Source organism: Impatiens glandulifera, chromosome 7, assembly GCF_907164915.1.
Source record: "Impatiens glandulifera chromosome 7, dImpGla2.1, whole genome shotgun sequence".
NCBI lineage: Eukaryota > Viridiplantae > Streptophyta > Magnoliopsida > Ericales > Balsaminaceae > Impatiens > Impatiens glandulifera.
Window position 1 is genome coordinate 4,221,856 of NC_061868.1, and position 110,574 is coordinate 4,332,429.

At 29.9% G+C, this 110,574-nt stretch overlaps 9 protein-coding genes across 40 annotated transcripts; 5 read left to right on the top strand and 4 right to left on the bottom strand.

Annotated features, from left to right (window-relative positions):
* Window positions 1-8,945: 8,945 nt before the first annotated feature.
* On the top strand, window positions 8,946-13,039 carry LOC124944526 (cellulose synthase-like protein D5). 25 transcript variants are annotated; one of them, XM_047484800.1, is made up of 12 exons: window positions 8,952-9,539; window positions 9,627-9,682; window positions 9,827-10,184; window positions 10,287-10,412; window positions 10,489-10,600; window positions 10,673-10,812; window positions 11,184-11,395; window positions 11,486-11,535; window positions 11,875-11,980; window positions 12,059-12,110; window positions 12,289-12,390; window positions 12,468-13,039. In XM_047484800.1, exons 6-11 carry the CDS (start codon window positions 10,741-10,743, stop codon window positions 12,355-12,357), a joined length of 561 nt encoding a protein of 186 aa, XP_047340756.1. In that variant the 5' UTR covers window positions 8,952-9,539; window positions 9,627-9,682; window positions 9,827-10,184; window positions 10,287-10,412; window positions 10,489-10,600; window positions 10,673-10,740; the 3' UTR covers window positions 12,358-12,390; window positions 12,468-13,039. The 25 variants fall into 25 exon arrangements, 4 of the variants coding, with proteins under 4 accessions (XP_047340756.1, XP_047340755.1, XP_047340754.1 ...); XM_047484799.1 differs by having other exon boundaries at window positions 10,542-10,600; XM_047484798.1 differs by having other exon boundaries at window positions 10,542-10,812; window positions 12,289-12,359.
* A 15,607-nt stretch (window positions 13,040-28,646) lies between these two features.
* On the top strand, window positions 28,647-36,559 carry LOC124945488 (dihydrolipoyllysine-residue acetyltransferase component 3 of pyruvate dehydrogenase complex, mitochondrial-like). The gene is made up of 19 exons (XM_047485933.1): window positions 28,647-28,875; window positions 29,330-29,381; window positions 30,113-30,207; window positions 30,556-30,653; window positions 30,952-30,989; window positions 31,308-31,363; window positions 31,437-31,511; window positions 31,590-31,682; window positions 32,355-32,591; window positions 32,693-32,765; window positions 33,361-33,452; window positions 33,593-33,678; window positions 33,746-33,821; window positions 34,587-34,654; window positions 34,739-34,805; window positions 34,890-34,985; window positions 35,075-35,177; window positions 35,297-35,392; window positions 36,169-36,559. Exons 1-19 carry the CDS (start codon window positions 28,837-28,839, stop codon window positions 36,237-36,239), a joined length of 1,611 nt encoding a protein of 536 aa, XP_047341889.1. The 5' UTR covers window positions 28,647-28,836; the 3' UTR covers window positions 36,240-36,559.
* A 1,754-nt stretch (window positions 36,560-38,313) lies between these two features.
* Window positions 38,314-43,948, top strand: LOC124944476 (60S ribosomal protein L18a-like protein). Of its 3 annotated transcripts, none has more exons than XM_047484739.1 (5): window positions 38,314-38,466; window positions 41,437-41,488; window positions 41,949-42,081; window positions 42,155-42,272; window positions 43,628-43,948. In XM_047484739.1, exons 2-5 carry the CDS (start codon window positions 41,479-41,481, stop codon window positions 43,643-43,645), a joined length of 279 nt encoding a protein of 92 aa, XP_047340695.1. In that variant the 5' UTR covers window positions 38,314-38,466; window positions 41,437-41,478; the 3' UTR covers window positions 43,646-43,948. The 3 variants fall into 3 exon arrangements, with proteins under 3 accessions (XP_047340695.1, XP_047340692.1, XP_047340694.1); XM_047484736.1 differs by having other exon boundaries at window positions 38,318-38,466; window positions 43,639-43,948; XM_047484738.1 differs by lacking the exon at window positions 41,437-41,488 and having other exon boundaries at window positions 38,319-38,466; window positions 43,639-43,948.
* Window positions 43,949-50,177: 6,229 nt separating this feature from the next.
* On the top strand, window positions 50,178-54,016 carry LOC124946208 (serine/arginine repetitive matrix protein 1-like). Its single transcript, XM_047486780.1, has 2 exons — window positions 50,178-51,702; window positions 53,835-54,016. The coding sequence occupies exons 1-2, from the start codon at window positions 50,178-50,180 to the stop codon at window positions 54,014-54,016; spliced, it is 1,707 nt and encodes a 568-aa protein (XP_047342736.1).
* A 1,138-nt stretch (window positions 54,017-55,154) lies between these two features.
* LOC124944846 (threonine synthase, chloroplastic-like) lies at window positions 55,155-56,993 on the bottom strand. Its single transcript, XM_047485190.1, has one exon. The coding sequence runs from the start codon at window positions 56,929-56,931 to the stop codon at window positions 55,327-55,329; it is 1,605 nt and encodes a 534-aa protein (XP_047341146.1). The 5' UTR covers window positions 56,932-56,993; the 3' UTR covers window positions 55,155-55,326.
* Window positions 56,994-73,109: 16,116 nt separating this feature from the next.
* On the top strand, window positions 73,110-74,774 carry LOC124944614 (solute carrier family 25 member 44-like). The gene has a single exon (XM_047484914.1). It carries the CDS (start codon window positions 73,550-73,552, stop codon window positions 74,579-74,581), a length of 1,032 nt encoding a protein of 343 aa, XP_047340870.1. The 5' UTR covers window positions 73,110-73,549; the 3' UTR covers window positions 74,582-74,774.
* A 1,949-nt stretch (window positions 74,775-76,723) lies between these two features.
* LOC124944615 (PHD finger protein ALFIN-LIKE 4-like) lies at window positions 76,724-80,462 on the bottom strand. The gene is made up of 5 exons (XM_047484915.1): window positions 80,165-80,462; window positions 80,019-80,051; window positions 77,935-78,163; window positions 77,451-77,592; window positions 76,724-77,235 (listed from the first exon to the last, which is right to left on the bottom strand). Exons 1-5 carry the CDS (start codon window positions 80,259-80,261, stop codon window positions 76,942-76,944), a joined length of 795 nt encoding a protein of 264 aa, XP_047340871.1. The 5' UTR covers window positions 80,262-80,462; the 3' UTR covers window positions 76,724-76,941.
* A 4,871-nt stretch (window positions 80,463-85,333) lies between these two features.
* On the bottom strand, window positions 85,334-98,208 carry LOC124944472 (sarcoplasmic reticulum histidine-rich calcium-binding protein-like). The gene is made up of 16 exons (XM_047484727.1): window positions 98,078-98,208; window positions 97,960-97,992; window positions 95,807-96,035; window positions 95,049-95,184; window positions 94,370-94,576; window positions 94,134-94,250; window positions 93,849-94,013; window positions 93,624-93,728; window positions 93,384-93,491; window positions 93,157-93,264; window positions 92,914-93,036; window positions 92,681-92,794; window positions 92,446-92,565; window positions 92,036-92,325; window positions 87,676-87,932; window positions 85,334-85,645 (listed from the first exon to the last, which is right to left on the bottom strand). The coding sequence occupies exons 1-14, from the start codon at window positions 98,172-98,174 to the stop codon at window positions 92,053-92,055; spliced, it is 1,935 nt and encodes a 644-aa protein (XP_047340683.1). The 5' UTR covers window positions 98,175-98,208; the 3' UTR covers window positions 85,334-85,645; window positions 87,676-87,932; window positions 92,036-92,052.
* Window positions 98,209-99,916: 1,708 nt separating this feature from the next.
* Window positions 99,917-109,886, bottom strand: LOC124944473 (PHD finger protein ALFIN-LIKE 4-like). 6 transcript variants are annotated; one of them, XM_047484732.1, is made up of 10 exons: window positions 109,686-109,886; window positions 109,570-109,602; window positions 107,443-107,671; window positions 106,910-107,042; window positions 106,153-106,455; window positions 103,012-103,091; window positions 102,493-102,585; window positions 101,664-101,791; window positions 101,302-101,511; window positions 99,917-100,074 (listed from the first exon to the last, which is right to left on the bottom strand). In XM_047484732.1, exons 1-5 carry the CDS (start codon window positions 109,780-109,782, stop codon window positions 106,180-106,182), a joined length of 768 nt encoding a protein of 255 aa, XP_047340688.1. In that variant the 5' UTR covers window positions 109,783-109,886; the 3' UTR covers window positions 99,917-100,074; window positions 101,302-101,511; window positions 101,664-101,791; window positions 102,493-102,585; window positions 103,012-103,091; window positions 106,153-106,179. The 6 variants fall into 6 exon arrangements, with proteins under 6 accessions (XP_047340688.1, XP_047340686.1, XP_047340687.1 ...); XM_047484730.1 differs by having other exon boundaries at window positions 99,917-100,243; XM_047484731.1 differs by having other exon boundaries at window positions 99,917-100,638.
* Window positions 109,887-110,574: the final 688 nt, after the last annotated feature.

Sequence of the window (110,574 nt, forward strand, 5' to 3'; positions counted from 1 at the left end):
AACAAGATATATATAAAATAAATATTTATCAAATCATTAATTGAAAAGGTTAATATTTTCTAAATTCTTATTTTATGGAAATAAATCATAAATTCAAGTGTAAATAAGGTATATATATATATATATATATATATATATATATATATATATATATATATATATATATAATGATACTTAAAATTTTAAAGTCATTATTCAAATCAGCCCAACATGTATTTTTTTTTTGGCATCTCTTCAACCCTCTTTTTAATTAAATTTTTTTTCTTACTATATATTTATATTTCTAAATAAAATAAATGATATATACTCGATATCATTTATTTTATATAATATATGATAATATAATTATATTATATATATTTTCTTTCATTATTAATTTTATATAAAAAAATTTCTCACTAATCATATAAATATATATTGTCTTATCAATAATTATATATATAATAACACTATAATATATATATATATTTTTATAAAGGATAAATAATAATAACTAATAATTATTTTTATCTCATTAATTAATTAATTATATATTATAAATATATATATACTCGCTAATCAAATAAATTTTTTTTTTATCAATATATGTATATATATTATTATTTTTCATCATTAAGTTTAGATAAATACATTTTATCTTTTATCATTCATTTTACTCATGGTATATATATAATATTTTCTTTATGAATATAAATATTTTTTTAATAATATAAAAATTAATTAATTAGTAATAAATATTAAATACAAAATATATATACATATACAAAATCTCAAGTGGTCTAGCAAGTTGTGATCATATTTCATGTTTAAGACTATGATTCGAATCCCAAAACATGCAAATTTAAAAATTTATTCTATCTTTATCATACATTTTTTTCTCATCATCATCATATATATATATATATATATATATATAAATGAGTAATGATATATACAGCAAGCACCCTTATACAATACCTTTATACAGCGGGAAATTTGAGCAGATGACCCTAAAAATAGGGTGAATTGAGGAAAGTGAGGGTGGATAATTTAAATAGCGCTGGTGACCCTCTTTTTTTTAATGACAATTGTACCCTTGCGTAACGCAACTCCAGTTGCGTGACGTAACCGGATTTTTTTTTCGTCTCGCGATTGCGTGAGTTGCGTAACGCAACTGGGGCATTTTCGTCCAAAAAAATTCATAATTAAATTTTTTGAGAAATAAAAAAATAAAAAATTGCGTCACGCAACCTGAGGATGCGTGACGCAATAGGGATATTTTTGACAGAAAAAAATTGGGGGTCACCAGCGCTATTTAATTTATTCACTCTCACCAAACGCAATTCACCTTGCTTTTAGGGTCATTTGCTCAAATTTCCTTATACAGCACTTACCTCATTTAGCAAGAAAGAGAAAATATATCTTAAAAAATATACAAAAGAGAAAAAAAATATTTTCTCCTTCTTGCTAAATTAGGTGTTTTATATATCATTACTCTCTCTATATATATAAACTAGTAAAATACCCTACGTTGTACGGGAAAAAATATAAATGAAGTTTTTATATAACATAGATTAATAATAAAATAATATATATTTATATTAAAAGAAAATATATATACATGAACTTATAATTTTTTTTATTTATTTAAGAATATTTATTAGATAAATAAAGGAACTTATATGAACTAAATATTCTTATATAAATATAAACATTAACTTACACTATTTTAATTTTTTTTATTAATTTTATAAGTTTTGTTCTTTTTAATGTTAAAGAATGAAATTTTTTAATGTAAATTTAGTGGTGTTCTACAAAATGTGTTCATAACAATCATTAAGAGATACTAAATCGTTGGAAGAAGTTAAATTTAACCTCTTCAACAAAAAAACGTTGTCACCCTCCTTTACACCAAGTTTAGACAAAGACTTCTATACCCACATGCTTTTAAGACGTGTTGAAATCTTCCTTTTAAATCTATATAATTGTAATAAAAAGTGATCAGTTATGTTTACATGTTGTGTATATGAAAGTTAAGATTTTAATTCCATTTAGGCCATCTGGTCCAGATCGTCCATTAAAGTCATTCCATATCATCTCCATCTGCAAAATGTGTTTTCATAACTCAATCATTAAGAATATACAAAATCGTTGGAAGAAAAAAAAAACCTAAATTTAACCTCTCCAACAAAAATGGTGTCACCTCCTTTACACCAAAATTTAGACCGAGAGTAGCTACCATAAACCAGATGACAAAAAATGTGTAAGGATTCAGAATAGTTCTTCCTATTTGTCTCTTCTTCTTCTTAGTTTAATATGCATTTAGTTTAATATGCATCAGAACAGAGTTAAGGAAAGCAATGTAAATTGCAAGAATCATGGAGTACTGATCATTCATGTGCCTTTATAAGGTCTCAATATAGTATCATAAATTTTCAAATCTAATGTATTGACGAAGTATTCTGTAAATTGTTACAGCAAAGTAAGCAAGTTACCAGATGATTGTATGATGAGAACCTTTACATTCCTAGCTCATAAACATACCACACTCAGCGTGACGAAAATTGTTTATCTAATGCATGACCAAAATCATAATTATTTACATTTATTATTTTATAGTCCGTTTTTTTAATAAATAGTGAGACTCATTAATAAAATTGATGAAAAAATGTATATTTTATATGATTAGAGTAAATATATATATATGGTAAGAGAAAAAAAAATAATTAATTAATAAAAATAAATGAAGAGAGAATAAGAAAAATAAATTACCCTATGATGATGTGGATTATTTTAGAGAGAGCTTTGTTTTATATATATATATATATATATATATATATATATATATATATATATATATATATATATATATATATATATATTCTTTAAAATTTGAATTATTGATCAAATTATATAAAATTTTACTTTGATCTAATATTCATTTAGATTTTTTTTTTTTGTTCATAAACAACCTCCACGGATATGACTTACACTAATAAGGTCTGAAAATTAACCATAAACTATATTACTAACTATTGTTTACTAACTATTTTTAAAATCCATTAGCTCAGAAATCCATCAACTCCAGTTCGAAATTAGCAACGGTCAGAGGTTAGATTTAACACAAAAGGCCAATGAGACCATCTTCAGTTAGCACTGCATCCCCTTTAACTGTAAAAGATAAATAGTTTAGGGTTCGTAAGATATATGCTGTTTAATTTTTTTGAAAAGGAGAAGGAATATAAAGCTTACCACAGGTCGAGGAGAGAGTGAAATTATCTTTGAAATTCATCCGCTCTAGTAAAATACCTTACGTTGTACGGGAAAAAATATAAATGAAGTTTTTATATGATATTTAATTCAATATATTTATATATATATATATATATATATATATAATGAAAGAAATATTTATATAAGATTAATAATAAAATAGCATATATATATATTAAAAGAAAATATATATACATGAAATTACAATATTTTTTTATTTTTTTAAGAATATTTATTACATAAATAAAGGAACTTATATGAACTAAATATTCTTATATAAATATAAACATGAACTTACACTATTTTAATTTTTTTTTATTAATTTTATAAGTTTTGTTCTTTTTAATGTTAAAGAATGAAAATTTTTAATGTAAATTTAGTAGTGTTCTAAAAAATGTGTTCATAACAATCATTAAGAGATACTAAATCGTTGGAAGAAGTTAAATTTAACCTCTTCAACAAAAAACGTTGTCACCCTCCTTTACACCAAGTTTAGACAAAGACTTCTATACCCACATTCTTTTAAGACGTGCTGAAATCTTCCTTTTAAATCTATATAATTGTAATAAAAAGTGATCAGTTATGTTTACATGTTGTGTAGATGAAAGTTAAGATTTTAATTCCATTTAGGTCATCTGGTCCAGATCGTCCATTAGAGTCATTCCATATCATCTCCATCTGCAAAATGTGTTTTCATAACTCAATCATTAAGAATATACAAAATCGTTGTAAGAAGAAAAATCTAAATTTAACCTCTCCAACAAAAATGGTGTCACCTCCTTTACACCAAAATTTAGACCGAGAGTAGCTACCATAAACCAGATGACAAAAAATGTGTAAGGATTCAGAGTAGTTCTTCCTATTTATCTCTTCTTCTTATTAGTTTAATATACATCAGAACAGAGTTAAGGAAAGCAATGTAAATTGCAAGAATTCTGTAAATGTATTGACGAAGTATTCTGTAAATTGTTACAGCAAAGTAAGCAAGTTACCAGATGATTGTATGATGAGAATCTTTATATTCCTAGCTCATAAACATACACCATACTCAGCGTCTGCGGATTCGAAAATTGCTCATCTAATGCATGATAGTGTCTCACCCGTCCAAAATCATAAATAAAATGAATAGGTGAGAAACCAAAAAGTAAAAGAAGGAATATGTGAGAGAAAGAAAATTTTACAAATATTTGTATTGGTTTTCTCTTATTTATGTTTAATACCCATTAATTTATTATATATTAAATTTAACGTTTTTCTCTTATTTATGTCTAATTTTTCATTTATTAAATTGAACATTTTTTTATATTAAGATAAAATAATAAAAATAATAATTATGAAAGAGAAATTAGTAAAATAAAACAAAAATTAATTAGTAAAGATAAATTAATAAATGGTAATTATGATAAGAGAGAAACGGTTATAAAATGTTAAAAAAATATAATGAAAGAAATATTTATATAAGATTAATAATAAAATAATATATATTTATATTAAAAGAAAATATATATACATGAACTTAAAATATATTTTTTTTTATTTAAGAATATTTATTACATAAATAAAGGAAGTTATATGAACTAAATATTCTTATATAAATATAAACATGAACTTACACTATTTTAATTTTTTTTTATTAATTTTATAAGTTTTGTTCTTTTTAATGTTAAAGAATGAAAATTTTTAATGTAAATTTAGTGGTGTTCTACAAAATTTGTTCATAACAATCATTAAGAGATACTAAATCGTTAAAAAAGTTAAATTTAACCTCTTCAACAAAAAACGTTGTCACCCTCCTTTACACCAAGTTTAGACAAAGACTTCTATACTCACATGCTTCTAAGACGTGCTGAAATATTCATTTTAAATCTATATAATTGTAATAAAAAGTGATCAGTTATGTTTACATGTTGTGTAGATGAAAGTTAAGATTTTAATTCCATTTAGGCCATCTAGTTTTATATGATATTTAATTTAATATATTTATATATATATATATATATAATGAAAGAAATATTTATATAAGATTAATAATAAAATAATATATTTATATTAAAAGAAAATATATATACATGAAATTACAATATATTTTTTTTATTTATTTAAGAATATTTATTACATAAATAAAGGAACTTATATGAACTAAATATTCTTATATAAATATAAACATGAACTTACACTATTTTTTTTTTTTATTAATTTTATTAGTTTTGTTCTTTTCAATGTTAAAGAATGAAAATTTTTAATGTAAATTTAGTGGTGTTCTACAAAATGTGTTCATAACAATCATTAAGAGATACTAAATCGTTAAAAAGTTAAATTTAACCTCTTCAACAAAAAACATTGTCACCCTCCTTTACACCAAGTTTAGACAAAGACTTCTATATTCACATGCTTCTAAGACGTGCTGAAATATTCCTTTTAAATCTATATAATTGTAATAAAAAATGATCAGTTATGTTTACATGTTGTGTAGATGAAAGTTAAGATTTTAATTCCATTTAGGCCATCTAGTTTTTATATGATATTTAATTCAATATATTTATATATATATATATAATGAAAGAAATATTTATATAAGATTAATAATAAAATAATATATATTTATATTAAAAGAAAATATATATACATGAAACTACAATATTTTTTTTATTTATTTAAGAATATTTATTACATAAATAAAGGAACTTATATGAACTAAATATTCTTATATAAATATAAACATGAACTTACACTATTTTAATTTTTTTTATTAATTCTATAAGTTTTATTCTTTTTAATGTTAAAGAATGAAAATTTTTAATGTAAATTTAGTGGTGTTCTAAAAAATGTGTTCATAACAATCATTAAGAGATACTAAATCGTTGGAAGAAGTTAAATTTAACCTCTTCAACAAAAAAACGTTGTCACCCTCTTTTACACCAAGTTTAGACAAAGACTTCTATACCCACATTCTTCTAAGACGTGCTGAAATCTTCCTTTTAAATCTATATAATTGTAATAAAAAGTGATCAGTTATGTTTACATGTTGTGTAGATGAAAGTTAAGATTTTAATTCTATTTAGGTCATCTGGTCCAAATCGTCCATTAGAGTCATTCCATATCATCTCCATCTGCAAAATGTGTTTTCATAACTCAATCATTAAGAATATATAAAATCGTTGGAAGAAGAAAAACATAAATTTAACCTCTCCAACAAAAATGGTGTCACCTCCTTTACACCAAAATCTAGACCGAGAGTAGCTACCATAAACCAGATGACAAAAAATGTGTAAGGATTCAGAGTAGTTCTTCCTATTTATCTCTTCTTATTATTATTAGTTTAATATACATCAGAACAGAGTTAAGGAAAGAAATGTAAATTGCAAGAATTCTGTAAATGTATTGACGAAGTATTCTGTAAATTGTTACAGCAAAGTAAGCAAGTTACCAGATGATTGTATGATGAGAACCTTTATATTCCTAGCTCATAAACATACACCACACTCAGCGTCTGCGGATCGAAAATTGCTCATCTAATGCATGATAGTGTCTCACCCGTAAGAAGGAATATGTGAGAGAAAGAAAATTTATGTTTAATGCCCATTAATTTATTATATATTAAATTTAACGTTTTTCTCTTATTTATGTCTAATTTTTCATTTATTAAATTGAACGTTTTTATATTAAGATAAAATAATAAAAATAATAATTAGGAAAGAGAAATTAATAAAATAAAACAAAAATTAATTAATAAAGATAAATTAATAAATGGTAATTATGATAAGAGAGAAACAGTTATAAAATCTTAAAAAAATATAATGAAAGAAATATTTATATAAGATTAATAATAAAATAATATATATTTATATTAAAAGAAAATATATATACATGAACTTACATTATATATATATTTTTTTTATTTAAGAATATTTATTACATAAATAAAGGAAGTTATATGAACTAAATATTCTTATATAAATATAAACATGAACTTACACTATTTTAATTTTTTTTTATTAATTTTATAAGTTTTGTTCTTTTTAATGTTAAAGAATGAAAATTTTTAATGTAAATTTAGTGGTGTTCTACAAAATGTGTTCATAACAATCATTAAGAGATACTAAATCGTTAAAAAAGTTAAATTTAACCTCTTCAACAAAAAACGTTGTCACCCTCCTTTACACCAAGTTTAGACAAAGACTTCTATATTCACATGCTTCTAAGACGTGCTGAAATATTCCTTTTAAATCTATATAATTGTAATAAAAAGTGATCAGTTATGTTTACATGTTGTATAGATGAAAGTTAAGATTTTAATTCCATTTAGGCCATCTAGTTTTTATATGATATTTAATTCAATATATTTATATATATATATATAATGAAAGAAATATTTATATAAGATTAATAATAAAATAATATATATTTATATTAAAAGAAAATATATATACATGAAACTACAATATTTTTTTATTTATTTAAGAATATTTATTACATAAATAAAGGAACTTATATGAACTAAATATTCTTATATAAATATAAACATGAACTTACACTATTTTAATTTTTTTTATTAATTCTATAAGTTTTATTCTTTTTAATGTTAAAGAATGAAAATTTTTAATGTAAATTTAGTGGTGTTCTAAAAAATGTGTTCATAACAATCATTAAGAGATACTAAATCGTTGGAAGAAGTTAAATTTAACCTCTTCAACAAAAAAACGTTGTCACCCTCTTTTACACCAAGTTTAGACAAAGACTTCTATACCCACATTCTTCTAAGACGTGCTGAAATCTTCCTTTTAAATCTATATAATTGTAATAAAAAGTGATCAGTTATGTTTACATGTTGTGTAGATGAAAGTTAAGATTTTAATTCTATTTAGGTCATCTGGTCCAAATCGTCCATTAGAGTCATTCCATATCATCTCCATCTGCAAAATGTGTTTTCATAACTCAATCATTAAGAATATATAAAATCGTTGGAAGAAGAAAAACATAAATTTAACCTCTCCAACAAAAATGGTGTCACCTCCTTTACACCAAAATTTAGACCGAGAGTAGCTACCATAAACCAGATGACAAAAAATGTGTAAGGATTCAGAGTAGTTCTTCCTATTTATCTCTTCTTCTTATTATTAGTTTAATATACATCAGAACAGAGTTAAGGAAAGACACTACAACAAAATATACTTTCGGTGACCCATAATTGCCAACGCATATTAAGCGTTGGCAAAAGTAAGGAGAAAAAAAGGTTTTTGCCAACCTTTAAGTGTTTATGACAATCTTTATTATTTTAATTTATATTTAAAAACCTTCAAACAAAAATTAGATAGCATTTTTTTTAATATTTTGTTTCATTGTTTTCTATTTTACTTATTTTTGTTAATTTTAATTTTATAAATAAAATTAAAATTAAATTATCTATTTTTTTTATCTCAAAGTTCACATTTATTTATATTTTGAGTTAATTAAATATAATTTTATTATTAATATTAAATTAATTAAATAAAATTAATATTAGATTAAATATAATAAATAATTTCTTTAAATAAATACTATAATAAATTAACTATTAAATAATTCAAGTTTAAAATAAATGTATTTATAATTTAATAAATTAATTTTAAAAAAAAACTTTGAATATTTACTATTTGAGTTCTTAAACCGTCTTTATTCATTATATATATATATATATATGAAGTTAGGTTAAATGGAATTGGAAAGTTTTCTCAATCTCAGAGTGGTCGTTCTCTCAATCTCTATTTGGTCGTTCTCCAATCGCGCCATCACCAACATTGCTCCCGTAGCTCACACTAGCAGGTAAATGAATCTTATAGCTTCCTTACCTTGATTTTGTATTCCAATCTAGCTAGTGAAGATTAGAGAGGGAAGAGCTCATTTATGGAATTCAGGGGTAATGACGAAGAACTTTCTTCCGCTTCATGGAGAGGGGAAGAAGAGGATAAGTTTAAAGACGCAAAAATGAAGGTCACCAGCTAGCAACTTTGGAAAATCTCATCACATGATTCCGATTCCGATGATTCGCTTAGATCCCGAACTCCGTTATAGTTTCCAGCGTAACTTCTAGGTCTCTCTTTCACTCGCTCTATCTCTTTCTACATTATTAACGAATATGTTGCAGTAATATGTTGATTTAGGATATTAATTGTTGTTAGAGGGTATGAAATTGACAAAATATGTTGATCCAAAACCCTCCCTTGCTGTCCCTTCCGTCTGAAACCCTTTCCGAAGCCGCTTCCCTCCTACAGCTGTTGTTGCTTCCAGTTTCAGGGAGAGTAGACCAGGTCTCTATCATTCTCCTCATCTATTTCGCACCTTCTTCTATCAATCTTATCTAGTCTTAATCGATTGTATTTTTTATGATAATGCAGGGAAAGCATATGGAAAACAGAGTTGTTTTCAATCCAACATTCCCCCTAAATCTATGGTACGGTAATGAATTTTGATTTTATTAGACTTGAATATGTGAGAAAAAGAAAGGAATAATATAGTTTTTATATAAAATGGGATAAAGGGAGTACATGTTATAAAGGGAGTAATAATATAATTTTGTTTGATCTATCACTTTCAGCAGTGTTATCTTGTCCTCCATTGTGATGATTTCATATCAAAAACATGAAGTTAAGTTTCTCAAATGAGTTTTGGAGTCTTTTATTCTGTTTAGCAATGAGATTCCGAAATTGATTTACAATCTTTTATTTTCTTTTGAAGCTAGTTAACTGGATCAATCGTTTCGTTAAATCTGTTTTGTGGATGTTCGAGTGGGCTGTGGAACTACCCGATGAGTTACGCGATGCGAGAGAGTGATAATATTGAATCTTTAGCGAGTAGATTTGGGGTTAGTATGGCTAGTATTGAATCTGTTAATGGAATTGTTAATTCTGATAATGTTATTGTTGGATCTATTTACTATATTCCTTTAAATTCAGGTACGTATCAATATCATCATTCTTTTTTATTTCTTAATCTATTATTGCTTGATTGAAACAGAGTTTAATGTTTTTTACTTTTTTTTGTTCAAATGTTTGCAGTTCCTGGTGATCCATCATATCCTGCAGAGAGCGTTGTTCCTCCAGCTCCTACTTCTACTCTAGCACCGCCTGTTCATGATGTTGCCTGGTAACATGGATTGGAGTAGTTGAATTTGTCAAATGAAGGTAAGAGTAAGATGCTGATAATCTCAAGTAGAATAAAAATATCTGGATATATTCTAAACAGATTGTTCCATAGCAGGAGATTTTCTTCATCAAGTATTGACTGTAACTGGAGATTTTTTTGTGCTTCAGGAAGAGGACACGATAATCTGTTCAAAATGCTATAAGAATGGGAACTATGGGGTGAACAGGTCTGCAGATAATTTCAATCTCATTCAAAACATTATTAACAAGACTAAATCCAAACGAGTCTCATTCTCAAGAGAAAACTGAAGCAAAAGTCCAAGACAATGAGCTTGAGCATAAGGGTGAACAGAATGGAGATACTGAGATGGAGACACCAACTCTGAAGAGAAGACGAAGTGCTTCACCTTCAGACAATAGGGGTGCATTGATGGAACAGGTTACTACTCTTTTCTCTTCATAAATCTAGAAATTCGTATATCATAAATCATGGACATTTTTACTTATTTAAATTTAAATTTAAACATTCACACACACTATATTTAAAATCAGTATCAGATGGTTTAATTAGAACAAAGTGATTTCAAATCAATCATCCAGTTTCTAAAGTTTTATTGATTTGATTCAACGAATAATTACTCACCTTTCTGTTATAATACACAATTAAGGTTAAAAATTCAAGCTTTCAAATGACATGTTACTCGACTGTGTCATTTCAAGAGGTTTTTCAGTGAAAGGATTATTTGAAGGTTTCAAATTTTTATTACCCTTATGTTGGATAGTTTGCTTCCCTGTTCTCTTGTTGGATAGTTTGTTATCAGTTCCTCTTATGTTGAATATCAACTTTCTGCAAACTTGGTAGCTCTCATATCCTCTTTAGTTGGTCCACATATCACTGCCTCTGCGGCCTCTACTGCCATCACAGCACTCTGTCATGAAATCCAATGTCCAAATGAGATATTTGATGGTGATGATAGTGGCGATCATGTCTTAGGTTCTTCTCCTGAAGACATCCTTGAGAGGTTAATATCTTCATGGTTTTTTAATAACGATATCTCTATTTTCTTTTGTTTCAATGTTTGGATTTTTTACCTGCTCTCTTCTCCATTCAGAGAATACCGGGATGAAGGTACAGAGGCTGGTGGAGGTCTTGGTGAGTTAGGTTAGTATATGTGAACTGTAGCTAATTTAAATATTTTTGCTTAAAAATGTACAGCAAACTAAGTTATTGTATAGTTTGACTAGTGTAACCGCTTCCATCTTTTTTTAATATTCTTGTTCACGTAGAAACTCATTCAACCCAAGAAAAAGACACGATACATTTTTTAAATATTCTTGTTCATATATTCATGAAACCACATCAATTCCTGCTATATGTCTTCTTCCATTGGTTATACCTCGAGCATGATTATTGATGTTGTTGGTAAGATTTCTTTTCATTATTTGGTAAAAAAATATCATTTCTCTCCTTTTCCTTTCTGATTATGAACTTAATGAATAGACAAAAAGAACCCCACACTAGTGTCTCCATTAGAATGTCGAATGTTGGTTCTCAACTCAATTGCTCAATCACATTGTCTGTGCTATGTGATCTCGATGGACTTCAGGTGACCTTTTAGTCATATTCATCTTTTTTTAAACTTGATCAAGAACCGTCCTTGATTTACTCGTCTGGTTGTTTGAAGATATTATCGATTAATGGAAATGAATATGGTTGATTTGGTTCTTAATGATTGTGTAAGTTTATTTAATTCTTAATCTGTTTTTCATGCCACATTTTTGCTAATTAAGTTAAAATATTTTCAGAATTGTATATGTATTTGAAAGTTAAAATATTTTCAGAATTGTATATGTATTTCAAAGTTAAAATATTTTGAGAATTGTATATGTATTTGAACCTTATTTACTGTGGCAGGTATTGTTTATTTATCTTACTTCCTTTGGCATATGGAGTCTTGAATATACTGAAGAAGAAAGATGGTGAAGGTGATCTCACACTTCTCCATCGTCATCTCCGGTAAAGATAACAGTTTCTTCTTCATCTTCTACATTTCGTACAATCGGATTAACCAGTCCGATCCGGGCAACTTTCAGGTTCAAACAATGTTAATTCACCTCTGAGTGGAAACAGAGGACAGAGAGCTTCTAGCGGCGGGGGAGGAGGAAGTCGTCTTCTTTCCGTTTCAAAAGACACCGATGAATTCGTAGCTTACACAGTTCACATTCCGCCGACACCCGACCGAGGAACGACATCGGAATCTCAGAATAGTCCGTTGGAGAGCAGAAAGAGTGCGGCCGGAGGACCCCACATCGGGTCTTATGTAAAGGATACGCTTTATACCGGCGGGTTCAATTCGGTGACACGTGCCCACGTAATCGATTCATCTATCAACGATGGAGAAGAGATTGGGAAATCAGAATTGATTTGTGAAATCGAAGGTTGTGATGATAATGCACAGGATAAGAATTGGAAAGGTCAGTGTGAATGTGGGTTTAGAATTTGGAAAGATTGTTATTTGGATTGTATTTCTAATGGTACTGGATATTGTAATGGTTGTAAAGAGGCTTATAAGGATTTAACCGATTATGAAACCTCTGAATCTTCTAGTTCTGATACTGAGAATTTATTAATTTTGTTATAATTAGTATAAAATAATTTTTCTTAATAATTATTCAATTTAAAAGTAAAATAAAAATATTTAGATAAAATTGTAAAAAAAATCAATATTATAATATACAAGAATTTTTAAAAATTAAACAGACTTTTAGCAACGCTTAAATTAAGGTTACCGACGCTTAATTTAGCGTCGTTAAAACTTACGCCCACCCTGCTTATGGCGACGCAAGATTAAGTGTCGGTAATATTTTTTGCGACGCTTTTAAGGATTGGCAGAAGTCTTTTTAAGCGTCGCCGAAAGTCTTTTTTGTTGTAGTGAGAAATGTAAATTGCAAGAATTCTGTAAATGTATTGACGAAGTATTCTGTAAATTGTTACAGCAAAGTAAGCAAGTTACCAGATGATTGTATGATGAGAACCTTTATATTCCTAGCTCATAAACATACACCACACTCAGCGTCTGCGGATCGAAAATTGCTCATCTAATGCATGATAGTGTCTCACCCGTAAGAAGGAATATGTGAGAGAAAGAAAATTTATGTTTAATGCCCATTAATTTATTATATATTAAATTTAACGTTTTTCTCTTATTTATGTCTAATTTTTCATTTATTAAATTGAACGTTTTTATATTAAGATAAAATAATAAAAATAATAATTAGGAAAGAGAAATTAATAAAATAAAACAAAAATTAATTAATAAAGATAAATTAATAAATGGTAATTATGATAAGAGAGAAACAGTTATAAAATCTTAAAAAAATATAATGAAAGAAATATTTATATAAGATTAATAATAAAATAATATATATTTATATTAAAAGAAAATATATATACATGAACTTACATTATATATATTTTTTTTTTATTTAAGAATATTTATTACATAAATAAAGGAAGTTATATGAACTAAATATTCTTATATAAATATAAACATGAACTTACACTATTTTAATTTTTTTTTATTAATTTTATAAGTTTTGTTCTTTTTAATGTTAAAGAATGAAATTTTTTAATGTAAATTTAGTGGTGTTCTACAAAATGTGTTCATAACAATCATTAAGAGATACTAAATCGTTAAAAAAGTTAAATTTAACCTCTTCAACAAAAAACGTTGTCACCCTCCTTTACACCAAGTTTAGACAAAGACTTCTATATTCACATGCTTCTAAGACGTGCTGAAATATTCCTTTTAAATCTATATAATTGTAATAAAAAGTGATCAGTTATGTTTACATGTTGTGTAGATGAAAGTTAAGACATCTGGTCCAGATTGTCCATTAGAGTCATTCCATATCATCTCCATCTGCAAAATGTATTTTCATAACTCAATCATTAAGAATATATAAAATCGTTGGAAGAAGAAAAACCTAAATTTAACCCCTCCAACAAAAACGGTGTCACCTCCTTTACACCAAAATTTAGACCGAGAGTAGCTACCATAAACCAGATGACAAAAAATGTGTAAGGATTCAGAATAGTTCTTCCTATTTGTCTCTACTTGTTATTATTAGTTTAATATACATCAGAATAGAGTTAAGGAAAGCAATGTAAATTGCAAGAATCATGGAGTACTGCTCATTCATGTGCCCTTATAAGGTCTCAATCGAGTATTATAAATTTTCAAATCTAATGTATTGACGAAGTATTCTGTAAATTATTACAGCAAAGTAAGCAAGTTACCAAATGATTGTATGATGAGAACCTTTACATTCCTAGCTCATAAACATACCACACTCAGCGTATGCAGATCGAAAATTGCTCATCTAATGCATTATAGTGTCTCATCATAAATAAAATGAATAGGTGAGAAACCGAAAAGTAAAAAAGGAATATGTGAGAGAAAGAAAAATTTACAAATATTTGTATTGGTTTTCTCTTATTTATGTTTAATGCCCATTAATTTATTATTTATTAAATTTAACGTTTTTCTCTTATTTATGTCTAATTTTTCATTTATTAAATTGAACGTTTTTTTATATTAAGATAAAATAATAAAAATATTAATTAGGAAAGAGAAATTAGTAAAATAAAATAAAAATTTATTAGTAAAGATAAATTAATAAATGGTAATTATGATAAGAGAGAAATGGTTATAAAATGTTACAAAAATATAATAAGCCTATGTGAGCTATGGTGAGAGCGTGAATGTCACCCTCCATTTATTTTATTAAGCATCATTATATATATATAGATTACCCTATAAATAATTTGTTGGTTAATATAAAAGTTAACTTATTGGTAATAAATATTAAATACATAATATATATATACATACATAAAATAATAAAAATCTCAAGTGGTTTAGCGATTAAAGTGATCACATTTGATGCTTAAGATTAGGGTTCGAATCTCAAAACATGCAAATTTGGATTTTCGAGAATGTATTATTGACTATAATATATGGTTGCGCAACTTTTAAACTAATGATACGAGACATTTAAAAGTGTGAGGTCACAAGATGGATGTCGGGTAGTGGTGGTTTGTCAGTCGAATGGATAAAGAGGTTAGATTTGTAAAAAAAGGTAAAAGGTTTGTTTGAAATGAAAAAGAAAAATAGTTTAAAAAATATATATATAATATGTGGATTATACGTGGATGAGATATGTTATCTTAAATATTTTTGACATTTTTTGAGAACTTCATATACAAAAATAGAATTTTACAACTTTATAAATAAATTTGACACATCGCTCCAACTTTATAAATAAAATTAGCATTTTTCCCGAAATAAAATATATGTTAACATTAAAATTTAGATTATACTTAATTTTTATAAATTAAAATTAATTTTAAATTAATTAAATTTAAATAATATTAATTTTATCTAAAATATTTATAGATAAATAATTTTATATATATATTTTTATCCGTATAAATGTATAGAATTTATGGATTAAGAGGATTAATTCTTTACTTTAATATCCTAAATATATATATTAGGAAATATATATATATATATATATATATATATATATTATATAAATGAGAATTTTTTATGATTTGGTCATTTGATTTTAGAAAAAAAAAACTACTAAACATTTAAGATTTAATTATTATTAATTTTTTAAAGTAAGGAATTATTATCATTTTAGTTTATTTTACAACTATTAAAATATATATAATTTGACCAGTAATTTAAAAGATGAATTTGATGGTTAGTGCAGCATAACATTAAAGGGTGTGGGAGGTTATATTATTTACCGGAGGAAAGTTAATTAAGGTAATTAATTATTTTATTACTTATCTTAATTAATAATGCATTAATTAATAATTATGATTGTTATAAACGTTACATGTAGTTACAGAGATTTATATAATGAAAGGTTTTTTTTTAAAGATGTATTAAATAATGTGAGAGTATAATCTAATTTTGTTATATTTTAATTATGAAAAGAGATAAATGATGGAAATTTTGGAGGGTAAATGATTATGTCAAAAGATAAAGAACGAGGAGAAAGAAAATAAATAAAATTTGTTATTTTTTCTACTAATTAGATTGCGCTCATTTTCACTCAAATTTCATTTCTCAAATTGATTTTTCATTCAAATTTTATTTCTCAAATTCATTATGTCAATCATTTCTCTTTAATTATATAATATGATTTATTTATTTTTGTAAGTACGTAAATAATTATTATCCAAGTTGTTTTATTTTTCTATATTTTTATTTTTTTATTTTTTTTTAAAGGTGATCAGTTTGATGGTTAGTGTATAGTAAAAGGGTGGGGAAGTTATCTATATATATAATGATGCTTAATTTTTAAAGTGTCCGGATTGCCGGGTCGAGAGCTGTGGTTAATTTAAAGTGTCCGGATTGCCGGGTCGAGAGCTGTGGTTAATTTGGATACTTGGGTCGGATTGTGGGTTGACCCGTTTTTAAATTTAAAACGGTTAAAAATAAAATTAAAAATGCTAGAAGTATGATTCGAACTTGCAACCTAACAAAACAAGTACAACTCTTTAACCAACTAGGCTACAAAGACTTTATATTTTAAATTCAATACCAAATTTGATAAACGCGGGACGTTTTAATATTAATATAAGTTCAACTTTTTAACTAACTAATCTATATATATAATGATGCTTAATTTTTAAAGTGTCCGGATTGCCGGGTCGACAGTTGTGGTTAATTTGGATACTTGGGTCGGATTGTGGGTTGACCTGTTTTTAAATTTAAAACGGTTAAAAATAAAATTAAAAATGCTAGAGATATGTTTCGAACTTGCAACCTAACAAAACAAGTACAACTCTTTAACCAACTAGGCTACAAAGACTTTATATTTTAAATTCAACACCAAATTTGATAAACGCGGGACGTTTTAATATTAATATAAGTTCAAATTTTAAACTAACTAATCTATATATATATATATATATATATATAATGATGCTTAATTTTTAAAGTGTCCGGATTGCCGGGTCGAGAACTGTGGTTAATTTAAAGTGTCCGGATTGCCGGGTCGAGAGCTGTGGTTAATTTGGATACTTGGGTCGGATTGTGGGTTGACCCGTTTTTAAATTTAAAACGGTTAAAAATAAAATTAAAAATGCTAGAAGTATGTTTCGAACTTGCAACCTAATAAAATCTATATATATAATGATGCTTAATTTTTAAAGTGTCCGGATTGCCGGGTCGAGAGTTGTGGTTAATTTGGATACTTGGGTCGGATTGTGGGTTGACCCGTTTTTAAATTTAAAACGGTTAAAAATAAAATTAAAAATGCTAGAGGTATGTTTCGAACTTGCAACCTAACAAAACAAGTACAACTCTTTAACCAACTAGGCTACAAAAACTTTATATTTTAAATTCAACACCAAATTTGATAAACGCGGGACGTTTTAATATTAATATAAGTTCAACTTTTAAACTAACTAATCTATATATATATATAATGATGCTTAATTTTTAAAGTGTCCGGATTGCCGGGTCGAGAGCTGTGGTTAATTTAAAGTGTCCGGATTGCCGGGTCGAGAGCTGTGGTTAATTTGGATACTTGGGTCGGATTGTGGGTTGACCCGTTTTTAAATTTAAAACGGTTAAAAATAAAATTAAAAATGCTAGAAGTATGTTTCGAACTTGCAACCTAACAAAATAAGTACAACTCTTTAACCAACTAGGCTACAAAGACTTTATATTTTAAATTCAACACCAAATTTGATAAACGCGGGACGTTTTAATATTAATATAAGTTCAACTTTTTAACTAACTAATCTATATATATAATATGCTTAATTTTTAAAGTGTCCGGATTGCCGGGTCGAGAGCTGTGGTTAATTTGGATACTTGGGTCGGATTGTGGGTTGACCCGTTTTTAAATTTAAAACGGTTAAAAATAAAATTAAAAATGCTAGAGGTGTGTTTCGAACTTGCAACCTAACAAAACAAGTACAACTCTTTAACCAACTAGGCTACAAAGACTTTATATTTTAAATTCAACACCAAATTTGATAAACGCGGGACGTTTTAATATTAATATAAGTTCAACTTTTTAACTAACTAATCTATATATATAATATGCTTAATTTTTAATGTGTCCGGATTGCCGGGTCGAGAGCTGTGGTTAATTTGGATACTTGGGTCGGATTGTGGGTTGACCCGTTTTTAAATTTAAAACGGTTAAAAATAAAATTAAAAATGCTAGAGGTGTGTTTCGAACTTGCAACCTAACAAAACAAGTACAACTCTTTAACCAACTAGGCTACAAAGACTTTATATTTTAAATTCAACACCAAATTTGATAAACGCGGGACATTTTAATATTAATATAAGTTCAACTTTTAAACTAACTAATCTATATATATATATATATAATGATGCTTAATTTTTAAAGTGTCCGGATTGCCGGGTCGAGAGCTGTAGTTAATTTGGATAATTGGGTCGGATTGTGGGTTGACCCGTTTTTAAATTTAAAACGGTTAAAAGTAAAATTAAAAATGCTAGAGGTATGTTTCAAACTTGCAACCTAACTAAATCAGTACAACTCTCTAACCAACTAGGCTATAAAGACTTTATATTTTAAATTCAACACCAAATTTGATAAACGCGGGACGTTTTAATATTAATATAAGTTCAAATTTTTAACTAACTAATATATAATGATGTTGAGTAAATGGATACTTGGTTTGGATTGTGGGTTGACCCACCCATAAACTTAAAACGGTTAAAAATAAAATTAAAAATGTTATCTGTAATTTTTTTCACGATTTTTATATTATTACTCGTGCAAATGCACGGGCTAAATGCTAGTATTATTTAAAGGAGAAGAGTTGATTAAGGTAATTAAATATTTTACTAATTATCTTAATTAATATATGTTTTTAAATAAGAATTATGATAATGAGTGTTCGTTATAATTAATATATATTTTATTCCATATTTTAGAGGTATATTAAATATTGTGAAAGTTATGAATACGTTGAAGTTTGCTATATTTTAATTAATTTATATAATTTATGTTTTTTTTTAAATAGTTGGTCATTATTATGAATGAAATGAGTCTTCTATATAATTTATGTTTTATTTAAAATAAATTTAGAACTAATTAGAACATTTATTATTATTATTTTAATTATAAATTATTTATTAATTATATATAGAATAAAGATATATAAAGATTTTTTGTAATTTTTTATTAAAAATAATATGTTATTTTATGAGTTAGATTGAAAATATAGAGAAAGAACATTTTTAAAATCATTCCATTAATGATAAAATTCCTTTGTATAATTGTTATACAATAAAATAAATTATCATAGAAATGTTTAATATATATATATATGATAAATATTTTTATAAACTTGTCATTATCAATATTAAAAAATTAATATTGGTAGGTAAGAACAAATTTATTTCTATTTTGAAAAATTAAGGGTAAATTTGAGCGATGGGGATATGTCGACCTTTAACCCTAATAGGTGATTTTTGTTTTCTTTAAACTTCTAATAATGTTTCAAATTATGATTTAATTTATAAGTATTCAAATAAAACTAAAAATCTATGTGTGTTTTTTTTTTTTTTGTTAGTTAGCATTACCATATGCGTGTTATATTTCTAATTTAGAGCAACCCATAGAACATTTATTTGAGCATTATGGAAGTTGTATAATTTTTAAGAGAATTATAACCATAGAACATTTATTTGAGCATTATGGAAGTTGTATAATTTTTAAGAGAATTATAATTATCTTATTTTTTATTGTCATTTAAATTTGATTACAAATATTAATAAATATATCTATAAATAATAAAATATTTCTTTATTTAATATCAGACAACATTTTATATATAATATTTTTATATAATATATTATATATAATATATCATTTAATTTTTTAATGATTTTCTTTTAAAATAAATTAAAATATTTATTAAATGATATATTCATGTTAGAGAATTTGGGTGAGAGAATAATGAAATGACGAGAGACAATTTAATTGGTTAAAAAATAAAATAATTTATATCTCTTTTCTCACAATGAGGTGAGGTGATGTCACATCATTATCTTTTTCATTTTCTTCTTCAAGTTCTTTTTTTTATCACTTTTTTATAATAATAATATACATTTTTAATATTAAATTAATGAAAAGGCTTATTGGACCAATACTTTATTTTAAATTAATTAAAAATATATGAATTTAAGATTAAAAAAAATCATATAACTTATTTTTCAGTATAAATCTAAAATAACAATTTTTATTATATATCAAGTAATATATTTGTTTGTAATGAATTAAAACAAATTGATCAGTAATATATTAAGAAAATATATTTATTTTAATTGAAATTATAATAAAAATATAAGAACTTTATTAGATTAAGATTAAATATTTTAGTGTACATACTTGAGCAAGAAAACTAGTAATATGTGATAAATGGAGTTTGGTGACAGATCGAGGCAAAGAAAAACTAGTGACACAACATGAGTCATTTGTGCCTAAATCGTGCCAATAAAATCCTAATTAATTAATAAAAAAACTTTAATAATCTTTTATTAATATTAAATGATGTCGACTAATATAGTTTGTTGTGATTAATTGCACGGTAAACTTATCTAATATTTGGTGTAATATCGATTATCTAAAAAAATATAATATTTTTAACCATGACAAAATTGTGAATGTTATTATTAGTGTGCGATTCTAATGTTTTTTTTCATTAATTTTCACATGAAAAAAACAAACTAAATTTTTTTTCACTTCACTTTGCTTAATGTTACTTGTAATATATGAATATCAAGTTGTAATATAATATGTAATAAAATTTAGTATATATATTTTTCATTAATATAAAACAAAACAATTTTTTAAGCACAAGAGTGTATAAATATAGAACTCAGACATCTTAAGTAACTATTAAATTATTAAAAATAAGGCATAAAAGTAAAGAGAAATGTACTGATAACTCATGTTCTCATTACTTATAGTTGCTTATTAATTGTTTTTTTATAACTGATTTACAATAATATTGAGAAATAAAATACACAAAATCACATTTAATTTAATTTATTATTTAATAATTGTGAAACATATTTATCTTAATCTCTAGAAAAATGGGTTGAATTAAAAAATTCATTTAATTTAAAAATAATTTATTTATTTAATAATTGTGATATATATATCTTTATCGTGAGAAGACGAGCCCGAACCTTAAAAGATATAACTAACTTATTTATTCTAGTTGTAATTATGATATATATATAATTAATTAAAAATCTATTAAGATATATATTAATTGTAATTTTAAATTTGATTTGTTTTTATAATTTAATATATTAAATTAAAAACATATATAAAAGATTAATTAATATTTTTTATTTTGAAAATAAAACTTTTACCAACCACTTTAAAATCGTTAGTATAGAGATCTCAATACAACCTAATTTAAAAAGGAGATTTATTACTTTTATAAGCTGTTTTTTTATTTAGTTATTGTATACTGAATCCAAACTCAAATAAAAGCAAACGTTGATATTTTTAGTTAATTTTATATATTTTTTATAATGTGTCTAATTATTTTTATTTATAAAAAATTATATTTTAAAAAACTTAAGAGTATTTTTGTATAAATATTAAAAGTGTTATATCAATATTAATAAAATATAATTAAAATAAGTATTAAATTTAAAATTAGTAATAAAAAGACATGTGTGCTTTTGTCGTGACTCGTGCAATCATGTCCGCCTGAAGTTAATTGTGTCGGGCAAGTTTTGCACCACACAAGGCACAATTTCTTGTCCTACTCTATTATTCGGTTATAAAAACAATTTATTATACAAAAGTTTATTAATAATTTGTGTGTTTGATTAAATGGTTTTTAATATAATATAGTTAACTTTTTGTTTTTTTTAATATAATTAACTAAAGTTTGTAAGAGATCTATGATTTGATCACAAAAGATGTAGGGGTAGGGTGATGATAATACTGGTGATCTTTTTATTATATATCTGAGTTTTAATTTAATTTAAGAAAACTGGTGGTAGCATTTGATTATTGTTATGAAAAATAGAGAAATGGTCATATTTGATAAAAATTATATATATAAATAATATATATATATAAAAAGAGAAAATCCTGAAATAATTTTTTCACTGTTCTGACTTTTGTCTAAATATATTAAAATAGATGGAGAAAAATGACGATTTATTAATATTTTATAAAAAAACAAATTATTATAGGTATATTTAGGTAAAATAATTGGGTATAATCTAACTCTTATCAATATATATAAATATATATATATATTATATATTTTATAAAGGAGAAGTTGGTTAAACAAAATTGCATAAATCATCGTATCAAGAAGTAAAAGCGTTTAATATTTGACTTGAATCGAATATTATATCATATTCGAATTTCATTCGGTTTTCAAATTGAATTTTAAATCAATTCGAATTCAAATATGATTTTCTAATTAGTTTTCGAGTTCAGGTAATTTTAACACGAAAACCAAACCCAAAACCGAATTCATTTTTTATTATTTATTTTATTATATATTATGTAATTTATTATATATAATATATAATAATTTTTTCATAATTCTCTGAACCTAATTCTTTAGTCGTCTACTTCATCTATATTTTCTAAACATAATTACTTAACTGCCCACCTCATCTAATTTTTACATTCTCTAAACCTAATTCTTCATCCGCTCTCTTCATCATATATATATTCTCTAACCTAATCAAATAATCTATCTAGCCTCCCTCGTCTCTATTCTCTTAACCTTCTGTTGGCTTTAACTATTAGATCTTTCTAAGAACATCTATGAAGATATGAAACTCTGGAAAATAGATATTTGCTAAAGAAAAAAAAGTCTTGAAAATCTTAAGTTTTGTATATTCAACATTTACAAACCACCCTTATATAGGAGTAATTAGTCTAGAAACCCTAAATTACTTATACATACAAGCTCAAACCCATTAATAATAAAATAAACCCTAATTGTATAAAAGACAATAAAGAATATAATATATTATATTATATAATATAATAATATACCAATATAATATATTATTATATTATATACACTAACAACAATAAAGGCCTACAACTTTCAACTTTCTGACAATCAATGTTTAAACTCACAATCTCCCCCATAAGTTTGATTTGGTTCGAGATTCTTCACGCCGAGCAGCTCTCGCATCTCTGCAAATTTGACTCTTGCTAGTGCCTTAGTGAGAATGTCTACACGCTGCTCTCTAGTGCTTATGAACTATACATCGATCTGTCGATTCTCGACGCATTCACGGATAAAATGGAACCGAGTGTCGATGTGTTTTCTACGTCCATGAAACACCGGGTTCTTCATTAATGCTATTGCGGACTTGTTGTCAACATAGAGGGTTACCGGCCTCGGCTCGCATCCGAGCACCTCGCTCAACAAGTTTCTTAGCCAAAGTCCTTGGCACGACGCTGCAGTAACTGTCATAAACTCCGCCTCACATGAAAATAAAGCAATAGTTCGTTGCTTCTGGGATTGCCACGTGATCAGACTCCCATTGAGATAAAACACCATCCCTCTAGTACTTTTTCTGTCGTCTGTGTCACCAGCTAGGTCGCTGTTAGTAAAACCAACGAGTTCTTCAACTTCTCGTCCTCTTCTTAACTGAATCCCATAACTCGTCGTTCCCTTCACGTAACGAAGAATGTGTTTTACTGCCTGTTTTTGTAGAGTGGTAGACTTCTCCATGTATCGACTCACTATGCCAACTACATAAGAGATATCGGGTCGAGTGTGCATCAAGTACTTGAGAAACTCGATGATACGCCTATACTCCTTCGGATCCATTAATCTTCCTTCCACATCCTTTCCGAGCTGCAACTTTGCATACATAGGATACTTGCTCGAGTTACACTCCTCCATTGCAAACTATTTCAACACCTTCTTCGCATAAGCCTTCTGCTTCACCTCAATGCTATCTTTCTTCTAGTCCACCTCGATACCAAGAATTAACCTTGATACCAGTGCAACGACAATAACAAGCTCGTACAAAATTCCATGGAGTTCGGAATCCTACGAGATGTTTATGCGGAGGCACCACTAGTAGAGATGGATCTTAATGAACTGTTGTTTCTCACTACCGACGAGCCAACAACATATCACGAGGCGATAGTCGAAGAGTCATGGAATGAGGCCATGAACAAAGAGCTCGAGTCTATCAAGAAGAATAAGATATGGGAGCTCACCGACTTACCACCCGATCACAAGACCATCGAGTTAAAGTGGGTTTTCAAGTTGAAAAGAGATAGCAAAGGCAACATCCTCAAGCACAAAGCGAGATTGGTAGCAAAAGGCTATGTGCAGAAGCAAGGCAGTGATTTTGAGGAGAACTTTGCACTGGTGGCGAAACATTACCTAGTTGGGTTAATTCTTGGTATTAGAGCTAGATTGAAGACATGTCGTCGACAAGATCAACCAGAGATGCGACGGCAATGAAGATTGGAAGAGAAGGGAATGTGACGCTCTCCTATCCGTTACTCACGAAGAGTAACTCCTCGGTTTGGGCATTAAAGATGCGGGTAAACTTACAAGCACAAAGAGTGTTGGAAGTCGTGATGCTCGAAGATGTCGACGTACGGATGGATAGAATGCCTCTCGCCGCCAGCACTCCCTAAGGACGTCCTTCTCATGGTGGCTGAGAAGGATTCCGCCAAACTAGCGTGGGAGACGCTAAAGAGAATGCATGTTGGAGTGGAGAGAGTCAAGGAGGCAAAAGTGCAAACCTTGAAGACACAATTTGAGGCGATTCGTATGAAGAATGGGGAATCGGTGGTTGATTTCGCCATGAAGTTGACATTTATCGTAACTGGTATCCGCTCGTTGGGAGAGAAGGTGGAGGAAATCTCCTCGACGATCATATTATTGAGGTCACCAAATTGATCGATCGTTGTAACGATCTGCATGTATGTTTGTGGTAAGGCTCTAAGGAACTTCTTGACGACGGAGATCTCCTCCACCTTCTCTCCTAACGAGCGGATACCAGTCACGATGGATGTCAACTTCATGGCGAAATCATCCACCGATTCCCCATTCTTCATACGAATCGCCTTAAATTGTGTCTTCAAGGTTTGCATTTTTGCCTCCTTGACTCTCTCCACTCCAACATGCATTGTCTTTAGCGTCTCCCACACTAGCTTGACGGAATCCTTCTCAGCCACCATTAGAAGGACGTCCTCAGGGAGTGTTTGATAGATGGCGGCGAGAGCCATTCTATCCATATGTACGTCGACATCTTCGAGCATCACAGCTTCCCACACTCCTTGTGCTTGTAAGTTTACCCGCATCTTTAATGCCCAAACCGAGTAGTTACTCTTCGTGAGTAACGGACAGGAGAACGTCACATTCTCTTCTCTTTCAATCTTCATTGCCGCCGCATCTTTGGTTGATCTTGTCGACGACATGTTCTTCAATCTAGCTCTGATACCAAATGTTGGTTTTGAATATTAGATCTTTCTAAACACAGATATGAAAATATGAAACTCTGAAAAATAGATATTTTCTAAAGAAGAAAAAGTCTTGAAAATCTTAAGTGTTGTATATTCAACCTTTACAAACCACCCTTATATAGAAGTAATTAGCCTAGAAACCCTAAATTATTTATACATACAGGCCCAAGCCCATTAATAATAAAATAAACCCTAATTATATAAAAGACAATAAATAATATAATATATTATATTATATAATATAATAATATACTAATATAATATATTATTATATTATATACACTAACAACAATAAATGCCTGTAACTTTCAATTTTTTGATAATCAATGCTTAAACTCACACCTTCAGACTTCAATTGTGTCTCTAAGTTTTGATCTATCTAATATTGTTATCTTTTGAGCTTTTTCTTTGTCGCTACTCTTAAATTTTGATCTATTTTCGTCGTTCAACACCTATTTTGAACAAGATTTATCTCCTTCGTTCAACATCTATCTCCTTCATTCAACATCTTAATTCATATTTTATTTTGAATTAAAATAATTCGAATTTAAAATTTGAAAATAAAAGAATAAAGAAAATTGAATTCGATTCGATTTCGAAATATTCGAAATTCGAACCGAATATCCAATCCGAATCCAGTTTGATTTTATTAGAATTTATTCGAACTTGGTTCAATTTTTGAATTGACTAAAAATTAAAAATTTGAAAAAATCAAACCGAGAAACACGAATAACCAAAAAACTAGACAAACACCTTTGCTAAGAAGAGTATAAGAGAATGGTCAATTAGTAGGTTCAATTCCATTGCATCCTCTCATTAATGAGAGGTTTAAAACTTTACATTAATAAAAACTCATTTTGGTGCAAGAAATGCAATACCCATCAATAGTGATTTTTTTTTTTAAGATAAGTGTGTAATTGCATGTTCTAAAAATAAAAATAAATAGACAGCACTTTTCTTAAAACTACATTTTTTTTTGTATTAAATTTATTTAAAGAGTTAAATAATTAATAAATGATTTATTGGTATCAAATTCCTACTATTCAATTTTCAATATATCAATGTATATATGTGTGTGAGAGAGAAACAACTTTTTTTTAGTTAAATCTAAATAAAAGAAATAGGAAAACACAACTTAAGAGCATGGTTAGTTCCATTCCTTATTTAGATACCTCTTTTCTTGATTTGTTGCTAATTTGTTGAAGCCATGAAGTAATTGTAGATACCTCAAAATTTGAGGTTGCATTTTTAATCTTTTATTTTATTGGATTATTTTTGCATTACTCATAAACTATATATGGAAGAAAGGGTTGTTGTGTTGTTACATGTTTATTTGAATGTGTAACTTCAGTATTTAGACATCAATATTTTCTTTTATTTATTCTCAACTTATGCGGATTTCTTTGACTACAATTACAAGGTTCTTGTAACGAAAAACTAAAAAAAATATAATTGTAGTTAAAGAATTTGTTGAAGAAACTACCGGTGATCGATGTGTGGTCACACGAGTTCTTTCTGATGTATGTGTTGAAATGTGTAAGTCTTTTTTCTCACCACTGATTCTATGAATTTCAATCATCATACAGAAAAAGTATAAAGAAGTGTAATGTTTCAAGTCTAGATATATTTTTTACCTCAATCATTTTTAAGAAAATTGGAGAATTAACATCCATTAACTCTTGATGGAGTCCTCGCTTAGTTTCTATTTTTAATCTTAAAATTAAGAAAATGAAAGATTTTGAACAAGTGTTATGTTACAATGATTAAATGGTTTTTGATTACTTCGTTCATCTTGAGAATTGGTAATTAAAACATTACATTTGTTGAAATTCGATAATTAAATTAGTAACATCTTTTATTTATTGATTGATTGAATTATCAAATTGAAACTATTTATTGGAGGACTATTAAAATTTTGGACATATTCTTTTAAACCTACGATTTAGGATTTCTTATTATTAAAGTTATACAAAAACGAGATTTTGTCTTAACAATTTGAATAACCGTTAACTTATTATCTACGTGACATTTATAAATAAATAAATGATTAATATCACTAATTTAAGTATTGAATTTCAACGAATTAAAAGTTTTAACTACCGAATTTCAGACAATCTAGTTAAAATCATTCTTATTTCAGTAGTTAAATTAGTAACATAATTTTTTATTTATTTATTTATAAATATCGCATAAATATCACTGAAATTCGGTAATTAATTTAATAACATGAATATTTTATTTATTTGTAAATATCACATAAATAATAAGTTAACTGCGATTGAATTTAAAACAAAACATCATTTTGTATAACTTTAACAATAAAGAGTCTCCAGTTGCGAGGTTTGAAGAAGATGTTCGAATTTTCATTTGGCCCCAACAAAGAGCCTCAATTTGACAATTCGACTTTTATTTATTTATAAATGATACGCAGATAATAAGTTGTACGGCGTTTGAAACCGTTAAACAAAACCTTGTTTTTGTATAACTTTAACCATAAAAAACCTTAAATTATAAGATTTGAAAGAATATATCCGAAATTAATCCGAATTGACCAATATGACAATTTGGTTATTTTTATATATTATTTTATTTGAAAAATCTCTTTTTTTTTAATGTAATAAAACCCTAGATCAATAGCTCCTGTTTGGTTTATTTGAAAATAAAAAGTCAGAATTGGAAAAATAAGAAAGAAGGAAAGTAGACGTGGTCACCTACGCAGTTCCATCGTCAGATTCAGAAAGCACAAAGCCGCAGCACAAATTCTCTTTCGAATATTGGAGGAGAGAGAAACTGAACGCCCTCTCGCTCTATAGAACAGCCATCGCCACTAACATCTGCGATTCTTGACTTTTGAAGCTCTATTCCTTCTCGTTCCCGATTTTGGACATTCAAGGAAGCCATGTCGTACGCATCTCGTGTTTTGTCTCACTCTAAAAAGGTTTTATTCCGCCTACCTCTTTACAATTTGATTGTTAGCATGATTATCGTTAAAATGATCCAGATTATGTTTGATTTTTTCATATAATTGGATATGAAATCGATTACAGTCCTCGATCATCTGGAAAAATGCCACTGGCTTGTTTCAATTTGATTAATTTAAGCGTCTTGAGCTGCATAGTTAATAAGGCTGATATGAGACGCAACTTTTGGCAAAATCACCTGTTAAAAACTGTAGCAGCAGATGTGACAAAATTGAGTGAAATTCATGATATATGTATAATTATGCTCTAGGGTTCTCAAGTCTTGACAGGCTTCTTAGTCTGAAAATGGAATTCAAGTTACAGAAAACCAGTTTGCCATTACATTGTTGAAGTATTGTAATTATCAATTGTTTCTTTAAAGGATATAATTGTGCTTAAATTCACCATCTTTTGTTTTGTTTTGTTTTGCAGCTGACAGTTCGTGGCTTTTCAAGTAGCATAAGCACTTCCATTGTAGGAACAAGTAAGCACCTGATCCAAGATCCTGCTATCTCAATATTTCTTTACATTTCTGAACTGGCCATCATATTGAATTTGGTATTAGTTAGTAATAACATATCTTGTTGCTAAAGTTAGCTCTTAATGAGCTTTATGCTATCCGCTGTATGGATCACTTTGTTAATGAAATATAAGGCTACAGTTTGACCCCAATTTTGATTTTTTGTAGTTTCATTGCTCATGTGAAATGGGTGAAACTAATGGATTAATGAAATATAAGCCTACATTTTGTGTTGCTAAAGTTAGCTCTTAATGATGCTATGACCAATTGTATATTTGTAATCTGAGTAGCTTACCTAATGAACTTTCTGTTATCCTCTGTAAGGGTCACTTTGTTAATGAAATATAAGGCTACAGTTTGACCCCAAGTTTGTCTTTTGTAGTTTCATTGCTCATGTGGAAAATGGATGAAACTAATGGATCATCTTGTCTAAGAACTACTTTTGAGATACTCACCTGATGTTTAGTTTGTGAATGGATTGGTAGAATATGAGTTGATTAGTAGTACTTTCCTATCCGTGTTTTCTATTTTGTGCTATGGATACGCGAGTGAGTAATTATCAATCTATTTAGTTACCTTGAACAACTTTGTTACCCTTTTTTTTGTTGCCTAAACTTCTTTATGATTTTAATTGTAACATTATATTTGCTCATTCACAGAAATTTGAGTTCTTTCTCATCTGTCACTTTTTGTAGGGAGAACTGAAGTTTGTAGGACGAACACTGGATTCATTTCAAAAGTTGATAATCCCAAAAATTGTTACACAGAATCAAATATTGTCCTTTTCAAGGTATTGGATTTTAATCTATTCTTTATCTCTGTCCCAATCTTTTGAAAAGATGAAATGATTAGGGTTAGTGTTACTGAAAAGGATAAGAGAGTAATAAGGCTATGGGCCGATGAAAATTATAAAGATAAGGCTGAAAAGTTGTAATTTTGCAAAGCCCAATTAGATACAAAGGTCGGGGAATATATAAATACTTAAAATTACAGTAAATAATTTGTGAATAAAATTGGATGTTTGATCTAATTTCTCTTGATTATAGTCTATTCTTGAGGTTCTTCATATTATTTATCTCCATCAATCTTTTGGAAAAATTGTTTTCATTCATAGGAGAGTTGGATGTTGTGTTTGTAGGTCCGATCTTTTGGAACACATGGGTTGAGCATGTTGAAGACATCAATGAAGATGGGAACCCAAGTTATGGGCTCAGTGTCCCAAGAAGGTTATTCTTGGTACTTTCTCTTTAACTCTTTCATGTTTATTTTATATAATGAGAATTAACTACATTTCTTCGTATTATTGTACGTACTACCATGATCCTATTTGGAAGCACTTTTATTTTTGTATCTGGATCTAGTTGAGAAACTGCCAAAAAAAAACTGAATTTGTGTGAGACTGAGTTCAGTTTCCGATCCAGATGGGAAGACAAATTGGTGTTTCCAAATGAGCTATATTTCCACCCTCAATCTACATCTATCTATATGGTTTCAAATGATAGTCTAACCAAATTCTTTTATTAATTGGTATCAGCTCACAAGTCACAAGGAGAGGCTATTCCTCAAATTCAGGTATGGTTCAATCATATACTTGGTTCTGTTTTAGAAAATGTTGTTGATTGCAAAATCTTTTTGACCTTGAATATTATATTCATTCATGATTGGTGTTTTTAAATATATATAGTCTTGTAAACCTTGACTAGCTGGTTCATTACCATTATCAAAATGAGAATTAATCTAGTGTCACTATTTTTTTGATTTATTTTGCTCATTTTACTACTTCCATTTTAATTATTTTGGGTAATATGTTTTCGTTCGTTGTATATACCCTGCTGATGCTATTCATAATGTTGATACCCATACTGTTTGCAAACAATTCTGGAAATGCAGATCTTCCTCCTCACCAAGAGATTGGGATGCCTTCACTATCACCAACAATGACAGAGGTAGATTCTCAACTAAAAATGTTCATGCACTTTCACAGAATTATCATTCTTGATGACGGTTCAATCAATGCAGGGGAATGTTGCTAGGTGGTTGAAAAAGGAAGGTGACAAGGTCTCTCCTGGTGAAGTTCTTTGCGAAATTGAAACGGTTGGTTTTTTATGTCAGTTGACTATGTCAATGATTGCATGAAATGAATCTTACATTTGATTCATGTCAACATTGAAGGATAAAGCCACTGTTGAGATGGAGTGCATGGAGGAAGGTTATCTTGCAAAGATTGTAAAAGGTGATGGAGCCAAAGAGATCCAAGTTGGTGGAGTAAGAAGTTCCTCTTTCCCTTGCTATTTGTTATTACTGCTCTTTTTTTTCTTTGAAAAATGATTATTATCCTCTTTTCTTCATAAGCAATTGGTTATTTCCAAACAACCTGTTTGGTGTAAGGGATATTTGGGTAAAATGACCAAAATATCCTTATTATTTAATATTTGAAGATGTTATAAAAAAATTATGTAAGTGTAATTTGATATTTTGGTTGCTGATTTAGATGTCGTAATGGTAGATTTAGAATAATCCCGAATAACCCACATCAAACAAGGTAAGCCACAATAAATGCGAAGGTCACATCAACAATGTGAAAAACTAAACCAGTTCAGTAAAAGTTATGCGATGAATTATTGTTGGTCTAGATGGGAGATTTCCTAGCACACTCATATCCTTTTATTGGTTTCTTCTGTTTCAATTTGCCCCATCTTTTCTACATTGCCTATTATGTTAATTCAACTTGTCTTATTTTGTTAATTGAAATAAATTCATATCACTATTATAACGAAACCAGCTGTTGCTTGAAGTATGTGATTTCAATCTTCAGGATTTTGCCATGTAAAGATGGCATTTAACTTAAATATTAAATAATTGTGATGTAATGGAATTGAATTTCATGTAGCAAACTCTCTATAATACATATGTTTCTTTGTGTCTCATATTCTGCAGATAATCGCCATAACTGTAGAAGAGGAGGAGCACATTGCTAAATTCAAAGATTATAGTCCTTCGGAATCTGACGCTGCTCCTGCTCCTGTTCCTGCCCCTAAACCAGCAACTGATTCTGCCTCACCAAAAGAACAGAAGATTGAAGAACCAAAGGTTGCCAAAACCAGTTCAGCTCCTCCTACTGATGATCGCATATTTGCTAGTCCTCTTGCACGGAAACTAGCAGAAGACAATAAAGTAATCATGCAATTCCTATGTTATTTCATGAATAGATACATCTATGACCTTAATATCCTTAACTGCTTTCTAACTCATTTGGACACAATCCTTGGACATAGGTGGATCTTTCAAGTGTCAAGGGAACAGGTCCTGATGGACGTGTAGTCAAAGCTGATATTGAAGAGTACTTGGGTAATAAATATATATATTTTGTTTTAAGGGCTTGTTCAATGTAGGGTAATTTGGGTTAAATCCTATTATTTTTGCTTGTTGAGAAAGTGGATTATTTGGGGATGACCAAAATACCCTTTAGTATTATTTTAAAATGTTATAAAGAAAAAAATATGGGTATTTTGGTATTTTAATTAATGATTTGAGGGATTGATGAGATATTTGATTATTTTATATAATCCAAATAACTCACAATAAACAAGCCCTAAGTTCCATGCTTCATTTTAGTTTGTCCTTCACTCCTTTGTGTTTACATCTTATGGTCACTTTGAAGTTGATATGATTGTATTACTGTATAGGCCCCATTTGAAAATGCTTTTGGTACAAAACTTTTGGATTAAAAAACATATATATGTGAGATTATATTTGGAAACTAAACTTAACGAAGGCACAAATTCAAAAAATTATTGGTTGTTTCTCATTTGACTCCGGTTACAGAAAGACATAATTTATTGGTTGTTTCTCGTTTCATCCGGATAAAGAACAAAAATCATAAGTTTTTCCAAATGGGGCTATAAAATATCTTGTCCTTTGTTTGACTTGTCATTTTATGCAGCTTCTCGAGGTAAGGAAGCTCCAAAGGTGGGCCCCAAGGCTGGCACTACTGCCGCAGATTACACAGATCTCCCTGTTTCTCAAATAAGAAAGGTAACTCATAACCCCATTCATGAATAATTGTTTGATGATTCTTTACCTATTTATTTGAATGTGGGGTAATGTGTCCAAGCATTGTTTTCTTTGAGAAATTTGTGTTCTTTGATTCTTATTCCAACTGGTATGCTTCTCAGATCACAGCTTCGCGGTTGCTGCAGTCGAAACAAACCATTCCCCATTATTATTTGACTGTAGATACTTGTGTCGATAAGCTGATGAAGTAAGTACTTTATGGACATAATAGCATAAGTTCAGTTTTTTTATCTGACTTTGTATGATGTTTACAGCTTGCGGAGCCACCTGAACACTCTGCAGGAAGCTTCAGGTGGAAAGAGAATATCAGTTAATGACCTAGTAATCAAGGTACATACAATACTCGATTTGTGTGACCACTGTCTCATCATCAATCACTTCTTCCATCAAATTGTTCAAATCATCAACTAGAATAAAGAATAATGTGTTCTTTATAACATTTTAAATTATTAATTAATAAGGATATTTTAGTCAGTTTACACAAATAAATCACTTTTTACAGAAAACAAAAAATAGTAGAAATAAGCTCTCGCTAATTTTGGAACTAGTTGTATCAGTTTCACAGTGGATTGCTGAATAGAACTATGGAATATCTTACGGTTTGTTTGATGAAAATTGGATCAATGACCAAAATAACCTTTATATTTGATATTCTAAAACAAGGAATAAAATAAGTATATTTTGCTAGTTAGTTGCTTTAATAGAAAAATTGATGGGGTGACCGCTGATGGAATGTGGGATTATCTGGATATAACCCACATGAAGCAAGCCTTTAAGTACCGGATTGTTGTCTAATGATTTTCCAAGGCAAAATCATCTTTGTTAAAGTGGGATTTCGTCTAGCATATGATTGATTAGATGCTGATACTCTGTCTTCAAACCCTTCTGAACATTTGCTATTATTTTCTTCAATTCAATTTATCTAAGACCTTGTTTAGATATGGGGTTATTTGAATAACTAACTAATTACTTTCCAAATAACCTTGTTTGGTGTAAGAAGTGGGTTATTTGAAAATATTCGCAATAAACCCACATCAAATAAGCACTAAGAAGTATTCCATTTTCAATCTGATTGAAACCTAAACTTGTAACCAGGCTGCTGCTCTGGCTCTTCGAAAAGTTCCTCAATGCAATAGTTCATGGACAAATGATTATATCCGCCAGTAAGTAAATCAAATAATCAAAACATCATTTATACTTCCTCTCTTATAAGTTTATAATCCTTATGTTCCAACAATCACATCTAGGTATCATAATGTTAATATCAATGTAGCCGTCCAGACAGAAAATGGATTGTTTGTTCCTGTGATCAAGGTTAGTCATTTAATTCCAAAACCTGTCATCTTAGGCTAACATTATGCTTAACTCGACTTAATTATCTGATTACATAATTTGCAGGATGCTGACAAGAAAGGCCTGTCTAAGATTTCTGAGGAGGTCAAACAATTGGCACAGAAAGCAAAAGATAACAGTTTGAAGCCCGAAGATTATGAGGTTCTAGTAGCGTTGTTACATTTAAACAAAGTTCTTCGAGTTTGACAACCACTTCTAAAAGTTCCTTTTATTGGTTTCTGATTTTTCAGGGAGGAACTTTTACTGTGTCGAATTTGGGAGGTCCTTTCGGTGTCAAACAATTTTGTGCAATTATCAATCCACCCCAAGCCGGTATTCTTGCAGTTGGTTCTGGTAAGATGATTGTTACCCTTTTTTTTCTGGAGTTCATTCATATGATTCAATCGTAGGAGTCTCCCTCATTTTGGGGGTTTCATTATCATAAATCATCACTTTGAGATTTTCTTGAGCAGCGGAAAAGCGAGTTGTACCCGGTTCAGGCACTGAGGAATTCAAGTTTGCCAGCTTCATGGCTATAACATTAAGCTGTGATCATCGCGTTATCGATGGTATGTTACCTTACCACAACTCATCAAATTGTTTTTTGCTAAGAACAATTTATCAATTAATTTAAATAGTTAAGTGCTTATTTGATTTAGTGTGGATATGGATTATTTGAATTTAATCTCAAATAACCCATTATCTCATTATCAATCGTATCATTCAAATCATCGACCAAACTGTCTATTACCTTGTTTGATATGAGGTTATTTGAAAAAAAAAACTAGATTATAAAATCAAAATCTTATTTGATGGAAAAGTTGATTATTTGCATTAAATTACTAGAGTATCATTTTGTACTTAATATTTAAATTTTAAAATAAAGTCGTGTAATTTGGTATTTTTATTAATGATTTGATTGAAGATGGTATAAAAAATTAATTTGAAAAATTCCAAACAATCCAATATCAAACAAGCTCACTTGTAAAAGACATTGTATATTTATACCCCTTGTGTCTTTTACACAAATAACCCAATTTTCAATATACTAGTTATTCAAAAAACTCAAGATCAAACAAGGTCTAAGTTATTATTTAAAATCACTTAATTATTTAGATTTTTATAAAACTTAGCCAAAAAGAAATTAAGCCTTAATTTGGTAACCATTAAATTACTTAACTATGTTTATATAGTAGGTTAAAACTTATCTTTAAGACTTACCTTACCTCCTTCCACTTAAATTTATTATTTGTTCCTTAATTTCTGCAATGGTTTTGTGCCAAAACTGTAATGTATATTTTATATTTATCATGAAACCTGAAATTTGTATATTTCCCGAATTTAGGTGCAATTGGTGCGGAATGGCTGAAGGCATTCAAAGGCTATATTGAGAACCCCGAAACAATGTTGCTATAAGTTAAGTGAATTTTTTCTTACTTTGAGGTTCAACGCTCTAAGTTAAGTGACGTTTCTCAATTTTTCTTACTTACGGAATCAACCCGAATTCTTAAACATGAGCAAAACCCCTCTTTTTTTTGGGTTGGGGTTCCCAATCAATAATAATAGGGGCAAGAGGTGTCTGGTAATTTTGTTAATAAATGGGCATATTATTTGCGATTAATTTGTTCGCTAAACGAGTACATAAAAACCCCTCCCCCATTCTGTTTGTATTTCATTTGATTGAAATACTTTTGATCCAAAAGTATTTAGCAATTCAGTTTCATTTCACCAGCAAACATTTATGATATTTTTTTTCCACATTTGTGTGATGTCAATGATTTAGAATATATATAGCCAATTTTCATAATTTAGAAATGCAGAGAACATGAAGAAGAGTGCTTTTCTATTGATAGCACTATTTTGAGCATGATCTTGCTTCTTGTTTGAATATATAAACCATTTGGAAACATCAGATTCTATATTAAAAATTGTCAATAAACTTAAAGAATTTGTGTCTGAATAAACTATTGTCAAGTGTGATCTCATCTATATATAATTCATTAAAATAAAGTCTTACCATTTAAAATAAATTTTTAATTTTACAAATATATATATAGATAATATAGTTACAATTTATAGTTTTTACTTTAAAAAAAGATTGTGTTTATTTCTTATTTTTCAAAATTAATATGCATAGTTTGTATAATTAGTAATAATTTTTGACAAACAAAATGAAACCAATCGAAATGGTTAAATAGACCAAAATATATTCAAAGTCACTTAATCATTAGCTTGATATAAGATATGTTTTACTTTTACCTTATAACCATTTTATTTCTTCCATCTCAATCTCTACACTAACATCAATATGATTATGACAACTAAATAAAGAAAATGTTTTATCTTGAAATTTTTTATCCTCAATTCTTATGGCTCGACATGTTGAGTTTCATTATTAACGGTCAAAATGCAACCGTTTTTCATAACTTCTAAAAAAAAAAAAAAAACATTTTTGCTCTCACCGGGCTCTTCATCCTCATGTGGAAAGCCTTTTCAGATATTTTTTTTCATTCTTCTTACCTCTCATCTCGTAAATAAAGGCTCAATATGTGACGTGGATTCTTCTTCAGTTATTGAAGTGTTTTTTTCCTTCGAACTTATTTTGAAAAATATTTTCTTTTCATAATCATTCGAACTTTACTTATTATATCTTTCATCTTTTCATATTTTAGTAGGAGCATTATTTAGTTTAAAATGTTTATTCTTTTCAATATTTTCAAAACTAATAAAATTAATATTTCTTATTTGTGTAATTAAACACTTTTATATTTTTATATTTGTGGAGTTAATAAAATATATTAGACTATCTAATATTACTCAATATTTTTTTATTATTAAAGTAATTTTTTTTATTAATTAAAAAATAAAAAGTATAAATTGAACATATTTGAATACTAAAATTAAAAGAAAAATTCTTTTTAAACAAGTATCTCATATCAGCCCTGTAAATGAATTAAATATATATAAATTAAAGTTTGTTGTTTGAATTTATAAATATATAAATAAATAAAATATTATATTGAGTTAAAAAATAAATATTAATAAAAAAAATGAGTGAATTTTAAAAGATTTTGGGTGGACCTACTAATTGTCACAATCTTTAAAAGTTGTAACAAAAAATTAAAAAGATTACTTTTTTTTATATATATAATTTTTATTGGGAACATAATAATATATTTTTGCTTCATTTTATATAAAATATTACTTTTTTATAATTAAGTTTTAAAATGAATTTTAACTCCATTTAGTATAAATATTTTAGTATGTGACATTAATGTTATGTATATTATGATCTCTATATTAAAATGTCATAACAAATAGGTAAATAATTATTGAATTAATTTTTTTAATAATAAAAAAAAGGTCAATAATTGAGTTTAAATATATATCAGAAGATTTAAATAAATTAATTAAAGGTTGAAGAGAAAGGGTTATTATATCAATAATAATGTATATATGATCATCAAACAAGTTATGGGTAAAGAAAGAAGCTTTACTAAAGAAGAGCTAAATCGTATCTGTTTTCATTGTTATTGTAAGTAGGAGAAGCAGATAACGGTGGGCTTTCGCGGCAGCTTTTCCCGGCGGAGAACTGCTCTGATCCGCCGGTAGCTTCTTTGCTCTGTCTGCGATACATACATAGGCAAGCCTTCTCTCTCAAATTCATCTCTTTTGGTAGACTAAAGCTTATGTATAGTAGTTGAATCGATTTTCGTTTTGATTTACAAACTGGGTTTGTTTGATCATCTTCAATTTCACGACATTTCTGATGAAATCCCACTGTGCCCTATTGCAGTAAATTGAGATTAATTGCTGGGATTTTTATAGATGAGCTTCGATTGAAGAATTGAAGCTTTAATAATTGAATTATAGGCTATTTTGAACGAACCCTTTGATTGTAAGAAGTCATTTCCTAGAATCCAACATTTCAAATGAAAGAAAAATGAGTTTCTTGGTTTCTTAATAAAACTATTTCTAACAAATCCCACTGATCTTCTCAACATCTCGAATGCTTTAGTCATGATATCAGCAACTTGTTTCTTAGTCCTGCAATGAACATGTTCTATAAAGTTCTGATTGGATAGTTCTCTAATGAAATGGTATCTTATATGGATGCCGCATGCTCCTCTTTCCAGAACTCATTACGACACTCGATTGTTACACAACATACTATTCATTGAGTTCACTATAGTTCGATTCCTCCTCTCAGCCACCCCATTTTGCTAGGGTGTATAGGTTTCCCCTTTTCTTCACAAAAATCATTAAATTCACGAGTGGTAAATTTCCTTCCCAATCATTACGCAAACATGCTAATGGTTCTCTACATTCATTTTCAACTAGTAGTTTAAAACCTGTAAAATCTTTCAAAGCATATGATTGCTCAAGTAGAATTCAAGCTCATGTCTTTCTACTAAATCATCTATAAAGGTGTAAATACCTCTTTCCATTGCTGGATGCTAGAGTAATTGGTCCATATATGTGAGAATGTGAGACTTCTTTTGTGGTCGTGTATTAACATGAAACAACATGATTCCTCTCTTTATTTATGTACAACATGGTTGCATTAGTCCTTCGTGGGATGAGATAGATCTCGTATTCATCCTCAAATTAATATGATGGTCGACGATTGTAGCGAACTAATGGAAAACCTATTAAGAGAAAATGAGTCGGTCACCTGATAGAAACTGGAGTTGAACTACCAGACGGCTCGGATGCGTTCAACAAATCCAATTGGATGAATTAAAAGTTGTAGGGTAAAATATTTTCTTTACTAGAGCAAATTTTGGATCGAATTATTTACAAATATGTTGAGACTCGCTAAAAAGCAAGTTTGGGGTAATGAATTCCCTTAAATACCCTGCGAGGAGTGTTCAAAGTATTGTAGATGAAAGAGGAGAAACGGTCAAATTTATGTGAGTAACAAGTTAGATGAGAAGCAATGAAAAAACCATGTTGAGAATCACATCACTATCATCTTTTTCACTTAATTCAGCTCCAAGCACATAGTCTTTTTGCCAATTAGGAGTCATTCTAATTATTCCTTTTACAATGATATATTAAATTCAGTTTCCACTATTCTAACTTCTTCACAATCATATTGTGGTTTTGGTTCGACAATTAATTTTTCCTCATTATCACTTTCTTCTTCTATTACACTACTCTTCCACTCTATCCCCTTGTTTGCTTGAGGTGATTCATCCTTCCAAAACATGGAAAAGCCATGACTGATTTGTTACATTCAATTATAGTTTTCAAAATCTTTTTCACCACATGGTGATCGACATGTTTTACCATTGCTTCTCATTTGATTTTCTGACTTCACCTCTCCTTTTTTTCATCCCCAATACTTGTAACTCTAGTTATAGGGTATTTAGGAGGGATCTCTTTACTCTTTTAATTCCCCTAAACTTGCTTCAGTTAGTCCCAAACGATTTTGGAAATACTTTGACCCAAAATTTGCTCAAATGTTGCTCTTTTAGTGGCCCGGTAAGGAAAGTGTTTTACCTTATAGTCTTTGATCTTTGGTTCTTCCAATTGGGTTTTTGTGCTTTATTAAGTGTAAGATGTCTGGTGTTCAATTAAAGTTTCTACCAGGTGCCACAACTCATTTTCTCTCAACATGTTTTCATTAGTTCGATTCAATGGTCATCTAACCATGTGAATGCAACATCTATCATCTCAAGAGAGGTTTAGTTGTGGCTATAAAAACGACCTCAACTATAACGATGATGTCCAAACATGAATCCTGTTGTTCTGTGTTTTCAAACCAACACAGAAGAAGTCTCCTGTTTGTTACATTGCAAGTTTGGTTCACCTCAACTATAAAAGTCTCTAGATCGTGCCTTACAAAAAAATGGTGGAAGGCCTAGCAATTTTCTGTCCACTAGAGGCAAAGTGTCCTACTGTCTGATAAGAAAACAACATCGACAGAGGCACTCAAAGAAGAGAAACAAGGACACTCCAACTCATATACTTTGACATATGTGGACCAGTTAGTCCAACATCCAACAATGGAAATATGTAGTTACTTATCTTTGTAGATGATAGCAACATGGAGACTCCAACTCATATAATTTGACATGTGGACCAGTTAGTTAAACATACATGCAATTACCAATTGTAAAAGAGTCGAAAGATACCAAAAACTAACAACTCTTTATTAACAACCATTGTTAAAATAAAGCAAAATGCAGCTAAACTAAGACTTATAGCTAACTGAATCTTAAAAACATAGGTAAAAGGTGTAACAAAGACTAATTCTTCTATTGACTAAATCTAACAGTTCATCCCTTAGCAATCAGTTTAACTATAGTCTTAGTCTTTTATTAAAACTATTTCTAACAGATACATAGTTATTGTCTACTCAAAATATCTGAAAAGGCTCATTAGGGTTCCTGAAATTCTCAAATATTAGGCATCTCTGGTTGCATTTGCATAATGATGCAATTCTTACTATGGCTGAAATGTAATCCACCCTTTTCGATTTGCTTCTGTTTTCATGTTCTCTTCTTCTTGCTTTGGCATTATGATTCATCTTGAATTACAGAAATTTACAATATCTGCTATCTGTACTTATCTTTCGACTGGAACCTTAAAATAAGTTCTTTGACAGGTTTTGTAGATAAAGGGAAGAGACTTCGGAATCAACATATCTATGGACCAAAGTATAACACATTTTTTAATCTAATGTCATGACTCATGATCCATTTATCTATTTTTCACCTTAATAATTCTAACTTTGGATGGTTGACTCTAATCTATATAACATTGTTGGGGGATAAAAAAATTATTTTTTTTAGAATATTGAGCCTATGTGGAAACTTTATATTTAAAATTGACTTCTTTTTTGGGGGATACGATTTTTTCTATATCGTAATTAAGATTATAGTGTAATTTTGTTGCTTCATTTGTTATACAATTTTTTTTTTAAATCATGATCTGAAGTATAGTCCAATTTTTTTGTTTTATTTTTTTAGATCATTTCGGTTTTTGACAAACATAACAAATATAGATTTTTCTGGATAATAATCAATATGAAAAATGGTATACCAAAACAACCCCATGTAAATTAACACCATCACTTGATCTGGTGATTGAGAATTTCCTTGTGCTAAACAATATTAGAGTTAATTATGGATGCAAAGGAGAATGAGAATGGAGATTATACACTTATAAATGATTTGGAGAAAGTGGATGATCAGTTGGGAAGATTTGACAAGCCTCTTCCTTGTTGTGGCTGTGGAATAGGATGGTTCTGGTAAGTCTTTTATTACTCGACTTCCTCTTTCACCTCCTTGGTTACTCCTCAAGTGTTTTTCTTTCCCGGACAGTTTTTTGGTGGGGTTCTTATGCCCTTTAACCTGGTACTTTGCCTCATTTCTCTACCTCTTCAAATATTATAACAAGGATCCTAGGGAACGAGGTGGGCTTGCTGCTAATACAGTAACGGTAAGTAAATGTTTCCTTAACTTTGAGAAATAGCTAGCATTGTATATGATATAATCTTAAATTAAGTGGATTGCCATGTTTTAGCTACTAGTGGGTAACTTTATGATTGACCCTGATTAATTACTTTTAGTTCAGATAGAGTGGTAATAATCCTTTTTTTCAAAATTGGTAGAAAGCAAAATCATGTATTAACTATAATAGAAGTGTGAAATACTTGTTGAAACCCACATGGGTAGCTTATAAGTAAAAGGTTAGGTCTAAGGGACTTATCACCCATGTCTTAAGTTTGATTCTCATTGATAGCATCTGAAATGAAGTAAAGGTCATAGCAGCAGGTTGTTGTGTTAGGTTCTCCTAGGTAATCGAGGTGCATGTAAGCTAACCTAATTCCCTAGTCATAAAAAAAACTTGTTGAGGACATACCATTTGACAAGAAGGACATGGTGTTTTGACAATATTAACATTTTTGCGGGGTTTATTCTAAGACCAAACTTATTTATTTATTTTTTACTTAAAGAGGCTAGTACAATATCCTACCGCCATGACCCTACTTTGATCAAGATGCTTTCAGTGCGAGTCAAACCTTAACATCTTAGTTCAAGACTCTTCCCACTTGATATACCTGAGTGGGTACATCTTTGTGATATTACCTGTTACAGGGCCGACTCCAGATTAAGCCTACCAAGTCCCAGGACTAGGGCAGCCCCACCCCCTTCCCTGAAAAAACAAAACAAATGTATTATGTCTTTATCTTACCTTAATTTTAGGATTGGACATTTGGTCTAGAACTATGTGGAATGATTCCACCATTGACAATAAATAGAAATATAAAAAGTAAGGCCATCTTATTTGTGATTCTTATTTTGGGTGCAAAAGGTCCCGAGTTCAGTTCTCGGAACAGCTGCTTTGTCTTTTATGATTCTTTTTTCGTGAAAAAAAATAAATTTAAAAATGGATTACTTGTTCGTGAGGTCATGAATGATTCTGTATCAATTGATTTATTATGGCTTTGTATATGTTGAATTGTTTTCAATCTCCATCCTCGGGATATATTCTGGCCTTGTGTTTGAGTTCTTTCCTCTATTTGTCTGGTTTTTTCCCACTTGTAAAATAAGTGCAAACTTAAACTTTTCAAAAGATATTTGGAAATCCATTTTTAGGTGTTTCTTCTAACATAGAAGTTTCAACATTATTTTAAAAGCACTGTCAAATCTATAGAAGCAAATCCCACAATTATCTTAAATGTTGATCCCATCTGAATCTATATCTGAATTATTGGAAAAAATTAATAGGCGAGAAAAAATAATTAATTGTGATAATCCAGCACATCTCAAAACGATTTGAATTGTCTAAAGATTGGTTGCAGGCTTTGATATTTACAGTGGCGTTGATTATCGGTTTTGCGCTTTTCATGTTTCTTTGACGATGATGATCATCTGCGAAAGGTGAACAAGAAGTAACAAAGGAATGTTCATCTGAAATCATCTCCATCCAAATATTTGTATATAAATGGATATGAAGTTGTGTATTTAGAACAAGGCTTCTTAGATCAATGATTAATGGAGAAGAAAGACCATTTTCTTATATCAACTTTTACTTCTTTCCTTGTAAATTTATTTATTTTTCAAAAACTGAAAATTTCATTACACAATCAAAGCTTGTTTGATATTGGGTTATTTTCGTTTTCTTTCTTTCATTTTTTATTATTAGATGAAAAATTAGTTTATTTGGTGTTTAATCAATTGAATTACTATCATTATATAAAAATATAAGTATTTTGATTGATAATCATAGTTTATATTTAGTACAAAATTATAAATAAAGTAGGATCTTCTCAACTTAAGTCTTACATCATCAAATCATAATTTTGTAGATTTCTCAATTGAATCCATGTGTAATTTTTTTTTTTTTTTTTTTTAAATCTCATTTTTCAAATTATAGGTAGAAATGGCTCCCATAAAGTCTTCTATATGTATATGGGTTACCCATTAGTTTATTTACTTTCTTTTTTAAAATAATTGATGGGTTATCCAATAAATAGTTTACTTATTTAATTTTAAAATAATTGATGAAAAAAATATTTAAAAAAGATGGCTTCATAAGGAAGATAAATAAGTTATTTAAAGTCAATAATATGACCGTTTGAGAAGGAACAAAAGAGTAGCCGCGTAATCTATCTACTCCACCTGGTACGCTCATGCAAAACGAGTGAAGAATATTTTATTCATTTTTATATACTTTTTGATTCCCCTTTTCATATTTAATAAATTTATTTATCTTTTAAATTTAATAGAGAGAAAATGAAAAAATAATTATTATTTTTTAGTGAATAAATAAACAAACAATAATTCATCAAAATCAAAATCATACCGATTCAAACCACTTCATTTGTTGTATCAACTTAATCTGAAAGAAAAAATATTCAATTTGTCCAATATTACATTGGATATTCAATTATGATAAGATAAAAACCGATATATTATACCCGAGTTTTTAGATATTTGTTAAGAAGTTTGAATAGATACAGCTGATATGACAGACTTACATATTTAGATTATAATCCCAATTATTTTTTGGTAAATTATCTTGTTAAAGAAATTGTCGAACTTTCAATGATAGTAGTCGTCCGATGCAGAGACGGATATATGTAGGGGCTCGACCCAATCAGAAAAAAATAAAAAATTTACTGTTTAAATTTAACTATACCCGCTAATTTCTTAAAAAAAATTTAATTTACTTGAATGTTTGTTTATCTAATTATTAAAAAAAATGGTAAAACTTACATTTATCCATTAGTTTTATTCAGAATTTTCTTGTTAGTTTTTAAGCAAATTCTAACCTATTTTCTGAGTCCGTCTCTAGTCTGATGTGTATCATTTATAATACTATTATTATGACGTTTTTTTAGATTAGTTCTGGAAAGTCACTAAAGTCTGTCAGAGGTTCTTCTCAAAGATTTACGTACTCGATAATTGATTGAGTGCCGTTTTTTTTCAATATAATATTTTGTCATTATTCTTAAATACCTTTTCATTTTTAATATATATGAACTTTTAAAAAAAATCAATATATTATGATTGTACATGCATACATTCAAATAACCAAACAAAATTGAGTTAAAACTACAGTGATTATATGGATATCCAACTTCATCATTTCGTTTGTATTTAATAAAAAAATGTTATAAGTAGTTAAATTTTGTTTGATTAATATTGAAATTGGTTAAATTATTATAAAATTGTCGAAAATTAATTATTAAAGGTATAAAGCTGGATATCAAAAAAAATATGAAATCCACCCAAGAATATACTATACATCCACTCCGCCGAATATAGGACTGGATGATAGATTTTAATAGAGAATAACAATATAATTAATAAAACCCTGCTATTCAATTATTGGACATTCACTTCTAAATTTCAAATTGTGAATTGTAATTTAATACGTTATGATAAATTATGTGTAACTTTTTTTTTATCCAAGACATCAATGTATCTGTCTCGATTTTTATTATGTGTTATTTTAAATGAGTTGTATAGAGATTGTGTTACTTTTACAAAAAAAGAAAAGGGTATGCTGAGTAATTTATTGCTGGATTTTATTTGTAAGACAAACTAATCAAGTAAATGAATAAATTTGAATCCCAATAAAGAAATATTACTTTTGCCAAAGTTCATAAGCCAACTATTACAATCAAACCAAAAAATACATGACTACACACTTTTACCAAAAGTTATTAATTACAAGTGCAAAAGTTATTACAAGTGGAAAGTAAATACATTTTATTTATTAATGTACTTAATTACACATATATAACTTTTATTAAAGCTTTGTTGAATTCAGTTTATTTAAATAATCTAAACTTAATAAAAAAAAAATCATTTTATCTTATACATATTTATTATGTCACACAATTTATTAATTAAAATATCATTTATTTTAAATTATTACTTTTATATCACTTTTATTCTAATGGTTAAATCACTTTATTTCATCAAATAAATTAAAATATTTCTATTTATTTTTTATAAAATTTAAAACAATTTTTTTACAAAGATTGATTTATTTAAATAACCTTGAGACAGAAAAAATAATAATTATTGATAATTTTAAAGAGGGGTGTATAATTTAAAATAAATAATATTTTAGTATTTTAGTTAATAATTAAGTGACATGAAATAAAATGAATGAAATGATATTTGAGTAAATAACTCAAACCGAAGAAGGCCCAAAATCAAACTAGCTCTAAAGATAAATTATTATTAACAATATCTTTAAAATTTTCTATCAAAATAGTATAATAGATTTACAACGGAGCCGAATAGTCTTTAGGCATCGATAATTATATGTAAGTATGATCATTATTGATTTGGTAAGTTTACAAAAATGTTTAATTATTCAGCGGGGTATAGCATTTGGAGGAAAATTTATTCTATGTGGAAAAGTTTTTGTGAGCAGTCTAGATTCATTGTGCGAATGGTTATTCGATTAGTTTTAAGGATGACATTTGGTATTGTATCAAAAATCTAGCTACGGTATCTTGAGTTTGCTTTCATTGTTACATGTAAAAATATCACCGTTAAAGACATGTTTGATCCTTAGTCTAGTAGTTTATCTAATCGAATTAGATATAGAAGGAGATTAAATATTATGGAGACTTCGTCATAAATAAATTTTTATTTTTGATAGGACGCAAGCAAGTGCCCCTTCTGAACAAGACGTTATGCGTTGGTAAGATATAAATAGTTTCAATGTGGGGCATTACTACACGTTCTTCGCTAAGATAATTCCATATAATTTTTGTTGGGAAAAATTTTGGGAGTCAAAGATTCCATCCAAAATCTCGTTCTTTGCATGAAATTATTACAAATGATATGTGCATGAAAAAAAAAATGTGTATTATGATTAGTCGTACTGTCACGAAATGTTGAATCAAGAACTCACTTATTTTTGCATTGTCGATTAATGCTAGTATTTAGAGTTTTTTGTGGAGTATTACTGAGATTCATTGGGTGATGTCCAAGTCTTTAGTTAGTTATTGTAAAATTTGGATTGACGTAAGTGTGACAGACTTATATATTTGAGTTATCATCCCAAATAATTTTTGATGAACTATCTGGTGTTAGAGAAATCGTCAAACTTTCAATGATCGTAGTCGTCAAATTCGTATCATTCATAATGTTATTATTATAACGTTTTTTGAGTTTCGTTCAAGAAAACCAATAGAGTCAGTCGGAGAGTTAGTTGTTCTTCTCGAAAATTTACGAGCTCGATAACTTATTTAGTATTAATTTTCTTGTTTTTTTATTTATTTTTTTTTTATATTTTTTATCGGTGTTGCGTGCTTAATCGATTTCATTCATTTTTAATATACATTATTTTAAAAAAAATAATAATAAATAAATAAAAACAATATCTTTAAAAAATTCATCATTTCTTGAAACTTGAAACATAGGTCCTTACCTATCACTAAAACAAAAATGAAAGATAAAAAACATTATTGAAACAAAAAAACCCTAAAGCCACATTATTTTAATAGTCCATATAAAAAGTGATGGTATATATATATGACATGTTTTTTTATATCAAAGTTTATTATTCGAAAAAATTAGCACGTTAGCGTCATTACTTTTTTTTCTTAATAAAATTTGAGCCTCAAATTATTGTTCTCTTAACGAAAATATTTTACTAGCTACTTAAGTCATTCTTTATCTTATGTTTATTATTCATATGATTCTTGGTTATGATGAGACATTGTTTGACCATTTTCATCCACATAATTTCATTTTAAAATGACTAATCTTGTAACTAAAATTCATTTAAAATTGTTGTTACGTAATCTTTTAAAAAAATTATAGTTTATAATCAAATTTTTATCAACAATTTATTTTATTTTCACATCCATCACTAAAATATTAAAATACACTTTAAATTATAAATTTAATTTTTAAAATATATTAACAATATCAAATTATTATTTATATTTTCTATTAATTCCATTTAATTTCTTTTAGAACTAGTTTGTTTTATTTTTTATTTTAAAATTGTTAAAATTCACTTCTTTTTTTCTTTCTTGCAACTCAAGTTAGATTTTTTCCTTTTTCTTTTCTTTCTGTGTATATATAAATAATACATAAAATAAAAATCAAATATCTTAAAATTTATTTATCATAATATTATTTACATTATTATATGTAAATTTTAATTAAATTAACTTTAATATAAAATAGTATATTTTCTAAAATGAATAAATATTTAAAATATATTATTTTATGCATCAAATTATTTATTAAAATAAATTAACTTATAAGACACTAATATTATAAAATATATTATTTGTCTATACAAATATTTAATGAAGAGAAACAAACATACTAAAAGAAGAGAAAAAGGAAAAGGAATGAAACAAAATGTGAGAATGTGTAAATTAATGTCAAAATTATAATAATTCTCAATTTTTTCAAATAAACCAACAACTCTTGTGACGTGTAATATTTGATTTGATGAAATAATTTGTGGTTTTCTCATTTAGAAAATGTGTTAAAATTATATTATAATATAATATGATTAGCCAACACTTGACAGTTTTCAACAATTGACAACTTTCTTTGGTAAGCATATTATATTTATATATATTTTATAAATATTAATAATATCATTAACAGCTTCATATGAGTAAAACCGCGGAACAAGCATTAATTAAATATTATTTATTTCTATTAAATTAAAACCTAAAACTGATATTGTGTTCTCTCAAATCTCAATTCATAATAAAACCGTAAAATTTAATTCAATGTTCTTTTTAGTATAAAATTATTTTATCAATAATATAAATTATTCTAAATGACAAAATCTCAAATTGAGTTCATTTGTCAAAAAAAAAAAAAATCATTTTGTTATTTTAACATAGATTTATTTTGGTTAGGACAAGTTAACATGACTGAGACTCCACCCTCTACCATCATTTTCATATATGTTTTTTTAAATATGAATCTAGATAAACAAATTGACTAAATTCAATCAATTGCACCTTAAAATTATATTTTATAAAATCTTTTTTTTTACAAGTAATTAGGATGACAATTTAGACAGGTTTAATAATTTGTATAAAAAATTCTAACATAAACTTTGTGTATATATATATTTTTAGGAGGATTGATAAACTCAACAAAAATTTCAGCGATAGCAAGTCCACGAATCCGATGTGACCTTCCACTATTTTTACGTTTTGAAACGTGCATTTTGGGTCCCGAAACGCTCATTTCAAGACAAGATTTTTTTTCTTCTCGAAATGAGTGTTTCGGTACATTTTAATTTTTTCTCTTCTACCCACGTGCATTTCAGGTCCCGAAATGAGTGTTTCAGAATATTTTTAATTTTCTCTCTCCTACCCACATACATTTCAGAACATTTTTAAAATTTTATCTCTTGTATCCACGTGACATGCTACGTCGATTGTGACATGCTACGTCGATTCGTGAACTTGCTTTCTCTGAAATTTTCGTTAAATATATCATTTTTCTATTTCTAATTGATCCAAACTCGATAGAATTGACTTATTGACCGTGACTCAACTCGTATTAACTTTATTTAACCTGATAATATTAATATGACATATATGATAACACCACATAAATTAGGTTAATAAGTTATGTGAGTCTACTTTTGGTCTTTATTAATTAGGTTAAGCAAGTTCCTCGGGACTCAAAAATAATTGTCAAAACATGATTTAGAATAATCTTTTTCCTTTTATATTAATATAATAAATTTAATATATTTTTTCTTTTTTGAATTTAAACAAATCCATAAAAAGGAAAGCAACCACAGCACACAAACGAAAAACATCAATTCATCTCTTTCCTAAAACCCTCATTCTCTCTCTCTCTCTCTAAAAAAAATATGATCATGGAAGAAGATGGAGAAGAATCACCAAGGACACCTTTCTGGGTTCAGAGCTCTCGCGGTCGCCAATTCAGAATTTCATCAATTTTTCTCAATTCCACCATCTTAATCATCTTCTTATGTCTCTCTGCAATTTTCTCCATTTTATTCATAATCCCCTGGTTTCTCTCTCTAACATCCCAGATTTTCAGGCCTAATTTGGTCAAGAAAACCTGGGATTGGCTCAATGCAGTCTTAATCATCCTTGCTTTAATCTTCGGATTTCTCAGCCGAAACAAGAATACTGATGATGATCGAAAGCTTGATGAAGAAGATAGGACCTTATCGATTGCCAATAAATCACGATCACACTTTCAGTGGGATCGGTTTTCCGATGAAGGAACTTCAGATATTGGTTCATACAACTATAGTTCTAGTTTTGGATTGAAGAGAAATAGTTCATCTTACCCAGATCTACGTGATACAACTTCGTTTTTTGATCATCGGAAGTTTCTAGATGATACCCATGTCGAGAATTCCAGATTCGTAGATCCCGATCAAACACCCGTGAAGAAAGATCTCACTTTTGAATCTGATGGGTCTAAAAAGATATACATTCATACAAAAAAAACGATTCCCAAGAAGGAAATATCTCACACTCCGGTGCCTGTGCCGTCGCCGCCGCCGAAGCGGCCGTCATTTCCTCCGTCACATAATGTTGAAGAAAAGACAGATCGAGCATTGAAACAAGTGACGGGTCATTGGGAAAACATGATAAAAAATTCTTCAAAACAGGGACCGCCGCCGTCTACGGCGGCGCAATTGCCGGAGAAGAAGAAAAGTAACAAGAGTGAGAGAAAAAGAAGCGGAGGAACGGCGACAAAAGATTTTATAAATTCGTTTTACCATCAGAGTAAGAAAAAGAAGAAACAAAGAGCACAAAGTCTCGACAATTTCGAATCCTTATTAGAACAAATTCCTCCTTCGCCACCATCGCCGCCGCCACCTCCGCCGCCGGCGAAGACATCTGTTTTACACAACATCATTTCTAATAAAAAAAGAAAACCCAAAAAGATCATATCAGTTCCAGCACCACCTCCACCGCCGCCGCCTCCGGCGGCGAAACCACTAAAGATAAGAACTTTAAACAGGGTAGGAAAAACCCAAGAAGATTCTTCTCCGGAAACAATGGGAAACGAATCACCTCTTATTCCGATTCCTCCTCCGCCGCCGCCCCCGTTCAAAATGCCTAGCTGGAAATTTGTTGTACAGGGCGATTATGTTAGATTGGGAAGCTTTAACAGCTCAATTAGTGAGTCTTCTGATACTGAGGAAAGAGAATCTCCAATGAGCGACATTTCAATTGTTGAATCGAGTGGGACCCATATCACGGCGGCACCGGTGGTGGCGCCGGAGAACATCACGGCGGCGCCGGCGCTGTTCTGTCCGAGTCCGGACGTGAATACGAAGGCTGAAATGTTTATAGCTAAATTCAGGGCTGGGCTTCAACTACAAAAGATAAATTCACTAGAGCAAAAACAAAGATTGGGTATGTCTAATCTTGGGCCTCAAGCCCAAGATCAGGCCCAGTCACAGGCCCAATTAAGAAATGCAAGAAAATAAAAGTATTATATTACTGGAGTTGTTTTCGATGGGATTTATTGGGTATTATTATTGGTTTGTTTGTATTTTTTCTTTTTTTTTTAAATGTTATACATTATTTAGCACATTCAATTCTTTTTATTTTTTTTCAGAAAAATCAAAAACAAAAAGTCTTAACTGTTGTAGTGCATACTTGAATTATCAATGATGTAATATGTATGTTTGGAAATGGTTAATTAATAGCTTTGTTAATTATTCTTTTGAAATGTTTTTATTTTAAATTTAGAAAGCTACAAAATTCACATTCTAAAAATTAAACATTTCTAATTTGGAAACACTCTAAATCCATAACTAAATTTGAGAATTTGATTTAATTTAGATGAAATAATATTCTTTATTTATGTATATACTAATAATTTAAATAATATTTCATCTTTTAAAGCTCAATTTCACCTCAATTTAAAATGATTACTTTAAATTTATTAAAATTGAATATAAATTTTATTTAAAATATTTAAATTAAATTAAGTTATAATGGTGAAATATTGTATTATATTTGGTGTGATTAAACATGGGTTAAATATTTTAATTGGATCACATTTTAAATGTTTAGTTGGATCAACTATATTTTAAAATTATTGAATAAAATTTGAGCTGGATAATATTAATAATTCAGTTAATATATTAGAATATGCAAAAGATAATAAAAAATATAAGTTTTAAGAGTATTATTAGTTTACCACAAATAATTCAGTATTGAATTGCTTACCACTAACATTTGGAGGAAGAACTCCATTATTAGCTAGGTATGAAGTGTCTATTTGACAAAATTATTTAATTTTTATTTATATACATATATGTATTTTACTCAAAACATTAATTTATTATGTGCAATTACTTTGAAGAGCTATGGGAATTGGTAGCTTCAATTATAAATAATAAATATACATATACATACAATTTTTTTTTTATTATTATTAAAGTAGTTACGAAATTTTAAGTTATAATTTTTTCATAAGGAAATTTGTACAAAGCCACTAAACTAAAAGAGGATTCATATCAATGATTTTTTTATTTCTTTTTACAGTGCATCAAGTTTTCATCAAAATTCTAAAAATAAAATAAAAATTGAGATGAGAATTATTTTAATGAGAATCATATTATGAGACCTCAAATTATAAAACCCTTAATCTAAAAATAGTGTGATCTAAACTAATGGGACAAGATTCAGATGAATTTACACTTTTGTTATAAAAAATCATTTCTGTCATTTAAAAAAAGAAGTTAAAACTCAACCATTATTGTGTTTTTTTTATTCATAAGAAGAATTTCCAACCTAGCAATAGTGTTCCTAGCTAATAAGTTCTTTCACTTGGTTATTTTATGGAGAATCAAAATGACTTCTTCCCATAAATATTCTTATTCAAAATAAGAAAGGCATTTGATAATAAAAATTAATGACTATAATTTTGAGAAGTTAAACCCAGAATTATGTCACTTCAATTCTAGATAAGAATCGAATATGACATCTTGATATATTGGCTGTATGTATAATATCTAGGTATAGGATAATAATATGTATAATAAATTTAATTGATTATTTGATTACAAAATTATCTATCTACAGTATACAGTGTTTATATCCAGTATAAATTTTACTAATTTTTTATTTTCTTATTTAATCTTACATATAAAAAAATTCTCAACATACTCTTTCATTTTTCATCTTTCTTCTTACCCAAATGAAAATACTGTATGAAGATTAGAAAGTCATTCTTGGAGGAGCTTATTCTTACTTTTGCAGAGGAAGATACTAAGGATAGGAGTCCTTATGTATCATTGGTTTGATGGATTCTTGTATCTTGATAAAGGGGAGCCAACGCCACACGGAGCGAAGAAGAGCTTGCATTCTTGCTATAAAAAATTTCTGTAATTTGAATCGCTCTTCAGCTCATTTAGGCTCCAATCTTTATTGATGGACGACGTTGTAAGGGCGATAATAATCTTCTAATAGACAAGCGGCCTTGAATAACCACGATATAATTATGCTTCTTTGATAATGTGTTTTTGAATTCATAGCTAATATTGTCCCGTCAACTTCAATGCTCTGTCCTTCGGTGAAAAATGGTGTTTTTGAGCTACTGAAAATATGTTATCAGCTGCTTCTATACAAGAAAGATCTAACTGATGAGCTTCTCAAGTCACTACAAGTTGAATTGAAGCTTAATACTCGGGTAGCAATGCTTATTGTGAACAGATAACCATGATGTTATGTAACTAGTGAACACAAATGCAATTCATGTCAAATCTAACATATATTGGCGAATGATAACTTCTCTCGTCTCCATCATTGCACGGTAATGTGGACCGGTTTGTTAGATCTTTAGTATTGATGGGAGTGTTAATTTTCTATCTAACAAAATGGTGTGGTGCTTCTGATTAGATAATTTAGGAATGTTAGATCTTTAGTATTGATGGGAGTGTTAATTTTCTATCTAACAAAATGGTGTGGTGCTTCTGATTAGATAATTTAGGAATAGGGGAGATGTGGCTGATGTTGTTGTTGCAGGGGTGATGAAAGTATGCTTAGACCAAAGAGAACAAGTTAGAAACCATGTTATATTAATGTTACATATTAGAACAAATGATTCCTCTCTGTAGGGAGGTATGTATGGTGGATGTGTTTTGATCCGATTATATTTAAATTGCTGAAAAATTTGTTAGAAATTGTTGAAGAACAGTCTTCAAAGAATTCCAAAGATTACAGGGACATGAAAACTTCTCTTTCATTGTTAGTGAAGTTAATATCCAAAGTGATGCTACAGTTCCTAGAGGATTTGTAGTAGTTCAAGTCTATCCAAAATGAAGTTAACATTATTATTAATTTTAAAATATTTATATGATATTAATTTTACTAAATTAAAATAATATTTTATTAATTTAAATAAAATTGATAATAAAAACTAAATAAGATAAACATTAAAATAATAATTAAAATAATTTATATAAATATAAAATAATTTTTTATTATTTTTATCATATTCAATTTATAAATTTTAACTTCCAATTATGATTTATTTATGTTTTGTTTTTAAAACTCTTTCATTTCAACTTCTCTCCTTAAAATTATGATTTGTGTTTTGTTTTGGTGGAAATCGAATATAAGAACTGATTATCTCGGAACTCCTGTCTCATGGTTTCCGTCAATCATAATAACATTGCAGAAATCAAAAATTTATTCAAAACTTGACAAAAACAATAGTTTGAGAAATAAATATGATCTAAACCCCATGCTCAGTTATCCTGCTTCACTTCACAATTTCAATTTAAGACGTTTTTAGATAAAATAGAATAGGATACTTATATCTTAGACAAACTCTTGTAAGTACCTCAGTAACATTGCAAAAAAAGCCAAGGTTTTTATTCAAAAGTTGAAAAAAACAACATTTTGTTGAAAGTCAAACCCATATAGTAAAAAACCCAATTTAAAATTCCTAAGAAATTCCAAAGTTATACAAAGAAGAAACTCCTCACAACAAAATGCAGATTTGAAAGAAGAAGTTTAAAGAGATTAGAAATTAGAACCTCCTCCTCCTACTCCTTTGTTCTTGTGCAAGTACGTCTTCAGAACATCCATCACCGACCCAAAATCAGCATTCACTTGAACAGGCGGATTAGCATATCTACAAGCCATATCTCCAATCTCCTTCGAATGATAAGCAATCTTAGACTGAGCAAACTTCAATCCATGTGCAGTGCTCACCACCACAGTCCGATCAGTCGGTTTAATAACTCCACTGTTTCTCAGCTTAGTCAAAGCACTCAAAGCAACACCAGTATGTGGGCAAATAAACATACCCGTTGAATCAGCTTGAGCCATTGCATCCATCAACTCTTCCTCAGTCGCTTCCTCCACTATCCCATCCGAGTTCTTGATCGCAAATACAGCTCTGTCAATTGAAACCGGGTCTCCAATCTGAATAGCCGATGCAAAGGTTGTGCCAGCTTTCACAGCCTTGAAGTCCTTCCAACCGGATTTGTAATGGAGGTACAACGGGTTCGCGTTAGCAGCTTGGGCGCAAACCAGACGTGGGATCCTGTCTACTAGACCCAACTCTTTGCACATTTGAAACCCTTTGTAGAATGCGTAAATGTTACCAAGATTACCACCTGGAATTATCACCCAATTCGGTACTTCCCAGTTGAATTGTTGCAGGATTTCAATGGCAGCAGTCTTCTGACCCTCTAGCCTCAAGCTGTTTAACGAGTTCGCTAGATAAATTGGCAATTCAGCTGTGACTTCCCTGATCAATTGCATACAACCATCGAAATCAGTATCGATACTCAACACGAAAGCCCCGTTTGCAATAGGTTGAACAAGTTGTGCGAGAGAGATCCGATTAGCTGGGAGGAAAACGATTGATGGGATTCCGGCGGAGGCGCAGTAAGCTGATAGTGCAGCTGAGGTATCACCGGTGGAAGCACATCCAACTCCGACGACAGGACGGTTCATCTTACGAAGACGATTAACTTGACTAACTAAAACAGTCATTCCCAAATCTTTAAAACTACCAGTATGACTAATACCACAATGCTTAACCCACAAATCATTCATACCTAAATACTGTTTTCCATATCTCTCAGCCCAAAACAAATTCGAATTACCTTCAAACGCGCTAACGATATCATCCGAATCGATTTCCGGTAAAACCCATTCCTTCTTAGACCAAACGCCGGATCCATACGGCCAAGTAGTTTTACCAACGCGAGAATCGAATAGTGATTTCCAATACTGACCATCGTACTTCTTCAGTGCTTCCATATCGTGTTCAACATCAAGCAATCCACCGGAACGGCTACGGTAAACAATCTCGTCGAGAGAATAAGATTCAGTTGAATCTGGACCGGCGTTGAAAGGGACGTACTTGGCGGAAAATCCATGAGGGTTGTTGTTGGATACCTGTCGTCTAGCTTCTTCACGAATGTTCTCGTCGGCGGGGCGACGGTGTTTGATGGATGGGGGTGAGGTGGAAATATCGGTGGATAGAGATGAATCGGATGAGGTTGTAGCTTTGATTTGTAGGAAATGTTTGCTGGATCTTGAGGTTTGTGATTTTGATTTGGTTTGAGAATGGCGAATGAAGATGGAAGACTGAACCAGAGATGAAGCCGCCATTGGAGAGAGAGAGAGAGAGATAGAGAGATAAATTTGTTGTGATTGTGAATTTTCAGATGAGACTGAAGCTAGGGTTTTCAGACAAGAAAAACTACTTATTAGGGTCTGTTTGATTTCGATATATTATTACTTAATAGTTATCAAATTGCTCTTTGTTATTATATTACATGGATAGATGCCACGAATTATTTGGTCTTTTGTTTTGGGGGATTATTGTGATATATATATTGTTTTGATAATATAAAATATTGTCTTTTTTTTATATATTAATAGTTATATAAAATAAATAGGTAATTATGTTTATTTATTTATTTTGAATTTAAGAAGATAGTATATGCCAATAGTAATGACACATTTATCATTCCTATTCGGTTTCGGTTTTGAAGAATCACTTTAGGACCTGTTTTTATCCTATTATAAAAAATAATATATATGATACATAAAAAAAAATATTAATATAATATATTAAAAAATAGTATTATTATAAAGAAATAAATTTAAATCTCTTATAAGATATGAAAAATAAATAAATATAAGGTATATTTATATATTTAATTATGTGTATTTGTGGTTTAGGCGATATCGAGTAAAATCAGGACAAAGATAGGGCCAGAAACACAAGTATCATCACCTATCCATCCCGATTAACTACCGGAGAACAACCGCTCAAATGAGGCAATTTAAATAAAAAAAATTGCGGGATAGATGCCCCTTAACGTGACTATTATATTATCATTTGAGCTATCTTTTAAAATATATTTTTTTTAAAATGATTTCACAATTAATTAAGGTAATTTACCCACACTACAAAAATGAATAAATTGTGACTATTCAATTTTTTTAAAAATAATTAACAAAATTAAAAAACACAAAAAATAGCAAACAACTGGATTTGTCGAGAAAACTATTCTCGATTAAATCAACCTCGTAAAAAAAATCGAACTCAATAATTTAAATTTCATAGTTTACCTTACAATCGAATCTCAAGTGAGATAAAAGACCGAAATAGTATATTTGATTATAATCTTGAATACATGAGACGTCACTTAATTTTTCTCACAAAATTAAGAAAAGTAAATTTAGCGTAAGAACACAAAAATTTAAAGATTCTTTTTAAATGGGTTCAATGTCTAGTTACACGCGAAATGCCCGCCAAATTAACGATCTCTATTACATATGTCTTGACCATTATTTTAGAAATATTTTTACACATTCTATTGTTTAAACTTTATTTGTGCTAAGGGTTTACCTATACCATATCATAAGTCTAAGGGTGACATAAAAAATCAAAGATAATTCTGAATAGATGAACTCCGTTTATTATGATCATGGATTAATTTCTAAGTACATCAATAAAAAAAATACTCCATTTATTGAAATTTCATAATTAAAAATATACAAAGAAGTGTAAGTTTATACGACAAGAGTCCAAAGATGAGGAAATTGGTTCGAAAAATGGAGAAAATACATTTTTTTTATAATCACAAATTTATTTGTGAACACAATGGAACAAAACTCATATTTTTTGAAATTTTATAACAACAGTTTCTTGAAAACTCGCTTCTGATATAAAACTTTGGAAGTATCTTTGAGAACGTTTACTAACGCTTCCAGATTGGGGAAGCTAAGTATTATAGGGTATGCAAAATGGGGTCGGGGGCTATGTACATCCATAATTGGCACCTCATCGGATCGTTTGAAAGTTTATTATTTAGATGGAGTGGATCAAGCCTAGCAAAGAGTCAACCTAAAGGATAAATGTAAAACCTAGCCTACAGTGTGATAGTTTGCTTAGAACCAAAGGAATTAGAAGACTAATTCACAACTCTATATTCTAAATCATTCCGAAATAAGTTACGGGGTTATGAGGGTGGCCTCGTTATCCACACCGGAGGTTAGATGAATGGAGGACCGACCCGGGTTTTCACGAGCGTTGGTGGGTTCTAGAGTGCATGTCAAGCAGTGGTGGACCTACTAGGGGGGCTTTGGGCCCGGGCCTCCCCCAATCTTATTTTTTTTAATATAATAATTGGGCCCCACCTTTTCCTTTCTATCGTATGGCCCATCTTTGATCTCTCATTCTCTCTATTCCCTCATCTTTTTTCCTCTCTGCCCTAATTCCTATCCATTTGATCTCTAATTCTCTCTCTCTAATCTCTATTCTTTTATTCCTCTAGGCTCCAACAGACAACAATCTTCCTTTCTTCTTCAAGCACCAGCGACAGCAAGCAAGAAGTCTAACATCATTTCATTTTATTTTCATCATCATTTCAGCTTTAAGCCTTCAAGCTTCCCTACAGTTTACGCTTATTAAAGGTTTTTCATTGTCGACTTATTATTTGTGCATTTTTATTTTAACTTATTGCTTACCATTGCAATTTGATTATTGAATGATTGATTATATGGTCTGAAATTAGGTTTTATTTTTGAGTTTGTTGAAATCTGGCTTGAACTATATTTTCTTATAATTTTGATTATTATATAGATTTTGGATTGTAATTTGTAAGTAATTTTAGATAGTTTTTCCAAACCAATAGGCAATAAATAGTTTTTGGTAAGGCTCATGTGCAACAAATAAATGTATTTGTTAGATTTTATTTAGGAGCATAGGGTTGTGACACATATTTATTTTTAGTTATTTATTTTATGTAGGATATGGAATAATGAAGAGGTTTTATAAACGAATTTGTACTTCTACATCACATGACCAGCCTGAGCCTTCTCAATCAATTAATGAGCCTACTAATGAGTCTAATGTTACTGATCATATAGAAAATCAATCACGTGCTGAATTAAATTTGGATGATATTATTAGTGATCTGGGATTAAAGAAACCAATTAAGAAATTTGATATTGTTATTCGAGATCAAGCTCGAAGAGAATATGTACTTCGAGGGCCTTGTCAATTAAATGGTCATTTGTATCCGAAAACATCTTTTGGTAATTATCATGAAAGGAGCTTTCAATAAAATTGGTATCCAAAATATACATGGTTAGAATATAGCATATCAAAAGATGCAGCATTTTGTTTTTGGTGTTATCTTTTCAAGCCTTTAAATAAAGAAAACGTAAATGATACATTTATATGAGATGGGTACAAAAATTAGAAAAGGGCATTAGAAAGATTCAATCGTCATATGGGAACTTCAAATAGCTGTCATAATGAAGCTAGAATTCAATTTGAATCATTTCAAGATCAAAGACATAGCGTGAGAAACGTTTTACGTACACATGGTTGTGATATAGAAATAAATTATCGCACCCGTTTAACGACAATGTTAGATGTAACACGCTTTCTATTGAGGCAATGATTACCTTTTCGAGGACATGATGCGTCAAGTATTTCATCAAATAAATATAATTTTCTTGAATTGATTGAGTGGTATAGTCAACGTAATGAAGAAATTTTTAAAGTTGTAAAATAAAATGCTCTCGGAAAAAATCAGTTGACTTCTCCAAAAATTCAAAAAGGTTTAATACATGCTTTTGCTTCACAAATCACAATTGCTATATTAAATGATATTGGAGATAAGTTTTTTCTATTGATGGTTGATTAGGCTCAGGATAGTTCGGTGAAGGGACAAATGGGAGTTGTTTTGAGATATGTGAATAAAAAAGGATGTGTGATTGAACGATTTTGGACCAAGTTAACAGTTTTTGTCAATTACAATCGATCTCAATACTTGATATGAATGAGCATATGATAATTGATAGCAATGGTATGCGGAGAGGAAAAGGGGAACTCATCACTAATCTTCATCATTATCGTGTGGAAATCTTTTGTCAGGTATAATAAAAATTATTTCTTATCTATTAATAGTTATTATTTATTATCTATTAATAGTTATTATTTATTATTTAATGCTAGGTTGTTGACTTGATTATGCAAATCGATTGATAGAAAAACATATAGTCTTTCCATTGATAGAAAAACATATAGTCTTTCCATTGGTATATCGATTGATAGAGTTGTCTTTAGTTTTACCAGTTGCATCTACATCCCTTGAAAGAGTTTTTTCTGCAATAAAGACCGTGAAGACTAATTTGCGTAATTGAATGGGAGATGAATGGATGAATGATAGTTTAGTTGTATATGTTGAGAAAAATATTTTCTCAACAATTGAAAATGAGCTAATATTGCAATATTTTAAACAAATGAAATCTCGTAGAATAAATTTGTCTTCTTTTGTACCGACTCATGGACAAGTATAATTTAGTAATTGTGCTTGTTAGTATTTTGTAATTGTGCTTGTTAGTATTTTTATGTAATTACCGAGTAAAATTTTAATTAGAAAATGCATTTATTTGATCACCAAAAATGCTACGTTATTATGTATTTGCCCCCCAAAGAAAATATTTATAGGTCCGTCACTATTGTCAAGGGCGCTAACGCATACCCCGGGGTGATCATCACCACCACCTACACCTCACATCTCGACAAAGTGGAGTGATTTTATTATCCGAGAGGGGGAAGAGGTCTTTCTTTTCTATTTTCATTCTTAAAAAAAAGTACCCGCATTTAGTCTCTTAGTCACGTCAGAATGGAAAATGAACACCGAAAACAACTCAAGAGATCCAAGCGGTAAAAGAGAAAGGTGGGTCGATTCTTTATTACTTCTCACCTTGAGGATGAACCAGCCACCATCACCACGGGTAGTTCACCCGCACAATCTCCCTTTACTTTCTCTATAAAAAAAACTTTATGCATCATCAGCGGCGCTGGCGCAGGTTTTTATTCCTTTTGTCCAACTCCCTAAAAACATAGTTCGACTTGCATGTGTTAAACATATAGCTAGCGTTCATTCGGATCAAACTCTTAGGATGAATTTCTCTTTTAATATCTAAAAAATAATTGATTGAATTCAACTTTGATTCAAAGAACTACGCTTAGCCCTCCCGCTCATGAAACAACTCTATTGTAATGGATGACAGAGGGTCCGTAGTACCCGAAGCACTGGAGTGATCCAATAGCCGAGAAGGAGCCTAGAAGCTATTCGACGTAAGATCCTTTCTCTCTCAGAGCTATTATTACAACAACTGCTGATACGATCACACTAAGAAAGACTAGAGAGTCGTGCTACCTAGTTACTTAGAGAGTTATCTTTATGTTTTGTTGCCTAAGTTACACCTTCGGAATACCCCAGAAGGGTCCTTTCTTTTACACCTTGTGGAAAGTGGAGTGCATAAGCCCTTTTAGAATTAGAGATAGGATTTTACTGCTCTCAAAGCGTATCAAAGACCTAGCGGTTGAGGTTGAAAGAGTAGATGGTGAAGCCACTCACTTTGTCCCCATCATATTCTGAGGCTAACTAAGATAGAGGTGCAACAAACTACGTTTTAGCCTCAATCATCTTAGAGCTCTGAGGCCAATACACCATTCCTCTTTTCTTTTGTAGAGCCTCGAGACTGAAAGGAAAGAGAAAGTCAAATAGGGCATAGTAGGATGAACCAATGTGAATGAGTGTAAGCTTCGTTGCCCGAACACGATTGGTGTCTCTACCGTTGATGGTCCTTCTCCTGTAGCTGAAACGGCGACCTAATTCATTTGAATCTCAAATGCCTACAATACCAATGGTAAAGGAGCTAATCAACAAAAGAAAAGGGATTCACTTTTGAAAAAGTGAGATCTGATTGAAGCCTACCGGTGGTTGGACACCTAAAGCGTCGAAATGTCTAAGCTTCTTCGTTAAATTATTGAGATTCCAATATCTTTCTTTTATTTCTTTACGCGCTGGTAGATGTGCTTTCACAGGAACTACTCCTGCCACCTCTACGTCAACCACTTCTTCCGTCATTCTTTCATCTTCATTCCGATGTTGGGTTGGAAAATCCTCCTCTCCATTCATCCCTTGCTTCGCCTTCCTCTTCTTTTCTGGCGGCCTATTTTCTATTGAGAACAGAGATAACTTAAGCTTGCCATGCTTGTCACTAAACCCGTCGAACCGACATCGGGTGATACGCGAGCGAGACTGTGAGTGAACCAACCAAGTCAATCCCTTTTCACTTTGCACTCTAGTTCTTGATTCCTTTTTAGCCATTTCCTTATAGTCCAATTAAAGATGTAAATATGTTTAAAAAATATAGCCAAAGAGGTTGTTAGGATCGACTTCAACAATAGAAGGTGGGTTGAATATTATTGAGCTAATTATCACTTTCAATTTGATTTTAATCCTGTTAGAGATTAAAATTTGTTTCTATTCTTCACAAATTGTCACAAACTCTTGAACGAATTCAAGTGCGGAAATGCTTGCTAAATTTGAAGTGCTAGATGCAAGACTAGGAGAAGCAGAAATGAAATAACACAAGAGTTTTATGGATATTCAGAGATAAAACTCCTACGTCACCCTTCTTCTGTTTCCAAAAAGATTTTCACTAGAAGACTTTGATTCGTATAACAACTACACAAATCCAGTCAGAACACATGACTTAACATCTGTCTGTTTCTGAACTCTATAAGAAAATAAGAATCAAATAAAATTAATCATTTTCATTTTAGTTATTATGAAAATAAATTGTGAATTTTATAGTTTAGACAAAATGTATAATAATATAAAAAGGTTAGAGACTTGTTTGTAAATTTGTTCTATATATCAATGGCAAAATGTCCTAATAATATTTGAGTTCTTTTCTCAATTGATAACCGTCTTCATTCTCGACTTTCATCTTCTTTTCAATCGTATTTTCATTCCACGCTCTGATCATTAACGAAGATTAGATCTCTTCGTCGTTCATGGTATCCGAGCAACCAGGTAGTATTCGCTTAACTCCAATGACAAGCTCAAACATCGAACCACTGGTCACGAATGAAAGTGCGAACAAAATCGCACCAATGAAGAAAAAGTACAACGTTGATCCATTAAACCTTCATGGAGCAGATAATCCAAATATTATCCTCAGCTCTATCATCTTGACTAGCTACAAGCTAAGGTCAAACTAAGTTTCCTAGATGGAACCTGTGCAAAGCCAGAAGATGAAGATGGATCCACACAGTGGATGCTGGTTGACACCATGGTCCGCTCCTGGATTCTAAACAGGATTTCAAAAGAAATTAGGGAAAATTTCGAAGGAACCATAACTACACAGGACCAGTGGCAAGAAGTTAAAGCACACTATGAAGGAAATAATGGACCGACGCAATATGTCTTAGCTCGTGACATTTCCACCATACAACAAGGTAATCTTTCTGCTAAGGAATATTACTATAAAATTAGGCTATATTGGGAGGAAATGGCTGGATTAAGTCCACTTCCAAAATGTGAATGTGATGGAAATGATGTGGTGAACTGTTATGGTTGTCGAGCGATTAGGAAATTTATCTGCATCGATAAGAATGCAAAATTACTTCAGTTTTTGCTTGGACTGAATGAGACTTATGAAAACGTTAAGGATCAGATCCTTAACATTGATCCTTTCCCAACAGTGCATAAGGCCTTCACTATGGTTTTGAATATTGAGAAAAAGATAGCGTTGAACCTTCTCTAGCAAAATTCACATTCTGCTATGAATACCGAACTAATAGAATCTACTCAAAAAACATTTAGTGTTAACTATTCTAAACAGATTGCTATGGATAAGAAAAAGAATGCAGTATGTAATCATTATAACATGAAAGGTCACTTCAAGGATGACTGTTTCAAATTGGTTGGCTACCTTGAATGGTGGAAACAACCGAAGGACAAAAGGAGGAATGCTGGACAAAGTCATGCACATGCAACTGTGAATGCTCCTATGGATCAAGATGAAAACAGTTCATCAATTGAAGAATTCAACGTATTCAAATGTTATTGGAAAACCTTGAAGAACAACAAATCATACTCTTCAAGTGTGTCAAAACCTCTGATTCAAATAATAAATTGTATAGTATGAGTTTGAATCAATTAAACAACATTGAAAACAACAAAATATGGATTGTGGATTCTGGTGCAAGTAGTCATATATGTTATAATAAAGCATTGATGATGAATTTTAAAAAACTCCACATTCCTATGAAACTATATTTACCAGACAGCTCTATAAAATTATCCATGAAACATGAACTGTTTTATTAAACTCTGACATTAGGTTAAAAGATGTGCTATTTGTTCCAGACTTTAAACATAATTTGTTATTAGTAGCTAAGTTACTGAATGATAAAAAAAATTACATGTACATTTCATGAAGATAAATGTTTATTACAGGACTTTAAGCACATGAGAATCCTAGCAACTGGAAGAGGATTTAACAACCTTTACCTGTACACCAATCTGAATTTCCTATTTTTAACTACTTACTTACTGAAAACTGCAAGTTGAGATATTCTTGTAGTTCAAATAATATCTCTCGTGTTGAGATAAACAATGTCTATATTGACGATTGTATGAAAACTCATATGAGTAAATCTGAATTTGATATGTTACATGCAAAATTAGGTCATCCACATGAATCTGTTATTAAAATGATCTTTCCAAATATAAAACAAAAACTAAACCATTGTGAGTCTTGCCTATTAGAAAAAATGCAAGGACACCATTTCAAATTAGCTTAAGTAGAGCTAAAACTGTTTTTGAACTTATACATGTTGATTTATGGGGACCATATAAAGAACCTTGCATAACTAACACACCATTCATGTTAACTATTGTGGATGACCATAGTAGATGTACATGGACATACATGATGCAAGATAAAACAATGGTTCATTTTCAACTAAAATTATTTATCAATCTAAACTATATTCAAACGAAATGTCAAATCGCAGACATTTTCACAAAATTCACCTAAGGAACTCATCTAATTAACCTTATAAAAGGCTTAAACTTGCAAGATTATCATCTTGAGGAGGGGATATAAGAAAATAAGAATCAAATAAAATTAATCATTTTAGTTATTAGGAAAATAAATTGTGAATTTTTTAGTTTAGACAAAATGTATAATAATATAAAAAGGTTAGGGACTTGTTTGTATATTTGTTCTATATATCAATAGCAAAATGCCCTAATAAGATTTGAGTCCTTTTCTCAATTGATAACCGTCTTCATTCTCTACTTTCATCTTCTTTTCAATCGTATTTCCATTCCGCGCTCCGATCATTAACGAAGAGTAGATCTCTTCGTCGTTCAAACTCCTAGCTATCACTCTTTTGAACATACAACGTTCTGTTTAACTTACAATACTGAAAATACATTTAGGTAGAACAGTAAACAATAGCTCAACTTAGCTTAGTGAATTAGCAATACGGAATGATCAAGAGATTCAGAATTGAGAAGAGCCCGTTCCCCGTTGTACTTTGCTGCTCTTTTATATTGAAGCGTATCAACTATCGAATCTGAGTCTTGGATACGTGTCAGCTTTTCGATGGATGTACGCCAAGTGTACGGTATCGTATGCAAGAATATATTCGTTGGATCGTGGCATACCGAATTGTATTATGGAATATTCGGTAGAACGTGATGTACTGGAAGGTACAACACGGGCTAGTGGAATAATTGAGTACATGACAGTTAAGTGTATTAAGCTGACTTGACAGACTACTGATAACGAACATTGTTGTTTACTATGCTGATGAGTAGTGCAGATAGACGAACGCTTCTTCAGACGACCGCTGAAGCAAGACGTCTGCTCTCGCTTCTTCAGACTATGACATCTTTTGAAGTGAGACGTTTATTCACGCACTTCTTCAGACTAGGACGTCTGTTGAAGTGCTCGTGCACTTCTTCAGACCAGGGCATTTGTTGAAGTGAGACGTCTGCTCGTACACTTCTTCAGACTAGAGCATCTGTTGAAGTGAGACGTTTGCTCGCGCACTTCTTCATATCAAGGCGTCTGTTAAAATGAGACGTCAGCTCACACACTTCTTGAGCTGTATCTGCGCATAAACATTTACACAACTTTGTTTTGTTTACGAACACATCATTAAAAACATGTCGTATTGATTTAAACTTATTCACTTTAGTTTATTTTAATCAATTAAAACATTTTTTACTTAATTAATTTTCTTTTTTCTTTATTTAGCAGAGGCCTCAAAAAAAATGTTTCTAATTTTCATAAAAATAATATTTTTAGTCATTTTCTACTTTTTAGGATTTTTAAAAACTAATTAAAATAGAAAAAAAACATAAAATCAATACAAATTACAAACATGAAAAAACAAACAAATCCTTAAAAGAAAACGAGATAGGGTCAGTCGTTGAGCACGTGTGCGGGTCAAAAGTAGTGTCACGGGTCATAGTTAGGCGTCTCGGTCGAAAACCATGTTAAACGTATGGCTTTCTCTATCGAGAAGGAAGTTGTCGATCAGGGAGCAGGCTACGGTCGGACGCTTAGTCGCTAGGAAAACATCCTTCGGTCGGATGAGAGGATCCTCGATCGCAACATCGGTTGCTGGAGAGGCCACGGTTGAGCAAGAAAACACGGTCAAGTCCTCGATCACATACTAGAATCCTTTAGTCGGGCACTCGATCAATGGGGGGCGAATCTTGGTCGAAGCCATGGTTGGACGCGAGGATGATTCAAGGTCGCTACTTTAGTTGAAAACCATGATGTGGCTGGTTTTCTCGTTCGAAAACTAGGCCATGATCGATAACCTACAACCATGAACACTACAACCAAAAAGAGAAATTGAATTTCTACCCTAAAATGAAATCTAATTGCAAAGAAACCATCGCTATTGGAATTTTAAACGTACTATAAATTCCATTAATGAATGTAAATGAAAATTTGGGTAAATAAAATCAAACGAAATTCACACGAATTTTAAATGTGAATTAAAGTGAAATTTGATCCAAATAATTAAATTATTATAATTAATTTATTAATTATGTAATTAACATTTAATGACTTTAAGAACAATTATCAAATTAAATATATTTAATTTTGCTAATTGTCATTATAACCTTCATGATATTATTGCTATCAATTTATTAGCAATTTAGAAAATCATGTAACATGTATTTTCTAACTAATAGAAAATACAAATGGCAATGAAGATGCAATCAAGGTCAGCCGTTGGATAAAAAATTAATGGTTGATTTTATTTTATGAAAGTTTATCTTTTCAACAATATAAAACCCTCATCTCTAATATCAAACCACTTCATCCTCTTATATTTTCTCACTCTAGAATTCCAAAAGCCCTCTTCTTATTTTGTGAGTGTTCTTCGAGTTTTTGTTCGATATTTTCCGTTGAAACCCGGTGATAGTTCAAGTACATTGATCAAGTTCAACACGTAGTGATTCTAGTGCAGAATTACTACTAGATTCGTTGTAACCTGAGAGCAGGGTCGGCCCTAAGAAGCCCTGAGATTTTGGGGGCCTATGCAAATTTGAATTTTGGGACCCTTAAAATAGTAAAAAAAAAATTAATTTTAATTAAAAAAATAAAATATAAATAATTAATATATTATAATACGAGACTAAAAATGAGATAAAAAAAGTTATTTTTATAATATATATTTAATATTAAAGGAGAAAAAGAGGAAAAAATAATATTAATAATATAATACTATTAAATATAAAAAATGGGGGCTCTATAAAAGTGGGGGCCTATGCAAGTGCATTGGTTGTCTTACCTTAGGGTCGGCCCTGCCTGAGAGACATTCATTTGCTCAAACACAAACGGGAGACGATGAAACTGTTTTAAGGAAAATGTGCTAAGCACATGCCTCGAATCAACATCTCAATCGGTGATTTCATTCTTCATATATTTAATTTTATTTTATTAATTTGTAATATGTATATATATTTTCTATTATTCAAGACAAAATTTCTAACCATCACTAAAACATAAACTCATCAACAAACATGCATCATAACATCAATCTTTGAAGAAAAAAATAAGAAATTCAAAGCTTTTTCTTCAGAAAATTAAAATAATGATTTCGAAGGGGTTTTGTTAAAGCTTATTTTTAACGTTTAAAAGCATTCCAAATCAATCATATCTAATATATTGACATTTTTTATGCTCCTCTCCTTGAACAAGAACCAAAGAACACATTATATTCAAAGTTAGTTTTTATTTTAAATTTCGATATTTTTAATTAGAAGTGAATGATGAGATTCTAGGTTTACACAATGCTCTTATACATGCAATATAATCATAATATACAATCAATTTAATGTAAGAACAACCTACAAACATAAACCTGAAAATGCCAAAATAAAACTTTATTCAATTGGACTTGTACAAAATGAATGTAAATGCTTAGGGTTCTTGTAGTGAGTATATATAGATGATCCCAAGAACCTCTCCTAGCAGCTTCTAATCGTATTACCGGGACTAGCTAACAAAAGAAAAGCTTTAAGCTTTTTAAGAATAAAAATGGTAGAAATAAATTGAGAGGCTCTCGGATTCTATCTCTCAAGCAAAGCTCCTCTATGTGATATAAAACTACTAGAAAATGGCAAATGCTAATTCTAACCCACCACTGATTGATCTTACTGGAGAACGTACTACTCTTACTACTTGGCATCATCGGCTCGGCCATCATCTGGAGTAAAAATTTCCCGTGTTTTATTTACTTTTGAGTTGCCATATTTTGGTGCTAAAATCTATTTTTGTAAAGCATGTCAAACTTGGAAAATTTCATAAACTCTAATTTTCTTCCATTTCTAAAAAATGTTCTAATTAGCCACTAGTTTGTCAAAAAAAAACAAAAAAATCATATTGATTGGCTCTCATTTTTTGTGAATTGTTGTGGGCGCCGTGCATGGGCTGCGTTCCGCTTGGGTCTGGGCTACACGCCTGGGCTCATGACTCCTCCTTGTTGACCTGCACATGGGCTTGGTTGACGTGTCCGGTAGGGTTATGCCGGTGACTCATCGACCAATAATTTTTTAGCCAAACTTAGTTCGATTTTTTTCTCAATATACATACAAAACAATTAAAATAACATTAATAATAGATAATTTCATAATAATTCAACCTATTCACTAACTTATTATTTATTTGTATATTTTTAATATTATAGTCTAGGATTATTTTGGAGTCCAATCGATACAACATAGTCTCAAAAATAATTATTTATTTAAAATCCGTACAATTATTTAAAAAATTTATTTATTAGCTCATAATCATTTTGTTTTTATAAATTATGGGAGTAAAATTTAAATGTCCTACACCTAAAATGAACATCTACCAAATTACATCAACTTAAATTATTAAAATAAACCATCTTTTATATATATTAAACAATATTATTTAAAAACAATTATTCTCATCCCTTCTTCTAGTCTAGCGACAACAAGAGATAAATATTTACGGTCTCCTTAAGATTCTGAATTCGAGTCTGTCAGGCGATACGTTCTGCACCTGATTAAATGGTTGTGTGTTTGCGGGTATCCATTTTTAACGTTCTAAAAAACAACCATCCTCAAATCAATAAGCCTTATTTATCTTTGTTGTGTGCATTTCACATGGCCACGTTTAAAGTTGTTGCACATTGTCAGCCTAAGTCACTTTGGGTTTATAAAGGTCACGTGCCAATTGAAAGGAATAAGGCATATATATTGGTTTGGGGTTGGCAAAAACGATCGGTCCCCTCAACTAGCCTAATCGCACTTATATTCTTCATTTTGTTTAATTTTTAGTTGGTATCATTTATTATAGGTATATTTTAACGGTAACATTATGATATTGAAAATGAAAGGTAAAAATATATAATAATTTTGTATTATATTAATCTAAATAATTTAATTTAATTGATTAAACATTATAATAATATTTACTGGGGCTTAGTTTCAAACTTTGGTAGGATAATTTTATTTTATTTTTGGTAGGGAGTGGGCAAAACAAATGACTGTCTAGCTGACCTCACTCCAGGACTTACATCATATTTATTTTAATTAGAGTGTTTTTATTAATATTCAAACCTCAAATATTTAATTTCCTAAGTAAACTCTTGTTATCTAATTCATAGTGTATTTCTTCATTTTTTTTTTGTTTATTTCTAATTTTATTAATTTGATATTTCATTAGTATATAGATAACATTCTAACTAATAGAAAGAGTACTAAGGAAAAAAGTATGAAAGGATATGACCTCAAGTTGCTAACATCTAAATTTGTTTGTTTGGGGTGCATAATCAATATTTTATTAACTGATTTGGCCTAACTCAAACCGATAATCAACTAAACCGAATGACAGACAATTTATGAAATTCCTAAATTAAATTTAGCAGTTTAGTGGGTCGAACCCACAAACCGACCTATAATGTTTTAAATTTAAGAAAGATATAAAATTTATTTACAACTTATAGACGTAATTTTTTTAATAATTAAGTTTTCAACTATTTAACTACATTATAGATATTATAGATGATATAGTTTTATTTGTTTTTCAAAACAAATATTAGTTATATTTGTTTTTAAAATTAATTTTTAAGTATAATTATATTATGAGAAATGATTAGGTGAGGGAATGACTTATTCGCTGAAAAAATCAAATAATTTCTCTCTTTCCTTCCACTTTTACATTTTTCAACCAATGAAGGTGATGCCAAGTCATTCCCTCACTAAATTCTCTCACCAAATTCCCTCTTTTTATCACTTCTTTTATATTATTTAATAATATTTTTTTTTACAAAAAATACATAAAACTAATCAAATTTACTTTCAAAACGAACAAACTAATAAATTGAAGGTACGAAATATTTTCAAACAGTTAGTTGTGAAATTCGGTTTGCAAACCGTTTACAAAACTATCAACATCGGGATCTATATAATTTTATAATTCTTTGATTCAAACCCAAATCGACCTCTAAATCTTGTTGTTTTAAACATATATTTTTTTTTTGAAAAAAGAAAGTTAGAAATAGTGAATTATTAAATAAATTGTTAAATATCTTTACAATAGAATGTAAATGAGTGTCACCTACGAATGTGCAAGTGCGTTTGTAAAGAAGAATTTTTATTTTTTTTTATAAATGATTTGACATCTGTAGAGGTACAAGAAGATAAATTATAATATATATAATATTTTATTATTATTATTATTATGAAAACGACTCTTGTGCTTAAGGATAAGTATTACAAATAACGTTTACTTGACTTCTTGACTTCGGAGTAGAAAACAATAACACTTTTGGATTTATTTCGTTAGAGTTATTTAAAAATATTTTAAATATTATTATTATTATTATTCTTTTAAAATATTTATTTATTGTTATTAATATGAAGACAAAGATGTCAATTATTTTTTTTCCCACGATTTTCGATCCAAATTATTCCGTTGGATAATTTTTTCTTGATTTACTGATAGTTTAGCGAGAAAAGACGGAAATTAAAATGACAATAAGGCGATTTGGTTCGAAAAAACGGATTATTATTTTCGTTCCGAATCTACAAACACCTTCTTGATTCCCAATTAAATTTTTAAATATAAACCATCCTCGACCCAGGGATTTTCCCAATGTGCACTGAAAACTAAAAAACAGTTTAAACTTCAAATAAAATAATTCATATATATATAGTTATAAATTATCAAAATATTAAATACCAAACAAAAATAACATTCAATAATAATAAATTTAAAATATTAAATATTCAAACAAATAAATATCAAATAACAATAATTTTTATTAAATACCTAAATAAATAAACATTAAATAACAATAATGTTTTAAAGATAACATCAATTTTTTCTAATAATTGCATTAAATAAGAGATGATAAAGACTTTTTTTAGTGAAAAAATATAATAATTAGATTAAATAAATATATATTAATTATTTTAAATAACTTTATTAAAAAAACAAATAATTTTATTATTTCGACAATTTGGTTATTGGTGGGTGCCGGGCATTTAAGAGAAAAAATCACATCAATTAGTTTGGTTCAAATCGCGATTTCAAATTAACATCCTTAACAAAGATGATATTTGTGTTCTTATCTTGTCTCGATATCTTTTAACAATAATAAACATAATTTAAATCAGTAAAACAAAATTCATCTCGAACAGTTAAAAGAAACTTTATATTGTATATTTAAAAAAATGTAGCAGTGATTTCAAGTGGACGCGAGCATAGAGGATGATAGCTAAATGGATAAGAGTGGCACGTCCATTTGTCGGGTCCAAAAGTCCGACTCCCACAACCCGACAAAAAAGGAAACCGGCTATTGACCATTTCCTAACCGGTAATCGACACGTCATCACTTATTTTTCATTTATCCAAATCTCGATTCTCTCCGGTTTCCGGTAAGATACCTAAAACTAACCGTCTCTCTCTTCTCCATCAACTTCTTCACACCGATTTCCACTCTTCATCTCCAATTTCGATTCATCTACGTTCATCCATTCAAAATTTCCGTAATCAAAGGATTATTGTTTGATAGTCAGAAGGATTGGATTGGATTAGTTTAGTCCAGTCAGTGTTGAATCTCCTCTCTCCTGCGAAGTTCTCCGTTCGTCGTCTCGAATCCGGTAAGTCGACGACGAAGATGATCGCCTCCTTCCTATTCCATCATCCACCGGTAACAACTTTTCAGAAATGTTAGATCTTTTCTCTATAACGCACGTACGTTCAAAGATCTGGCTTCGCAAAAGGAAAAAACTTTCATTTTCTTCCTTCTCTATATGATCCCCAATATATTATTGTATAGTTTCCAAAAATTAGGGTTAGGTTTTCCACTTTGTACAGCTACATGTAGATGAAATTGGATTCCGATTCCGATTCTGATTCAGAACCGTGTAAGATGAGTCTAGATGAATGTCCATCTCCTCAGGAAATACACTTACCTGAAGAAATCGATTGGGAAATGCTCGACAAATCTAGATTCTTCTTCCTCGGTGCCGCTTTATTCTCCGGCGTTTCCGCAGTTCTCTACCCCGTCGTCGTCTTGAAAACTCGTCAACAAGTCTGTCAAACACGACATCAATACAATGGTGGTTTCAAAGGTTTATACAGAGGATTCGGGACATCATTGACAGGTACAATCCCAGCTAGGGCATTATACATGACAGCACTTGAGATAACAAAGAGTGAAGTCGGAACCGCCACGATGAAACTAGGTTTCCAAGAGCCAACCGCAGCAGCCATAGCGAACGCAGCCGCGGGTCTGAGCGCGGCGACAGCCGCCCAATTGGTATGGACCCCTGTTGATGTTGTTAGCCAGAGATTAATGGTTCAGGAACCGGGTAAGTATCTAGGAGGAATTGATGCGTTTAGGAAGATTCTAAACAACGACGGGCCTCGAGGTTTGTATAGAGGGTTTGGAATGTCGATTTTGACGTATGCTCCTTCGAATGCGGTTTGGTGGGGTTCTTATTCGATTGTTCAGAGACTGGTTTGGGGTGGGATTGGGGATTTTTTGTGTGAGGAGAAAGATTATAGACCTGATTGGAAAACTGTAATGGCTGTTCAGGGTTTTAGTGCTGCTATGGCTGGTGGGGTGTCGGCTTTGGTTACGATGCCATTAGATACTATAAAGACGAGGATTCAGGTTTTGGATTGTGACGACAATAATAGTAATAGTAATAGTAACAATGGAAGGAAAGGAGGAGGAGGGCCGACGGTTGCACAAACGGTGAGGAATTTGGTAAGAGAAGGCGGTTGGATGGCTTGTTATAGAGGATTGGGGCCGAGATGGGCTTCTATGTCTATGTCGGCAACTACTATGATTACGACGTATGAACTTTTGAAACGACTTTCGGCTAAGAATCATCATCATCAAGAAGGTTAGGTTGTTGGCTTGTTATTGTTATTGTTCTAGTTGGTGTTTTCTATCTATAATATATATATATATATATATATATATGCCTTTTTTTTCTCATTTCTTACTTTGGTCTTCTTGTTCTTGAAGAAGATCATGCAAGTTTCTTGTGTACATAGAAAATATATCATATGCAGACAGTTATGGTGTCTGATATTTTTGTTCGCAATTCCTACTACTATTTCTTTTTCTCTTCCATTTCATAGTTCAAGTGAATTTAGAAGTCAATAAAATCCAGTCGGAATTGAGTTGATGAATAATGTAAAGGGAAAAATTTAGATTATTTTCAAATAAATTTTTATCAAATTACAAATTCTTTTAAATAAACCACTTATTAACAAAATAAAAATAAATTATTACTCAACACTAATATATATTTTATAAACTTTATTTCTTTTTAATAAATTGTTTATCAAATGAGATTTGTATAACTTTATTTTTAAAATAACTGTTGCAAGTTCCAATCACCCAAATCAAACATGGCACAAATAAATATATTTACAATTGGAGCTTTTTTGTTTAAATTATTTGGTGTTATAAAAGTATCTTTAATTTATTTTTTTTATAAAATAACCAAAATTTCTATTTTTTCATCTAACAATATTTTAATTTTATAACCTAATTTCCTATAAGATCCTTATATTTTAAGGTGATGATTGATCTTTAATATCGATGCGAAAGGCGGTTTGGTACCGCTTCTTCTGAGGTTGGCCTAACATAACTTGATGACACTTATTGTGTTTTCCGACCTAAAATATTGTGTAAAGCGTCTTTGTTGGTCTTTTGGATCCCTAACTCGTCTCATTTTAAGCCCTGGGCCGGTTTTAACATTGAAAAAAAAAATCTGTGTACATCCATAATAGATGACAATTGCATAGTTGAAACCTATAATTCTACCAACGCAAAGCTTTCTTTCAGAAGTTGGTCAACATCTTGCTTTCGAGAGGTGTCGAGGTCCTGAAGGTGGATAGAAAATAAATAATATACTAATAAACACAAATAAATATAAAATCATTAATATATTTATTTATTATTCTTATTTAATAAGAATCATAACTTTTATAATAATATAAATAATATAAAAACATATATTTAATTTTTTTTTTAATAAAATATGGTATAGACGGTGCTGGCAAAATTCCCTAAAACGAACCACGAACAGAATGTAATAAAAAAATCCCTAAATGCACTCTCTCGACCGCATCGTTTGCACTCTCTCGACCGCATCGTTACAATCCTTCAAACATAGTCGCATGACATTCAGACGGGCAAGGTCCCGACAATATCCCCTAAGATCCCAAAGCTTAGCTACCCAAAGTTTACATGATGGGTCTCCTCCACAATTCTGACCCAAATGGTTCCACGCGTAGACCCACTCTGACACCAATGTAATAACCCTAGGAGAGTAATACCTTACAAGCTAACCCTAGGAGAGTAACACCTTACAAGCTAATTGTTAAAGTGAGAGAACCCATGAGCTATTAAACCACACATAAGAATCCCATAATTCCAATATAAGATTCAAGCCTTCATTCCTTAACCATCTTATCTGTTTATATCATTACAATCCTCCACTCTTAGGCGCACGATGTTCACGCAAGCCTTCATTCCTTAACCATCTTATCTGTTTATATCGTTACAATCCTCCACTCTTAGGCGCACGATGTTCACGCAAGTCTTCATTCCTTAACCATCTTATTTGTTTATATCGTTACAATCCTCCACTCTTAGGCTCACGATGTTCAGGCAGGCAAGGTCCCCGACAATCTCCCAAAGATCCCATTGCAAACCTCCCCGCGCTTAACTACCCGAGGTCCACAAACTAGGTCTTCTCCCCCAACAATCTCCGCAATTCCAAACCAAACGGTTGCACGCAATGGCCCGCTCGGATACCAATGTAACAACCTCTATGAAAGCCACACCTTAAAAGAGTTGTTAAGGTGGGAGAACTAAAGGGAAATTAAACCACATAGGAACTAAAGAGGAGCATCACGAGCCCATAATTCCAATGTGGATTCATCCTATTCCTTAAAACATTAGATCTTTACACAAACATCACGAGCATCTCGAACTAAAGAGGGGCATAAACTTGATTGTCGAAAGAAGAATATCTTGAACAAAATAATTAATAAAGTTACAGATTGAAGTGACAAAAAGATATGTTGCTCACAAGTCATAAGCGAATACACATTTAGATACCAAAACCTAACTAAAGAAAGAAAGTATTTAAGAGAGTCAAACTAATAAATAAAGATCATAGTATTAATATTCGAAAGAAGAGAGAATTATACCATTTCTTTTCCTTACCTTTCATGAGACCATAATTATTGTTAAGGTCGAGGTCTCTTGTTACTGCAGGCAGGGCACTTGTACTGCTTGATATGCTCGGCTTTAGTTGGAGTAATCTTCACACACTTTCCATGAAACCACTTTTCACATATATCACAACAGATCCAAAATTCATCCGATGCATAGTTCTTCCCACATGCTCCACACAGTGTCTCTCCATGTTCATCTTCATCATCATCGTCCTCTTCTTCTTCTTCCTCCTCTTCAAGATCATCCTCATCTTCAGCTTTTGTCTCTAATGTCGACTTATGTACATGAGACTCGGGTAGTACTCCCTACAAAATGAGTTCATCAACAGAAAAAGCAAGCTTAAAGCTTGTTTGATGTAAAAATAACAGCATAATCTGCATCATGATTCAGACAAATAATCTTTATACCAAATGAAGCCATTTAATTTTCAAAATAGGATCAAAATTTGGTGTTTTATCCAAATAGCTCACATTACACAAGCCCTTTGCAGAAGTGTAAAAGAATCATGAGGAAAACTTACCATTTTGGAGTTTGACTTGGACTTGTTGCTATTTTGGTTAGTGACCAGAGATTTCTCCGTTTGTTGCTGCTGCTTCTTAGCAGTACCAGTTACAAGTTCAAACACAGTAGGGAGATCATTTATCATATTGAAAAGTTTCTTCCTGGAACAATGAATACAGTCTTAACAATCAAAAAGCAAACAATTTAAGCTCATATATCTATAAAACCTTTATTCTTGATTTTAAAATGTAAAAGTATGTATGTGTAGATTTATTGTGAATATGAAGACCTATTTGGAAACACCATTTGTTTCTGGATCTGAATCCAAATACAGATAAGGAATATGTCTATCTGAGTTCTGTTTTCAAACGAAAATCCAAATGAGATATCTTTTACAGAAAAAAGATGTTTCCAAAATAGGCCAATATCTATGCCATGTCTTGAACACTCGATATCCCATTGTTTATTAAACAATTCAACCATTCAAATGAAGAAATATTTACCTGTCAGATTTTTGAAAAGCAAATCTGGCACCAAAATAGAATGAAACAGAAAGCAACCAAGCATCACTGTGGGCAGCAATGAGAGCTATCCAATCTTTCTCCAGCATACCATCCCTAGCAAAATTGATACCAAGTGCAGGCTCAGGAAGCTCTGGAGGCACTTCTTCAGCAGGTAGATTAACCTCCCATTGCTCACTCGGAAATCCATATAAACACAAATTCTCCTTCTCTGTTAACAACCATATATATATGAGTGAACCAAATCCATGATACCCAATTAGTACAAGTGCAAGCATGATAATTTTGAAGAGCTCAATTTCCAAATTCCAATCAATCCATGGAAGAAGAGGTATGAAAGCATATTAAGCAGTGAGCGAACAAGTAAATGCAGGATTCAAATATTTAAAATTTGTTAACCTCTTAGTTACTTACAATTTAGCTATCCCCACAATATGGTTAAACTAGCAAATGTTGTGGAATAATCTCATCAAGGAAAATGTAGTAGGCTAGAATTCAGGAGATACACAATAGGGAAAACTAGAAGTGTCTAATTATTGTGTGCTTAGCACGATGGTTATGTTAAAGGCTTGAAACTCACTCAGCAAAAAAAAAATCAATTTTGTTTATTAAACGGGAATGTAGTTGCAATATGTTACTTTGTGTATGAAGAATATTAGGAGACTAAAAATACTATATTGTTTTCAAGAAAGGATATGAATAACCATATAAATACTTTGATCACTGGTTCTTCTCTCCTCCTCTATCAATATAATTCAATGTAGTCAATCTCTCTTTTCTAGATGTTGGAATGAGATAAGAAAAACTGATTTGATAGAAATTTTATAGATAAGAGACATTGATTTCATAGAACTAATTAATAGATGAGGAGAGAAGAATTACCACACTAAAAGAGAAGATGGAGATCTCTATGAAGGAATTATAAATTCACAACTACATTCATCATAATCTTTCCAATGGTCAACTTATTTAAAAGCTTCTTAACTGCTAATTTGCCACATCCTCAATTCGTAGCCATAACCCTACCTCTCATATTTTTAGATACACATTTGCCGCATCAATCTATGAAATGAAAATTATGAAATAAGTGCAAGAGTTTTCAGCCAATCTGAAAAGTTATTATGTAAAGATTCTGATAAATCCACCTTTATAGGGATTTCAATTGCTTTCTTAAAATAAGTATGTCTTTTCCCTTTTTTAAGCTTTGGGCATAAAAAGGTGAATCTCTCATCCCATATCAATTGTCTTAATGTAAGAAATAAAAGGTGTCTTTTTAACACAAGCTATATATTTAATAATTTGCATATCTTATTAAATTTAAGTCACATTCAAATATTCCCACTATGCCACAATTGGAATACTAATACAAGAGGTTTTTGTGGCTAGCGGTTAATTCTGCCAAGTATAAATAAGGCATTATGGCCCCAAAATAGCTAGTGGATTGGTCATTTGGAATTTCTATTTCTCTTATAGGATATCTCTCACTTATCATCTCTAGGGTTCTATATTCTCATCTTCATTTTTAAATATCTCTTAGCTTGTAAAGAGCTCATATCTTCTCTTGTCATCTCAATTCTCTTTGATTCATTGTACTCTTCAATTTCTAGATATTAAACCTAATTTTAGTTCAACGTTTATCAAATACTTGGACAGTTCAGAGAGGTTCTAACAATGCTTTAGCTAGAAAGAAAGTAAATGTCATCTTCTACCAAAGAGAATTGCAATTCATGTAAGCTTAAATGACAAGATTTAAGAAGATTAAGAAAATTTCTAATCTCAATCTAAACAAACATACAAAACTTGGAGAGTATGTATATCCAATTTTACTTCAAAGTTTATCAAATATTTGGGGAGTTCATGTAATTTTATCCAATCTAGCTTAATTTAAGAAGATTATGAAAATTTCTAATCCAATCTAGAAAAACATAAAAAAAACTAAAAATGCAGTACGTTAGGTTTTAACTTCCAAACTCAAGAACAAATACATATAAAAAAAGTGTTCAATTCACAATTATAGCTAAAATCGCCAAGATAATTATAATTTTGAATCACAGTAAGAGTCTAACCTGGATCGCACATCTGATAGAACTCTTGAACATCTGTAGCGATAAAATCAACAAAGAAAAATGATATTTCAGTAAACAAAATCTATGATGAAAGGAAGTAAAGGCAGTTTGATAAATTCAATTCAGCAAAGAATAAGGACATATACCTGTGGTTAAAGCTTTAATGATACCAGCTCTCCTTCCTTTGAAATCTCGAAAAACCTCTTCTACCGTTCGAGGATTATACTGCGCAGGTCCGTCCATTAGAGTTGATTGTTGTATCTTGGACGAGAAACCAGAGAAGTAAACAACAGAAATGGAATTCCAAATACTGAGATATAGCGGTTACAGCGAAAGAAAAGCTTTACATAGAGTCCTCGCACTTCTCTGCTCGTTTCTTCGGACCGTTTCTTCGTTGCCTATAGAGGAGAGAGAGAGAGAAGAGAGAGATGCAAATGGGGGGTTTTTGGACAGGTTTCTTTCAGCTGCTGCAGATGCAGGAGAGAAATATAAAATTGGGCTGATTTGGGCCCAAGTTTGAAAATTGCTACTATCTATTCTTTGACCTTTTATATATATATATATATATATAAAGTATTTATTTGTATTATTTGATTATAAAGAATTGTAACTTTTAATTGAATTTAATATGATTATTTTTTTTAAAAGTATTTATTTTAAAGTATATAAGTTTTAGGGCTTCTTTTATTAGTTGGGATTATTGAAATAATCTATAGATGATAATTTTGAATATGTGAGAATATTTTTTTATAAAAAAATTTAAAGGGTATTAATATATATAAATAAAATAAAAAATAAAAATTTAAAATAAAAATTTTTGAATATTTTAATTAATGAATTGATTAATGGATGAGAGAGAAGTGATGTTTGATTTTTTTTTAATTATTTGAATAACTTAAAACCGAACAAGGCCTTATTCTTTATAAGATAAAATGATTTTAAAAAGTAAATAAAATAATATAATTAATTTTGTAATTATGGCTTTTTATGTATTTTTGAAAAAACTTAGATTATTTAGAAAATAATGATGGGTGGTGATTTAGAATAAGTGGAGATATTTTTTTTGATAAAAAAATTAAAGAGTGCGAGATAAAATAAAAAATATTTTAATATTTTAGTTAATAAATTGAATATATATATATATATATAATATAATATAAGAGAGTTTGGTTAAAAATTATTTTTTAAATTTGAATTATTCAAATAACCCACCCTGAACGTTAAAAACAAATATACACACTTTTATTTGACAATTTCAATATTTTTGTAATTTCATTTTTTAAATAAAAACTTAAGCATTTATTCAAAATTGTTTACTAAGAAAAATAAAAATAAAATTAAAAAGTTAAAAATTTGTTTTGTTGATGGTTCTTAAATTTGAGTTTGTTTAGCCAGATTGAATTTATCCTCTTAAATTTGGTTGAATTAGTGCTCATTTCCTTCTTTAAATCAAATTTGCATCACATTTTTTTCTTTTTTTAATTTTTATAATAAAGAGTTAAAAATAATTTTTGGAATTGATTGATGACCCTTTTACAAATAATCTTTATTATTTTTATGCCTTTCTCAATGTTTTAATTTTTTTAAATATAAATATATATAAAATAATTAATTATCACTTTAAATAATATATTTGAAACCTACTTTATCATTATTGTCATCAAATTCAGTGGATCAATTCCATTAAAAATTTTGGTATTTACAAAATTTATCTTATTTTTAACAAATTATTTTTTTTATATTATTTTGTACTATTTGTAAATTAATTTTTTATATAAAATTTTATTCAAATTAATATATGAATATAAAAACAATATGTAACTCTAAAAATCATTCACTTTTTTAATATTAATTAATTTTGTGAAATCTTAAATATTCCAAAATTGCAAACGAACCCTAACAAATTTACTTAAAATTTCAATTTTAGCTCTCATATGGATATCATGAATATTAGTTATTTAAAACATTGATACACTTATTTCAAGCTTAGTTAAAAAGAGTAATTATAGTGTTGATGCATTTTCTAGGACATTCTTATTAAGTTCATATATACTATATTTCCAAACATAATCTCATTATTACTACTTTCAATTGATTTCTAATTCATGAAAATTCAAATTCATATCATTACAATGTGTTCTATTATTTCAATTGATTTCTAATTCATGAAAATTCAAATTCATATCATTACAATGTGTTCTATTATTGAACTAAATGAGTCTTCAATTAACATGCATGTACCAAATAAAGAAAAATAAAGGCATGAAACCAATAATCATGTAATATCTAGAAAGTTAAGACGACCTCATTTCAACTAAGAACGTCTTAAAAATCGGAAAATCTCTTCAACAAGACGTTTTTCCACTTAAATTACTTTAGTGAGTTAATAAACACATAATATCTACAACAAAACGAAAACTTAGATTATATAATTTTTGGGTCTTATAATTCAATGTAAACAAAAACTCAGCAACATATATTCCAGATATTTTGATGTTTCATGACAAAATTGAAGTATATTAGAATCTCCAAATCACATCAACCTAAGTACACACCCAAAAACAAAATTACTAACCTAGAAGATTGCAGCAAGTTCAATTGAGAGTAGGCACATCAATAAACAAGTCAGCACCCTTTACAAATGAAGAAAATTTGGGGCGTTAATAAATTTATCCACCTTAACTTTGATGCATACACTAGTATTTTATGTGGCTCATCGAAAGTTCTTATTCTATCAGACACGGGTATTCTTTTTTTTAAAGGTTCATGCACTATGATATAAATAATAGTCGTTTACGCATAACGATAAAAATAATACAATAACACAAGTGTTCACTTTATCACCAAACACAACGAAATTAACAATTTAGGCGCAACAATGAAAACATAAGCCAAACCTATAAGATATTTCCCTTAAACATAAACGAAATTAACAATTTAGGCGCAACAATGAAAATAATACAATAACTTCACTTTATCACCAAACACAACGAAATTAACAATTTAGGCGCAACAATGAAAACATAAGCCAAACCTATAAGATATTTCCCTTAAACATAAACGTGGGTTATTTTAAACAATCAATCAACCCATCAATTAAAGATATCAAAATACCATTTTTCATTTAAATTACTAACTTTTAGGCATTTGAATAATCTACATCAAACAAGCCCTTAGTCTTCATGAAATTTGATTTTTTTTTGCTTTCTAGAGGATTACTTTTGAATTCTTACCTTAAGTAGTGAATTGTGTAACTTCTATCAACTTGTATAATGAGCCGTTTTGTTACTAAAACTTAAGATTAGAAAAATCTACATTTTTCCAAAAATCAAAATGAACTAGTAATCCAACAAAAAAATAAATTGTATGTCAAATGAAGCGCCTTAAGAAACACTCTCTGAACTGGATCTAGGTTTGGGTTCAACGAAAAACATCAACAAATTTGTAAATATACATGTAATTAAGTTATGTCTAGAACATTGTCTCATCTAAGATACTTGACAGAAAAATGTATTACCAATAAAATCTATGGGCATTTTCTATTCCAAACTCAGATCTAGTTCTAATTCCAGAAAGTATTTTCAAATAGGCCACGATTCAGAATTTCATTGACGGTTATCGCCCGGATTTGAAATTATAAACAAAAGTATTTCTAGTTCCAAATAGGGCCTATATTTTGGCTTCTGTTGTCATGCCTTTTTTGGAGAGGGAAATTCATTGTGCCCAAGGGGCTCAATCAGCAAGAAAATAGCATGTTAAGAGAGAAGGTAAACTCCACCAGTACTCAAAATGTCTCATTTTCTAATGTGGAAATCACTAGAGGAAAAAAAACAAAATAAAGCAAATATGCAATACTTACAGGAGTGTATAAGCTGGCATGTATACAAACCGAGGACCAACAACCATCTGTTGCCAATACTGCAAAAAGATAATGTGATATTAGTAATCCAGTTTTTTTAATGTAACTTTCACAATAAAAGAGATGGTCAATAACAGAGAAAACTCTGTCGGGGCCCAGTCGTGAGATAATATCCCTGTGGTGACTGCATCGGTGCAACTGGAAGATTAAAAACCACATACTGCTGCGCAAATGAATGTCCAATCTGTTTAAATAAAACTGATAAGTGAGCAGAAACCTTGGGTGAAAAGGATTTTTGGATAATTATTTCAATTTATGATATTGAGATGACTATATGGAAAGAATATTTTGTATTGGTCGACAAAATACAGCATCAAAACTGGGGAACAAACTATAATAAAATACTTCCTTCAATGCGAACCGCATAGCAGGCATGTGTCCAAAACCAGCTCCATTATTTGGGAAATAAAACGGACCCTCAGACACTGGAGAAGCCGATTTCAAGGGTGCTTGAGAAGGAATGAAGCTCCTTGCATTAGGGTTGAACTTAAATTCCTGAAAAGACATAATAGGGGGAGAGCAAATGCAAGATTAGCAACTGTTTATTTGGAAGCACATTTTCGTTCAGGTATCTCATAAGGATGTGAATCTAAATAGAACTTAGGCTTTGTTTGATGAAGGGTTGTTTATATACAAAATCTAAATAACTCCTTATCCCATCACTAATCAATTGTTCAATTTAACAACCAAATTACCTTTTAGATCCCAAACTAACTAAAGCAAGAAAGTATCTAAGAGAATCAAACTAATAAAGACCATAGTATTAAGATTCGGTAGAAGAGAGAATTATACCATTTCCTTTCCATGAGACAATTATTATTCTCAAGGACAAGGTTGCAGGGAACTTGTACTGCTTGATATGCTCTGCTTTAGTTGGAGTAACTTCACACTATCCATGAAACCACTTTTCACAAATATCACAACAGATCCAGAATTCATCAGATATGCTTCTTCCCACACGCTCTACACAGTTTCTCTCCATGCTCATCATCTTCTTTCTCTTCCAGATCATCCTCGTCTTCAACTTTTTCCTCTAATATCAACTTCTGTCCTTGAGACTAGGGAAGTATTCCCTGCACCACCAAAAATAACAGAAAAATGAGTTCATTAATAGAAAATTCACACTCAAGGCTTGTTTGATGTGGGGGTAAATTGGAAATAATATTGTTTATTGAGAAAGATAATTATTTAGGTCAAATGACCAAAAATACCCTTCATGATTTGTTTGCGTGTGCATTTTTTTTCATCTGGATTATGATTCGGAAAAATCTAGATTTGTTATGTTTGTAAAAAATCATAATGAAGCCAATAATTCAGAAAAATAATCATTATACCAAATAGCTCAAGAAAGTATTTAAGAGAGATCATAGTATAAGATTTGATAAGAGAATTATACCCTTTCCTTTCCATGAGACAATTATTGTCAAGGACGAGGTCTCTTGTTACTTCAGGCAGGGCACTTGTACTGCTTGATATGCTCTGCTTTAGCTGGAGTAATCTTCACACACTTTCCTTGAAACCACTTTTCACATATATCACAGCAGATCCAGAATTCATCTGATGCATAGTTCTTCCCACATGCTCTACACAATGTCTTTTCATTCTCATTCTCATCATCATCATCGTATTCTTCCTCTTCCAGATCAACATCATCGCCAACTTTTGGCTCTAATGTTGACTTCAGTCCATGAGGCTCAGTTAGTATTCCCTACACCACCAATATTACAGCAATATGAGTTCATCAAGAGAAAAAACACGCTTAAGACTTGTTTGATGTGGGGTTCCAAAAATACCCTTAATGAGCTGTTTGGGTATGCATTTTTCTTCATCTAGATTATGATCCGGAAATCTACATTTGTTATGACTGAAAACACAGAGTATTTTGTCATAATCACCATCACTATCACTTTTACGAAAATTGTAATTGAACTAGATGAAATATTTTTAGGTGAAAATTGTACGAACAAAGTGATGTTTTGACAAAATTTTTGATCATGCAACAAAAAAATAAAATTTGATAACAATATTTTTCCAAATGACATTCTTTTGGCAAAACTGAAAATTAATGATCATTAGTTTGGAACATGATCCAGAAAATATAACTATATCTAATGAAGCCAAAAATAACAGGTATAATATGTATCATCATTCAGAAAAATAACATTTATATCAAATGAAGCAAAAAATCATTGTGATAAAGAATGTGGCTACATAAAAAAAAATTCAAATAAGCTCAATATATGGTATTTTTGGATTTTATCCAAATAAATCACATCACAAAGCCCTTCGACATTTAAAGGAGAGAACAAAACTAATGAGATATTGCAAAAGTGTAAAAGAATCCATGAGGAAAACCTAAATGGGATTCACAAAAATTGGCTTTAGCATTTTGTAGTTTGACTTGGACTTGTTTTTATTTTGGTTAGTGAACAAAGATTTCTCCATTTGTTGCTGTTTCTTAGCAGTACCAGTTACAACTTCAAACACAGTAGGGAGATCATTTTTCATTTTGACTTCTTGAACAATAAATTCAGACTTTGCAGAAAATCTGTGTAAGAATGTAAAATTTTGATTGAGCTCTAAGAATAGTCTTACAAAATCACAAAGCAAACATTTTAAGCTCATAAAGAATTTTGATTGAGCTCTAAGAATACAGTTTACAAAATCACAAAGCTAATATTTTAAACTCATATATCAATTTAATCTATATTTGTTTTTTAGTGTTAAAGTCCATATCTATAGATTTATCGCGAATACAACTAATAATACAAACAAGGGAATTTGCACAGGATGATAGTTTTTTTTTTATCTCATTTGCATTTTAAGCTCATAAAGAATTTTGGTTGAGTTCTAAAAATACAATTTACATAATCACAAAGCTAATATTTTAAACTCATATATCAATTTAGCATATATTTGTGTTTTAGTGTTAAAGTTTGTATCATTTATGCGAATACAACTTCTAATAATACAAACATGGGAATTTGCACAGGATGATAGTTGTTTTTTTTTTTTTATCTCATTTGCATTTAGCCTTTCTTAGAGCCTTGTTTCTTCCATTGTTTTTTCTTGTTTTTTGTTTTTCTTCTCCTTTCACTTTGTAATGCTTTCAATGCTTCTTGTGTTTCCTTTTGTTCTAATGAAAAAGTTGACCACTTTAATACAAAAAATAATAATATTCAAGATAAAACTATACATAGACTTTAACATTAAAATAAAGAATAGAGGTTCTATTTTATAAAAACATGATGAATGATAGGATAATTTATTTATTTTTTTAAAAATCCAAATAACCTATTTGTATTAAATTTGGAGGTTATACTATAATAAGCATCTTGCTTAGAATAGGGGATTTGACTACTTTACTGATATTTTCTTAACAAAGAAGGAATACCTAAAATACCCTCATTTGCTCTTCCCTGTTTCCTTTATCTAGTAGTAGCAAGTGTAGAAAAATTGTGAGTTCCTTCTCTTTTTCTTTTAGTAAAAGAAAGTTCTCTTAGCATAAAAAAAGAAAAAAAAAAAGTAAAAATACATGAGATTAAAATGTTTGGTTTGTGATTCTGTAAGATTGTATTTTTAGAACTCAATCAAAATTCTACATTCTTACAAAGATTTTCTGTGAATTTCGAAATTATTTTAAAAACAGAACTTAGTCAGACACATACCTATGCCATATCTTAACACTTGATATGAAACATTGTTTATTAAAAATACAAATCAGGAAGAAATATTTACCTGTCAGATTGTTGAATAGCAAATCAGGCACCAAAATAGAAAGAAACAAACAACCTAGCAACCGTGGGCCATCCAATCCTTTTCCAGCATATCATCCATAGCAAAGTTGATACCCAGTGCAGGCTCAGGAGACTATGGAGGCACTTCTTCAATAGGTAGATTTATCCTCCCAGCTCACTCAGAAATACATATAAACACAAATTCCCCTTCACTGTCAGCAACCATATATATATACGAGTGTGAACCAAATTCAGCCTCTAAAAGAAGTAAAAATAATAATCAAATGATACCCAAAGTAGTACAAAAGCAAGCATGCGAATTTTTGAAAGATCAATTTCCAAATTCCAATCAATTAATGCAATAAGAGGTATATGAAGGCATATTAAGTACATAAACATCTTTAAATCGACTACTACCAGTGAGTGAACAACTAATTTTGATAAAGAAAGATACATAAGTAAATGGCGAATTCAAATATTAAAAATTTGTTAACCTCTTAATTACTTCAAATATAGTTCACTTCACAATATGATTAAAGTAGTAAATGTTGTGGCATAGTCTCATGAAAGAAAATGTAGTATATGCTAGCATTCCGGAGGCTTCTAATTATATGTTAACAACACGGTGGTTATGGGCCACTAACATGCGGGTCAAAGGTTTGAAGCTTAGCAAAAAGAAAAATTATTAAACAGGAATGTAGTTCAACGAGCTCAGCAATATGTTATAACTATTCTGTAGGTGGAATATTAGAAGACTATAAATACTATATTGTTGTGCCATATAAAGACTTTGGCCACTAGTTATTCTTTCTTCATCTATCAATATAATTCTATGTAATCAATCTCTCTTTTCTATCAGAAAATTATACTTAAGAAGGAGAGATCTCAATAAGGAAATTGAAAATTAACAACTAATTCATATTCTTTCCCATGTCGTCTTATTTATAGGCTTCATAACCGTTAACATGACATCTACCATAACCACTAATTTGCCACGTCTTCAATTAGTAGTCCTAACCCTATCAAAAGATTGTGGGTGATACAATGTTCAAATTAGTTTTAGATGGACATCTGCAGCATCAATCTATAAAATGAAAGAAGTGAGAGTTTTCAGCCGATCTGAAAAGTTATTCTGTAAAGAATGGGGACTAGATAGTTCTAAGATTCTGATCAATCTGCCTTTCATGGAGATTTTAATTGCTTTCTTAAATAAGTATGTCTTTTGGCTTTTATAAGCTTTGGGCATGCTTAGAAGGTTCAATATTTTCCCATATAAGGCCTTCAGTATATTCCTATACAATGCCTTCAATATTTTCCCATATAAGGGCATCGATCATTCCTCGTCTCAACTGTCGTCGTGCAATAAATAGAAGATGAAACTCTTTTTTAACACTAACTATATATTTCCAATACTTTCCATATCCTTCATTATCTGCATCTTATTAAATTTCAGTCACATTTAAATATTCCCTTTGTTTCCTATGCCAGGATTGGAATACTAATACGAGTGAAGTTTATGGCTAGCGGTTAATTCCTTTATTTAGCCGCTCTAGTTTTTCATAACCTACATCAACCAGGGTTATCTATACAACCTTAATGCGGCTCATGAATTGATACTAACCGCTTGGATGAGGCTTGCATAGCCGTCATCAGTTTAACCCCCAATTATCACTGAATCCATGCTTTGATTATTTATTTGTATAGAAAACCTACACACTAGTCGAACACCATCCTCAACTACCCATGACGTGATGATCAACGATGAAGATGTTTCTATTTTATTGGTTGCGTAAGTTTTTTCTTTTCTTTTAGTACCGTTGTCTTAGTTAGGTTTGTTGCTATGTTTGTGTATGTTGTGCTTGTGTCATGTAACCGCAATTATATTTATTATTGGTAGTTTTCTCCATGAACTTGCTCGAATTCTTAGATTGCTCCTTAAAATGTTTATTGTCTTATTTTGGATTTCGTATTTACAATAAAGTATGAAATACCTCATTAATTAAATGCCACGTAGACAGTGACATAACTTTATTTTTTCTTTTTTTAAATTAGTTACCACCTATAATTCATGTCATATTGTTTAACTTATTAATAAAAATGTATACATTTTTTTCTTATCTTTCATTTTTTTACAGTGATTTTTTTATTTCAGTATTTTTCACCACACAAGACGTTCCAGTGATGACCGGCATGTCAACTAATAGACATGATTAATCTTAATACGTTATGCAAAATAAAATAAATTAACTTTTTGGTTTTGATATTTTGAATAGTTGCTAAATATTACTATGTTGGTTTACAAAGTCATTTTCTTTTATGAAATTGTAGAAGCAAAGGTTTGATTTGCTTTCTACCAAAACATTCTTTCCTTTTGAGATTTCAATAAAATGATGCTAAGTAATTTCCCCAAAAATATAATAATGTTATTGTTAAGCAAAAAAATCAGTTAGATTATTGTTTTGAAAAAAAGTTGTAATAAAAATATTTTTAAAAAGTCAGAAAACTGAAATAAAAAAAAGTCAGTTAAGAAAAAAAACAAATTTAGAAAGATTGAAAAGAAAGTTTGAAAACTGGAATTGAAAAAATATGAATAAGTTCAAAATTTTTTGACATGAATTATAGATGATAACTAAATTAAAAAAAATGAAAAGAAGAATAACTGCATGACATAACTGACAATGTTAAATTTTAAAGTTACTGATAGACCAACAAAATCAGACACTAGACACTCTAAGAAGCTATCTAAGAATTGAAACAAAATTAAGGGAAGAAACTACCAATTATCTCTTATTATTATTGTAGAAATATGAGAGAAAAAAAATATTATTTAGATAGTGAGTTAGAGTTTACATGAGAAACTCTGGACATTGAGTGTAATAAAAGATAAAGACTAACAACACTCAACCCATGTTGAGTGTAAACAAAACAACATGTTGAGTGCAAGCAAATTTGCATAATTCTACACTCCCCTTCAAGTTGGGTAAACGATATTAAGAGTACCCAACTTGGCACATAGTTCTTCGAAATTCAACTTGAGAAGAACTTTGGTGAAAATGTCAGCCACCTAATAGGAAAAGCCTTGGGCATGAGAGTGGAGAAGATGTTGCCGAGAAGATGAAAATGTTAATGACATTTTTTTCAATTTGACTGATTCTAATCCATGCTTCACTTCGTCAAAGGAGTGCCTCTTGGCACTTGGAGTTCTTGAAGTGAAAAATAATAATTTTTAGACAGATGAAATGTTGGGAAAAAATCTGTCGAGACACGAAAATGATGTTCGATACAGATTCGACTGAGAAAAAAGTTGCAGTTTCAAACCGCCGAAACTGCCAAGAAAGAGATCAAAAAACGCACTGGGATTTAGTGATAAATAATTTTGGAAAAATATGAGATTATAGAATCATTTGAGTTCTCCTCCAATGGTTATTTCCACTATTGGAGGAGGCAGCGGAAAATTGTGAACAGGTTTTTTAAGATGGAAAAACATGATCTGATACCATGTAAAAATTTAGAGAGAGATGAAAAATATTATTTAGATAGTTAGTTAGAGTTTAAATGAGAAACTCTGATATTTAAAAGACATTGACAAATGAAATGTTGGAAGAAATATGTCCACAAAGATGTACAGATTCGGCCGAGATATAAAGTGCAGTTTTGAAATGACGACTCACTTGTTTTAACATAGAGGATGATAAAATAGAGATAAAAAATACTTAAGAAATATTAGATTTTTTCCGGACTTAATCTCTCCAAACATTATCACCGTCCTAATAAATTTTACTGATTTTAGCAAAAAAAAAAAAAAATACATCAAATGGGGTAATTTGATATACCATTTAGTAATTCAGATAACCCCATATCAAACAAGGACTAAATGTATTGACAATTAGGAGCTTGATCTTACGTTATTTCAAAGAATGTTTTATCACCTATTATCTCAACCATCAAATCACTTAATTCATCAACTAACCTTTAGCTATTTTACCTACAATTTAAATTTAATAAAAAGGACATTTTAACAATTTAACCAAAATAATCCCCAAAACTCTAATTTTTTCATCAAACAAGACTTAGATTTCATAACCTAATTTTGTTTTCCAAATAAGCCCACATCAAACAAGCTCTAGTGAATCCGGTTCCAGAAACAAAAGTATTTCCATCTGGATCAAACATAAACTGAAGGAAGAGATTCGGGCATCTCGAAATAAGAGTGACATAAAATCTATTATCAAAAGAAGAGCATCTCAAACAGTCATAAGTGAATGCAAACTTAGATCCCAACCTAACTAGAGCAAGAGAGTACTTAAGAGAGTCAAACTAATAAAGATCAAAGTATTTAGATTTGATAGAGAGAATTATACCCATTCCTTTCTTATTGTCAAGGATGAGGTTCCTTGTTAATGCAAGCAAGGCACTTGTACTCCTTGATATGCTTTGCTTCAGTTGGCGTAATCTTCACACAATTTCCATGAAACCACTTTTCACATATATCGCAACAGATCCAGAATACATCTGATGAGTCAGAATTCTCCCCACATGCTCCACACTCTCCATCCTCATGTTCATCATCATCTTTTTCTACCGCTTCCATATCATCTTCAACTTTATCCTCTAATATTGACTTCTGTCCATGTGACTCCGGTAATATTCCCTGCAAAATGAGTTCATGAAGAGAAAAAACACACTTGAGGATTGTTTGATGTGGGGTTATTTGAAAATAATCTTTGTTTAAAGAGAAAGTTAATTATTTAGGTCAAATGACCAAATATACCCCTAATGTCTCTACACGCTCATCTTCGTTATCATAATCTTCTTCTTCTTCCATATCATCCTCATCTTCAACCTTTTCTTCTAATGTCGACTTCTGTCCATGAGACTCTGGTAGTATTCCCTGCAAAATGAGTTCATGAAGAGAAAAAGCACACTTAAAGGATTGTTTGATGTATTTGAAAATAATCTTTGTTTAATGAGAAAGTTAATTATTTAGGTCAAATGACCAAATATACCCCTAATGTCTCTCCATGCTCATCATAATCTTCTTCTTCCTCTTGCATATTATCCTCAACTTCATCTTTTTCCTCTAATGTCGACTTCTGTCCATGAGACTCTGGTTGTATTTCCTGAAAAATAAGTTCATGAAGAGAAAAAGAATGCTTAAGGATTGTTTGATGTGAGGTTATTGAAAATAATCTTTGTTTAATGAGAAAGTTAATTATTTATGTCAAATGACCAAATATACCCCTAATGTCTCTCCATGCTCATCTTCATCATCATAATCTTCTTTTTCCTCTGCCATATCATCTTCATCTTCAACTTTGTCCTCTAATGTCGACTTCTGTCCATGAGACTCTGTTAGTATTCCCTGCAAAATGAGTTCATGAAGAGAAAAAACACGCTTAAGGATTCTTTGATGTGGGGTTATTTGAAAATAATCTTTGTTTAATGAGAAAGTTAATTATTTAGGTTAAATGACCAAATATACCCTTAATGTCTCTCCATGCCAATCTTCATCAACATCATCTTCTTCTTCCTCTTCCATATCCTCCTCATCTTCAACTTTTTCCTCAAATGTCAACTTTGGTAGTATTCCCTGAAAAATGAGTTCATGAAGAGATAAAACACGCTTAAGGATGTTTGATGTGGGGTTATTTGAAAATAATATTTGTTTAATGAGAAAGTTAATTATTTAGGTAAATTGACCAAATATACCCCTAATGTCTCTCCATGTTGATCTTCTTCTTCCTCTTCCATATCAACCTCATCTTCCTCCTCTAATGTCCACTTATGTCTATGAGAGTGAGACTTTGGTAGTATTCCCTGCAAAATGAGTTCATGAAGAGAAAAAGAACGCTTAAGGATTGCTTAAGCTTGGGGATTGTTTTATATGGGGTTATTTGAAAATAATCTTTGTTTAAAAGTTAATTATTTAGGTCAAATGACCAAATATACCCCTAATGTCTCTCCATGCCAATCTTTATCATCTTCAATATCATTCTCGTCTTCAACGTTTTCCTCTAATGTCGATTTCTGTCCATGAAACTCTGGTGGTATTCCCTGCAAAATGAGTTCATCAAGAGAAAAAACACGTGTAAGGATTCTTTGATGTGGGGTTATTTGAAAATAATCTTTGTTTAATGAGAAAGTTAATTATTTAGGTCAAATGACCAAATATACCCCTAATGTCACTCCATGCTCATCTTCTTCTTCTTCCTCTTCCATATCATCTTCTTCTTCCTCTCTCATATCATCCTCATCTTCTTCTCCCTCTTCCATATCATCCTCATCTTCAACAATCTCCTCGAATGTCAACTTCTGTCCATGTGAGTGCGGTAGCATTCTCTGCAAAATGAGTTCATCAAGAGAAAAAGCACAGTTAAGGATTGTTTAATGTGGGGTTATTTAAAAATAATCTTTGCTTAATTAGAAAGTTAATTATTTAGGTCAATTGACCAAATGTACCCGTAATGTCTCTCCATGCCAATCTACATCATAATAAACTTGCTCTTCCTCTTCCATATCATCCTCATCTTCAATGTATTCCTCTAATGTCCACTTCCGTCCATGTGACTGCAGTCTCTGCAATATGAGTCCATCAAGAGAAAAAAACACGCTTAGATTGTTTGATGTGGGGTTATTTGAAAATAATCTTTGTTTAATGAGAAAGTTAATTATTTAGGTCAAATGATCAAATATACCCCTAATGTCTCTCCATGCTCATCTTCATCATCATCATCATCATCTTCTTCTTCTTCCTCTTCCATACCATCTTCTTCTTCTTCCTCTTCCATACCATCTTCTTCTTCTTCCACTTCCATATCATCTTCTTCTTCTTTCTTATCATCCTCATCTTCAACTTTTTCCATTAATGTCGACATCTGTCCTTGAGACTCCAGTAGTATTCCCTGCAAAATGAGTTCCATGAAGAGAAAAGGCACGCTTAAGGATTGTTTGATGTGGGGTTATTTGAAATCATCTTTGTTTAATGAGAAAAGTTAATTATTTAGGTCAAATGACCAAATATACCCCTACTGATCTTTTCGGGTATGCATTTCTTCTTTTTTTCTGGATCATGATTTAGAAAATCTACATTCATTATGTTTGAAATAAGTTATAATGATACAGAAAATATAACTATGCCTAATGAAGCCAAATATAATAGTATAATTTGTATCATTATTCAGAATAAAAATTCTTTATACCAAATAAAGCCTTGTGGCATTTTAAAAAATTCCAAAAGACTCAATATTTAGTTTTTTTTATCACATCACACAAGCCCTTTGATAATTAAAGGAGAGAACAAAGCTAATGAGATATTGCAGGAGTGTAAAGAATCCATGAGAAAAACTTAAATGAGATTTACAAATTGGCTTTTACCATTTTGGAGTTTGAATTGGACTTGTTGCTATTTTGGCTAGTGACCAAAGATATTTCCGTTTGTTGCTCCTTCGCAATACTAGTAACAACTTCCAACACAGTAGGGAGATCATTTATCATATCGAAAAGTTGCATCCTGAAACAATAAATTCAAAATTTGCAGAAAATGTGTAAGAATATAGAAATTTGATTGAGTTCAAAGAACAGTCTTACAAAATCACAAAGGTTACATTTGAAGCTCATATATTTATAAAACCTCTATTCTTTCTATTTTAATAATGTTAACGTCTGTATGTATAGATTTATCGCGAATACGATTTCTAATAATACAAACAATCCCATTTGGAAACACTTTTTGTTTATGGATCCGAATAGTTATAAGAAATGTGTCTGACTAACTTCTGTTTAAATTCAAATTTTGCAGAAAATCTGTGTAAGAATACAGACTTACAAAATCACAAAGAAGACATTTTAAGATTGTATATCTATAAAATCTCTATTCTTTTTTTTTATGAAAGTAGATGCATAGATTTATCGTGAAACCTGTTTGGAAACACGTTTTTGTTTCTGGATTTGAATCTGAATACCTATAAGAAAAGTGTTTGACTAAGTTCTATTTGCAAACGTGATCTCATGTGGATCGACATCCACATGAGATATCTTTTACAGAAAAAAAAAGTTTTTCCAAATTGCCATGTCTTGAACACTTGATATGAAACATTGTTTATTATACAATACAACCAGGAAGAAATATTTACCTGTCAGATTTTTGAAAATAAAATCTGGCACTGAAATAGAAAGTAACAGAAAGCAACCAAGCATCACTGTGGGCAGCAATGAGAGCTATCCAATCCTTCTTCAGCATACCATCCCTAGCAAAGTTTATACCAAGTACAGGCTCAGGCAACTCTGAAGGCACTTCTTCATTGGGTAGACTAACCTCCCACCGCTCATCAGGAAATCCATATAAACACAAATTCTCCTTCTCTGTCAACAACCATAAACCAAATTCAGCCTCTAGACAAAGTAAAAATAATAATCTAATGATACCCATGCAGTACAAGAGCAAGCATGATAATTTTTTTAAATCAATGTCCAAATTCCAATCAATTAATGCAAGAAGAGGAATATGAAGGCATATTAAGCACATAAACAGCTTTAAATCGACTACTAACAGTGAGCGAACAACTAATTTTGATAATAAAAAAGATGCATCAGAAAATGTCGGATTCAAGTATTTAAATTTTGTTAACCTCTTAATTACTTCAAATGTAGCTTGCTCCACAATATGGTTAATGCAGTAAATGTTGTGGCATAATCTCATCAAAGAAAATGTAGTATAACCTAGAAATAAGGTTCGAAACTCACACAGCAAAAAACTAATAATAATTGTGTTTATTAAACGCGAATTAAGTTGCAGTATGTTATAACATATCGTGTAAGTGGAATATTAGGAGACTATAAAGACTATATTGTTGTCAAAAAGGATATGAATAACCATATAAAGAATTTGATCACTGTTTTTCTCCTCATCTATCGATATAAGTATATGTAATCAGTCTCTCTTTTCTAGATGATGATATGAGATAAGAACAATTGATTTGATAGAAAAGAGAGATTAATTACATAGAATTACATCAATAGATGAGGGGAGAAGCAAAAGATTTCAAGGAGCGAATTAGAAATTCACAACTACATTCATCATAATATTGTTTTCCAACAATCGTCCTATTTATAGACTTCGTAACCGCTATCGTGACAGCTACCATAACCGCTAACTTGCCACGTCCTCAATTAATAACCCTAACCCTACAGCCTGTTTGATCTTGGGTTATATATATGGGTTATTTAAAATAAAAAATAAAAAAAACTTTATCACATCACCCATCCTTTCAACAATCAAATAACTAACTTAATTCATCAAGTAAAATACCCTCACAATACTTTTTATAAAATTTAGATACAAAAGGATATTTTAGTAACTTAATTCGACTAATCCCAAAAAACAAACTTTTTCATCAAACAATATTTTTGATTTCATAAACTATATTTTTTTTTCAAATAACCCCATACAAGCTCTACCTCTCGTATCAACAGATTGTAAAATTGTAGGTTATACAATGCTCTAAGTATTTTTTTTAGATGCACATTTGAAGAATCAGTCTATGAAATGAAAGAAATGCAAGAGTTTTCAGTCAATCTGGAAAATTATTCCGTAAAGAATGGGGATTAAATAGTTCTAAGATTCTGATAAATCCGCCTTCATAGAGATTTTAATTGCCTTTTATAAACCTTGGGCGTACTTAGAAGGTTAAATATCTTCCCATATAAGGGCTTCAAATCATTCCCTATATCATCCTTTTTTACCACTAACTATATATATCCAATAATTTACATATCTTATTAAATTTCAGTCACATTCAAATATTCGCTTTTGTTTACTATGCAAGACACACCCGATGAGAGATAGTTTCAATGGATCCTTCCTTTTTTTTTTAAGAAAGACTCGAAAAAGTGGAATACTGATACAAGAGTGGGGCGGTTAATTTCGTTATTTATACTAAATAAGGCATTGTGGTGCCAAAGATAGCTAGTAGATTGGTTATTTGGAATTTCTATTTCTCTTATAGGAAATTTAATTATTCTCATATCTAGATAATTTCTATTTCTAAATAGCTCTTAGCTTCTCTTCTCAACTCAACTCAACTCAACTCAATTCTCTTTGATTTATTGTATCCTTCAATTCTAGATATTAAACCTAATTCTAGTTCAATGTTAATCAAATCCAATCCAATCCAAAACAAAAAAATACCCAAAATCTCAAGAAATACAAAATGCAGTATGTTAGGTTTTCACTTCCAAATCCAAGAACACAAAATAACAGTAATTTTCAAATGGGTAAGACTCTAACCTGGTTTACACATCTTGTAGAGTTTTCTAACATCTGTAGAAACAAAATCATTTGAGAAAACAAAATCAGTGATTAAAGTGAGTGATATTAGTTATATTAACAAAGAATAAGAGAATACCTGTGGTTAGGGCTTTAATAAGACCGGCTCTCCTGCCTTTGTAATCTTGAAAAATCTCTTCCACCGTTGGATAATCATTCTTTACTGGTTCATCCATTTCAAGACAGAGAGAGAGAGAGAAAGAGAAAGGATTTTAGGACAGGTTTCCTTTTGATGTGGGTGGAGGGAAATATAAATGGGCTGTAGGGCCCATTTAATTTAAAAGTTTCTATAAAAGGAAAGTTGGAATAGAGTTTATTTGAAAAGGAAATTATAAATGACTTATGTTGATTCTACTAAAGGTCGTGACTCTTTGTTCACTATTAAATATAAATATAATAAAGAAATTAATTCTTACCTAATATTTTTTTAATTTTTATATAATTAAATATTATTTTATTGACTTTTCATTAATTAAAATATTAAAAACAATAAAAGTATATATACTTTATTATTATATTTTAAACTTTTTTACTAAAAAATTATACTTTTTTAAAAATCAATATCAATTAATATTTTTTAAATAATTTAAAATTTATTCAAATAAATTATATCCTAACCCAAAAAAATGTTTTATTTATCATCTAATCAAATCTATGCAGTGTTTGAATTGTTTTTGAAAATTCAATTTGCAAGTGAAAAAATAATCTATGTCTAAAGTGATATTTGTTTATTTGTTAAGCCTTAAGTTTTAATTGTACTTATAATAACTTCGACATTCAAAACAACCTCAACATATTAGATTTGATGTTATTAGTTGAAATGGACAAGCAATCAAATCATCATAATGTTAAATCTGATCTTTGTAATAATGAGTTTCGAAAAAATAAAATTTCATTTTGAAAATTAAAATGCTCAAAATTTTGGAATGACAATAATAATATAAGATTTATCGATGTCATTGTATATACTCTTATTGAGCTTTTCGTTTTAAGTTCACATTTCATCGTAATGAAAAAGAAATGTTTAGTTTTTAAAAATAAATTTGATCATTTCATTAATTATATCATAATCAAATTCCTCAATTTATTAATTAAAATACTATTTTAAAATAATAAAAAAACTGGTTAATATTATTTTTCAAAATTAGAGCTTAATAGGGAATTAAAGTGGCTACTCACAGTCTATAGTTTCCAAATTTATCAGATTATGAAATTATAATAAAAAGAACATGCACATTGGCCTATGAAATTAAGAAAAAAAAATAAATTCAAATAAATTATATTTCATAACTTAGCAAGGGAATGCTTTATTTATCATCTAATCATATCTATGTAGGGTTTGAATTTTATTTGAAAATTCAATTTGCAAGTGAAAAATTAATCTACAAAACTAAGTTGTACTTTGATATAAATGAGCTTACAATACTTATAATAACTACGGATATTATTAGTTGAAATCGCGGAACAATCAAATCATTAGCACATGCGTTCGAAAAAAGAATTAATTTTGAAACTTCAAGTGCTCAAAATTTTGGAATGACAATATTAATACTAAATTTGCCAATGTTATTGTACATACTCTTATTGAGCTTTAATTTTTAAGTTCATCAAAATGAAGAAAATGCTTAGTTTTTTAAAATAGATAAGCTATAAGTAAAGATGATTATCAATAATTGATTCAAAATTTTGATAAAATTTCAATACATTCATTAACTATATTATCAATTAATTTATTAACTAAAATACTAATATTTATTTTTAAAAAAACTTTGTTTTAAAAAATTGGAGTTTCCCAAGGAATTAAAGTGGCTACTCACCGTATAGGGTTTCTAGAATTTATCGGATTATGAAATTATAAAAAAAAGAGAACATGCACATTGGCCTATGAAATTAAGAAAAAAACAAATCAAATAGGGTATAATGTAAAACATCACTTCAACTTGATTAACAGAATTTGAGTTAGAACAAAAACAAGACATCTAAAATGAAACAAGACTTAATTTATGGATATCTTTAAATCTGAAACTTCGGATATCCTTGTAAGTAGACGTTCTTCATGCCTTCCTTCAGATCCACCTACATCGAGAATGGGACCAATGAGCCCGCTACTGACTTCAAAATGGGGTACGTGGGCCGGAAACCATCTCAAAGATGGTAATTGAACAGGAAAAGGTGGATATGAGTTTGTCGTTAGCTGTGAGGGGGCAAAATGCCTTTGGAGGGGGCATCATACGCGCTTTAGAATCTGGCTTATATGAAAAATATATATTTTATCGAGACATTTACTTTTAGCCATCGCCGAGCATAGTTAACACCAACTCAATCGAAAGAGTATTTCTAGTGTTGGCGCCTTTTTTAGGCATATCTAGACATGAATATGAACCAAAGCAGCAAGAAGATAGAAGGTGCCAAGATGGAATTCTCTATATACTATGTTTCAATAACATAACTCATGAATCAACTCAAAAAATGTAAACAAAAAATGTGGGTTATTTTAAACATTCAATCAACTCAACAATGAAAAATATCGAGTACTAAGGATATATAGCCATTTTAACCAAATAGTCTACATCAAACATGCCCTTAATCTTCATGAAATTTGATTTTTAGCTTTAGAGAGGATTGATTTTGAATTCTTACCTGAAAAAATTTAACCCGATTATATATGTTCACATTGGGTCAAGTAATGAACTGTGTAACTTCTATTAACTCCTATAATGCAAAAAAATTACACAATAATCTGGATCATCCATAAATTTATACCAAGCCAAGTAAAAAATAAAACTAGAATCCAATCATAATGAAGAAAACAAACTTATACCAAAAGGCAAAGAGTCACTTTCCAATGAGATTGTGAAATGTCCGCTTCCAAATATGCTAAAAAAGACTTCATTTGGAAACACTGTTCTTGTCAGATCCATATGGGATCAAAATTAGAAACTGAACTTAGTCTTAGGCTCATTTGGAAACAATTTATGTAGTTGAATCTAGGTCTAGGTTTGGACGGAAAAAAAGGCAACAAATTTAAGAATTTCTGTGTAAGTGTGTAAACTATGTTATGTTCCATATGATTATCTCATCTAAATCAACATCCAGATGAATACTTAACAAAAATAAAGGATTACCAATAAATTTGTTATTGTCGTTTTCTTAAACATTGTAACTAGTTTTCACATGAACCTAAAGGGCTCAATCAATATGAAAATAGCAAAGTAAACCCCACAAGCACTCAAAATGTCTAATTTTCTAATGTGTAAATCATTAGAGGAAAAGAAACTATAAAGCAAAGATGCAAATACATACCGGAGTATAAGATGGAATGTATAACCAACAACCATCTGCTGCACATACTGCAAAAAGATAAGTTGATATTAGTAATCCTGTTTTTTAATGGAACTCTCTATAAAAGAGATGGTCAACAATAGCAGAAAAAACTCGGATGTATAATATCCCAGTGGTGACTGCAACTGGCGGAATAAAAACCACAGGTTGGTGCGCAAATGAATGTCCAATCTGTTTAAATAAAACAGATAAATGAGAAAGGAAACCTTGGGTGAAAAGAATTTTAACATAATTACTAACAACTCTAATATGGAGATGGATATAAAGAAAGATATTTTGTATTTCTCAACAAAATACAGCATCACTATAATAAGAATACATACTCCAAAGCTAACCGGCATAACAGGGCAGTGTCCAACTCCAGCTACATTATTTGGTAAATAAAAAACGAACCCTCAGACACTGGAGAAGCCGGTTTCAAGGGAAGGAATGAAGCTCCTAGCATTAATTCCTGAACAGACATAATAGAGGGGAGGACAAATACAAGATTAATCAAAGGTAAGCAATTAATTCAGTAAAAGGCGCCCCATTTGGAAAACCTTTTTCGGTCAGGTATCTCATATGGATGTGGATTCAGATGACATTTGAAAATAGAACTTAGTATAACACCTTATCTCATTATTAATCAGATCATTCAATTCAACAACCAAACTACCAAATCACCCTTTGATTTTTGTAAAATTTAAATATTAAATAAAAGTAATATTTTAGTCATTTAACCCACGTAACCCCAAATATTCTGTTTTTCAACAAGCAAGGATTTAAAAAATAAGTTTACTTCAACAAAACAAATCTACCTCAAATGAGCTCATAGTCATACACAGATTTAATGAATCCCGAAACATTAAGAGCTCGTTTAATGTGTGATTTTTTTCATAAAAAAACCTTTACCATCAACCATCCTTTCAAGCATCAAATCAATTGATTCATCAATAAAAATACTAAAATACCCTTATCTTATAGTACATTTTAATAATTTTAACTTCAAAAATTCCAAAAAACATACTTTTTCATCAAACAAGAAATTTTCAAATAACCACATAAAAACTTAAATAACCAAGCTCAAAATGTTTTCAAATAGTCACATATGTCTATGTTGGAATACTACTTGTCATTATTAACTATCATGAGAAGCCAGTTCACTAGACTAACCCTTTTCTACACTCCTAGATGATCCATGAGATGTAGGGGCATATGCAGCAGCAGTTGCAGATAATCCCCCTTTCTCTATCCCATCTTTCTTTTCTGTCGGAGATGACAGCAACCCGTGTAAAGAAAAGGTTCAGTAAAAATGTAACATATCAGCTTCAGATGAAAACATGGAGTCAACAGAGACATAGATTTCATCTTTTAGTAAATTTCTACATTTATGTAATTCAATATTCATATAGAACTTGAGATACACCACTATCATGGATCTAAGGGCAGCAATGACAGATCCTCTTCCAATGTGCCTTGTAATCTTTATGAATTTCCTACAGACTTGGTATAATCATAATGATATGCCTAATTCATTTCTAGAACTTGGAAGAAGAGCAATAAAACTATATGCATATGTATCTGAAAAGCAAAAGTTAATATCTGGCACATCTATTTAGGACTAACAACATTGCAATCTTATAATACCAAATCTCAATAACTGTTATAAGAGAAATATAAGAATTAGTTTACCTAGCCCTAATAAGTTGACGAGGCCATTTTAGCCACGTCGGCAAATGGAATAAGCTGTGTAGCAGCAGAGCATCGTGTACCTTCATATATGGAATTAAAAGTTACAATAACAACCGCACTATTGGCAAAATAATTAGGAAAAACAGTTGATCAGTAGTTTCCCAACTAAATGATATATTTGCAACTGGCAAGAATATGCATGAATCATTTAAAACATTGAGTTTCCCAACTAAATGATATATTTGCTAAGATATATGAGATGACATCAATTAATAAATTTATAACTGCGTAAACAACACATTACTTCCATTTATATGATCAGTAGTTTTCTGTAAACATTTATTTCTTTTGTTTACCTTAGATATATAAACATCATTTTGACAGAATTGAAGTGAGAAATTTCCCAAGAAGTGGGATTTACGATTTGGTTCATCACTGCTACTACAGTTCATTGGGCTGATGTTCTTTGTATTCTGACATTGTTAATATTTTTACCAAAGCACACTTTCCTTCGCGCTTCCGCCTTTTGAATGAAAAACTCTCAATACTTATAGTTGTAGCATCCTGAGTTTGCGGGGATGTTAGTATCTATTATTTTATTTTTTTTGCTTATTTCTTTAGTTTACCATATATATATATATAATCAACTCCTAATTTTTTTCCCTGTTTCAATACTTTATACTTTTGAAAAACCAATTAAGGTAGGATGCCAAGGGATATTTATTATGCATTCAGTACTTATTATGGTCTTTCTTCACCACTTTGAGTTTGAAAATTTTACCTACTATTGATATAGTTTACAGCATCATGTTTTAAGAAAAAAAATTATTAGGGAAACTAAAAAATGAAAACAGTAGAAAAAATTAATAAGGGAAAAAGAATAAAAATGCTAATTTATTTATCCACATAATCTAATTTTTAATAACCCACATCAAACAAAATTATTAAGAAATAACTAATATATTATTCAAATAAGGCCCTAGTTTTTCATAACCCGCATCAAAGGAGTCATCTATACAACCTTAACGCGGCTCATGAATTGATTCCTACCGATAATTTCAGAGTTACTCACTCTGGCTTGGACGAGGCTTTCATAGCCGTCATCGGTCAGAACCACAATCATCGGAGCAAACATGCTTTGATAGTTTGTTTTGTATAGGTTTCCTACACACTAGACGAACACCATCCTCAACTAATCATGACATGATGATCAATGAAGATGTTTCTATTTTTGATTGATTTGTTGGTTGTGTTAGTTGATTTCTCACATGTAGTATTGCTGTTAGGCCTTTTGTACTTGGGTCATCTAACTGTAATTGTGTTTATTATTATGGATAATCGGTAGTATACTTCCTAAACTTTGTTTCAATTCTTAGATTGCTCTTTAAATTTGTACTTACAAAAAGTCTCAAATACCTCTCTCACTAATTTTAAAATGACACGTAGACAATACAGGACTTTATTTTCTTTTTTAATTTAACTGTCACAATTTTTACTTATTAATAAAAGAAAGTTTTTTCTATCCTTCTTTCTCATAACTTTTAGTTTTTTTAAACTTGATTTGTGTAACTTTTTTATTTCAGTTTTTTTTTTTTAACTTTTTTATAATTTTTATTCCTTTTTTTCAAAACAATAATCTAAACCAACATAATAATTATTTAGCAACTATTTAAAACATCAAAACCAAAAAAATAATGTATTTTGCATAACATCACAAACTTTAATTGACCTGTGGCCAAACAAGATGTCTGATGAAAAATATCAATTGAGAGACATGATTAATCTCAATACTTTATGCAAAATAAATAACTTTTTGGTTTTATATAGTTGATAAATATTTATTATATTGGTTTATAATGTTATTGTAGTTGATGAAAAAAATAATTAATGTTATAGTTAAGCAAAATAAATCAGTTAGATTATAGTTTTGAAAAAAAAAATGGAATAAAAATATAAAAAAAAAAACATCAGAAAAATTGAAATTAATAAAAAAGCAATCAATTAAGAAAAAGTTGAAAATTTAGGAGAAAAAAAAGGCTGAAGAAAGTTATTAATAAGTTAGAATATATGACAATAATTATAGATGGCAATTAAAATAAAATAAAAAATAAAAATTCACGTCCTAAATTTCAAGTAAGTGAGGAAGTAATTGACTTTGTAAGCATTTTAAGAAGCAACTGGAAATTGAATCAAAGTTCAAAGAGGAAACTACCAATTATCCCATATTATTATAAATAAAAGTTTATTGATTTCAGCAAAAATATTTACATCAAATGGGGTTATTTGTTTAAAAACTGAAATTAAAAATATATAACATGAATTATAGATGACAATCAAATAAAATAAAAAAATCACTTCACTTTTTACGTGACATTAAATGCTTTTAAGTTTTTTAAAGTTATTGAAGGAGATATTTCAGACTTTATTGTAACTAGATGAGCAAAAAAAAAAAAATATGCATTTTAAGAAGCAATATGAGATTTGAAGTAAAATTAGGACAGAAACTACCAGTTATCCTAAAAAATAGAAGAGCAGTTTACTGAATTCAGAAAAAGAAACAGCAAATGGATTATTTGAAATAACCATTTGCTTATTCAAATATCCCCAAATCAAACAAAGCCTAAATGTATTAAAAATTAGGAGCTTCTCCATTTTTGGATTATTTAAAAAAAAAACTATTATCACATCACCTATCATTTCAACCATTAAATCACTAAATTCGTCAACTTAAATACTAAAACATCATTAATTTGTATAAAATTTAAACTTAATAGGACATTTTAATAATTTAACCCAAAAAAAGCACATTTTCATCAAACAAGACATTGATTTCTTAACCTAATTTTTTTTTTCCAAATAACCATATCAAACAAGCTTCAGTGAATTCGAATAAAGAAACAAAAGTTTCCAATCAAACATAAACTAAAGGTGGTGATTCAAGAATCTCGAACTAAGAGTGAAATAAAATTTGTTATCAAAAGAAGTGCAAAAAGATTTGTTGTTTTGTTTCACAGGTCATAAGTAAATGCACATTTAGATCCCAAAACCAAAAGCATTTAGATCCCAAATCCGAAAGCAAGAAAGTATGTAAGAGAGTCAAACTAATGAATCATAGTATAAGATTTGATAGAGAGATTATACCCTTTCCCTTCCATGAGACAATTATTGTCAAGGACGAGGTCTCTTGTTACTGCAGGCAGGGCACTTGTACTGCTTCATATGCTCAGCTTTAGTTGGCGTAATCTTCACACACTTTCCATGAAACCACGTTTCACAAATATCACAACAGATCCAGAATTCATCTGATGAATAGTTCTTCCCACATGCTCCACACAATGTCTCATCTTCATCTTCATCATCTTCTATTTCCACTTCCAGATCGTCTTCATCTTCAACTTTTGACTCTAACGCCGATTTCTGTCCATGATCCTCAGTTACTATTCCCTGCACCACCAAAAATTACAGTAAATGAGTTCATCAAGAGAAAAAACATGTTTAAGGCATGTTTGATGCGGGGTTATTTGAAAATAATATTGTTTAATGAGAGAGTTAATTATTTAGGTCAAATGACCAAAAATACATTTAATGAGTTGTTTGGGAATGCGTTTTGTTTCATCTTGATTATGATTCATAAAAACCTACATTTAATATGTATGAAAAAAATCATAATGATACAGAAAATATAACTATACCTAATGAAGTAAAAATTAACAGAATAATTCTAAAAATTAATCATTATACCAAATGAATAAATCATTTAGACAAATAAAATTCCAGATAGCGCACATAACACAAGCACTTTGACATTTAGAGGAAAGGACAAGGCTAATGAGATATTGCAGAAGTGTAAAAGAATCCATGAGGAAAAATTAAATGATATTCAAAAAATTGGACTTACCATTTTTGAGCTTGACTTGTTGCTGTTTCGGTTATTGACCAAAGATTTCTCAGTTTGTTGCTGCTTCTTAGAAGAACCAGTTACAACTTCAAACACAGTAGGGAGATCATTCATCATCTTGAAAAGTCTCATCCTGGAACAATAAATTCGAAATTTGCATAAAATGTGTAAGAACATAGAATTTTGATCGAATTCAGTCTTACAAAATCACAAAACAAACATTTTAAGCTCATATATCTATGAAACTTCTATTTCTTTTCTTTTAATGTTAAAGTTTGTATGTATATAATACAACTTAAGTTATGTTTTCAAAAGTGATTTCATGTAGATCGGCATCCACATGAAATATATTTTACAGAAGAAAGGGTTTACAAATTAGGTCATCTTGAACACGTGTCACTTGATCTTTTTTTAATAAAGGGTAAACTTTTCATTAATAAGAAAATTGTTATGAACGTGAGAAGCATTCAAAAGAACGTGTCACTTGATATGAAACATTGTATTGAACAATACAACCAGGAAGAAATATTTACCTGTCAGATTTTTTAAAAGCATATCTGGCACTTAGATAGAAAGAAACAGAAATCAACCAAGCATCACTGTGAGCAGCAACGAGAGCTAACCAATGCTTCTTCTGCATACCATCCCTAGAAAAGTTTATGCCAATAGAAGGCTCAGGATACTCTGGAGGCACTTCCTGAAAAGGTACAGCAGCCTCCCACTGCTCATTTGGATATCCATATAAGCACATGTTCTCCTTCTCTGTCAACAACCATATATATATATAATAATCTAATGATACCCAAATAGTACAAGAGCAAACATGAGAATTTTTAAAGCTCTTTCCAAATTCCAATTAATTAATGCAAGAAGAGGTATATGAAGACATATTAAGTACATAATCAGCTTTAAATCAACTATTACAAGAGGGCAGAGAGTGAACAACTAATTTTGATAAAAAAAGACCTAAGTAAATGCAGGATTCAAATATTTAAAATTTGTTAACCTCCTAATTACTTCAAATGTAGTTCTCTCCACAATATGGTTAATGTAGCCAATCTTGTGGCATAATCTCATCAAAGAAAATGTAGTAGTCTAGCTTCCGGGAGATACACAACAGGGAAAACTAGAAGCATCTAATTATTTTGTGCTACTAGCACGGTGATTATGTGCCAATAACATGTGTGCCAAAGGTTCGTAACTCATTCAGCAAAAAAAGAATTATTATTATTAGGGAATGTAATTCAACAAGATCAGCAGTATGTTATAATATTGTGTATGTGGAATATTAGGAGATATTAAATAATATATTGTTGTGCTGTATAAAGACTTTGACCACTAGTTATTCTCTCATCATCTATCAATATAATTATATGTAATCAATCTCTCTTTTCTAGATATTGGAATGAGATAACAACTGAGTTGATAGATAAGAGAGAATGATTACATAGAATTAAATTGATACGAGAGAAGAGAGAGCAAGGAGGGAAATAAAAATTCACAACTACATTCATCGTAATCTTCCCCCACCAACTATCATCTTATTTATAGGCTTTGTAACTGCTATTGTGATAGCTACATAACACTTCAATTTTCCCATCCTCAATTAGTATTTTTTAACCCAAATAATCCTAAAATTCCATAATCACACATTGAACAATCTCTACCTTTCGTATTAAATTGTGGGTGAAACAATGTTCCAAGTATTTTTGATGCACATTTGCAGAGTCAATCTATGATGAAATGAAAGAAGTGCGAGAGTAGTTAAAAGAAATGATGAACTAATCTGGAAGATTGTCCTATGTTGCTACCTATTAAAAGTAGAAATTGGGATAACTTCTAAGATTCTGATCAATCTGCCTTTATGGAGATTATAATTGATTTCTAAAATAAGTATGCCTTTTCGCTTTTATAAGCTATAGGCTAAATATTTTCCCATGTAAGGGTTCCGATCATTCCTTTTCTCGTCTCAATCAACAAATAGTAAACATACCACTGAGTTACTGCAATTGTCGTCATGTAATAAATAGAAGATGAAACTCTATCTAACACCAACTATATAGATCCAATAATTTTCATATCTTTCTCCATCAGCATCTAGATAAATTTCAGCCACGTGCCAGTATTAGAATATCGATACAAGAGGGGTTTGCGGCTAGCAGTTAATTCTGTTATTTAGCCGTTAAGTAGAAATAGAGCATTATGGCGCGAAAGATATTTTGAATTTCTATTTCTCTTCTAGGATTTCTCTCACTTCTCATCTCTAGATAATTCTCTTCTCATCTGAACTCAATTATGTTTGATTCATTGTACTCATCTCATCACATCAATTATATTAAACCTAAACCTAAACATAAACCCCAAACCTAATTCTAGTTCAATGTTTATCAAATAATTGGGGAGTTGAGAGAGGTTCTACCAAAATGAATTGCACTTCATGCAATATATCCAGCTTAAATGACAAGATCTAGGAAGATTAAGAAAATCTTCAATCGAATCTAAACAAACATGCATCAAAATGCAGATGATGTTAGGTTTTCACTTCCAAATCCAAGATGCATGGAAAATTATCACACAGAAAAAGAAGAAAAAACTGTCCAATTCACAACTATAGCCGAAATCTAGAAAAATAACTGTAGTTTTGAATCGGTAAGACTAACCTGGGTCGCACAACTCGTAGAATTGATCGAAATCTGTAGCGAGAAAATGAATTGAGAAAACGTAAGGGGGGACGGCTTGATAAATTTAGCAAAAAAAGAAAAAGAGAAAAAAATACCTGTGGTTAGGGCTTTAAGGATACCGGCTCTCCTGCCTTTGAATTCTAGAAAGATCTCTTCCATATTTCGAAGATTATACTGCGCTGGTCCGACCATTAGAATTGATTGTTGTTTCCTTGAATAGAAAACAACAGAAAGGAAACTCCCAAGTACTGAGATATAGTAGATACAGAGAGAGAAAAGCTTCAAGCAGACTCAAGAGAAAGAAAGAAAGAGAGGGGTTTTGGACAATTTTCCTTCAAATGCGGGTGAAGAGAAATCTAATTGGGCTAATGGGCCCATCTTTGAAAATGTCTCATATATTTAATTAAATTTATATAAAAAAAAAAAATATAGTTTAAACCCTAAATCTAGTTCTGTGGACTAATTAATAGTTGGTGATCACAAATATTAATGATTTTTTAGTTATTAATTAAATAGATATTATTTTTTGAAAAAGAGTATAAAAATTAGATAATCAAATAATTGAGAGATTTTCAGAGTCATCATCCTTTAATTATAGTAAAATATCAATGTCTTATTAATACTAAACCCTAATATTAATAAAATTAATCATTAATTATATAATAATGTCTTATCAAATATTAATAACTCTTTTTTTGTTAAGTTACTTTATTAGTAATTTAAAAAATGACTAACTAAATTTTAGTAAGTAAAATCTTTAATATTCAAGAAACAATCTTTTCAATTTTATATACATAAAATCCTTATTCGATTAATCTTCAAATCTACATTAAATTAATATTCAATTAGTCTTCAAATTTACATAAAATTCTTATTGGCAGATAGATGTGTTATACGAGATGTCGAACTAAATTTTTTTTACAAAATAGGTATTTTGTAGATCTACAAAACGGTTCTTTTAACCTAGTTAAACACTGACTCAAC

What these genes read in the sequence shown, in the direction of transcription:
- LOC124944476 (XM_047484736.1), top strand. An exon ending in TGTGGAATAGGATGGTTCTG is followed by an intron (nt 42,082 to 42,154) that starts GTAAGTCTTTTA and finishes TTTCCCGGACAG; the next exon opens with TTTTTTGGTGGGGTTCTTAT. An exon ending in TTGCTGCTAATACAGTAACG is followed by an intron (nt 42,273 to 43,638) that starts GTAAGTAAATGT and finishes GATTGGTTGCAG; the next exon opens with GCTTTGATATTTACAGTGGC.
- LOC124944472 (XM_047484727.1), bottom strand. Translation starts at nt 98,174, where the DNA reads ATGGATGAACCAGTAAAGAATGATTATCCAACGGTGGAAGAGATTTTT. An exon ending in CCAATTCAAACTCCAAAATG is followed by an intron (nt 94,577 to 95,048) that starts GTAAAAGCCAAT and finishes CTCATTTTGCAG; the next exon opens with GGAATACTACTGGAGTCTCA. An exon ending in AGCGTGTAGAGACATTAGGG is followed by an intron (nt 92,326 to 92,445) that starts GTATATTTGGTC and finishes CTCATTTTGCAG; the next exon opens with GGAATATTACCGGAGTCACA.
- LOC124944615 (XM_047484915.1), bottom strand. Translation starts at nt 80,261, where the DNA reads ATGGACGGACCTGCGCAGTATAATCCTCGAACGGTAGAAGAGGTTTTT. An exon ending in CTATCAGATGTGCGATCCAG is followed by an intron (nt 78,164 to 80,018) that starts GTTAGACTCTTA and finishes GGTTGTTAACAG; the next exon opens with AGAAGGAGAATTTGTGTTTA. An exon ending in CCAAGTCAAACTCCAAAATG is followed by an intron (nt 77,236 to 77,450) that starts GTAAGTTTTCCT and finishes CTCATTTTGTAG; the next exon opens with GGAGTACTACCCGAGTCTCA.
- LOC124944846 (XM_047485190.1), bottom strand. Translation starts at nt 56,931, where the DNA reads ATGGCGGCTTCATCTCTGGTTCAGTCTTCCATCTTCATTCGCCATTCT.
- LOC124944526 (XM_047484797.1), top strand. Translation starts at nt 12,351, where the DNA reads ATGGTGAAGGTGATCTCACACTTCTCCATCGTCATCTCCG. An exon ending in CTTCTCCATCGTCATCTCCG is followed by an intron (nt 12,391 to 12,467) that starts GTAAAGATAACA and finishes GGCAACTTTCAG; the next exon opens with GTTCAAACAATGTTAATTCA.
- LOC124944473 (XM_047484733.1), bottom strand. Translation starts at nt 109,782, where the DNA reads ATGGTCGGACCAGCGCAGTATAATCTTCGAAATATGGAAGAGATCTTT. An exon ending in CCTTAAAGCCCTAACCACAG is followed by an intron (nt 109,603 to 109,685) that starts GTATTTTTTTCT and finishes TTCTCGCTACAG; the next exon opens with ATTTCGATCAATTCTACGAG. An exon ending in ACAAGTCAAGCTCAAAAATG is followed by an intron (nt 106,456 to 106,909) that starts GTAAGTCCAATT and finishes TTGGTGGTGCAG; the next exon opens with GGAATAGTAACTGAGGATCA.
- LOC124945488 (XM_047485933.1), top strand. Translation starts at nt 28,837, where the DNA reads ATGTCGTACGCATCTCGTGTTTTGTCTCACTCTAAAAAG. An exon ending in ACAAATGATTATATCCGCCA is followed by an intron (nt 34,655 to 34,738) that starts GTAAGTAAATCA and finishes AATCACATCTAG; the next exon opens with GTATCATAATGTTAATATCA. An exon ending in TATTCTTGCAGTTGGTTCTG is followed by an intron (nt 35,178 to 35,296) that starts GTAAGATGATTG and finishes TTTCTTGAGCAG; the next exon opens with CGGAAAAGCGAGTTGTACCC.
- LOC124946208 (XM_047486780.1), top strand. Translation starts at nt 50,178, where the DNA reads ATGGAAGAAGATGGAGAAGAATCACCAAGGACACCTTTCTGGGTTCAG. An exon ending in AGAGCAAAAACAAAGATTGG is followed by an intron (nt 51,703 to 53,834) that starts GTATGTCTAATC and finishes TTGAATTCATAG; the next exon opens with CTAATATTGTCCCGTCAACT.
- LOC124944614 (XM_047484914.1), top strand. Translation starts at nt 73,550, where the DNA reads ATGAAATTGGATTCCGATTCCGATTCTGATTCAGAACCGTGTAAGATG.